Source organism: Mesoplodon bidens (genome assembly GCF_964165515.1).
Source record: "Mesoplodon bidens genome assembly, chromosome: X".
In the NCBI taxonomy this organism is placed as follows: Eukaryota; Metazoa; Chordata; class Mammalia; order Artiodactyla; family Ziphiidae; genus Mesoplodon; species Mesoplodon bidens.
Window position 1 is genome coordinate 82629532 of NC_138163.1, and position 144179 is coordinate 82773710.

General features: G+C 43.9%; 4 protein-coding genes and 1 pseudogene across 5 annotated transcripts; 1 reads left to right on the forward strand and 4 right to left on the reverse strand.

Moving 5' to 3' along the window:
- Nucleotides 1-23453: 23453 nt before the first annotated feature.
- Nucleotides 23454-35844, reverse strand: LOC308608620 (diacylglycerol O-acyltransferase 2-like protein 6; the record flags this gene model as incomplete). Its single annotated transcript, XM_081221867.1, is given in 10 exon segments — nt 23454-23543; nt 23733-23791; nt 24240-24357; nt 24359-24452; nt 26746-26924; nt 28338-28538; nt 28907-28926; nt 28929-28976; nt 29510-29620; nt 35754-35844. Coding segments are annotated over 10 exon segments (1011 nt in total).
- Nucleotides 35845-47078: 11234 nt separating this feature from the next.
- On the reverse strand, nt 47079-85750 carry IGBP1 (immunoglobulin binding protein 1). Its single transcript, XM_081223316.1, has 6 exons — nt 85529-85750; nt 84848-85141; nt 76279-76474; nt 74396-74475; nt 73571-73683; nt 47079-47309 (listed from the first exon to the last, which is right to left on the reverse strand). Exons 1-6 carry the CDS (start codon nt 85717-85719, stop codon nt 47170-47172), a joined length of 1014 nt encoding a protein of 337 aa, XP_081079442.1. The 5' UTR covers nt 85720-85750; the 3' UTR covers nt 47079-47169.
- LOC308609600 (ferritin heavy chain-like) lies at nt 71837-72693 on the forward strand (annotated as a pseudogene). Its single transcript has one exon. The product of its transcript is annotated as a ferritin heavy chain-like (transcript).
- A 36468-nt stretch (nt 85751-122218) lies between the features above and the next one.
- Nucleotides 122219-124901, reverse strand: LOC308609123 (OTU domain-containing protein 6A-like). The gene has a single exon (XM_081222669.1). The coding sequence runs from the start codon at nt 123594-123596 to the stop codon at nt 122724-122726; it is 873 nt and encodes a 290-aa protein (XP_081078795.1). The 5' UTR covers nt 123597-124901; the 3' UTR covers nt 122219-122723.
- Nucleotides 124902-139017: 14116 nt separating this feature from the next.
- Nucleotides 139018-141700, reverse strand: LOC308608709 (OTU domain-containing protein 6A-like). The gene has a single exon (XM_081221997.1). The coding sequence runs from the start codon at nt 140393-140395 to the stop codon at nt 139523-139525; it is 873 nt and encodes a 290-aa protein (XP_081078123.1). The 5' UTR covers nt 140396-141700; the 3' UTR covers nt 139018-139522.
- Between the last annotated feature and the right edge of the window lie 2479 nt (nt 141701-144179).

The window sequence follows — 144179 nt, forward strand, 5'->3', positions numbered from 1 at the left end:
TCTCATTGTTTATGGATGTCCCCCTTCCCTCTTATCTATCTATCTATCTATCTATCTATCTATCTACCTACCTATCATCTATTTATCTACCTATCATCTATCTATCTATCTATCTGTCTATCTATGTATTTATCTATCTACTTTTGCAGTAGGAATTGCCCTCTTAAGCACTACACATGAGAAGTACTGTTTGCCCCTGTGTCACAACTTAGCAGCTACTTGTCTGGTCTTGGCCTTCACTTCCTTCTCAGACATCTGAAGGTTTCTTCTTCTTCTTCTTCTTCTTTTAGTTTATTTTATTGAAGTGTAGTTGATTTACAATGTTGTGTCAATTTCTGTTATACAGCAAAGTGATTCAGTTATACATATATATTCTTTTTCATATTTTTTTCCATTATGGTTTATCACAGGATATTGAATACAGTTCCCTGTGCTACACAGTAGGACCTTGTTGTTTATCCATTCTATATATTGAAGGTATCGTCTTGATGCTACAGCTTTGGTAATAGAGTTCTTCTTTTCCTTATCTTCAGTCCCTGACCTGGTAAGAATTCATGACAGCAGCATCAAATCCTTAGGTGAGTTCTGTCACAATAGGATGTGGATGGCAAAGAGCCAAAGCAGGTCATGGGGAAGGATGGACAAGCATCAATAGTCCCTAAAGCTGATGTCTGGTCCCATGGAGAGGTAGATATCAGAAACGAGTTGAAGTTCTAAGATCTGGGAAGTCAGCAAGGTGTGGAGGTCAAGGCAAGAATAAACCAAAAGGCAAGTCCATTTCAAAATGGCCTTATCCCCCAAGTGGCATGGCCTGCCTCTGGCTATCTGCCTATTCCTTTCTAAGCCTGTTTTGCTGCTAAACAATTGGATGAATTCATGCTGTGTGGTGTGTGCAGAAATAGCCAAACTGTGGGTGGCAGGAATCAAGGATTTGTTTAGTGCAGTGGGAGTGAAAACCAGAGTTTGCAAAGAAAGAACCTGTCATATCACCGAACATGGCTGGGCAGATGCTAACTAGGAAGCTGCTTCAGTTTCCCCGATGCCACTGGACTCTGAGGGACTAAGCACTGATCAGTCTGAAGAGGAACGGTTTATTGGTTGCAAACTGGTGTCTAAGCACCCTCAAGGGATTCTTTCTAACTTGTAAGTCCAGGCACATTTATCTCATACTTCACATTTATCTCATACTTTATATCCCTGATATAGTTGTTTACCTCGAAGGCCCCCTGATGTTGCTGGAAGATTTTCCTTCCCCATCCTTTTCACCTTTGATGCCAGAGAGTCATAAAGAATCATCAAATTCTTCATCTTATCTTCTAGGAGAAGCTAACTGGTGTGGCTTGACTTTTTCAAGGCCCCACCTTTGTCTTATAAGGTAGAGTACACTTGCTGAAGTTTCTGTAGCTACTGGCAGGTGGGTGAAGAGGGCTTCCCTCCCTACTGCAGGGTAGTGGGGAATTACATCAGCTTGTGTTGTCCTTTCCTGTTCTAAAAACAAAACTTTGCATAAGGTTTGTTCGGCCTGTGGGAACGGCCGAACAAACCACGTACATGCAGGAGACATGGAGATGCAAGAGGGGCCAAGCCCTCCAAGCTGAGCTACCAGTTGCAAGCTCAAATGTCTCTAGGGACCAGGGGTACTAGAAATGAGGGAACAGGCTGAGAGTTATAATAGGGAATGGTGGGGATTGTGGTGAACTAGAGAGGGCATGCTCCTTGTAAAGGCCTTCAAAGTTAGTTTTTCCAACTTTTTCTTGTAAAAAAAATTCAAGCATACAGGAAAGTTGAAAGAATAGTATAATACACACCTGTATATCATCTACCTCTTCAAGTCAACAATTGTCAGTATTTCACATATTTATTTTATCTGTATCTCTCTATAGGAATTATGTACATATGTATGTATATATGTATGTGGGTTTTCTTTTTCTAAACGATTTAAAATTTTTAAAATGACACTAACTGGACTGTCTAAACAAAACACAACTGCAGACAGATTTGGCCCAAGGGCTGCTCATTTGTGACCAGTGGGGAAGGACTGGACACAGATCAAGTGTGGGGAGCCAAGAGGAAGTCTTCGGAGTCCAGTTAACACCCAATTAACACTGAGAGCTCCTACATGGAGCAACGGGGGGGACCAGCAGAAATGGGCATGGCCTTCCCACTCCTCCCCTACCTTCTTGTATCTGAAAAGAATATATAATCTTTTTCAGATCGGCTAGGGGGTCTACTTTTTCTTTTCTTCGTGTTTTTGTGAGATGTATCATATGTATAAAAGATTTGAAATAATAATGAAGACATTATTATGATATATTGTTCTATATTATTCATTTTTATAATTATAATATATAATAACTAATATTTATATAATAATGCGGACACATGTGTATTTACCACCCAGCTAAAGAAATAATATGCTACCAGTAGCTTTGAAGGCCCCTGAGTGCCTCTCCCTAATCTCCTTCCCCTCATCTCCTCCCCTACCTTGAATAACCTCTATGCTGATGTGTTTGTCTGTCATTCCCTTTCTTTTATCTGTAGTTTTATCACGTATGTTGTTTAGTTTTGCCTACTTTTGTGTATATATGTGTGTGTGTATATGCACACATACACACATATATATGGTATTTCTCTCTAACTTGATTGTTTCCACTCAACACTAAGATTTTGAGTTTCATCTTTGTTGACATATGTAGCTTTGCTTTTTGTATTCCATTGTATGAATATGGGTGGATGTACCATGGTTTATTCATCCATGGTCTTATTTATGGACATTTGGGTTGTTTCCAGCTTGTTTTTGCTATTATGAACCCTGTTTCTAGGACATTCTTCTCCATGTCTTGTAGTGCTCATGCGTAAAAGTTTCTCTAGGGTATATGCCTAGGAGTGGAACTCCTGAGTCATAGGTTCTGTGCAGATTCGGTTTTACTAGGACATGCTAAATTGTTTCCCAAAGTGATTATATCATATGCTTTCAGCAGAGTGTGGATACACATTGCTCCATATCCTAACCCTTGGCTTTAACCGACTTTTAAATTCTTGCCAATCAGTTTAGTGTCAAATGCTACCTTGTTGCAGTTTTAATTTGTATTTCCCTAATTACTAAAGAAGTTGAGCATCGGTTCTTATACTTATGGGCCATATTTCTTCTGGAAAATATCTGCTTACATCTTTTACTCATTTTTTATTGGTTATCTTTTACTTAATGATATGTAGGCGCTCTTGACACAGTCCATATACTAATCCTTTGTCAGTTGGCTGCTGTGAATGTCAGTATACCAATTTACAATAAGGAATAGAGTACCTGGCCTCTAGGGCCAGACTGGGTTCAAATCCCAGCTCCACCCTTCACCAACTGTGTGATCTCAGGCAGTTAACCTCTCTGTGCCTCAGTTTCCTTAACCTCTTTGAGCTTCATTTTTCTCATCCGTGGAGTACCTAACCCACAGAGTTACTGTGCCAATTAAATGAGTTAATATATGTAAAGTACTTAGGATGGTACCTGGCCCCTTTTAAGCAACATATGCATTTCAATAGAATGTTCCTTAGGGGCAGGGATTTTGTTTTGATTCATCTACTAATTTATCCTAGGGACCATTAACAGTGCCTGGCACATAGTAGGTGCTCAATAATATTTGTTGAATGATCTTTCTCCTAGTTTGTAGATTGTCTTTTCTCTTTCTTTAGAGATTTTTAAAAGTTCTTAGCTTTAATGTGAATGTATCAATCCTTTGTGTGTTGTTTTAATAAAAATTTCCCCATCTGAGAACACGAAGATATTTTTCTATACTTTCTTCCAAAAGTTTAAAAGTTTGTTGTTCTTAAAAATTTTTTTAATAACTTTGGGAAAAAGACAGAGATGCAAAAATAGCAGGTTTAGTTACTTACAGAAAACGTTAAAATCGCCACAAAAGTCGATTTGAGTGCTTTTCAGTCTGTAAATGGGATTAGGCTAAGCCTCTTAGCTCCTCTTCAGGCTCATTCCTCCATGTTCTTAGCCTCAGGGCTGAGTGTTCCGTTCTAGGCCTTCCCTCCTCACCATTTTTTTTTTTTTTTTTTTTTTTTTTTGTGGTACGCGGGCCTCTCACTGTTGTGGCCTCTCCCGTTGCGGAGCACAGGCTCCAGACGCGCAGGCCCAGCGCCCATGGCTCACGGGCCCAGCCGCTCCGCGGCATGTGGGATCTTCCCGGACCAGGGCACGAACCCGTGTCCCTTGCATCGGCAGGCGGACTCTCAACCACTGCGCCACCAGGGAAGCCCCCTCCTCACCTCTTTAGCCTCATGTTTTCTCTAAAATTTCTTAAAGTCAATTACTCATAGAAGGACATAAGTAAAATCTATTTTATATCTCATTCATTCATTCAACAAATACTTACTGTGTGCCAACTATTGTATACAGTGTTCTAAGTGCTGGGATTTCAGCAGTGTACTAAACAAGGCCCCTGTCCTCATGATGCTTATATTCCAGGGAGGGATGACAACAACAAAAAAATAAATATATAATTACAAATGGTGATATATTCTGTGAAGTAAAAGAAATCAGAGTAAGGGGGATGGGGATGGGGCTGCCATGTTAGGTAGACTGGTCAGGGAAGGCATGTGACTATCAAGGGGAAGAGCCATTCCAGAGAGAGGGAACAGCAAATACAAAGGCCCTGAGGCAGGAGCATACTTGTTCAAGGAATTTATTCAAGGAACAGCAAGCAGATCCTGTGGCTGGAGTGGAGTTAACAACAAGTAGAGAAAATAGTAGGAAGTGGAGTTAGAGAGATGGTGGTAAGGTTAACCATGGTAAGTCACTGAGGAAATAAGTTATCTTGGATCATCAATGGCTGTGTGTTGTGTAGAAGCAAGACCTAGGGCTGGCTTCCTATTCTGGTCTCCTGGTCTCTGGTTTCTCTTCCATTCTATACTACTACCCACTTAACCTTTTGAGAATTCCTTCTGTACTACCACTTTCAGGGGTCCTCTATTGCTTATGAGATAAGAGCCAAATTACACAGCCTCTGAAACCTCACTCATGCTGTTCCTCTATCCAGAACACTCTCTCACCTCTTCTTTGCTCAAGGTCACATGATCAATACAGTCAAGACAAGAAGCCAGTTGTCTTGACTCCAGTCATAATAATCAGAGCATGTTAGAATAAGAATGATTTGTTAATTAGGATGTAGGTTCAGTGAATGTGACAGAGATCCAAAATAAAATGTAGTTTACATAAGATAAAGATCTATTTCTCTCTCTTTCAGACCCAAAGATGAAGTGGCTATTTCAGACCCAAAGATGAAGTGGCTATTGTGCCAGGCTACTCAGTGAAGTTGTCAGGGGTCCAGGCCCCTCCATCCCTAGGGTGTTGCCTTTATTTGCATGATCCAAGATGGCAGCCTCTAAATGACCTCTCTGCTTTGGTATTTGTCCATTTTAAAAAAATATTATTTTATTTTATTTTATTTATTTATTTATTTATTTTGTCTGCGTTGGGTCTTCATTGCTGCGTGCAGGCTTTCTCTAGCTGCAGCGAGCGGAGGCTACTTTTCCTTGTGGTGCGTGGGCTTCTTATTGCGGTGGCTTCTTTTGTTGTGGAGCGTGGGCTCTAGGCACATGGGCTTCAGTGGTTGCAGCACACAGCCTCAGTAGTTGTGGCATGCGGGCCCCCTAAAGCACGTGGGCTTCAGTAGTTGCGGCGCGTGGGCTCAGTAGTTGTGGTGCACAGGCTTAGTTGCTCCACGGCATGTGGGATCTTCCCAGGCCAAGGATCGAACCCGTGTCCCCTGCACTGGCAGGCGGATTCTTAACCACTGCACCACCAGTGAAGTCTGGTATTTGTCCTTTTAAATTCTATTTTTTACAAGGCAGCTAGAGGAAGGCTTCTAAAATATAAGTCAGATTTTGTCATTCCCTTGCTCAAAACCAATAATGAGGAAGATCTCGAGACAGACATGAAGTGATTTCCAGGATATACTTTAAGTGAAAAAAGTAAGATACAGAATAGCATATACAGCTATGCAACCTTTAGTCAAGAAGAGGAGGGATATGAATATATCTGTGTACATACAAATATATCATACAAATGCTTTTAATTGGAAAAAGAACTCTAGAAGGAAAAAAAAACCAAATTAACCTTCCCCGTAGAGACAGGGAAGGAAAAGTTTAGAGGGGGTGGAGTTGGAAGTGAAGCTTATCAGTACACTGCATTATGTGAGCTAATAAGTGTGGAGGGGATGATAGAAATAGAAAAACATCCTTGTACAACTTCTGATGAAATAATTGTGACATGTCATGATCATCACTGACTGCTATAACCATGAGGTGAAGGTTGATGTGGAATGTTACAATGAAAAGATCAGGCTATCGCCACTCACACTTCAGATTAATCTCTGAAGCACTAAAAGGGGGATAACCTCAATGTGAAGCATGCACCCATCAAGTACTCTTACCTTCAAAATTGAACCTGAATCTAAACAAGCCTCTGGCTAACTTCCAGTTCACAGAAAATAGGAAGGATAAAGGAACAACTTAAAAGACACCATGAGGAAGCTAACAGACAAATCCAGAACATGGGACTTTTTATAAGACAATGGTCTAGTTTCTTCAATAAGTCAGTGGTGGGCTTCCCTGGTGGCGCAGTGGTTAAGAATCTGCCTGCCAATGCAAGGGACACGGGTTCGAGCCCTGGTCCGGGAAGATCCCACATGCTGCGGAGCAGCTAAGCCCATGTGCCACAACTACTGAGTCCACATGCCACAGCTACTGAAGCCTGTGCTCCTAGAGGCCTGTGCTCCGCAACAAGAGAAGCCACGAAAATGAGAAGCCCGTGCACTGCAACAAAGAGTAGCCCCGGCTCGCCGCAACTAGAGAAAGCCTGCGCACAGTACCAAAGACCCAACACAGCCAAAAATAATATAAACAAACAAACAAATAAATTTAAAAAAATAAAATAAAATAAGTCAATGGTTTGAAAAAAGTGGGGGGTTGGGGGAGAGGACCACTCTAGATTAAAATAATTGATGGAACATCATAAACCAACTGTAAAAAAAACTATTTTGAAGGCAAGGAGGGAAATGTGACTATGGACTGAGTATTAGATGATACTAAGGAAGCATAGTTAAATTTCTGATGTGATAATGGCTTTATTGTTATATAATGGTCATATTTTTTAGATGTGCCATACATAAGGGTGAAATTTGCTTTAAAGCACTTCAGCTTAAAAAAAAAAAAAGAAAAGTTGGGATAGATGAAGCAAGTGGTATCATCTTATAGTTGTGGAATCCAGAACTTCCATGGAAGTTCATGATTACTATTCTCTGTAGTTTTGTATGTGTTTAAAGTTTCTCATACAAAAAAAAATTAAACCTTCCAACAACTCCTCACCTCACTTAGTAGAAAATTCAATGCTATCACATTGTCTTATGAAGTCCTACTTGATTAGCCCCTGTCTATCTCTGTCACCTCATCTTTCATTCTCCTGTTGTTCATTCCACTTCAACCAGTTACCAGGCAATCTTTCTAAAAAAATCTTTAAATTGAACTATAGTTGATTTACAATGTTGTGTCAGTTTCAAGTGTACAGCAAAATGATTCAGTTATATATACATCTATATCTATTTTTTTCAGATTCTTTTCCTTCATAGGTTATTACAAAATATTGAGTATAGTTCCCTGTGCTATACAGTAGGTCCTTATTAGTTATTTATTTTATATAGAGTAGTGTGTGTCTGTTAATACCAAACTCCTAATTTACCCCTACCCCCTTCCCGCTAACCCCGCTTTCCTCTTTGGTAACCATATGTTAGTTTTCTATGTCTGCCAGGCAATCTTGTTATTCCCGGAACATGCCAGGCTCTTTGTCCTTGCTGGTCCCTCTATTAGAACTGTTCTCCCCCCATGCTAACGTGACTGGATGCCTCACTTCATTCAAATGTCTGTTCCAACAACACCTTTCCAGGGAAGGCCTCCCTCACCACCCTAGCTGAAATAGGACTCCCTATCACACACTGGTCCCTTATTGGCTTTATTTTTCTTCATGGCACTTACCACTATCTGAAGATGATTGCTTGCTTGCTTAATCTGCCTCCCCTAACTAGAATGTAAATTCTGTGAAGGCAAGGTCTCTGTTTTACTCAGTGCTCCAATCCTAGCATCTAGAACAGTGCCTGTCACATAGTAGGAACTCCATAAAACATTTGTTGAAATGGCAAAAGAATAGTGTCGTGACAGTTTAAAAGCCCTGAGTGATGTGGCACAGATAGCAATTCATGCTGACACATTTGCTGAACTGCTAATCCTCTAGGAACAGCGTGTGCTGTGATGCTCTGTATATGTCATATGGTGGGAGAGATCTTGGGGATAAGGAGTGAGGCATCTCCCAGACTCTGCTTGTCTTCAGGGAGAACTTGTTTGCACAGATGTTTTGGGGCCGTGTCTCCAGGCTGTTGGGTTTGTCAAGGGGGTGGAGTCCCCCTCCAGCTATCAGCATGACTGCTCTGTTTTCTGACTCACCAGTTCCCAGTTCTGGGCCATCCCTAAACTCAGTTTTCTTCCAATTACTGGGGAAAAAAGGCAAACTGCCTATTGAGAAAAAGCACCAGGTCCTGAGCGCCAGAGATTAGGCTCTAAAAATTTCTTAGTTTTTCCTCAGTCATTATGCCTTGACACTGTGGTGGTTTTTGTGGAGGCATAAAAAGTGGGGGGCTCCATGTGATAGCCTTGGACCTGGGGGCAGCAGTGAGTCTGAGGGTCTCTTCCTACCCCCAACAGGGAAACCTGCCCCTCATCTGTATTCCCTCTGACCTCTTTGCATTGTCCCTCTTGATACCCTCTTGTTATGCAGCCACAGGAGAGATGTGAGCTTGGGCCTGTGGCACTCTTGAACAAAGCCTGTTCAGAGATGTCTGTGCAGAGACCCCATTCAATTCTTCAGCTCAACAAATTCTGAGGGACCTTGGCCACTGATTTTGCTGTGCACTCAGACAATAGTGTTTTGCCATTGGGTCGAGGTCTTGCTTTGGCCTAGAAAGCACCACTGTCAAGGACAAATCTTCATAGGCCCTGAGGAAACCCCCTCCATTTTCTCCCAAGGGAAGAGACCATGAGGGAACTGTAAGCAGAGAGACTCTAAATCCTGTCAAAAACCAAAATTCAACCCAGTAGTTTGAAGATCTAATTTGCTTTATTAGATGATTCATGAATCTGTCAGCATCCCATCTAGCAACCAGAAGGAACCTCCCAGGAGCCGTACAAGATGGAAGGCTTTTATGGAAAGGAAGTTGGGGAGAGGAAGTCATTAGCAAAAGAAAAGAAAGGGTAGGGACTTTCCTGGTGGTCCAGTTGCTAAGACTCCGCACTCTCAATGCAGGGGGCCTGGGATCAATCCTTGGTCAGGGAACTAGATCCTGCATGCAGCAATGAAGATCCCGCATGCCACAACTAAGACCCAACACAGCCAAATAAATAAATAAGTATTTAAAATAAAAAAAGAAAAGAAAAGAAAGGGTTATTTTGGGCTAAGGCATCTTCTTCTTTTTTTTTAAAATAAATTTATGTATTCATTCATTCATTCACTCATTTATTTATTTATTTTTGGCTGCAGTGGGTCTTCGTTGCTGCGAGTGGGCTATCTCTAGTTGTGGCAAGTGGGGGCTACTCTTCGTTGCTGTGTGCGGGCTTCTCATTGTGGTGGCTTCCCTTGTTGCAGAGCACAGGCTCTAGGTGCGCGGGCTTCAGTAGTTGTGGCATGTGGGCTTCAGTAGTTGTGGCTCATGGGCTCTAGAGCGCAGGCTCAGTAGTTGTGGCGCAAGGGCTTAGTTGCTCCGCGGCATGTGGGATCTTCCTGGACCAGGGCTCGAACCCGTGTCCCCTGCATCGGCAGGCAGATTCTTAACCACTGTGCCACCAGAGAAGCCCCCAAGACATCTTTTTTTTGTGAGGAAGGGAACTAGTAGACTGCCTCTTCCTACTCTTGGGGGGTGTGGGGCAGATAGAGAGGGCCCACGTGACGGGTTACCTCATTGGTGCAGACCAGAAAGTTCTGGACTGGTTGATTTAAGATTACATTCCTGGGGAAGGTCAAAACTGCAATTAGGTTAACTATCATGGGTTTAGGTTAGTTTTGGCATCGTGGGCTTTAGCACAAGTGATGCCATTTTAGGTTTGTGGTTTTTCTCTTTAACATTTCTAATTAGTTATTATTAGTATACAGGAAAATTTGATTGTTGCATATATTATCTTGTATTTAGCCACTTGATTGAACTCTCATCAATTCTAACAATTTCTTAGTTTATTCTCTTGAGTTTTTAAATTAAACAATCATATTGTTTGCAAATAACTTGTAGCCTATTGGTTCCTGGACCAAGTTCAGTCATTAAGCTGTCATAAGGTAGATTCATATCCTACTGGTGCAGTATAATACATTCTAATTTGTTCCTGAAAACTCATCTGCCACTAAAAATACCAAAATTGATAATAATTGAAAATAAATGAAAAAAAAATCCAAATATATGGGTTTTTGCTGTTGTTTTTTTGTTTTGTTTTGTTTTTGCCGTACGCGGGCCTCTCACTGTTGTGACCTCTCCCGTTGCGGAGCACAGGCTCCGGACGCACAGGCTCAGCGGCCATGGCTCACGGGCCCAGCCGCTCTGCGGCATGTGGGATCTTCCTGGGCTGGGGCACGAACCCGTGTCCCCTGCATCGGCAGGCGGACTCTCAACCACTGCGCCACCAGGGAAGCCCCCAAATATGTTTTTAAAAGATCCTTATGGAGTATGTAATACAAAACACTAAATAAAACACTAAAAAAATGCTACATTATAAATGCTTTAAATGCTACATTAACACATGAAAGAATGCTCAATGTCATTAATCATTAGAGAAATGCAAATCAAAACTACAATGAGATATCATCTCACACCGGTCAGAATGGCCATCATCAAAAAATCTAGAAACAATAAATGCTGGAGAGGGTGTGGAGAAAAGGGAACACTCTTGCACTGCTGGTGGGAATGTGAATTGGTACAGCCACTATGGAGAACGGTATGGAGGTTCCTTAAAAAACTACAAATAGAACTACCATATGACCCAGCAATCCCACTACTGGGCATATACCCTGAGAAAACCATAATTCAAAAAGAGACATGTACCAAAATGTTCATTGCAGCTCTATTCACAATAGCCCGGAGCTGGAAACAACCTAAGTGTCCATCATCGGATGAATGGATAAAGAAGATGTGGCACATATATACAATGGAATATTACTCAGCCATAAAAAGAAACGAAACTGAGCTATTTGTAATGAGGTGGATAGACCTAGAGTCTGTCATACAGAGTGAAGTTAGTCAGAAAGAGAAAGACAAATACCGTATGCTAACACATATATACGGAATTTAAAAAAAAATGTCATGAAGAACCTAGGGGCAAAACGAGAATAAAGACACAGACCTACTTGAGAATGGACTTGAGGATATGGGGAGGGGGAAGGGTAAGCTGTGACAAAGCGAAAGAGAGGCATGGACATATATACACTACCAAACGTAAGGTAGATAGATAGTGGGAAGCAGCCGCAGAGCACAGGGAGATCAGCTCGGTGCTTTGTGACCGCCTGGAGGGGTGGGATGGGGAGGGTGGGAGGGAGGGAGATGCATGAGGGAAGGGATGTGGGAACAGATGTATATGTATGACTGATTCACTTTGTTATAAAGCAGAAACTAATTAAAAAAAAAAAAAGAAATCTAGAAACAATAAATGCTGGAGAGGGTGTGGAGAAAAGGGAACACTCTTGCACTGCTGGTGGGAATGTGAATTGGTACAGCCACTATGGAGAACGGTATGGAGGTTCCTTAAAAAACTACAAATAGAACTACCATATGACCCAGCAATCCCACTACTGGGCATATACCCTGAGAAAACCATAATTCAAAAAGAGACATGTACCAAAATGTTCATTGCAGCTCTATTCACAATAGCCCGGAGCTGGAAACAACCTAAGTGTCCATCATCGGATGAATGAATAAAGAAGATGTGGCACATATATACAATGGAATATTACTCAGCCATAAAAAGAAACGAAACTGAGCTATTTGTAATGAGGTGGATAGACCTAGAGTCTGTCATACAGAGTGAAGTTAGTCAGAAAGAGAAAGACAAATACCGTATGCTAACACATATATACGGAATTTAAAAAAAAAATGTCATGAAGAACCTAGGGGCAAAACGGGAATGAAGACGCAGACCTACTTGAGAATGGACTTGAGGATATGGGGAGGGGGAAGGGTGGGCTGTGACAAGGCGAAAGAGAGGCATGGACGTGTATACACTACCAAACGTAAGGTAGATAGATAGTGGGAAGCAGCCGCAGAGCACAGGGAGATCAGCTCGGTGCTTTGTGACCGCCTGGAGGGGTGGGATGGGGAGGGTGGGAGGGAGGGAGATGCATGAGGGAAGGGATGTGGGAACAGATGTATATGTATGACTGATTCACTTTGTTATAAAGCAGAAACTAATTAAAAAAATAAATAAATAAACTTAAAAAAAAATGGATAACCAGTGGACCTACTATATAGCACAGGGGACTCTGCTCAATGTTATGTGGCAGCCTGGATGGGAGGGGAGTTTGGGGGAGAATGGGTACATGCATATGTATAGCCGAGTCCCTTTGCTGTGCATCTGAAACTATCACAACATTGTTAATCGGCTATACTCCAATATAAAATAAAAAGTAAAAAAAAAAAAAAAAAAAAAAAAGAGTCATGTACCACAATGTTCATTGCAGCTCTATTTACAATAGCCAGGCCATGGAAGCAACCTAAGTGTCCATCGACAGATGAATGGATAAAGAAGATGTGGCACCTGTATACAATGGAATATTACTCAGCCATAAAAAGAAACGAAATTGAGTTACTTGTAGTGAGGTGGATGGAACTAGAGTCTGTCATACAGAGTGAAGTAAGTCAGAAAGAGAAAAACAAATACCATATGCTAACACATATATATGGAATCTAAGAAAAAGAAAAAGGTCATGAAGAACCTAGGGGTAAGATGGGAATAAAGACACAGACCTACTAGAGAATGGACTTGAGGATATGGGGAGGGGGAAGGGTAAGCTGTGACAAAGTGAGAGAGTGGCATGGACATATATACACTACCAAACGTAAAATAGATAGCTAGTGAGAAGCAGCTGCATAGCACAGGGAGATCAGCTCGGTGCTTTGTGACCACCTAGAGGGATAGGATAGGGAGGGTGGGAGGGAGGGAGACGCAGGAGGGAAGAGATATGGGAACGTATGTATATGTGTAACTGATTCACTTTGTTATAAAGCAGAAACTAACACACCATTGTGAAGCAATTATACTCCAATAAAGATGTTTAAAAAATGCTACATTAAAAATGCTTTTAATGCTACATTGAAAATGCTGGATTATAAATGCTTCTTTCTGGGGAAGGTTATTTTTACTCATGGGCTGGGCTAAGATGACCATCGTGAATATATGAAAAAACCACTGAATTGTACACTTTAAAAGGGTAATTATGTGGTATGTGAAGTATATCCCAATCTTTTAAAAAAGAAAATATAGTTCTTGAAGTTTGGAATGAAGATGTCATATTTTTCTGTTAAATATCAAGTGAACATAGGCATTCTTTATTACTCTTATGACCTTCCAAGTGCATTTTAAAGTAGGGTCATCTTTCTGGAAAGTTTTTGTTGCCAGTGAGCTGCATATTGACACATGGTAAATGTTTAGAGAGGGGTAATTTCTATGGCAACTTGAACAGTGACCCCTTGCTCTCCTATTTCAATAAAATCTTCATGGTTGAGTTCCTTTGAGGACCTAACAATTCAACCACCTCTGCTTTATAGCCAGGCCTTGATTTATATTTCTTGACACTGGAGATTTGTGACAGCATTAGATTACAAAAATTCCTGCTTTATTGATATTAGACACCTATATGGAAATAGTAGCCTTCCTCTTCAATGATTTCAATTAACTTTTCCGGAACTCCTTCAATGTTTCTGTGCCAGGACCTGAAGATTACCTCTCCCCCAATTCTGATATCGTAGTAAAATTTCTCTTGTTGTAGCTATTAAAACAGAAGTGTACCTTGTTCAGGATGAAATGTTTTCTTTTGATCTCTCTGCCTATTTTTATGTGTTCTTAAGAGAGACAATGTTTTTGTCAAAATTATTGCTTGGCTCATTATGCATTAATGGAGTCAAAATATCATACTTCAATTTTAAGTTATAGTCTCTCAATTCTTTATTGATTTGGCATTTCTTTTCTCATATATTGGGGAAAGTGAAATTTTTTTCAAATTTGAAAAATAAAATGATAAAGGGGATCAGATATTGTCACTTCCTCATTCAAAACTTTTCAGTGGTTTCCCATCTCACTCAGAATATTTACCATGACCTCCAAGACCTTATGTAATTGAATCCCTGCCTACCACTCCCACCCTGTTCTTATTTTTCTCCTTGTTTACCCACACCTCAGCTTATTTTCAATTGAATTTGTATGAGTGTAAATAGCAGTTTAGGTATTACAGTGGGGATTTTAGTCGTGATAAGAAAGGAATCACCTCTAAACATAATTCTGTCGCCTTCTTTCCCATATTTATTCCTCTCAATTCTGTTTTACTTGTTATTGCTTTGGCCAGGAATCTGAAAATAGTAGTAAGTAACGGTGTTGATAAAAGACATTCTTGGTTTGTTTCTGATTTTAAAGGAAATGTCTATAGGGTTTCATTTTATGATGCTGGCTATTGACCTGAGATAGGTAGCATTTATGATATTACAGAAGTATCTTGTATTCCTGGGTTTTAAAGAGGTTTAATCAAGAATGGACATTTAATTTTATTTTATGCTTTTTAAACACGTATTAAGATGATCATACAGTTTTTCTCTGTTGACCTATTGTTGTGTCCTAGGAATAGATTTCCTAATATTTAGCCATATTTGCATTCCTGGGATAAATCTTTCTTGGCGGTGGAGTATTCTGTTGAGGGTACTCTGAATCCAATTTATTCTTATTTTATTTAAGAGGTTTACATCTTTGTTTGTAAGTGATATTATTCTGTAGTTTCCTTTTTTGGCGTGTGTGCTGTCTCTGTTTTTAATCAGGTACTATCAATGAAAACACTTGCAAGAGATGGACCATTTTGGTGGCCTTCTCTGAGTAGGTACAATGGTTCTATTTGCTCAGGGTGGCATTTTATACATAATCAAAATTTATTAATCCCTCATACTTTACACAAAAATTAATTCCAAATGGATCATGGGCTTAAATATAAAATGTAAAGTTAGAAAAATGTTAGAAAAACACATGGGAGAAAATCTTGGGGACCTAGAGTTTGGTGAAGGACTCTTAGACATGACACCAAAAACAAGATCCATGTAGTAGGCTGAATAATGGTTAACCCTAAAGTGTCCACATCCTAATCCTTGGAACTTGTGAATTTGCACCTTATGTGGCTGAGGACTTTGCAGATATGATTAAGAGATGGGAAGATTATCCTGAATAATCTATGTGGGCCCAATGTAATCACAGGGCTCCATATAAGAGGGAGGCCGGAAGGTAAGAATCAGAGAAATAGATGTGATGCCAGAAGCAGGGGTTGGAATGACACCTTTGCTGGAGGAGGGTCATGAACCAAGGAATTCAGACAGCCTCTAAAAGCAGGAAAAGGCAAGGAATGAATTCTCTCCTAGAGCCTCCAGAAGGAATGCAACCTTGCCAACACCTTGATTTTAGCCTGATGAGAGCCTTTTTCAGGCTTCTGACCTCCAGAACTGTAAGATAATATATTAGTTGCTTTAAGTCACTATGTTTGTGGTAATTTGTTATAGCTGCAATAGTAAACTGATAAAATTCATAAAAGAAAAATTTGATAAATTGGACTCTACCAAAACTAAAAATATTTTCCCTGCAAAAGACTCTGTTAAGAGGATGAAAAGACAAGCTATAGACTTGGAGAAAACATCAGTAGACCATGTATCCAACAAAGGACTAGTATCCAGAATATATAAAGAACTCTCAACAGCAAAAAGCTAATCAACCCAATTAGAAAATGGGCAAAAGTCTTCATTTCACTGAAGAGGAGAGATAGATGGCAAATAAACACATGAAAAGATGTTCAACATCATTAACCATTAGGAAAATTGTAGTGTAAGTGCTTAATAATTAGCTTTTTTATTATAATGTAATTGCCTGTCATTAAGCTTTTGATTGCTGAGGCATCCGTTTCAAAAACATTCATCTTGAATAAACATATTGCCAGCTACACAATGAAATAAAGAGCCAGGCTGTCCCACTCCTGTAGTTCCTTCCCCTTTTAGAAAACTCTGGGTGACCTAGATAACTGAAAGGATGTGTGACCCTGCTTTTCCCTTCCTATACTTTAATTCCCACTCTCATGTTTTAAATTCACCAATAAAGAATGAACTCATGAAATCCTGGGCACCCCACCCTCAACCCCAATAAAGGCAGAACCCCAGGTTCACATGCTCTCTCTCTCTCTCCCCATGACCTCTCTGTGTGGCCCTCAGAGTGCTATGTACCATCCAGGACTTATGAGTAATGAACCTCGTTTTTCTATATTTCCTTGATGGTTTTGCAATCATAATAAGAACCACAAGAGCCGGTCCAGCCACAACATTGGCTCTGGTTAGGGAAATGTCCTTGGGGCTTGCCCTCAAGTAGTAGGGCCCAGGTGAGTGCCCCCAGGCATTTCTAACTAATAGCATCATCATTGGTAGGCTGAGACTGACCCCCCCAAATGCAAATTAAAACTACAACGAGATATCACTACACGTGTATCAGAATGACTAAAATAAAAACAGTGACAATAACAAATACTGGCTAAGATGCAGAGAAACTTGCTCCCTCATATATTGCTGATGGGAATGTAAAGCGGTACAGTCACTCTAGAAAATAGTGTGACCGTTTCTTATAAAACTAAACATGCAATTACTTATATAGCCCATTAATTGCACTCCTAGGCATTTATGCCAGAAAAATAAAACATGTTCACACAAAAACTTGTACATGGATGTTTATAGAAGCTTTACTTGTAATAGCCAAAAACTGGAAACAATCCAGATGTTTTCCATTGGATGAGTGGTAAAATGAACTTTGGTACATCCAGACCATGGAATACTACTCAGAAATAAAAAGGAATGAACTATTGATATACGACACCTTGGATGGATCTTAAGGACATTATGCTTAGGGAAAAAAGCCAATTTCAAAAGATTACATACAGTGTGATTCCATTTGTATACAGTTGTCCCTTGGTATCTGAGGGATATTGGTTCCAGGACTCCACCCACCTCGCTGCAGATACCCAAATCTGCAAATATTCAAGTCCCTTATATAAAATGATGTAGCATTTGCATACAACTTTTGCATATCCTCCCTTATATTGTATTATTTTGTTTTATTTTATTTATTTATTTTATTGAAGTATAATTGATTTATAATATATATATATATTTTTTTTTGCGGTATGTGGGCCTCTCATTGTTGTGGTCTCTCCCGTTGCGAAGCACAGGCTCCGGACGCGCAGGCTCAGCAGCCATGGCTCAGGGGCCCAGCCGCTCCGCGGCATGTGGGATCTTCCCGGACTGGGGCACGAACCCGTGTCCCCTGCATCGGCAGGCGGACTCTCAACCACTGCGCCACCAGGGAAGCCCGATTTATAATATTATATTAGTTTCAGGTGCACAACATAGTGATTCAAATTTTTATACATTATATTCCTTTTATAGTTATTATAAAATATTGGCTATATTCCCTGTGCTGTACAATATATCCTTGTAGCTTATTTATTTTATGCATAGTAGTTTGTACCTCTTAATCCCTTACACTATCTCTCTTCCCTCTCCCCACTTGTAGGCACTACTTTGTTCTCTATATCTGTGAGTCTGTTTCTTTTTTGTTATATTCACTAGTTTGTTGTATTTCTTAGATTCCACATATAAGTGATAACATACAGTATGTGTCTTTCTCTGTTTGACTTATTTCACTAAGCATAATACCTTTCAGGCCCATCCACGTTGTTGCAAATGGCAAAATTTCATTCTTTTTTAATTGCTGAGCAGTATTCCATTGTATATAAATATATCACATCTTCTTTATCCATTCATCTGCTGATGGACAGAGTTTGCTTCCATATGTTGGCAATTGTAAATAATGCTGATATGAACATTGGGGTGCATGTAACTTTTCGAATTAGTGTTTTCTTTTTCTTCGGATATATACCCAGAAGTGAAATTGCTGGATCATATTTAGTTATATTTTTAGTTTTAGTTTTTAGTTTTTAGAGGAACTTCCATACTATTTTCCATAGTGGCTGCATCAATTTGCATTTCCACTAACAGTGTATGAGGGTTCCCTTTTCTCCACATCCTCACCAACATTTGTTATTTGTGGTCTTTTTGTTTTTTTTTGTTTTTTTTTGCGGTACGCAGGCCTCTCACTGCTGCGGCCTCTCCCGCCGTGGAGCACAGGCTCCGATTTGTGGTCTTTTTGATGATAGCTCTTCTGACAGGTGTGAGGTGATAGCTCATTGTGGTTTTGATTTGCATTTCTCTATTGGTTAGCAATGTTGAGCATCTTTTCATGTACCTGTTGACCACCTGCATGTCTTCTTTGGAAAAATGTCTGTTCGGGTCTTCTGCCCACTTTTAAATTGGGTTGTTTGTTTTTTGATATTAAGTTGTATTAGCTGTTTATATATTTTAGGTATTAATCCCTTATGGGTCATATCATTTGCAAATATTTTCTCCCATTCAGTAAGTTGTCTTTTTGTTTTGTTGACAGTTTCCTTTGCTATGCAAAAGCTTTTAAGTTGAATTAGGTCCCATTCTCATATATTTAAAAATCATCTCTAGATTACTTATATTATAATGCCTAATACAATGTAAAATGCCATGTAAATAATTGCTGGCTTGTGGCTAATTCGAGTTTTGCCTTTTGGAACTTTCTGGAATTTTTTTCTGAATACTTCGAATATTTTTGATATGACAATATTTTTGATGAAATATTTTTGATCCATGGTTGAAACCGTGGATGCAGAACCCTTGGATACAGAAGGCTGAGGGTAATATCCTTGAAATGACAAAGCAACAGAAATGGAGAACAGGTCAGTGATTGCCAGGAGACAGGGACGAAGGTGGAGGTATGTGATTATACAGGTGTAGTATGAGGGAGTTCCTCTATGGTGATGAAACAGTTCTATATCATGACGGTCATGGGGGCTACACAAATCTATATATGGGATCAAATTGTATAGACACACATACATGCACACATACACACACACACAAATGAGTGGGTATAAAGATGGTGAAAACTGAATAAGGCCTGTAGTCTAATTAACGGTATTGTACCAGTGTAAATTTCCTGTTTTGATATTGTACTTCAATTATATAAGATGTCACCATTGTGGGAGGCTGGGTAAAGGGTCAGACGAGCTCTATTTTTGCAACTTCCTGTGAATCTACAATCATTTCAAAATAAAAAGTGTTAAAATTTTTTATTGTGATTTTGAAACTTTAATATAGCTCACACTTTTTCCCTTAAACTAAAAGGCTAATTTTTCTTTGAGGTATAATTCATACTGTAACAAAGCAGAACTGTTTGGGCCCTCTTGGGGACAGACACCCCTCCCCACAATGTCCCCTGCCTGCATCTTATTTGTAGAAGAAGCTTGGCATCTTTGACTCCATAATGTATCTATCTCTTCTGCTGCTTTAATCTCTGAGTCATAAACCTCTGCTTAGCTCTACATGTAGACATGTTAATCACTAAAGGAATTTTGCTTACAGCTTAAGATTTGTGCAAACAGCCCCTCACCTGAAACTTGTCTCCCACAGGGAGATAAGGAAGTATGAACAAAAAATTAACGATTGCCTTGTCCAGATTTAAAGGAACATTGTGACCAGACTCACATCAGTGCAAGTCAGCTGACCAAGAACAAAGTTTTCACAACCATCCTTGGACCTTTGCTGGTGACCACATGTCACTTCCTGATCTTAACCCCTTCTTGCTTCCTTCTTTCCTACAATAAAACAAGCTTGAATTCTACCCTGAATTAAGATGGTTCTTTAGGACATTAGTCCACCATCTTCTTGGTTTGCTAGCTTTCTGAATAAAGTCGTTTTTCCTTGCCCCAACACCTTGTCTCTCAACTCAGTGGCCTCTTGTGCAGCAAGCAGTATGAGCTTGATCTCGGTTACAATATATCATAAAATGCACCATTTTAAAGCATACAATTTAGTGGGTTTTAACATATTCACAAGGTTGTGCAGCCATCACCACTATCTAATTCCACAACATTCTTATCATCTCAGAAAGAAACCATGGACCCATTAGCAGTCACTCCCCATCACCTCTTTCCCCAGTCCCTGACAATGACTAATCTACTTCCTGTCTCTCTCTTTCTCTTTATCCACATATTTGCCTATTCTGGACATTTCATGGAAATGGAGTCATGCAATATATGGCTTTGTGTTTCTGGCTACTTTTACTTAGCATAATGCTTGTAAGGTTCATCCTGTTGTGGCATGTATCAGTACTTCATTCTTTTTATGGCTGAATAATATTTAATTGTATAGATGTACCACATTTTGTTTCTCCATGCATCATCTGATGAATCTATGGGTTGTTTCCACTTTTTTGCTATTAGAGGCTTACTTAGAAGATGTTGTGGGTTCAGTTCCATACCACTACAATAAAGCAAATGTTGCAATATAGTGAGTCATGTGAATTTTTTGGTTTCCCAGTACATATAAAAGTTATGTTTACACTATACTGTAGTTTATTAAATATTCATTAGCACTGTGTCTAAAAAAACAATGCACATACCTTAATTGAGAAATGCTTTATTGCTAAAAAAAAATGCTAACTATTATCTGAGGCTTCAGTGAGTTTTTGTAGTAACATCAAAGATCACTGATCACAGATCACCATAACAAACATAATAATAAAGAAAAAGCTTGAAGGATTGCAAGAATTACCAAAAAAGTGATTCAGAGACACGAAGTGAGCAAATACTGTTGGGAAAATGGTGCTGATAGATTTGCTCCACAGAGGGTTGCCACAAAATTTCAATTTGTAAAAAATGCATTATCTGCAAAGCAAAATAAAGTGAAGCACAATAAAACCAGGCATGCCTGTGTAAATAATTGTGCCATGGTCATCCATATACAAATTTTTGTGTGACTGTGTGTTTTCAGTTCTTTGGGTATATATGTAGGAGTGGAATTGCTAGATCATATGATAACTTTAACTTTTTGAGGAACTGCCAAGCTGTTTTCCAAAGGGGCTGTACCATTTTATGTTCCCATCAGCAATGCCTTAAGAGTTCCAATTTCTCCATATCCTCACCAATACTTGTTATTGTCTGTCTTTTTTATTATAGTCATCCTAGGGGGTGTGAAATGGTATCTCATTTTAGTTTTGTATTATATTTCCCTAATGGTTAACTGACCATTTTTCATTTGTATATCTTCTTTGTAGGAATGTGTCTATTCAAATCCTTTGCCCATTTTTAATTGGGTTGTCTTTTTGTTGTTGAGTTGTAAGTTATTTATATATTCTGGACACTAGACTCTTATCGGATGCATGATTTGCAAATTTCTCCTGTTCTCTGTGTTGTCTTTTCACTTTCTTGATAGTGTCCTTTGAAGCACAAAAGTGTTTAATTTTAAGGAAGTTCAACTTACCTATTTTTTCTTTTGTTGTTTGTGTTTTTGGTGTCATATATAAGAAACCATTGCCAAATCCAAGGCCAGCAAACTACCCTACTTTTTCTTCTAAGAGTCTTACAGTTTAAGCTCTCACTGTAGGTCTTTGATCCTTTTTGAATTAATTTTTGTATGTGGTATGAGGTAGGGTTCCAACTTCACCCTTTTGCATGTGAATATCCAGTTGTCCCTGCATCATTTATTAAAAAGACTATTCTCCCCTCCCCCCATTGAATTATCTTGGCACCCTTGGCAAACATCAATTGACCATAAATGTAGAGTTTGTTTCTCGACTCTCAATTCCATTCTGTCGCTATAAAAAGTTTATTTAATTAATACATTATTTTCCATGAGGCCTAACCTGGGACCACTTGGAGTAGAATCCATGTCATTTTTACCCACACTTATGAACTAATTTAAGTAGGGTGCCACAGGACCACATTTAGGAAAATGAAGCTAATTAATAGGTCTCCAAGAAATGAGGAATGGGAAGTGTGGTGGTTTTTTGAATTAGAAAGAGCTTTGGAATGGAACTAGCAAAACCTGGATTTTGTGGCTTTGGGCAAGTTACTTCACCTCTAGGAGTTTTAGCTACTGTGAAATGGAGATGATGGCAATCTCATGGGGCTGTGTTAGCATTCAGAGACAGAGGCTGCGAAAACGATGGCATAGTCTCTGGTACGCAGTAGGCTCTTTTATTATTATTATTGTTGTTGTCATTATTATTTTGTCTGAACCACGCAGCTTGTGGGATCTTAGTTCCCTGACTAGGGATTAGACCCGGGCCCTCAGCAGTGAAAGCACTGAGTCTTCACCACTGGACCACCAGGGAATTCCCTGCAGTAGGTTTTTGACATAAAGTAGACTCACAGCTGGTACGTGGTCTTGTAGGTGCCCTCCCTCCTCACCCAGGGTGGTTATGTGGGATCAGGAGAGATGGGCTACTCAGGGCGTGCCTGTGCCAGTTCCCATGGTCCTGTACTGTCTCCTACACTGTGCAACAGTTCTGGTTCCACTCCTCCACCTCTTCTGTCAGCTACAGAGTAAAGGGTGGGTAAAGAAGAGGAAAATGGCTCTCCACAGACCAGCTTTCTGGCTAGGTTTCAGGGAAGCCCAGTAGTGAACCACACAGTAATTAGGAAATAGTCATATCCTGTTTTATATATCTAGAGCTTTATTTTTTATAGAAGAAATGGCATAATTATTTTTAGTAAAGTTTTTGCCAGTGTAGAACTGTATCACAGCTGAGGGAATCGTGTCTGCTTTGGATCAGGAAAGCATAGCTCAGGTCCCTGGTTTACCTTGTGGTGGCCCCCAAATTGTAAGGAAAGGGCCAAGGGCCTAGGAGAAAACAAACCATCCTTGTTCTCAACAAGGCTTCTAAGCTTCAACCTAAATAGTGATGGTGTCAATAAGGCTCAGGAGGAAAGGGCATGGTGTTCTTTAACTTCTCATTCCTCTGATCAGAGTTGGCTGGAGTCAGGGGGCAAAAAAGATCTGTGGACTCACAAGACTCTGCTTACTAAACTGGGTTGTTGCCCACTCTTCCCCATCCCTCTGGTTCCTTCCTCTAAGCTGGACTCTTTAAGTACTTTCTGGCTTGGTTGGCCTCCTCACTCAAGCCTGAGATCTCCCCCTCTGTCCAGATTCTTCTTTCCATGTGGCTCTACTTGGATCCCTTAATGCCTTTGGGGGTTCGATAACGGGGAAATCCAGCTCATGTTATATGATTGTCAGCTCCTGGGTCTCAGGGATGCCATACTGTATTTTGTCAAACAGCTTGCACAGGGCGCTGATGTAGAGTGCATGGTACTTGTCCACCGTCTTTTTTTTTTTTAACATCTTTATTGGAGTATAATTGCTTTACAATGGCGTGTTAGTTTCTGCTTTATAACAAAGTGAATCAGTTATACATATACATATGTTCCCATAGCTCTTCCCTCTTGCGTCTCCCTCCCTCCCACCCTCCCTATCCCACCCCTCTAGGTGGTCACAAAGCACCAAGCTGACCGTCTTTTTGTTTGGCTTCTTAATCTTGGGAATTGGCAGGGGCTCCCCAACTGTGGGAAAGGAGGAGAGACAAGCATCAGACCTTTCCCCCCACCCAACTCAAATTACCTATTCCTCAGAGGGAGCCACATACTGAAACTCAGTATCTGGGTCCCCTCCCCTTCCTTTGTTCTTTCCCTCTGCTCCAACCCCATCCTGTCCCATGTTCTCCAAATACCTAATCTCGTGCATGCTTAAGAGAATGAGAGTAAACTCAGAGAGTGCTGAAGGAATGTATGCGAATAATGATGCCCTCATGGCAGCTGCTGAACTGTGTCCCTCCAGTGAATGGCCACAACTCTGATCTGTTTAGTTGTCCTCCCCACCCTGCCCTCAACCACAGCCACTGGAATTCTCATTGCCTGTCCCAGCTGTGTGCCGGGTCCCCTGAGACTTGAGGGATGACCTGGGTGGGGGGAATCAAGGACCTGAGTGGTCCAAAGATGCTGGAAAACTTACCAACAGTGGTAATGGGCCGATTGAAAGGCAAGAAGCCCCAGGATCCTCGAGTGAGGCCCCGGCCGTGGAAGGTACAGAAACTTAGTCTCAGGGTTTTTTTGATTCTGTCCTGCAAGGTTTATTTGGAAGAACCTTAGCCATGTGCCCTCAGGGAAGGTCTCTTGATTGTGAACCTCATTCTCTCCAAAGGAATAGGAGGGGACAAGGTATGATCTGCAAAGAGACGGGCAGGAGTGTGAGTTCCCCCAGGAAGCTCCCCGCAGTGAAACCCTCTCCAAGGTAGGAAACCTCTACAATCTCCCCATTGTAGGACAAGAGTCCAAGCACCCAAGCATCTCCAGCCTTGTGTCTCATTCTTGCTATGCTCCACACCCACCTCCCACAAGTGAACCCTTTGAGGGGAGTTGCTGCACCTTGTCTTGTGATGGGAGGAACGTAATCTCAGGAAATCTAATAGCCCTTATTGTACCCAGCATCCAGAGTGATCTTCCTAGACTGTGTATCTGGACATGTCACTCTTCTCTTTAAAACTCTTCCAGAGCTCCTCACTTTGTGCCACGCTGCTTAGCAAGGCCTTTGTGCCCTAGCCTTGCCTACCTGGCTAGCTTCCCCTCTCCTCAGCCCTTCGTCAGAATCTGCCTAGCCATACTAAGTGTGCTACGTTCTTGCTTGTCTGTGCACCTTTGTACATCTTGCTCCTTCTGCTATAAATGCCTTCCCTCTGTCTTCACGTGGCTAATTCTATTTCGCCCTTCACTACTCAGCTCCAATTTCATCCCCTTGAACCACCTCCAGTTCTTTGACCCCCTCCATTTCCTTCCACTCCCACCTCCCTCATCTAGTGCTTACCTCTTTCCTACACTAACACTACCCCAACTCTGTACTACAGTCATCACCTTGCCTGGCTGACTCCCAGTAGACAGCAGGCTAATCCAAAGGGGGAACTATGTCTTATTCATCTTTGAACCCCAGGGGCCTGGCATAGTGCCTGACATGTCATCATTGGCCCTCATTGAATGCCTGAGTTCTTTTTCCCTTTTGGTCTGACTGGTAATGCCTACTAATATTTCAATTCACAGTTCAGGTGTCACCCACTTATGAAACTTCTACTTTGGGTGAAAGGCTTTCCATCAGTTGGTGCTCTCATAGTGCTTTATACATATGTCCATTATGGCACATCTTTCATTCAACAAATATGTATTGAGTTCTTTCTATGTGCCAGCACTTTTTTAAGCCCTGGGGACACATCAGTGAACAAAATGGATTAAAAAAAAATCTCTGTCTTCATGGAGCTTACCTTTTATTAAGAGAAGACAGACAATAAACAATAATAATGAACAAATAGAAAACCATATATGTAAAGAAATAAAATTGATGACATATGAGGAGATGATAAGTGCAATGGGAAAAAGATCCAGCAGGATGGTCAGGATAGACTTATTGAGAAGAGACATTTGAGCAAAGACCTGGAGAAGGTAAAGGAATAAGCCAAAGAGTTATTTGTAGGAATAATGTCCCAGACAGAGGGGACAGCTAGAGCAAAGGCCCTAAGGGAGGAGTGTGTGGCTTGTTTGAGGGACAGCAAGGAGGCCAGTGTAGCTCTAATGGAGTGAGCAAGGGGGAGGGCAGTGGCTGATGAGATCAGAGACGTGGAAAGATCATTTAGGGTCTTGCAGGCCCTTGTAAAGACTTTGGTTTTGCTCGGAGTGAAATGGGAGCCACTGGAGCATTTGGAGTAGTGACATGATCTGACTCACGCTGAATAGGATCATCCTGGCCACGGTTGAGAATAGACTCTTGGATGTGAGGGAGGCAAGGATAGAAGAAGAGAGAGCACTTAGGAGACTGTCATAATAGTCCAGGGGAGAGACGATGGGGTGGTAAACCAGGGGGCGATAGTTGAGATGGTAAGTGGTTGGCTTCTGGATATATTTTGTAATTATATGTGAATATGTCTGTCTTCCATTGGACTGTGAGTTCCTTAAAGGCAAGTACCAGGTCTTATCTATTTTTATACCCTTAATGCCTAGTACTATGCCTGACACACAGTAGCTGTTCAGTAACTGCTGAATGAATGCATTCTATTTCTCAAACCAGATTATATGCTCTTTGGGGGCAGTATCCATGTCTTTTGCATCTTTGCAATCCCCACAGCATCAAGCCCAGTGCCTTCCTTGCCCTGGGTAAGTTCTCTGGGCCTCGTAGTTCATGGGTTGATATAGACTGAAGCCCCACTTCCCCAGACCCCCAGCCTACTAGGCTAATGGGCAGAAGGTAAAGGTCTTTTACTGTTTTTTTCTCCAACTTCAGGCTTTAAAAGTACCCACCAGAATGTGTCTGGAGGCCCAAACACCCTTAAGGCACAGTGTGAGCGAGTAGAGAGAAGCAATCAGAATGAAGAGGGAACCCCCTCTAACAGGTTTCCAAGGAAGGGCACCATTCTGGAGAGGTGCTACAGAGGACCTATGGCACCCTGAAGATAGGGCACCAGAACCTAGGGACCCACCCTGTCTTCAGTGCCAACCTCACAAAACCTTTATGCTGTTTAAGGAGGACGGTAGAGGCTCCTGGGTGGCACATGAGGGCTTCAGCAGCTCCACCCACCACAATAACCACAGCATTGCCCGAGCCTTTCTTGGTCAGCAAATACTTCAAGGCCAACTCACTCACTGGGCACACACCCGTGAAACCAAAGAGTCAAGTGGTATAACAAAGTTGGTGCTTGAGGACGGGGTAAGGGGTTCCTCCAGGGTCTTCCTGCCGGCGACAGTTCTTCTGTCTCCTGACTGTGCTTGTTTCCACTCTTCTGTCTTTAACCTCCACATCCTGGGTTAGCCCTGAGGTTGGTCCTTAGGGTCAGCTGCTTGCCTTGCAGCTCTGTGCTACTACAGTTGGGGTTACATTGAGTTCTTCTGCCTACTTTCTCTTAGCTCTATAGTATTTAAGCCCATCACTTCCTTCTCTACCCAGGAACCACAGCTGTCTTCCACTCTCCCAAGGCTGATGGCAATTGAGGCTCTCCAGAGTTCTCTTCCCTACGAGTAGTGAGGAATAGCCACCACCATCCTGCTTCCTCCTTAGAGCAACCTGGCAAAGGGAAGCCATTGGCTGGGGGTTCTGGAGAGTAGGCAGACCCAGGATCCTGTCCAAGCCAAATTGAAATGTAGATGAACCATGGAATGAGGATGACATCTTGCTGCTCTACAACAGTCACAGAGTCTTTCCTCACCTCTGCTTCCCAACTTTGCCCTGTGCTCACCTTCTGCTCTCTCCTGGGATGGCAGACATTGGCTCCAGGCCACAGTCCTTGAGATCCAGGTTCATACCAACCTGAGACGGGAGCAGAACCATCCTCTGGGACTCTAGTGGTCTCACCTGGCCCCTCCAGGTATCAATGTATCTTACCTTTTAATGTTTGGCTTCAGTTGTTTTCTGGTGTCCAGAAGGATGGATATTCATCCAAAGAGAAGGACATTTGGCACAGTACCCCGGCTTGAAGCCTGGCATGGGGAAGTTGTCCTGGATTCTGACGGACGCTTATCCTTTATCCCTTGATGTCTTATGCAAGTTCAAAGGGGTTCTCAGGAGATGAGGGTCATGGGCCAGGAGGGTACCAGCTAGTATGAAAGACTTAAAAGTGTCTTTGAGACGCCCTGAGATGAGAGTTGCTATATAAATGACTGGCCAAAAGAAGCCAGTTGACATCCCCCAAAAGTCAGGCAAAGTTCATCTGAGCTGTCCCATTCATGCCTCATTTTCCCTATATTTGGTTTTGATATTTGGCTTTTGCTTTCTGCTTTCCACTTTGGCTTTGATCCTGAACTCCAGGCTTCTGCTTCCTCTTCTGAAAGGATCCTTGGCAACTCTTATGAATGCCTATAACTTATCCTGCTGTCTAATCAAATGCTGCCTCCCAGATCTTGGACAGAACCTGAGGCTTGGCCACATATTCCTGTTATTGGCCCAGTGTGTTCTGGACTCATTTTCTACTAAGTCTTCTTCCAGCAGGGAGTGAGAACTGGACTGACTGTCAAGGCTTATAGAAGTTGGAGCCCTGAGGTAGGTCAGAGAATGGAATGATTTCTTATACTCACCCACTGACATTACATAATCTCGCACAATTGGGATCCAGAAGATCCCTTCCAAGGTCCCTACATAAGGAGTGATGGCTGGGAAAATCCGAGCAAAGCCAGTGGCCTCAGTGGGAAAGATGATGAAGACACCATAAGAGAGAATGCCATGGGGGTGGTTGGCAATGATATAGTTGTGTTTGGGACAGAGGTCATGAGTCTTCACCAGCTGTTAGAGGGAGATTGAATCAGAGTAGTGGATAGAAGGAAGAGAGGACATGTGGACTGAGATCCCAGTAGGTAGCCTGTGCTTCCCTTGGGGAGCCCCAAATCCCTATTCACTGGGATGTCTTCACTGTCACAGGATTGCCAGGGGTTATGATGCTCAGAGAGGCTGACCTGGGTCTGCCACTCTGAGGCAAGGTGCTATCCATTTGTCTCCCCACCTGCCCATCCATCTTGGGTCCCTGCTCTGCATTATGCCTCTGGGCCTTGATGTCCACTGCTGGCCACCAAAGTCTTTGAAAACATGGGGCTGAATGGGGAGGGATCGTCTGGGCAACAGGGAGTGAGGGCACCCAGAGGAAGTGTAGTCACCTTTACTGGGAAGTAATTTGGAAATACTTCCAGAGGGTCCAGTTTCGTACCCAAGTTGAACACCTACCACCTGCAGGTACGGAAGGGAAGGGAAGACTGGGTGAGAGCTTGCCAATCCCTCTACTTCTCCCAGAGGTGGAGGATGCTTCCTAAAATCTTCAGGTCACTAGAGGGGCCTCATTCTCACATTTCCATATCTTGGGCACAGAGCTATAGGTACTGTCCCTGAATCCAACCCCCAAGGAGACACAGGAAGCCCCTGCTCCTCTGGAGCAGTCAGAAAGTTGGGAGGGAAATAGCAGGAGGCTGGGAGCACCCACCCAGAAACCAGCCTCAATTCTTCCTGGGCAGCCTGGCAGAGACCTCTGTTACTTGCTGAGCTTTGCCCTCCTGTCTCCCTCCCCTTCCCTCTACCTTCCTGTGCTCCTCTCCCTCTCTCCCTCGCTTCGCCTCCCTGACCTCCTTTCCTTTCCCTTTCCTCTTCTTTCCTCTCCCCACCTCTTCTCCCTCTGTCTCTCCCACTCTCTCCTTCCACCCCCACCCCAGCCCTGTGGTTCCATCCTTGGTACAGACAGGGACCACCACTCTTCCCCTGTTTCTTACCTTGACTGTGGGTGTTCCAGTCATAGGTGAGCCAGGCTAAGGCGAGCACGGACAGCATCCCAAACTTAGTGAACACCAGAAAGTAGGGTATAAGAAGAATAGGAATAGCTCCTGAGGGGACACAAAGGGTTTGTGCCCTTCAGTTCCCTTCAAGTTTAATACACCTCTCATAACCCCGATCTCTGCTCTGTAGTGAAGGAGCAGGTCGAGGCCGGTGTGAGACTCTTCTCTCCTCATCCCCCCCGACCCCCTACCCCCCTCCTAGCTCTGTTGTGGTCCGGGAGGACCTCTGAGTCCCTGGATCTGGGTCCCCTTGATGGCTGAGATCTTAACTGAGGACAGCAGAACCATGACGTTCTCAGAGTAGGTCCTCAGCTGGGGTCAAAGGACAGCACTACTTGGCAATTGGAAGGAAACAGCATCTTGAGCCGGTGGCTTACATCCCCATTCTGGGACCTCAGGAAGTCCTTTCTGAAAGCTCAACCCTCCTTCCTTTGTGGAACTGCTCTGTCAGCACATTCCAGTGGAGAGGGGCGGCCTGCAGTGTACGGGCTGTTTGATGCTGAGAAGAAAACACATATTAGAAACTGCTTTACTTTGTTCGATTTTGTCCCATTCAAAATGTCTCAAAAGTTCAGAAGGGGGAAAAATCATCTCTGTTAGCAAAGAAAGGGTCACAGCAGGCTGTGAAATGCAGACGTGGTACATCTTACAGCAGTGGGAGTTGAATTCCATTTTAAAATCTGCATTCATGAGAAAGAGGGGCTCAGCACACATATTGTGAATTTAAAAATACCCAGCTAAAGGAATGACTTCTTTGACCAGATAACATCATAGTAGATAAAAGTTTCAGAGAAGGGGAAGAAACTCAAGAGTTACCTGCCAGCAGGTTTGTCTCTCGCATTTTGGGCTTAGATGAAAATAACAGGAAAAAGATGGAATGGGCATTAAAAAAAAAAGTCGTGTTATGGAGTAGAAGAAACCTTAGTGATAGGCTGAATTCCCCTTACAAGAGCTGGCTGAAGTGGTTGTTGTAAGCATACTAATTAAATAGGAAATAGCAGGGGGAGGAATTTTATGGGAAGATTGCCATGGATACAAATCTTGCTACCTCTGACCCTCATAAAAGATGAGAGTAGGGGGCTTCCCTGGTGGCGCAGTGGTTGAGAATCTGCCTGCCAATGCAGGGGACACGGGTTCGAGCCCTGGTCTGGGAAGATCCCACATGCCGCGGAGCAACTAGGCCCGTGAGCCACAACTACTGAGCCTGCGGGTCTGGAGCCTGTGCTCCGCAACAAGAGAGGCGGCGACAGTGAGAGGCCCGCGCACCACATGAAGAGTGGCCCCCACTTGCCGCAACTAAAGAAAGCCCTCGCACAGAAACGAAGACCCAACACAGCCAAAAATAAATAAATAAATAAATAAATTTATTTTTTAAAAAAAGATGAGAGGGCTTCCCTGGTGGCGCAGTGGTTGAGAGTCCGCCTGCCGATGCAGGGGACACGGGTTCGTGCCCCGGTCTGGGAAGATCCCACATGCCGCGGAGCGGCTGGGCCCGTGAGCCATGGCTGCTGAGCCTGCGCATCCGGAGCCTGTGCTCTGCAAGGGGAGAGGCCACAGCAGTGAGAGGCCCGCCTACCGCAAAAAAAAAAAAAAAAAAAAAAAAAAAAGATGAGAGTAAATTTGCTCGGTAAGCTTCAGAAGAAAACTCAGATAAAGTTAAATACGAATCATTATTACTTTTTTTCAACTTCTTTATTGGAGTATATTGGCTTTACAATGGTGTGTTAGTTGCTGCTGTATAACAAAGTGAATCAGCTATACATATACATATATCCTCAGATCCCCTCCCTCTTGCGTCTCCCTCCCACCCTCCCTATCCCACCCCTCTAGGTGGTCACAAAGCACTGAGCTGATCTCCCTGTGCTATGTGTCTGCTTCCCACTAGCTATCTATTTGACATTTGGTAGTGTATATATGTCCATGCCACTCTCTCACTTCGTCCCAGCTTGCCCTTCCCCCTCCCCATGTCCTCAAGCCCATTCTCTACGTCTGCGTCTTTATTCCTGTCCTGCCCCTAGGTTCTTCAGAACCTTTTTTTTTTTTTAGTTTCCATATATATGTGTTAGCATATGGTGTTTGTCTTTCTCTTTCTGACTTACTTCACTCTGTATGACAGACTCTAGATTCATCCACGTCTCTACAAATGACCCAGTTTCGTTCCTTTTTATGGCTGAGTAATATTCCATTGTATATATGTGCCACATCCTCTTTATCCATTAATCTGTTGATGGACACTTAGATTGCTTCCATGTCCTGGCTATTGTAAATAGTGCTGCAATGAACACTGGGGTGCATGTGTCTTTTTGAATTATGGTTTTCTCCAGATTTATGCCCAGGAATGTGATTGCTGGATCATATGGTAACTCTATTTTTAGTTTTTTAAGGAACCTTCATACTGTTCTCCACAGTGGCTGTATCAATTTACATTCTCACCAGGAGTGCAAGAGGGTTCCCTTTTCTCCACACCCTTAGAGGGATTTTTTTTAGTAGATTTTAAAAGTATTTAATTTAATGGGATTTTCTACACAGGTGATCATGTCATCTGTGAATTAGGACAGTTGTATTTCTTACTTTTCAATCTGTATGCTTTTCTTTCTTTTTTTTTTCTTCTTACTTTATTGCACTTGCTAGGACTTTTAGTATGATGTTGAATACAAATGGTGAGAGTGAACATCCTTGCTTTGCTCCTCCTCTTAGGGAGAAAGCTTTCAGTCTTTCACCGTTAAGTGTGATGTTATCTGCAGGTTTTTTTTTTTTTTTTTTTTTTACAGATGCTCTTTATCAAGTTGAGAAAGTTGCCTTCTACTCCTAGTTTGCTGAGAGATTTTACCATGGATTAAAGTTTGTCAAATGCTTTTTCTACATCAATTGATATAATTGTGTGTGTTTTTTCTCCCTTAGGTGGTTAATATGCTAGGTTACATTGATTTTCAAATATTTACACTTGCGTTCTGGGATAGAGCCCACTTGGTCATGGTATATTTGTTTGATTTGCTAGTTTTTTGAGGATTTTTGCATTTATATTAATGAGGGATATTGGTCTGTAGTTTTCTTTTTTGTACTGTTTTGTCTGGTTTTGGTATCAGGGTCTGGCCTCATAAATGAGTTGGCAAGTGTTCCTTCCTCTTCTATTTTCTGAAAAAGATTGTGTAGAATTTGTGATATATCATCTTTAAAATGTTTGGAAGAATATGCCGTTGAAACCAACTGGTCTGCAGATTTCTGTTTTGGAAGGTTTATAACCTTCCAGAATTAAAATTTAATTTAGTTAATAGTTACAGGCTATCTATTTCATTTTGGGTGAGTTTTGGTTGTTTGTGGTTTTCAAGGAAGTCTTCAAATGTAGTTGTTAATTTGTCTATTTTTTTTCCAGTTCTGTCAGTTTTCACTTCATATATCTTAAAGCTCTATTGCTAGGTGCATAGACATTTAGGATAGTTATGTCTTCTTGGTGAATTGACCCTTTTACCATTATGTAATATCCTTTTTCACCCTTGCTCTTGACTTTAAAAAAGTAAATGTAAACCTGTACACCCTCAAATTACTAATGATTACTAGCTTAAGTTAAAGATGGTACCAATATGAATCTAAGCAGGTCCTTTCTTCAAATCATTTCTGATTCATCTTGCTTGCTCACTTTCCCCATATAGTAATAGCCAAAATTTACTGTACACTCATCATGTAAAACTAAGTATTTTACATGTGTATTTTATTTAATCTTCATAAAGCCCCCATTAGGACAATAAGCATTCTCATTTTGTGAATGAGGAACCCAGGTTCAGAGAAGTTAAATAACCACTTAAGGTCACGCAGCCAGCTAGTGGGTGAGCCAGAGTTGAGAACTCACACTCTTCCTCCAGAGACTGTACTCTTCGCCACTGAGCTCTAATTACTGCTTTCCTTTAGTCAATTGTTAATTCCTATCAGTTCTGTCCCCCAAACATCTTTCAAATTATTCTATTCCCCACCTCCATGCTACCATCCGGTCCAAGCCACCATTCTCTCTCTCTAAGCCAACTGCCAATGTCTTCTAAACAGGTTACCTGCTTCGATTTGAGCCATGATGCAGCCAGCATGCTAAATGCAAATCTCTGTCCTTCTATAGCATATAACCAAGAACATGGCTGGTTTGTCAAAGAGACATTTCTGTGGCTCTGTGATTACTTAATGGATCAAAATTAATGATAAATATGAGAACCTATGGGGGTTAATGGTAATTCAATAATTCAACAACTCACATGGCTTCCCATGACTTTTAGGATCCAGTCCAGTCTCATAACCTTGGTTCTGAAGGTCCTTGGTGATGGAGCCCCTGGCCACCCCCTAGTTCTCTGCATGCCACCATACTGTTCTTCTGTCAGTTTCTTCAACTCATTCTGTTCCCCAGCCTCCGGGCTTCTGTGCATATTGTCCCTTTTGCCTGGAAGACTCTTTCCTCAGCTCGTTGCCTGGCTAGCTCCTATTCATATTTCAGGCCTCAGGATAAATGTCACAGTTTCAACATTTTGGAGCTATCTTTAACTTCTCTCCCTTTCCAAAAAAAAATCTCTCCCATTCATCCTCCTGCCTCTATCTCCACTGCCACTGCTGTGGTCCAGAACTTGATCTCCTCTGGTCTGGACTGCAGCCTTTTGTCTATTCTTGTCTGCTGGTCTCTTCCCCTCCAGTCTGTTTTCCATGCCACAGATATATTTTTAAGGCACAGTCATAATGTTGTTTGCCTCCTCTGAAGCCTTCAGTATTTTCCCACTGCTGACAGGATAAAGTCTGAACATATTAGCCTGGTGGTTTTTTTTTTTTTTTTTTTTTTTTTTTTTAGCCGTACATGGGCCTCTCACTGCTGTGGCCTCTCCCGTTGCGGAGCACAGGCTCCGGACGCACAGGCTCAGGGGCCATGGCTCACAGGCCCAGCCGCTCCGCGGCACGTGGGATCTTCCCGGATCGGGGCACGAACCCGTGTCCCCTGCATCGGCAGGCAGACTCTCAACCACTGCACCACCAGGGAAGCCCATAAATGAACTTTTGAGATGACTGCAACAACTGGCATGTGAAATGTAAATCTCTGTGATGTCTATTACCGACAAATTCACAGGTATTTCTGTGGTTTGCTGCCTACATTCATCATTACAATATGAGGTTAGTGAAAATAAACAGGTAATTTTTTTCCATCCAAATTCAACGTTGTCCCTCCCTGCCTCTTTCTAGGTCTATAGGTCCCTAGTTAAGAACCACTGCTCTAGGGCTTCCCTGGTGGCGCAGTGGTTGAGAATCTGCCTGCCAGTGCAGGGGACACGGGTTCGAGCCCTGGTCTGGGAAGATCCCACATGCCACAGAGCAGCTAGGCCCGTGAGCCACAACTGCTGAGCCTGCGCATCTGGAGCCTGTGCTCCACAACAAGAGAGGCCGCGACAGTGAGAGGCCTGCGCACCGCGATGAAGAGGGGGCCCCCGCTTGCTGCAACTTGAGAAAGCCCTCGCACAGAAACGAAGACCCAACATAGCCAAAAATAAATTAATAAATTTATAAAAAAAAAAAAAGAACCACTGCTCTAGAGGGTCATATAGCCTCCCACAGATTGGACTTGGCAGTCTCCTAACCTGTCCCATCCTTCAGGATGACATTTCTCCACGTCCAGTTTCCAAACTTGCCCCTGTAATTGGCTGCTCACAAAGCCCTGTTTTCTGACTGAGAAAACCTTCAAGCTCTCAGCCCATTTGCCCAGCACCGATGACTGTCATTCTCTGAGTCCATTGAAGAACTGGCCCTTTCTCAAAATTCTGTCTCATGAGTCACTCACGCAGCCCGCAGATTTTCCATAATTCTCTCATCATAGTCTTATACTGGAAAACCACCTTACATCTACCCAGTAACACCAACTCTGCCCCTGCCCCCGAATAGGACTCTTTTCAGCTAGTTCACAGGGGGCAGTCCTGAGAGAGGGCTGGGGTGATCTTTAAAGCAGGAAACCTGCAGCCTCACTCCTGGCCTTCATGCCCCTCAGATGGGAGGAGAGAAATCTAATGAACTCAACAGTAGCCATCTCTCTGGGTGGAGAGGCACAGTCTTTCCCAGAGAGAGGGGACCAACCAAATGATCTCTTTGGAGTCCTCCTCATCTGGAGATTCCTGGTCTCTTTCTTCTTCTGTTCCCTTGTGCTCTCCAGCTCCTGGGGTTCACTCACCTAAAAAGACATCGCCTGGGATCCACTGCAAAACAGAGAGTGTTTGGAGGCTTTCCTGAAGATCCAGATGGGAGAGGAAGGCCATGGCCATGGTGCTGTTCTGTTGTGGTAAGAAGGCTGGTGCCTCCAAAGCTGAGCTGATTGCAGGTGCTTTGCTTTAATCTCATCACTGAGTCCCTTTATCTGCTGGAGGTTTTAGCCTTTTCTCCAGTCTTCCCTATTCTCTCCCCACCTCAACTTCCTATGCACACACCAGGATTTAGATCATACTTTCTAATCTCTCTAATACGCATCCTTTCCCCACAGGTGCTCAATTGCCTCAGGCTGGTTCTAGCTGTGTGTGTGTGTGTGTGTGTGTGTGTGTGTGTGTGAGGAGGGGTCCCTGATAAATTAGTACAGGAAAAGGGAATGGCTTAGGTCTCAAATAGGATCTCTGAAAAGCAGTCTTCCCTGGTGGATGCTCTTTGACTCCTCCTGTCTTCTGCTGAGAGCCACCTAGTCGACTAGAGCCTTCTCTGCATGAGTATCTAGACTTCTCAGGTCCCTCCTTGTGCCTCTGGCCCCAGGGGTTCTGTACCAGTGGCCAGTGGGAGAAGCATTGCACAGACAGCAGACCTGGCTTTCGGTCCTGGCTCCGCCAAGTTCCTCCCCGGACGCTGTGGGGGAATCACTCTGTCTCTCTAGATCTGTTGTTGGGAGGCAATCTAGCGGCTAAAGGCATGGACTTTAGAGCCAGATAGCTGGGGTTCAGATCTCAGCTCTGCCACTTACAAGTGGGCAAACTGCCGTGCCTCGGTTTCCCCAACTGTAAAATGGGGATAATAATAGTACCTGCTTCATAGGGTTGTTCTGAGGATTGAGTGAGTGAACGTAAAGCACTTAGCACAGGGCCTGGCACACAGGAGGTATTACTGTAAGTGTTTCCTATTATTATTCTTCGTTTAATTAAATGAATGTCTACTGAACACCTAGTATGTTTCAGGCTAAAAGGCTTGCTTCTGCACACCAGCCTTTTCAAAATTAAAGATTGTCTCCAGGTCCCAGGCTTGTGGATTCCTTTTTTCGGTAACTATCTGTTGAGTGATTACCATTTGCCAGGTGCTGTTCTAGGTGTTGAGGATTCATTGGGGAAGAAGATGGGCATGATTCCTGCCTTTATTGAACTCACGGTCTAGTGGAGGAGACAGACATTAAAAACTTAGGAAACTGTCTATACACTTGAATTTCTGATAAGTGTCCTAAAGGAAAAGGCCAGTAATTCTCAGCATAAGGCCTCTAATGTAGGTGCTCAAAAAAATCTTCTGAATGTAATCAAAAAGGTTGCCAGGAAAATCAAATACAAAAAGGTATCAAGTGTCCGACAAGTACAAGGAAATATTGATTCCTTAGCCTTTTCCAGGAATATTAGTGGAACTCTGTCTCCCTCCCTACCTCCCACTCTGGCTTGGGCCTCCTCGATTAGACTGACTAATATGAATCTTCAGAGTTGAGCTTAGGGGACGGTTTTGGTGCACCGTGGGATGTACTGTCCTCCCCCAATGTACCCTCCATGGTCACTTGACATGCCACCCCTCCTCCTCGTCCTCTTTCTTTTCTTCCCCCTGGCTAGCTGGGGTTACCAAGCTGCTTCTTGGGGGCTAGTTGGCCACATACAGGGTGAGACGTATTAGAGCACATCTGCTCAGAATCTGCAGGGGAGAAGGGAGAGAGGTAAGAGGTGGGCCTGGGCCCTTCCAGGGCAAAGCACAGATGTGGGGAGGGCGAGAGTATCCCGGATAGACGAGTTCCGCAATGCTGCCAGCTCCAAGGCTGCTTACAAATCAGGTCTCTACCCTGCTTAACTTTCAGATGGGTAAATGGAAGAGGCCTAGAAAGGGCTCACACAGGGTGCTAGATGCAGGGCAAGGACACACGGATTTCCATTTCTGCCTCCCTAATGTCCGGCTCAGGGCCTGATGCAGTGTAGGCATTCAAGTAAATGCTTGTGGAACAAATAATGAGGTCTGGTCTCCTGGTTCCTTAAGCAAGATGGACTGGCAGGGGGCTTCCCTGGTGGCGCAGTGGTTGAGAGTCTGCCTGCCGATGCAGGGGACACGGGTTCGTGCCCCGGTCCGGGAAGATCCACATGCCGCGGAGCGGCTGGGCCCGTGAGCCATGGCCGCTGAGCCTGCGCATCCGGAGCCTGTGCTCCGCAATGGGAGAGGCCACAACAGTGAGGGGCCGGCGTACCGCAAAAAAAAAGAAAAAAAAAAGATGGACTGGCAGGGCTGGGCCATGACCCTGATTTGCCAGCCCTTTCCCCTCCAAAACAAAGATCATACTGTCTGAGCTGGCGCCTTCCTGAGCCAACTGGACAAGTATAACATGAACACCAGTGAATGTAGTAAAAGCAGGAAGAAGAGAAGTAGGTGAGCAGACAAATCCTGAATAACCAGCACTCATGATTTCCCAATTACAATCCAACCAACCAACAAGCAAACCCTTAGCTGCCTCGGAGTAAGCAGTACCAAAGGAGAGGTGGCCGAGAAGCACAAAAGGGTCTGGTAATTTCATTCATAGACATTTAGGGCTGATATGATTCTAACCCTCGAGAAACTCACAGTCCAGCATGTGAGGTGGATGGAATCACAGACACCCATATGGGGTGCCGTGGGGTGTGCAGACGCAGATGAGAGAAGCATCCGCCAGCCTGAGGAGGGCAGGGAAGCCTCTATGGAAGCGGGGGTACTGCGGTGAGAAGAAAGGGTGCAAAAGGCATGGAAGGACAGCAAGGGGAAGACTGCACTTAGCTCGCCAAACCAGAAGCTAAGAAGCTTTGCAGGAGCAACAGAAAACCAAAGAAGACTGGAAGGAAAAGGAGAGCGAGGGGACCGGGGAGCTCAGAAGAAGTGGGTGGAAGCGAGGGAAACGCTGAGAAAGAAGCAGCCCTAGGATTCTTCTTCCTGGATTCTGAAGGTTCACCCTCAGCCTTCAGAATGACTCATTTCTAGAAAGCTTTGGATAGCTGAGGTTTTGCTATAATGTGTTTTCTTCTGATCGTCCCCCTTCAATCATACCTTTACTTGGTTCGGTACTGCAATTTCAGCAATACCTGAATAGGAGAACCTATTTAATGCCAGTCAATGGGCTAGGTACTATACAAGGGACATACATAGTCCCTTCTTTCACCAAATTTTTATTGAGGTTCTACTACAAGCCTGGCATTATTCCAGGTTGACAATCGTGTGTGTGGTGGGTCAGGGGGCTGGCAGGGAGTGAAAGAAGTACACATATCATTAATACAAGGATTGGGGCCATCAGAGAAGTACAAAGAAGATGGAGGGGAAGGCTAGTAGCTGTGTGATCTTGGACAAGACACTTCCCTTCTCTGAGTCTCGGTTTCCTCCTCTGGAAAAAGGGACTAATCATATTTATTTGCTGTGAGGAGTAGTGGTAATGTTTGAAAAGTTCTCGGGCAGTGTCTGCCACCCAGGAGCTTTTCTTTTTTTTTTTTTTTTTTTGCGGTGCGTGGGCCTCTCACTGCTGTGGCCTCTCCCGTTGCGGAGCTCAGGCTCCGGACTCACTCCCTATCCCAACCCTCTAGGCGGTCACAAAGCACGGAACTAATCACCCTCTACTATGCGGCTGCTTCCCACTATCTATTTTACATTTGGTAGTGTATATATGTCCATGCCACTCTCTCACTTTGTCCCAGCTTACCAAACCCCTCCCCATGTCCTCAAGCCCATTCTCTACGTCTGCATCTTTATTCATGTCCTGCACCTAGGTTCTTCAGAAACATTTTTTTAAAAATACCATATATATGTGTTAGCATATGGTATTTGTTTTTCTCTGACTTACTTCACTCTGTATGACAGACTCTAGGTCCATCCACTTCACTACATATAACTCAATTTCGTTTCCATTTATGGCTGAGTGATATTCCATTGTATATATGTACCACATCTTCTTTATCCATTCGTCTGTCGATGGGCATTTAGGTTGCTTCCATGACCTGGCTACTGTAAATAGTGCTGCAGTGAACATTGGGGTGCATGTGTCTTTTTGAATTATGGTTTTCTCTGGGTATATTCCCAGTAGTGGGATTGCTGGATCATATGGTAATTCTAGTTTTAGTTTTTTAAGGAACCTCCATACTGTTCTCCATAGTGGCTATATAAATTTACATTCTCATCAACAGTGCAAGAGGGTTCCCTTTTCTCCACACCCCCTCCATCATTTATTGTTTGTTTGTATTGTTTGTAGATTTTTTGACGATGGCCATTCTGACCAGTGTGAGGTGATACCTCATTGTAGTTTTGACTTGCATTTCTCTAATGATTAGTGATGTTGAGCATTCTTTCATGTGTTTGTTGGCAATCTGTATGTCTTCTTTGGAGAAATGTCTATTTAGGTCTTCTTCCCATTTTTGGATTGAGTTGTTTGTTTTTTTGATATGGAGTTGCATGAGCTGCTTGTATATTTTGGAGATTAACCCTTTGTCAGTTGCTTTGCTGGCAAATATTTTCTCCCATTCTGAGGGTTGCCTTTTTTTTTTTTTTTTTTTTTCTGGTACGCGGGCCTCTCACTGTTGTGGCCTCTCCCGTTGCAGTGCACAGGTTTCGGACACACAGGCTCAGTGGCCATGGCTCACAGGCCCAGCCGCTCCGTGGCATGTGGGATCCTCCCGGACCGGGGCACGAACCCGTGTCCCCTGCATCGGCAGGCGGACTCTCAACCACTGCACCACCAGGGAAGCCCACCCAGGAGCTTTTCCATGGTACTGGTACTCAGCTGTGCGGGGGGGTGGCATTTGCAATGGGCTTCAACAGGCAGAGAAGTAGGGAGAGTGATCTGTCTTGTGATGGCTGGGGAGACACAAAAGTCTGCAGGTTTGCTTTGGCACAGGGACTAGTTTCATTTGACGGGAGCCTCAGGTTTGTGGAGGGGAGCAGAGGGAAAGAAGACTGGACGTTGGTAAGTGGGGATGTCTTCCTCATAAATCCCTTTATGTCTGCAGATCAGCAGCTCTAGAAAGAACCTACAGAAAGTAAATGAACCCAGGAGTGGTGGCTGGAGGTGGGGACCGAGGAGGTGGAGTGTGGGACAGAACAGGGTGAGTATTTCAAAATCTCTTGGAAGTCACTGGATCACTTCTCAGGGCAGGCAGGCTCTGGGGAACAGCAGCATCTAGCGCCTTGGTTCAGGCTAGAATGACCGACTATGTCTATTTGCCAGGGGCTGAGGAGTTGCCCGGGACGCAGGACTTTCAGTGCTAAAACCAGGGTGGTTTGGGGCTCATTGGGACAGCTGGTCCCCTAGTTCAGGCCTTTGTCACTGTCTCCTGGACTCCAGCAGGCTGCTTCCAGCTGCTCTACCTTCCTTTGGTCCTTTGCTGCTAGAGGATTGCTGTCAAACACAGCTCTTACCCTCTGCCCTGTTTCTAACCCTCCAAAGGTTCCCATGGCCTCCGGGATCAAGTGCGAAGCCCAGAGCCTGGCCTCCAGAGCCCTTTTGCTCCACTGGTTTCTGCCCTCCTTGAAAGTCTCACTTCCCATAACTTTCACACCACACCAGATACAGCCTCCTTTCCCAACAAGGAAGTGCCCTTTGCTATTCTGGGCCTTTGCCCACGGTGGTCTCTTAGCAGCCTAAGTCCTACGCATGCTTCAAGTTACTGTGAAAATGTCATTGTCTGAGATTCTCCACCCCGCTCTCTCCTCTGGATTCCCAAGGTACATTATACATACTTTTGGGAGAGCACATATTAGGAAGTTAGTTTGAGAGTGTAGACCCCACTGCTATATCCAGCTTCTAGTGAGATGCTTCATGTACAGTAAGCTTTTGGTATATATATCTTGAATAGTCAGCATATTCACATGATTCAAAATTCAAAAGGGTCTATAGGGAAATTCAGTGAAAAGTCTCCTTCCCACTCCTGGCCTCTAACAATCCCACACCCCTCCTCCTCCTCCAGGGAAATTTTATGCGTGCCCAGGCAAATAAGGTAATTTGCTTTGTTAAATGAATAAAGGAAATAACAGTAGAAACCTGGAAACAATCCAAATGTTCAAAATCTGGGCCTGGCTAAGTAAGCTATTATATAGCAATCTTATAGACAATCTGCAGTCATTAAAAGTCATTAAAATTATTATAAGGTAGACTCTGTAGTATATGATATGGTAAGCTTCCAAAGCAGAGTATAAAGCAGACCTCTCCACTGAATACACATTGTGAAAATGTGGTCCCTTCAGTGATAGGATGAAAGGGGGTCTGAGAGAGAAATGATTGCTGCTTTAAGGTGAGGGATTCTGGGTTTCCTTTTATGTAAAGTTGTTTGAATATGAAAAGAAAGAGGCTGCATTATTGTGAATCTGCCTGACGAAGAAGCATGATTCATGATGGAACTCATTCATTCAGTAATTCATTCTGCAGACACTGAATGCCGGCTTTGTCAGGAGAAGGCCAGAAACAGTGCTGAGCTTCCCAGTAAGAGCACTAAATAGGCGACAGGCCCTGAGAAACTCTAATGGAGCCAGAGGGGTGAGGAGTGTGATGAGTTCATTGCCACGCTGTTGAATTTGAATTTTTGTTCATCAAGAGGAGCGGTGTGGTAGATGATAGGATATGGGTCAGGGAGCTCAGCAGAAAGGTCAGGGCTAGAGCTGGCCATCAGCATACATGTGGTGAGTCATGGAAGCTGGAGGTGGGGTGAGCTCACCCAGGCAGAAGGTAGACGAGGAAAGGAGAAGACAGGTTCCATAAAGCGGGTGACGAGTCTTTCTGCCAATCTCTCAATGTCTCTGAGCCGGGGACAAGGGCACCAGGGTAGCAGAGGCGGTATCTTGTCGCTGAGTGTGGGAGGTCCTCAGAGTTCAGGCAGAAATCCTCCCTCCCAGCCCCTGGCTGCCAAGTCTCATGTGCACACAACCTGGGTCTGGTCTTAGTTGTCCAGGAGGGCCTGGTAGATCAAGAGCGGGGGCTTTGACGGGCTCAGAAAATGTGTAGAAACCCTTAAGTGAGAGGGTGGAATAGAGAGAGGGTTTAAAAGATTCACTTGTACCAAGATCGGATAGGGCTGGAAACAGGTGGGCCTGGCACTGGGAGCAGGAATGTTCTACAGGTTGAGGGATGTAGGGCCCCAGGAAGGGGAGAGTTCTGAGTCCGGGGTATTCCCCTAGTGAGCAGGTCTCAGATGTGCCCTTAAAGGGCCTGGCCGGCAAAGCTGATAGAATCGTTGCTCAAAATTTAGTCAGAGAAAGGGGAGGGGTGATCCCCAGAGCAGTGTGCCAGCGGGGTATCTCGCCCACCTTCCTATGTCCCCCGTGCTTTGTGCTTCCCGGGGAGTGTGGCAGACTGGAAGGACGTGGCCTGTGGAATCAGGCCCACCTGGAATCCAGGCCCAGCTCGACACTTAGGGCTGAGCGATCTTTGGGAAATCTCTTCTCTGAGCCTCAAGTTCCTCATTTACAAATTGAGGCAATAATAATATCTACCTTGGGACGTTGTTGTGAGGATTAGAAATAGTCAACTCCTAGTATACAGTAGGTGCTCAATACACGAATTCTTGTTATTTGTGCTACCACACGGGAATAGGATGGCCTAAGTCATTGCTGAGTTGTACTCTCTTGGAGGGATTTATTGCCAGTTGGGACAAGAAACTGAAATCTTTTGTTTACCATCTTTTCATATACATTTGTCAAAGGCGGCCTGGTGGGCAGATAAGTAAAAACCGGTTCTCAATTTCCACTGCATGTAACAATTCTCTCCTGTGCCTGTGCTGGTCATCTCCAGCACAAAAAGCAAAGCATGTTCACAAACCTTTTCGCTGGTGGTGATATATATAGAAGACTGAGAAAGCAATAGGGGGGCAGGGGTTAAAATAAGTTGTGAAATACTGAATTTAAAAAACAATGCATCCCCTCCTCTGGCCGCCAAACTTACATTTGTGCCATGTTTTCTAATTGTTCAAAGTGCTTTTCCATATTTGACTTCATTTGCTCCTTACTCTGGCCTGTGAGGTAAGTAGGCCAGATGTTGTCAGCATCTGGGAGGGGCTAAAACTGACAGAGCTGGTATTAGAACCCATACCTCCTTGCTATGGAGCATGAGTGAACCGAGCCAGGTTAAACCTTGGATGAATGGGTGAAAAGCAATCTGTGAGGAAATGATGTGCAGCTGTTGGAGGGAGCTGTTTTGCAAGGAGACAAAGGTCACAGTGCCGTCTTGTTGTTGGGTGTCTGAAGGAGCCGGGTGGCAGTGTATCTGTTGTGCTGATGAGCAAACCGGAGGCCCACAGTAAGCAGAGGAGGACTTTGGAATTCAGTTGACATAAGAGAGGTGAATTTAGGTTCAAAAGTTTTATCCTTTGCACGTTGTTTTAAATGACAGCAGTGACCCCCGTGACCTGGGTGGCCCTGGGTCACCCAGCTAGGGAGGGGCAGAGCCCTGAGGATTGAGACTCAATTCAGAACCCTTAACTCCAACTTCTTGGGCTTGAAATCAGCTCATTCAGTCCCCTGCCCTGTCTTTCTTACAGGGGTGTTGAAAAGAATAAGAGTGGAAAGGACAAATCACCACATGATGGCATTAAAAGAAGTAGTGCCCAGCGTTCACCTTTTCCAAATAACTAATTGGCCTCCACGTGAGAGCTACAGAGGGCAAATATTTTGGCCACACTGATATGTTTGCACGGTCTATGTATTAGCTGTGTGCTGAAGTAAGTCACTCACTGCATTTCCCCAAGGCAGTTTCCTTCGCTGTAAAACGAAGGCATCATCTCCTGCCTGATGGGTTGTGAGAATGAAATATGCAGCATATGTGAAATAAGCATAGTGCAAACGATGAAGCAGTACTGTTATCTGTGGAATGCTTTGAGTCCTAGCTTCCCGGGGAGTCCACCAAACCCAGCTCACTCTAGGACCCTGAAACGCCTTGTTCTGGTGGGAGTAGAGAAGGTGGTTCTCTTTTTTTTTTTCTCTAGCCGCCAGACAGGCAGACTGAACTGGGGAGGAAAATGGAGGGAGATGGGTTTGCTCACCGCCTCTGTCTTATCCCCCAGCTGAGGGGGAAATGGCAGGGGGGAAGAGGGCTGGCATAACCTTTTCTTCGGTGAGTCAGCTAAAAAGAAATTTCTATAGCTCCAATAACGTATAAGTGGTGGTTTGGGTTTGGATTTTTCAAGCTGCTCCCTCTTTTTAAGCTGCTTTAAGATGCAGAACTAAAAGCACACGCAAATGGGAAGCACATGGAAAATGACAGAAGCACAGCTTGTTACTAATGTGAACTTGAAGAAATCACTCAGCTTCTCCGGGCCTGTTTTCTCATCTGTAAAATGGGGACAATGCTACCTATTTTGCAGGGTCATTGTGAGTATTAATAGCATGTGAAAGTGCCGGGTCTGCTGCCTGGCACAGAACAGAGTTTCCAGCATCTACCTGTCCATTTCCTTTCCCTTCCTAGTGGACAGACCATAGTCACTGAGCTCAGACGAAAACACTTATTCTTTAGCCTATTATAATGGCTGCCATTATTCATTTAATTCTCAAAACAACCCTATGAAACAGCTCATCTATAAACATGGAGAAAACAGAGCAGTTCAGAGAAGTTATATTGCCCACGGTCACACAGCTTTCAACTTTTAAAGCCAGGATTCAAACCCACTTTGTCTAGTTTGCCTCTTAGATATCAGAATGTGAGGGGGCTTCATCAGGCTGGATCTTCTGAAAGGACCATCTTTAAATAGACTCAGACCAAGGGGATAACCCCAACCTGGCCCATCTGGGGAATGAGCTCAGGGTGGAGTTTCAAGGGCACGAAATAGGCCATTGCTAGAGGCAGCCTGGCAATAACTGGAAGAGAACTACAAATGAATGTTTGCTTCCCAAATCTGTGGGGAAGTTAATCTGTGCTCTACCAGCTTCAGGAGCTTATGTTGTGAGGGTGACATGAATCCTTTATTAAGCAGTATATATTTAGCAATAAATATATTATTGGTAGTCTTCTGTCATCTCCCACTAAACATAACGTCCTACTCATCGTCTGACAGCCCTCCACTTACCACCCTACAAAGGAGAGGGATCCGAGTCTCCTTTTCAAACCCCTGTCCTAAGCTAGGCTGCAGAAGCTAGAATAGGAAGGCTGAGTCATCTTCTTAAAAGAAAGTGAAGTGTACCAAAGCCACAAAGAACAAAAGTATGTTTTCTAGATCATTCGTTTTCACACATGGCTGCTTTTCTAGGGTATCAACCCGGGAGCTGAGGACGTGTCTTCTCTTTACTGCAGAAAGTAGGTACCTTTCCTTGACATCTGTGCTGTCCCCCCTCCCCCACTCCCAGTTATTGGCATGACTGCAGGTACCTTATTAACTAGCAAAATGACTGCCATGGCACACTGACCACTTGGGACTGTGCCAGGTATGGCACAGCACGGGCAAAGAGGGCCAAAATGGTCTTCCAGCAGCCCACTTAAGAGCTAGGCTATGGCCTGAGCTGCTCTTACCCTCAGGGTTCTAGATAGTTCCAGAGTAAAGGCCCTGGCCTCAGATGCTCACACAAGAATGGCTCTCATAGTGCCTTATCAGTTTCCTCATTTCTCATGGCTGAAGCAAGGAAGATTGGGTAGATAGGATTGTTCTGTTCATTTACAGCTGTAATTCCTGAAAATAGAGCCGTGTGACAAGACAAGTCCTGGCTTTTGTGCTTGTCCCTTGTAAAGCAAGTGTTGGGTTAGTTCACAGCACTGGGGTAGAAAGGAGAAAGCAAGCTCCAGCCAGTCTGGGCAGCTCTGATGCTGGGTAATTCACTGGCCACATCAAAGGGAGATGACTAGGATCTCTCCATAAGCCCAGGGACCCACAGCTGACCCCCTCCCCTCACCCTCTGGAAGAAAGCAGCTGATACTCATATTTCTGCACAGGCTCACATGATAGAGGGGACTTTTATTTTTCAAAGAGAATTCATACAGCCATTGATTATACAGAACCATTTCTCAGTACTCTTTTCTTTCCACTTAAGAAAAGTGGAATATACCATGATGAGGATTATAATTCCAAGACAAGATTGCTGGCTCATCATCTAGGGTACAAATACACACTTAGGGCTTCCCTGGTGGCGCAGTGGTTGAGAGTCTGCCTGCCGATGCAAGGGACACGGGTTCGTGCCCCGGTCCGCGAAGATCCCACATGCCGCGGAGCGGCTGGGCCCGTGATCCATGGCCGCTGAGCCTGCGCGTCCGGAGCCTGTGCTCCGCAACGGGAGAGGCCACAACAGTGAGAGGCCCGCGTACCTCAAAAAAAAAAAAAAAAAACAAAAACAAAAATGAAAAAACAAACAAAAAAATACACACTTAATTGTTTGATATTTTAATGAGAAGACTGCACAGCTTTCCTTGGTGGGGAAGACAGAAGCCCCTGTAGTCCCGTCTTGTTGTGGGGAGACTAACCCATGTTCTGTCGGTTGCCATAACCCCTAGGATGGGTGTCCTTCCAGTCATCCCACTCCCGAGCTCTGTGGACTGCCTGTTCATCATCCTCTTCCTCCTGTTCCTGATCTTGTTGCTGAGCTGCTGTTCTGAACTCTGCCCAAGTGGAAAAATGAGAAAGCAGGGGTGAGGGAAAGAGCGACTGTCACAGGCCCCAGCTCCACTCTGAATACGACCACATAACAAGAGAGCAAGGAATATATACCTAGCTGCCTACCCTGGGGCCAGCAGAACTGGGGAGAGTACTTACTATTACTTAACAGGTGACATGTTAAGTAATAGTAAGACAGGATCCTCTGAGTGGTTTTCACGAGAAGGCAAAAACATAAGAGTTGCCCCTAAAAATGAATTCTATTTTGGGAAAGAATTCTTGCTAAAAATGGCCAACCCCTCACAACAGAAAAAAACACCAACTGACCAACAGAACCCCAGCAAACCAAAAACACTAAAGTGTTTCCATAGTATATAGTGTTTATCATACTCGCCTGACAAAAACACTGAAGTAAAAATATTTATGATTTTATGATTTGTGATTTGCCAGGGAGGTGGGACTATAGGTGAATTCTCCTCCTTCATCCATTTCCTTTATTACAGTTCTACAATTCTGTGTGTGTATAAAATTGGAAATCACGGGGCAGTTGAACCTACCAGAAAAGAATGTGTGTTATTTTGCACATTTGGAACAGGGTCTGAGGTCCAAATGGCACTTGTCATGCAGTGTACCAAATACTAGGTCTCTTTTGCACTATTTTTTTCTTTCCTTTGTGAGGTAAAGGAACATTTCCTAGCTATCTTGAATTTGCCCATGAGAAACACTCTCATTACCATGATAAAGAATGAAATATGTGGGGAATCTGATCTCTCCTTACAGCTTAGGAGTCTTGTGTTCTGTTTTTTTTTAACCCTTTTATTGTAAAATAAAAGATACTGGAAATCACACAAAAATATATATAACTTAAAATTTGATAAGGAGGCTATACCTTTATAGCCTTCACTTGGGTCAAGATACAGATTTTCTGTACCCATCCCCAAAGCTTCTCCATGAGCATCTACCAAATGACACCCTGTGCTCACTAGCAGTTAATTGCCATTACTCCCCTCCCTGGAAATCACCAATCTACCTTCTATCTCTATAGATTTGCCTATTCTGAACATTTCCCATAAATGGAATCAAGTAACATGTGGTCTTTTGTGTCTGACTTGTTTCACTTAGCATAATGCTTTTGAGGTTAGTCTTATCCATTTTCAACTATTTTGATATATTTTTAATCTACAGGTTTCTTCTTCCATCCCTTTCTTTCCTTACAAGTTCTCTATTGAAGAGGCTGGGGCATTTGACCTGTAGTTTCCCCAAATCTGGATTTTGCCGACCGCATAGTCATGATGGAGTCCAACATGTTCTTCTGTATTTCTGCAGATTGGCAAGTGGACACAGAGCTTGATATGACTCAGGGTTGATCCCTTCTCATGAACAGAGGTGGTGCTGTCCTCCCCCAGCAGGTGGCACATAGTATCTGTGTCTCATATGTTGTGATGTTAGCAGCTGTTGATGCTCAATGCCTAGATTCGTTAATTTTCCCAGGATTTCAAAATGGTGATACTCTTTAACATTTCTTTTTTTATTAAGTAGAATGCTTTTATAAAGAGAGGCTTTCCCTCATCTACTACTATTTAGTCACCCAGGAAAAGAAAACAAGATTAATGCTTGATTCTTCTGCTTTAATTTACCATTTCTCAAGGTAATAAATTGGTTCCTTATCATCCTCTGAAATTGAACAATTTTTGTTTTAACTATAGTTATGAACTCATGGATTTAAACATATTTGATGGGTTTCAATGAATTGCAATGATTTCTAAAAAATATTCAAATAAGCTTTCTAACTTTAGTTTTAATTTGCAGAAAAACTGAGAAGATAGTACAAGAGTTCTTATACATCCGTACCCAATTTCCCTTATTGTTAACGTCTTACGTTACTATGGTTTGTGCGTCATAACTAATGAACCAATACTGATACATACATAACTAACAACTAAAGTTCATACTTTATTCAGATTTCCTTAGGTTTTACGTAATGTCCGTTTTTTTTGGTTCCAGGATCCCATCAAATATTCCATATTACATTAGTCCTCTGGCTCCTTCGTCTCCTCTTGGCTGTGAGAATTTCTCACTTTCCTTGTTTTTGATGACCTGGACAGTTTTAAGGGGTACTCATCAGGTATTTTGCAGAATGTCCCTCAACCTGGGGTTGCCTCATATTTTTCTCATAATTAGACTAGGGTTATGACTTTTGGAAGAGAATAACAGTGAAGTTTCCTCCTTATCACATCAAACCAAGGCTACACACCACCAACATGACTTATCACTGCTGATGTTAACTGGGATCACTTCAGGTAGTGTTTGTAGGGTTCCCAACTGCTCCTCCTCCTTCTATACTATAGTCTTTGGAAGCAAGTAACTAAACATAAACTACATTTAAGGGGTGAGGAGTTATGCTGCACCTCCTTGAGACAGGTGTATATACACAAATTATTTAGAATTTTTCTGTAGGGGAGATTGGTCTCTTCGCCCCCATCTATTTATGTAATCATTTATTTCTATCACGATAGACTCACGGACACATTTTATTCCTTGTGTTATAATCCAATACTGTTATTTTCCTGCTCACATTCTTCCAGTTTGGGCCAGTAACAGTTCTTTCAGAAGGCTCTGTGTCACATTAACATACCTCAATAGTTTTTTGTTTGCTGTTGTTGTTTTTTGAGTGCTTCTTTATTTTCTAGTACTAAAGATATTTCAGGTTCATCTTGTATATTCCCTGTCCAGCCCTAGAATTATCCATTTCTCTAAGGAGCCCTTTAATTGGAGAATAGTATTAGAAACCAAGATTTGGGCACTAGATGTGCTCGTTGCTACTGGCAATTATCCTTTTTCAAGCCAAACTGTCTTTGGCCAGTGGAAACGTCTTCAAAGTGGCTTCTGAGTCCTTTTGATATGACCATAGTAGTCTTTGAAAGCTTCTTTCCTATCCTTTATGACAAGATTTTCCAAGCTCATCTTATTTATTTCCTGCTGCAAACTTGGAATTAGCTATTTCTCTAAGACATCCTGGTTTCTTTTAATGGGAATGGTATTTCAAGAACAGAACCTGGGTTACTAGGTGTGCTCATTGCTTCTGGGCTGGTCATTGTTTCTAAGCCTTTTCAGTGGATAAAGCAAAAGTGTGTGTGTGTGTGTGTGTGTGTGTGTGTGTGTGTGTGTACTTTTCGATAAAATTTCTCATGAGTTCATATTCAGGACGACAGGGGTGTTTTGTTTCTAACTCAAATTCTTTTGAATTACATCTGTATTCTTCCACACTAAAAGTCTTAGCTCTCAAAGACAGAGAATGATGGAATTTGAATATCTCATAATTACTCAGTTAATATTATCTCACATTACACAGTCCTGGAATAACATTAATACTGTTACCAATATAATTGCTGAGAACATTTCTTTTTTTTGCATATTCTTTCCCCATTTCTCCATTAAAAGTAACACTATATCTACATTACCAGAGCACTAGGCATATAAGCATTAATACTTTCTTTCAAATCTCATTTAGTCTTAGTTCTACAAGTAACTATATATTTAATGCTGACTGACAGTCCTTATATCAATGTCTCTCTCATAACTTTGGTTGTCTTAAGCTCATTCTCTAGCAAATTTCTCAGAAAGGGATCATGGGATGAATACTTCCTGAGTTCCTGCATGTTGATAAATACCTGTACCCTCTATACCTAAAAGTCAGTTTTACCAGATATAATGTCCTTGGCTCACATATTTTCCCCTTGAGTGTCTTAAATGTTACTCCATTTTCTTCTGGCATAAAGTGTTGGTGTCAAAAAGTTTGAAGATGATCTAATTTTCCTTCCTTTACAACCCACCTGCTGTTTTTGCTGAAGTATCCAAGGCATTTCTTTTTTTAAAAAAAAGTCTAGTAATTTTATTAGAATGTGTCTTGCTGCTGGTAATTCTGGGTCAAAATTCTTAGGTACACGGTGTGCTTTTTAAAAGCAAATCTAAAGTTTCCTCAATATTATTTTTTTCTTTAAATATCTTTATTGGAGTATAACTGCTTTACAATGTTGTGTTAGTTTCTGCTGTACAACAAAGTGAATCAGCTATATGTATACATATATCCCCATATCCCCTCCCTCTTGCATCTCCCTCCCACCCTCCCTATCCCACCCCTCTAGGTGGTAACAAAGCACTGAGCTGATCTCCCTGTGCTATGCGGCTGCTTCCCACTAGCCATCCATTTTACATTTGGTAGTGTATATATGTCCATGCCACTCTCTCACTTCGTCCCAGCTTACCCTTCCCCCTCCCCGTGTCCTCAAGTCCATTCTCTACATCTGCATCTTTATTCCTGCCTTGCCACTAGGTTCATCAGTACCGTATTTTTAGATTCCATATATGTGCGTTAGCATATGGTATTTGTTTTTCTCTTTCTGACTTACTTCACTCTGTATGACAGTCTCTAGGTCCACCCAATATTAGTTTTAACCATTTTTTTCTTTTTCCTTGCTTCGGTATTCTTCTTCAGATAATCTTATTATCCATATGTCAGGTCTTCTTTGCTATCTTTCATATTTGTCACTTTTTCTAGAAATCTGTTCAACTTTGTTTCTTTTTGATTTAAAACATTTTCCTTTTTACTTTAGAAAGGCATTTTCTGTTATATTAATTCATTCTTGTTTTCTTCTAGTTTAGCCTTCATTTCTTTTCTTTTATTCAAATTGAAGTCTAATTGATTTACAATATTAGTTTCAGGGGTACATGTTGATTTAATATTTTATATATTATATTCCATTTAGAGTTATTATAAAATATTGGGAAGACGGTGGAAGAGTAAGAAGTGATCACCTTCCTCCCCACAAATACATCAGAAATACATCTACATGTGGAACAACTCCTACAGAACACCTACTGAACGCTGGCAGAAGACCTAAGACCCCCCAAAAGGCAAGAAACTCCCCACGTACCTGGGTAGGGCAAAAGAAAAAAGAAAAAACAGAGACAAAAGAATAGGGACGAGACCCGCACCAGTGAGAGGAAGCTGTGACGGAGGAAAGGTTTCCACACACGAGGAAGACCCTTCACTGGCAGAGACAGGGGTGGAGTGGCGGGAAGCTTCGGAGCCACGGAGGAGAGCACAGCAACAGGGGTGCGGAGGGAAAAGCGGGGAGATTCCCGCACAGAGGGTCGGTGCTGACCAGCACTCATCAGCCCGAGAGGCTTGTCGCCGATGTGGGTGGGGGCTAGGAACTGAGGCTCAGGCTTCGGAGGTCAGACCCCACAGAGAGGACTGGGGTTGGCTGCGTGAACACAGCCTGAAGGGGCCAGTGCACCACAGCTAGCCGGAGGGAGTCCGGGAAAAAGTCTGGAGGTGCCGAAGAGGCAAGAGACTGTTTCTTGCCTCTTTGTTTCGCAGTGCGCGAGGAGAGGGGATTAAGAGTGCTGCTTAAAGGAGCTCCAGAGATGGGTGCGAGCCGGGGCTATCAGTGCGGACTCCAGAGACGGGCATGAGACGCTAAGGCTGCTGCTGCCGCCATCAAGAAGCCTGTGTGCAAGCACAGGTCACTAGCCACACCTCCCTTCCGGGGAGCCCGTGCAGCCTGCCACTGCCAGGGTCCCCTGATCCAGGAACAACTCCCCCGGGAGAACGCACAGCGCGCCTCAGGCTGTTGCAATTTCACGCCGGCCTCTGCCGACGCAGGATCGCCCCGCATCCGTACCCCGCCCTCCCCACGGCCTGAGTGAGCCAGAGCCCCTGAATCAGCTGCTCCTATAACCCCGTCCTGTCTGGGCAGGAACAGACGCCCTCAGGTGACCTACACGCAGAGGCGGGGTCAAATCCAAAGCTGAACCCCAGGAGCTGCACAAACAAAGAAGAGAAAGGGAAATCTCTCCCAGCAGGTGGCACATATATACAATGGAATATTACTCAGCCATAAAAAGAAACGAAACTGAGCTATTTGTAATGAGGTGGATAGACCTAGAGTCTGTCATACAGAGTGAAGTTAGTCAGAAAGAGAAAGACAAATACCGTATGCTAACACATATATACGGAATTTAAAAAAAAAATGTCATGAAGAACCTAGGGGCAAAACGGGAATGAAGACGCAGACCTACTTGAGAATGGACTTGAGGATATGGGGAGGGGGAAGGGTGGGCTGTGACAAGGCGAAAGAGAGGCATGGACGTGTATACACTACCAAACGTAAGGTAGATAGATAGTGGGAAGCAGCCGCAGAGCACAGGGAGATCAGCTCGGTGCTTTGTGACCGCCTGGAGGGGTGGGATGGGGAGGGTGGGAGGGAGGGAGATGCATGAGGGAAGGGATGTGGGAACAGATGTATATGTATGACTGATTCACTTTGTTATAAAGCAGAAACTAATTAAAAAAATAAATAAATAAACTTAAAAAAAAATGGATAACCAGTGGACCTACTATATAGCACAGGGGACTCTGCTCAATGTTATGTGGCAGCCTGGATGGGAGGGGAGTTTGGGGGAGAATGGGTACATGCATATGTATAGCCGAGTCCCTTTGCTGTGCATCTGAAACTATCACAACATTGTTAATCGGCTATACTCCAATATAAAATAAAAAGTAAAAAAAAAAACTTTCCCCTATCAGCTATTGGTTTACCTTGAAATTCAGTCTGTATAGTGAGGGGAGTTTGGGGGAGAATGGGTACATGCATATGTATAGCCGAGTCCCTTTGCTGTGCATCTGAAACTATCACAACATTGTTAATCGGCTATACTCCAATATAAAATAAAAAGTAAAAAAAAAAAACTTTCCCCTATCAAAAAAAAAAAAAAAAAAAAAAAAAAAAAAAAAAAAAAGCCTCAGGAACAGTGGATTAAATCTCCACAATCAACTTGATGTATCCTGTATCTGTGAAATACCTGAAGAGACAACGAATCATCCCAAAATTGAGGCGGTGGACTTTGGGAGCAATGATATACATATACTTTTCCTTTTTCTCTTTTTGTGACTGTGTATGTGATTTTGTCTGTATAGCTTTGTTTTACCATTTGTCCTAGGATTCTGTCCGTCCGTTTTTTGGGGGGTTTTTTAGTATAGCTTTTAGCGCCTGTTATCATTGGTGGATTTGTTTTTTGGTTCAGTTACACTCTTCCTTCTTTTTTCTTTTACTACTTTTTACATTAAAATGTTTTTTAATAATTATTTTTTATTTTAATAACTTTATTTTATTTTTTCTTTCCTCCCTCCCTCCCTCCCTCTGTTCTTTCTTTCTTTCTCTTTCTTTCTTTCTTTCTTTCTTTCTTTCTTTCTTTCTTTCTTTCCTTCCTTCCTTCTTTCCTTCCTTCTTTCTTTCTTTCTCTTTCTTTCATCTACTAATTCTTTCTTTCTACTTTTTCTCCCTTTTATTCTGAGCCAGGTAGATGAAAGGCTCTTGGTGCTGCAGCCAGGAGTCAGAGCTGTGCCTCTGAGGTGGGAGAGCCAACTTCAGGACATGGGTCCACAAGATACCTCCCAGCTCCACATAATATCAAGTGGCGAAAATCTCCCAGAGATCTCCATCTCAACACCAGCACCCAGCTTCACTCAACGACCAGCAAGCTACAGTGCTGGTCACCCTATGCCAAGCAAATAGCAACACAGGAACACAACCCCACCCATTACCAGAGAGGCTGTCTAAAAACATAATAAGGCCACAGGCACCCCAAAACACACCACCAGACGTGGACCTGTCCACCAGAAAGACAAGATCGAGCCTCATCCACCAGAACACAGGCACTAGTCCCCTCCACCAGGAAGCCTACACACCCCACTGAAACAACCTTAGCCACTGGGGACAGACACCAAAAACAATGGGAACTACGAATCTACAGCCTGCAAAAAGGAGACTCCAAACACAGTAAGATAAGCAAAATGAGAAGACAGAAAAACACACAGCAGGTGAAGGAGCAAGATAAAAACCCACCCAACCTAACAAATGAAGAGGAAATAGGCAGTCTACCTGAAAAAGAATTCAGAATAATGATAGTAAAGAGGATCCAAAATCTTGGAAATAGAATAGACAAAATGCAAGAAACAGTTAACAAGGACCTAGAAGAACTAAAGATGAATCAAGCATCGATTAAAAACACAATAAATGAAATGAAAAATACTCTAGATGGGATCAATAGCAGAATAACTGAGGCAGAAGAACGGATAAGTGACCTGGAAGATAAAATAGTGGAAATAACTGCTGCAGAGCAGAATAAAGAAAAAAAGAATGAAAAGAACTGAGGACAGTCTCAGAGACCTATGGGACAACATTAAACGCACCAACATTCGAATTATAGGGGTTCCAGAAGAAGAAGAGAAAAAGAAAGGGACTGAGAAAATATTTGAAGAGATTATAGTTGAAAACTTCCCTAATATGGGAAAGGAAATAGTTAATCAAGTCCAGGAGGCACAGAGAGTCCTATACAGAATAAATCCAAGGAGAAATAAGCCAAGACACATATTAATCAAACTGTCAAAAATTAAACACAAAGAAAACATATTAAAAGCAGCAAGGGAAAAACAACAAATAACACACAAGGAAATCCCCATCAGGTTAACAGGTGATCTTTCAGCAGAAACTCTACAAGCCAGAAGGGAGTGGCAGGACATATTTAATGTGATGAAGGAGAAAAACCTGCAACCAAGATTACTCTACCCAGCAAGGATCTCATTCAGATTTGATGGAGAAATTAAAACCTTTACAGACAAACAAAAGCTGAGAGAGTTCAGCACCACCAAACCAGCTTTACAACAAATGCTAAAGGAACTTCTCTAGGCAAGAAACACAACAGAAGGAAAATACCTACAATAATGAACCCAAAACAATTAAGGAAATGGGAATAGGAACATACATATCAATAATTACCTTGAATGTAAATGGACTAAATGCTCCCACCAAAAGATACAGATTGGCTGAATGGATACAAAAACAAGACCCATATATATGCTGTCTACAAGAGACCCACTTCAGACCTAGAGACACATACAGATTGAAAGTAAGGGGATGGAAAAAGATATTCCATGCAAATGGAAATCAAAAGAAAGCTGGAGTAGCAATTCTTATATCAGACAAAATAGACGTTAAAATAAAGACTATTAGAAGAGACCAAGAAGGACACTACATAATGATCAAGGGATCAATCCAAGAAGAAGATATAACAATTGTAAATATATATGCACCCAACATAGGAGCACCTCAATACATAAGGCAAATACTAACAGCCATAAAAGGGGAAATCGACAGTAACACACTCATAGTAGGGGACTTCAACACCCCACTTTCACCAATGGACAGGTCATCCAAAATGAAAATAAATAAGGAGACACAAGCTTTAAATGATACATTAAACAAGATGGACTTAATTGATATTTATAGGACATTCCATCCAAAAACAACAGAATACACATTTTTCTCAAGTGCTCATGGAACATTCTCCAGGATAGATCATATCTTGGGTCACAAATCAAGCCTTGGTAAATTTAAGAGAATTGAAATTATATCAAGTATCTTTTCCCACCACAATGCTATGAAACTAGACATCAATTACAGGAAAAGATCTCTAAAAAATACAAACACATGGAGGCTAAACAATACACTACTTAATAACGAAGTGATCACTGAAGAAATCAAAGAGGAAATAAAAAAATACCTAGAGGGCTTCCCTGGTGGTGCAGTGCTTGAGAGTCCAGCTGCCGATGCAGGGGGCGCGGGTTCGTGCCCCGGTCCGGGAAGATCCCACGTGCCGTGGAGCGGCTGGGCCCGTGAGCCATGGCTGCTGGACCTGCGCGTCTGGAGCCTGTGCCCCGCAACGGGAGGGGCCGCAGCAGTGAGAGGCCCGTGTACCGCAAAAAAAAACAACAAACAAACAAAAAAAAACCTAGAAACAAATGACAATGGAGACACGACGACTCAAAACCTATGGGACGCAGCAAAAGCAGTTCTAAGGGGGAAGTTTATAGCAATACAATCCCACCTTAAGAAACAGGAAACATCTCGAGTAAACAACCTGACCCTGCACCTAAAGCAATTAGAGAAAGAAGAACAAAGAACCCCCAAAGTTAGCAGAAGGAAAGAAATCATAAAGATCAGATCAGAAATAAATGAAAAAGAAATGAAGGAAACGATAGCAAAGATCAATAAAACTAAAAGCTGGTTCTTTGAGAAGATAAACAAAATTGATAAACCATTAGCCAGACTCATCAAGAAAAAAAGGGAGAAGACTCAAATCAATAGAATTAGAAATGAAAAAGGAGAAGTAACAACTGACACTGCAGAAATACAAAAGATCATGAGAGATTACTACAAGCAACTCTATGCCAATAAAATGGACAACCTGGAAGAAATGGACAAATTCTTAGAAAAGTACAAACTTCTGAGACTGAACCAGGAAGAAACAGAAAATATAAACAGACCAATCACAAGCACTGAAATTGAGACTGTGATTAAAAACCTTCAAACAAACAAAAGCCCAGGACCAGATGGCTTCACAGGCGAATTCCATCACACATTTAGAGAAGAGATAACACCTATCCTTCTCAAACTCTTGCAAACTATAGCAGAGGGAGAAACACCCCCAAACTCATTCTACGAGGCCACCATCACGCTGATACCCAAACCAGACAAAGATGTCACAAAGAAAGAAAACTACAGTCCAATATCACTGATGAAGCTAGATACAAAAATCCTCAACAAAATACTAGCAAACAGAATCCAACAGCATGTTAAAAGGATCATACACCATGATCAAGTGGGGTTTGTCCCAGGAATGCAAGGATTCTTCAATATATGCAAATCAATCAATGTGATACACCATATTAACAAACTGAAGAATAAAAAACATATGATCATCTCAATAGATGCAGAAAAAGCTTTCGACAAAATTCAACACCCATTTATGATAAAAACCCTTCAGAAAATAGGCATAGAGGGAACTTTCCTCAACATAATAAAGGCCATATATGACAAACCCACAGCCAACATCGTCCTCAATGGTGAAAAACTGAAACCATTTCCACTATGATCAGGAACAAGACAAGGTTGCCCACTCTCACCACTATTATTCAACATAGTTTTGGAAGTTTTAGTCACAGCAATCAGAGAAGAAACAGAAATAAAAGGAATCCAAATGGGAAAAGAAGAAGTAAAGCTGTCACTATTTGCAGATGACATGATACTATACATAGAGAATCCTAAAGATGCTACCAGAAAACTACTGGAGCTAATCAATGAATTTGGTAAAGGAGCAGGATACAAAATTAATGCACAGAAATCTCTTGCATTCCTATGCACTAATGATGAAAAATCTGAAAGAGAAATTAAGGAAACACTCTTATTTACCATTGCAACAAAAAGAATAAAATACCTAGGAATAAACCTACCTAAGGAGACAAAAGTCCTGTATGCAGAAAACTATAAGACACTGATGAAAGAAATTAAAGATGATACAAATAGATGGAGAGATATACCATGCTCCTGGATTGGAAGAATCAGTATTGTGAAAATGACTCTACTACCGAAAGCAATCTACAGATTCAATGCAATGCCTATCAAACTACCACTGGCATTTTTCACAGAACTAGAACAAAAAATTTCACAATTTGTATGGAAACACAAAAGACCCCGAATAGCCAAAGCAATCTTGAGAACGAAAAACGGAGCTGGAGGAATCAGGCTCCCTGACTTCAGATTAGACTACAAAGCTACAGTAATCAAGACAGTATGGTACTGGCACAAACACAGAAATACAGGTCAATGGAACAGGATAGAAAGCCCAGAGATAAACCCATGCACAGAGGTCACCTTATTTTTGATAAAGGAGGCAAGAATATACAATGGAGAAAAGACAGCCTCTTCAACAAATGGTGCTGGAAAAACTGGACAGCTACATGTAAAAGAATGAAATTCGAACACTCCCTAACACCATACATAAAAATAAACTCAAAATGGATAAAAGACCTAAATGTAAGGCCAGACACTATGAAACTCTTAGAGAAAAATACAGGAAGAACACTGTATGACATACATCACAGCAAGATCCTTTTTGACCCACCTCCTACAGAAATGGAAATAAAAACAAAAATAAAATAAATGGGATCTAATGAAACTTAAAATCTTTTGCACAGCAAAGGAAACCATAAACAAGACAAAAAGACAACCGTCAGAATGGGAGAAAATATTTGCAAATGAAGCAACTGACAAAGGATTAATCTCCAAAATTTACAAGCAGCTCAATATCAAAAAAACAAACAACTCGGGCTTCCCTGGTGGCACAGTGGTTGAGAATCTGCCTGCCAATTCAGGGGACATGGGTTCGAACACTCGGCTGGGAAGATCCCACATGCCGTGGAGCAACTAGGCCCATGAGCCACAACTACCGAGTCTGCGCATTTGGAGCTTGTGCTCCGCAACAAGAGAGGCTGCAACAGTGAGAGGCACGCACACCGCAATGAAGAGTGACCCCCACTCGCTGCAACTAGAGAAAGCCCTTGCACAGAAACGAAGACCCAACACAGCCATAAATAAATAAATAAATAAATAAATAAATTTCTATCACAATTATACATATTAAAAACAAGCAAAAAAACCAAACAACCCAATCCAAAAATGGGCAGAAGATGTAAATAGACATTTCTCCAAAGAAGATATAGTTTGCCAACAAACACATGAAAGAATGTTCAACATCATTAATCATTAGAGAAATGCAAATCAAAACTACAATGAGATATCACCTCACAGCAGTCAGAATGGTCATCATCAAAAAATTTACAAACAATAAATGCTGGAGAGGGTGTGGAGAAGAGGGAACCCTCTTGTACTATTGGTGGGAATGTAAATTGATACAGCCACTATGGAGAACAGTATGGAGGTTCCTTAAAAAACTAAAAATAGAACTACCATACACCCCAGCAATCCCACTACTGGGCATATACCCTGAGAAAGCCATAATTCAAAGAGTCATGTACCACAATGTTCACTGCAGCTCTATTTACAATAGCCAGGACATGGAAGTAACCTAAGTGTCCATTGACAGATGAATGGATAAAGAAGATGTGGCACATATATACAATGGAATATTACGCAGCCATAAAAAGAAACGAAACTGAGTTATTTGTAGTGAGGTGGATGGACCTAGAGTCTGTCATACAGAGTGAAGTAAGTCAGAAAGAGAAAAACAAATACCACATGCTAACACATATATATGGAATCTAAAAAAAAAATGTCATGAAGAACCTAGGGGCAGGATGGGAATAAATATGCAGACCTACTAGAGAATGGACTTGAGGACATGGGGAGGGGGAAGGGTAAGCTGGGACAAAGTAAGAGAGTGGCACGGACATATATACACTACCAAATGTAAAACCGATAGCTAGTGGGAAGCAGCCGCATAGCACAGGGAGATCAGCTCGGTGATTTGTGACCACCTAGAGGGGTGGGATAGGGAGGGTGGGAGGGAGGGAGATGCAAGAGGGAAGAGATATGGGGACATATGTATATGTATAACTGATTCACTTTGTTATAAAGCAGAAACTAACACACCATTGTAAAGCAATTATACTCCAATAAAGATCTTAAAAGAAATTGGCTATATTCCCTGTGCTGTACAATGTACCTTTGTAGCTTATTCATTTTATACATAGTAGCTGGTTCCTCTTAATCCCCTACCATCTTGCCCTCCCCTCCCTTTTCTCTCCTCACTGGTATCCACTAGTTTGTCCTCTGTATCTGTGAGTCTGGTTCTGTTTTGTTATATTTTTATTAGATTATTTTTTAGATTCCGCATATAAATGATACCATACAGTATTTGTCTTTCTCTGACTTATTTCACTAAGGATTAATACCCTCTAGGGGCCATCCATGTTGTTGAAAATGGCAAAGTTTCACTCTTTTTAGGGCTAATACTCCACTGTATATATATATACACCACATCTTCTATATCTTTTCATCTACTGATGGACACCTTTGGTTGCTTCCATATACTGGCTAATGTAAACAATGATTCTATGAACACTGGGGTGCATGTATCTTTTTGAATTAGTGTTTCCATTTTCTTTGGATAAAAACCCAGGGGTAGAATTTCTGGATCATACGGTAGTTCCATTTTAATTTTTTGACAAACTGCCACACTGCCTTCCATAGTAGCTACATCAATTTATATTCCTACCAACAGCGTACTAGGGTTCCCATTTCTATACATCCTTGCCAACATCTGCTATTTGTAGACTTCTTGATGATAGCCATTCTGACAGGTGTGAGGTGATATCTCATTATGGTTTTGATTTGCATTTCTCTGATGATTAGCAATGTTGAGCCTCTTTTCATGTTCCTGTTGGCCATCTGTATATCTTCTTTGGAAAGATGTCTACTCAGGTCGTCTGCCCATTTTTAAGTTTTTTTTATATTGAGTTTTATGAGCTATCTATATATTTTGGATATTAACCTCTTATTGGGCATATCATTTGCAAAATATTTTCTCCCATTCTGTAGGTTGCCTTTTCATTTTGTTGTTGGTTTCCTTTGCTGTGCAAAAGTTTTTAAGTTTAATTAGGTCCCATTTGTTTATTTTTGCTTTTGTTTCCTTTGTCTGAGGCAGATCCATAAAAATATTGCTATGATTTATGTCAAGGAGTGTTCTGCCTTAGCCTTCATCTCTATTTTTTTTATTTTTATTTTTTGACCACACCACATGGCATGTGGGATCTTAATTCCCCAACCAGGGATCAAACCTGCGCTCCCTGCAGTGGAAGCATGGAGTCTTAACCACTGGACTGCCAGGGAAGTCCCAGCCTTCCTTTCTTTTTTCTTTTCTTTTTTAATTTACTTGGCTGCATTGGATCTTAGTTGTGGCACGCAGGCTCTTTGTTGCGGCACATGGGCTCTCTAGTTGTGGCTCGTGGGCTCTAGAGTGCATGGGCTTAGTTGCCCCACGGCATGTGGGATCTTCGTCCCCTGACCAGGGATCGAACTTGCATCACCTGCATTGGAAGGCGGATTCTTAACCACTGACCACCAGGGAAGTCCCTCAGCCTTCACTTCTGAAGTGATTCTTTCTTCTTACTTCCCCCAAGTTGTCACTACATTTCTGAGTTTTTCTAGTCCTGCTTTGTTTTGTTCTTCCATGTCTTATTTAATTTTCTTAATGTCTTCCAACTCATTTTTAAACAGTATATTTTAAATTTGTTGTTTTTTGAGTGTGTCTTTCTGGAATGTTTTTTCCCCCCTTTTTTTAAAAAAATTGAAGTATAGTTGATTTACAATACTGTGTTAGTTTCAGGTGTACAGCAAAGTGATTCAGTTATATATATATATATATTTTCAGTTTATATCCTTTATATCACTTACATGTGGAATCGAAAAAATAATACAAATGAATCTATATACAAAACAGAAACTGACTCACAGACAGAAAATAAATTTATGGTTACCAAAGCAGAGAGGGAGGGAGGGAGGGAGGGAGGGACAAATTAGGAGTATGGGATTAAAAGATACAAACTACTATACATAAAATAGATAAGCAACATGGAATGCTTTTGATTCTCTCCTCTTTCTCCTTATAATAATTTTGTGTGGGATCTGACCTTGATTATTTTTCCATTCATTTTTCTCACAGCTTTATTGAGATATTTTTCACATACCATAAAATTTACCCATTTAAAATGTACAGTTCAGTGGTTTTTAGTATATTCAGAACTGTGCAACCATCATCACAATCTGTTGCTCATTCTTATGTGTACTAAGCTTTCCTGAACTTTTAGAAAGAAGTATGGTTCAGGGTGGCTTTTCTAACTTCACAGAGGCTCCCTTTCTGCTGTTTTTATGTATGTTAAAGGAATATGATGACTTGCTTGATTAGAGTTCTTGGTTCTGGTCCTCTCTCCCATTCTTATCTAGACCTTTTCTTTCCTTATTCTTTATTGTCCCTGTTCTGCTCAATTTGAATTCTATTCTCAGCAATTTCTCCTCAGTGTGGGACCGTGTATGAGTAGGGAGATCTGGTGGCTCATTTTCAAGAGTTCATTAAGGGTTAGCCTGCTCCATCCCTTTCAGACCTGACCACAGGTTCCTTGTATTCATTCAGTTTTTATTGGAGGGCAAAACCCCTCCCCATTTCAATTAATGTCCTTAAACTGAACTGCCACACTTTTATTTTTTTCATTAAAAATGTTTAATTGAAGTATAGTTGACTTACAATATAATATTTGTTTCAGATGTACAACATAGTGATTCTACATTTGTATCAATTATGTGCCATAAAAAGTTATTATAATATTATTGACTATATTCCCTGTGCTGTGCATTACATCCCTGTGACCTATTTATTTTATAACTGGTAATTTGTATCTCTTAGTCCCCTTCACCTATTTCACCCATCCTCCCATTCTCTCAACCACTAGTTTGTTCTCTGTATCTATGAGTCTGTTTCTGGGTTGTTTAGGACTCATTTATTTTGTTTGTTTGTTTGTTTATTTTTTGTGGTACGCAGGCCTCTCACTATTGTGGCGTCTCCCGTTGCGGAGCACAGGCTCCGGACGTGCAGGCTCAGCGGCCATGGCTCACGGGTCTAGCCGCTTTGCGGCATGTGGGATCTTCCCGGACCGGGGCATGATCCCATGTCCCCTGCATCGGCAGGCAGACTCTCAACCACTGCGCCACCAGGGAAGCCTAGGACTCATTTGTTTTATCTTTCTCTGTCTGACTTATTCACTTAGCATAATACCCTCCAGGTCCATCCATGTTGTCACAGATTGCAAGATTTCATTCTTTTTTATGGCTTAGTGGTGTTGGGAAAACTGGATAGCTACAAGTAAAAGAATGAAACTAGACCATTTTCTCACATCATTTACAAAAATAAACTCAAAATGAATTAAAGACTTAAATGTAAGACCTGAAACCATAAAACATCTAGAAGAAAACACAGGCAGTATGCTCTTTGAAACTAGTCTTAGCAATATTTTTTTTGATCTGTCTCCTCAGGCAACAGCAACAAAACCAAAAATAAACAAATGGAACCATATGAAGCTAAAAAACTTTTGCACAGCAAAGGGAACCATCAGTAAAACAAAAAGGCAACTTAACTGAATGGGAGAAGATATTTGCAAATAATATGTCTGTTAAGGGGTTAATATCCAAAATATATAAAGAACTCATACAACTCAGTACAAACAATCTGAATAAGAAATGGGCAGAAGACCTGAATAGACATTTTTCCAAAGAAGACATAGAGATGGCCAACAGGCACATGAAAAGCTACTCAACATCACTAATCATAAGGGAAATGTAAATCAAAACCACCTCAAATGCAGTGAGATACCACCTCACACTTGTCAGAATGCCATGCTTTTTAGTGAATACCTGTTTGCTGTTTCGGAATTCTCCTGTTTGTCAGGTCTTTCACATGGTCTGTCAACTCCTTCTGCTTTCTCCTACACAGATGTCCATTCCTTGTTGATCTTGTGGCTATGAATGATTTGCCCTTACCTGTTTTTATTTTGAGTTTCATGGGGATACACTGTCACTTAGTTTTGCTGTAAATATTATCCATGAATTTTTTCTTTTGTCTTTTTACTGAAATGTAACATACATGCAGAAAAATACACAAACACAGTATAGCTCAATCAATTTTCACATCTGAACACATCCATGTAATCGGTACCCAGATTAAGATACAAAACATCACTAACTCTTCAGAAGTCCCCCTCAGGTCCAGTTCCATTCATGATCTCCCACTAAGGGTGAGCACCACACTGGCTTTTAACCAGCATATACGAGTTTCAGCTATGTCTGAACTTTATGCTCTTTTGTGTCTGACTTTTTTTACTCAAATTATGTTTGTAAAACTTAGCTATATTTGTTACTTATAAGTAAAGAACTATAGTCTGCTTAACCTTATTGCTAAATAGTATTTCACTGTGTGAATATGCCAAAATTTATTTATCCATTCTACTATCTATGGGCATTTAAGTAGTGTTCAGTTTGGGATATTACAAATGCTGCTGCTATGAGCATTCTTGTACAAGCCTTTTGAGGAAATATGGTCTCATTCCCCTTAGGTATATACCTGGGAGTGAAACTGCCAGGTCATAAGGGTATACATATGTTTGACTTTTGTGCAACACTACGACCACCAACCCCCCCTGAGGTTCTCCATCTTTATTGTTTCCTTTCTTCCATATACTTTAAGCTTATTTTGTTCTTGTTTTCTCCAACTTCTTAAGTTAGTACCTTAGTAACTGATTTTACCTTTCTTTTTTCTAATATAACTACTGAAAGTTATACCTTTCCCTCTCAGCACTGCTTTAGTTGTATCCCACAAGTTTTAATGTATTTCATTATCACTCAGTTAAAAATACTTCTTAATTTTCTTTGTGATTTCTTCTTTGACTGATGGGTTATTTATAAGTATGTTGTTTAATTTTAAAATATTTAGGGACTTCCTATATGTCATTGATTGCTAACTGAATTAGATTGTGGTCAGAGAACATAGTGCAATTTCAATCTCTGAAAGTTTATGGAGGGACTTCCCTGGTGGTCCAGTGGTTAAGAATCCATCTTCCAATGCAGGCGACAAGAGTTCAATCCCTGGTTGGGGAAATAAGAACCCACCTGCCATGGGGCAACTAAGCCTGTGCACCACAACTCCGGAGCCCGCGCGCTCTGGAGCCCATGCGCCACAACTAGAGAGAAGCCCGCACACTGCAATGAAGAGCCCACACGCCGCAATGAAAGATCTCGCGTGCCGCGACAAAGATCCCATGTGCCACAACTAAGACCCAATGCAGCCAAATTAATTAACTAATTAATTTTAAAAATTAATTAATTAATTAAAAAAAAGAAAGTTTATGGACACTTATTTGGTGGCCCAGAATATGGTCTAAGTTAGTGAACATATCATGTGCATTTGAAAAAAGGTGTATTTTGCAGTTATTGGATATATTTTTCTATAAATGTCAAACAGGTTAAGGTGGCTGCGAGTTTTCTCCAGATCTTTTATGTCCTTACTGATTTTCTGTCCAGAAATTCTTTCAGTTACTGAAAGAGAAGTATGAAAATCTCTAACTATGGCTGTAGATTTGTCTATTTCTCCATTTAATTCTGTCAATTTTTTCTTCATGTAATTTGAAGGTTGTTATTAGTCACAAATATGTTTATGATTGCTACGTCTTCCAGATAAATTGCCCCTTTTATCAGCATTAAATGTCCCTTTGAAAGTCCAGTAACACCTTTTGCCTTGAAGTCTACTTTATCTGACATTATATAGCTACTGCAGCTTTCTTATGTTTACTGTTAGCATGGTATATTTAAAAAATCTTTTTACGTTCCACCAATCTGTACCTTTATATTTAAATGCATCTCTTGATAGGAGATCAAGAGGGTGGTGTAAGAAGATGTGGAGTTCACCTCTCCGCATGAACACATCAAAAATATATCAACGTGTTGGGCTTCCCTGGTGGCGCAGTGGTTGAGAGTCCGCCTGCCGATGCAGGGGACACGGGTTCGTGCCCCGGTCTGGGAAGATCCCACATGCCGCGGAGCGGCTAGGCCCGTGAGCCATGGCTGCTGAGCCTGCGCGTCCGGAGCCTGTGCTCCGCAATGGGAGAGGCCACAACAGTGAGAGGCCCGCGTACTGCAAAAAAAAAAAAAAAAAAAAAAATGGCCATGCTTTCCAAAGCAATCTACAGATTTAATGCAATCCCTATCAAAATATGCATATTTTTCACAGGACTAGAGCAAATAACCCTAAAATTCATATGGAACCACAAAAGATCCTGAATTGCCAAAGCAATCTTGAGGAAAAAGAACAAAGCCAGAGGTATAATGCTCCCAGACTTCAGACTATACTACAAAGCTACAGTAATCAAAACAGCATGGTACTGGCACGAAAACAGACACACAGATTAATGGAACAGAACAGAGAGCCCAGAAATAGGCTATGGTCAATTAATCTATGACAAAAGAGGCAAGAATATACAATGAAGAAAAGGCAGTCTCTTCAACAAGTGGTGCTGGGAAAATTGGAGAGCTACATGTAAAACAATGAGATTAGAACAGTCCCTCACACCATATACAAAAATGAACTCAAAATGGATTAGGAGACCTAAATATAAGACCTGAAACCATAAAACTCCTAGAAGAGAATATAGGCAGAACACTCTGACATAATTGTAGCAATATTTTTTTTGGCTCTGTCTCCTAAGGCAAAAGAAGTAAAAGCAAAACTAAACAAATGGACATAATTAAACTTAAAAGCTTTTACACAGCAAGGGAAAATATTGACAAAATGAAAAGACAACCTACACAGTGGGAGCAAATATTTATAACTGATGTGACCCATAAGGGATTACTATCCAAAATATTATGAACAGCTCATACAATTCATCATCAAAAAAACAAACAACCCAATAAGTGGGCAGAAGACCTGAAGAGACAGTTTTCCAAAGACATACAGATGGCTAACAGGCACATGAAAAGATTCTCAGCATCACTAATTATTAGAAAAACGCAAATCAAAACCACAATTAGGTATTACCTCACACCTGTCAGAATGGCTATCATCAAGAAGTCTATAAATAACAAACGTTGGAGAGGATGTGAAGAAAAGGGAACCCTCGTACACTGTTGGTAAGAATGTAAATTGGTGCAGCCACTATGGAAAACAGTATGGAGGTTCCTCAGAAAACGAAAAGTAGAACTACCATATGATCCAGCAATTCCACTCCTAGGTATATATCTAGAAAAAAGGAAAACACTAATTCGAAAAGATACATGCACCCCAATGTTTATAGCAGCACTATTTACAATAGCCAAGAGATGGAAGCAACCCAAGTGTCCATCAACAGACGAATGGATAAAGACGACGTGGTATATATATATGTATATATGTATACATACATACACACAGAGAATGGACTATTACTCAGCCATAAAAAAGAATGAAATTCTGCCATTTGCAGCAACATGGATGGACCTAGAGGGTATTATGCTTAGTGAAATAAGTCAGACAGAGAAAGACAAATACTGTGTGATATCACTTATATGTGGAATCTAAAAAGTAATACAAATGAATGGATATGAAAAACAGACTCACAGATACAGAAAACAAACTTGTGGCTACCAAAGGGGGCAGAGGAAAGTGGGGAGGGACAAATTAGGGGTATGGGATCAACAGATACAAACTACTATGTATAATATAGATAATCAAGAAGGATATACTATATAGCACAGGGAATGATACTCTTTATCTTGTAATAACTTATAATGGAGCATAATTTACAAAAATACTGAATCATTTTGCTGTATACCTGAAACTAACATTGTAAATCAACTATACTTCAATTAAAAAACAAGTAGAATGCACCTCTTGTAGACAGCATGCAGTTGAGTCTGGTAATCAATCTCTGATTTCTAATTTGAAGGTTTACTCCATTTACATATATATATATATTTTTTCCCATTTATATTTAACATAATTACTGACATGGCTGGATTGGGATTTACCATTCTGCTATTGGTTTTCTGTTCATCTCATCTGTTTTTTGTTTCTCCATTCTTTCTTGCCTTCCTCCCTTTTAATTTCTCCATTGACTTTATAGCTTTCTCTCTTTGCATTATTTTTAAAAATAGACCTTAGTTTTAGAGCAGTTTTAGGTATACAGTAAAACTGAATGAAAAGAACACAGCATTCCTATATACCTCCTGCCCCACACAGACACAGCCTCCCCCCACTATCAACATCGAGCCGCAGTGGTACATTTGTTATAATCAATGAACCTACACTGATGCATCATTATCATGCAAAGTCCAGTTTACATTAGGGTTCACTCTTGGTGTTGTACATTCTATGGATTTGGGCAAATGTATAATGACATATATTCACCATTACAGCATCATACTAATAGTCTACCTGCCCCCCAAATCCTCTGTGTTTTACCTATTCATCCCTCCTTTTCCTCTAATCCCTGGCAACCAATGACCCTTTTACTCTCTCCATAGTTTTACATTTTCCAGAATGTCATATAGCTGGAATCATACAGTATGTAGCCTTTTCAGATTAGCTTCTTTCACTTAGTAATATGTATTTAAGGTTCCTCCATGTCTTTTTATGTCTTGATAGCTCATTTGTTTTTAGCAATGAATATTATTCCATTGTCTGTATGTACCACAGTTTATCCATTTGCCTACTGAGGGCATCTTGGTTGCTTCCAAATGTTGGCAATTATGAATAAAGCTGCTATAAACATTTGTGTGCAATTTTTGTGTGGACCTAACTTCAACTCATTTGGGTAAATACCAAGGAGCATGACTGCTTGATAGTATGGTAAGAGAATGATTACTTCTGACAAACTGTCTTCCAAAGTGTCTGTACCATTTTACATTCCCATCAACAATGAATGACAGTTCCTGTTGCTCCATTAGCCATGCCAGCATTTGGTGTTGTCAGTATTTTGGATTTTGGCCATTCTTATAGGGGTGTAGTGGGATCACTGTTGTTTTAATTTGCAATTCCCTAATGACATATGATGTTGGGCATCTTTTCATATGCTTATTTCCCCTCTATATAATCTTCTTTGGTGAGGTGTCTAAGGTCTTTTACTCATTTTTAAATTGGGGTGTTTAGGGACTTCCCTGGTGGCTCAGTGGTTAAGAATCTGCCTGCCAACACAGGGGACACGGGTTCGAGCCCTGGTCTGGGAAGATCTAACGTGCCGCAGAGCAACTAAGCCCCTGTGCCACAACTACGGAGCTGGCGTGCCACAATTACTGAAGCCCAAGCGCCTAGAGCCTGTGCTCCGCAACAAGAGAAGCCACCGCAATGAGAAGCCCATGCACCGCAACAAAGAGTAGCCCTCACTCAATGCAACTAGAGAAAGCCCGCGCACAGCAACAAAGACCCAACACAATGAAAAATTAAATAAATAAATAAATAAAATTGGGGTGTTTAATTGAGGCATTACTTCACTATCTCTGGGACCCACTGTTTCAAATGGCAAGGTGACAACAATTCATATCACTGTTCTTCTGTGTGTAATATGTACTTTATCTCTGGCTGCTTTTAAGATTCTCTTTTTCTTTTGTTTTCGGCAGTTTGACTATGATGTCCCTAGGCTTGGTTTTCACTGTATTTAAAACCTGCTTAGTTAGGGCTTACTGCTATTTCTAAATTTCTAAATTTGTGTTTCACAGATTTGGGGAACATTTCAGCCATCATTCCTTCAATTTTTTTTAATGGCCCCTTCTCTCTCTTTCTTCTCTCCTACTGGTATTCCAATTGTACATATGGTAGACCTTTTTACATTGTTCCACAGGTCATTGAGGCTCTTCGTTTTTAACCAGTCTTTTTTTTTTTTCTTCAGATTGGCTTATTTCAAGTTAACCAACCCTTTCTCCTGTCATTGCCAATCTGCTATTAATCTCATCCAATTTTTAAAAATTGAAATATAGTTGATATACAATGTTATGTTAGTTTCAGGTGCATTACAGTGGTTTGACATTTGCATACATTATGAAATAATCACCACCATAAATCTGGTAACCATCTGTCCCTACACAAAGTTATCACAATATTATTGACCACATTTCTTATGCTGTATATTACACCCCTATGGCTTTATTTATTTTATAACTAGAGGTTTATAGCTCTTAATCCCCTTCACCTATTTCCCCTCTCCAACCTCCCACTCCTGTGGCAACCACCCATGTTTTTGTCTGTATCTATGAGTCTGGTTTTTGATTTTTAAACTTCAGATATTGTATTTTTCAGTTCCACAATTTTTTGTGCATAGTTTCTACTTCTCTGAGATTTCTTACCTTTTCATTCATTACAAGTATATTTTCCCCTATGCCCCTGAGCATAGAAATAAGCTGCTTTAAAGTCCTTATCTGCTAATTTCAACATCTGAGTCATCTTGGGGTTGGTTTTCATTGATTGCTTTTCCTCTTGAGTATAAGTCACATTTTCTTTTTTTTTTTCTGTACGTGTAGTAGTTGAGGACTGAATCCCAGACTTTGTGAATGGTTATGTTGTAGAGATTATGAATTCTGTTTTGTTCCTCTAAAAAGTACTGATTTTTCATTTCAGTTAAGTTTTCATTTGTCTAGAACGAAAATTCCAAATTCTGTTTCCTCTGCATTGGGCAGTAGCTGGGTTATCCATTCAGTTATTTTAGCTCTATCGAGGGTGCTTGGAGTCCATCCTGTATAGCTTAGTAGTCTGCCAGAGATTTGGACAGGCTTTATACAATTAGGGCTCCTCCTCTGTGGTTCTCTCCTGGGATATCTTCTCAGGTTTCAGTTGCTACAGTCACCCTGAACTCAGTCCTCTCCTTCCTCATCCGATAAGACTGGTTTCTATCCAAGTTTTACCTACCTCCATATTACAGCAAGTGCAGCCTGCCCATGGGTGAAAAGTTATAAAAAAAACAGGAAACCTTTTCAAATGACCACTCTTCTCTTTGCTACAGTGGAAACAGCATTGGAAGTGGGAATTTTAGGGCCTGTATTAACATCCTAGCCTGTCCACTTTCTAGCTATGTTTACTTTGGGTTAGTTCTCAGACACCATTTCCTCATTCTAAAATGGGAGTAAACACAGTCCTCGCAGAGAGTCGCCGTGGTTTCCTGCTTCAACAGTGCTTGGATGGAACCCGGCGCTCATCTCCCGCTCCGGCCGGCCGCTCAGAGCCAGCCCTCGCCACCACCTCACAGCGCCCTCCGACCGCCCCAAGGTCCCCGCCGCTGTTACAGCGCCGTGCAGCCACCGCCACCGCTTCACCTCAGCCGCCCGCCATGACGACCGCGTCCCCCTCGCAGGTGCGCCAGAACTACCACCAGGACTCGGAGGCCGCCATCAACCTCCAGATCAACCTGGAGCTCTACGCCTCCTACATCTGCCTGTCCATGTCGTACTATTTTGACCGTGATGATGTGGCTTTGAAGAACTTTGCCAAATACTTTCTTCACCAATCTTGTGAGGAGAGGGAACATGCTGAGAAACTGATGAAGCTGCAGAACCAACGGGGTGGCCGAATCTTCCTTCAGGATATCAAGAAACCAGACTGTGATGACTGGGATAATGGGCTGAATGCAATAGAATGTGCGCTACACTTGGAAAAAAGTGTGAATCAGTCACTACTGGAACTGCACAAACTGGCCACTGAGAAAAATGACCCCCATTTGTGTGACTTCATTGAGACTCATTATCTGAAAGAGCAGGTGAAATCCACTAAAGAATTGGGTGACCACGTAACCAACTTGTGCACGATGGGGGCCCCCCCGCATCTGGCATGGCACAGTATCTCTTTGATAAGCACACCCTGGGAAATAGTGATAATGAGAGCTAAGCCTTAGGCTGGCTTCTCGTAGCCACAGGGGTGACTTCCCTGGTCACCAAGGCAGTGCATGCATGTTTGGGTTACCTTTATCTTTTCTGTAAGTTGTACCAAAACATCTACAAGTCCTTTCCTTAGTACCATTCCTTCAAATAAAGTAATTTGGTACCCCCGCCCAAATAATAAATAAATAAATAAAATGGGAGTAAGAATGTTTGCTTCATGGGGTTGTTAAGAGTATCAAGTGAGATAATACATGAGATAAGGAAAATAGGCTCAGAGGGGCTAGACGATGTCCTATCTAAGTGGTAGGAGTAATTGGTTACTCCAGATCTGTCCGTGCTTTTTCTGCTGTGCCATATTGCTTCCATCTTTCTAACGACTACCAGCTCCACCTTTCCCTCCCAAACACACGTCCAAGTACCTACCATGATCTAATTACCAAACTGAGCACCAAGAACACAGTAAGCCAAAGTCCTTGCCCTCAAGAAGTTCCAAGTACCATTCCCTTCTTATATAAGTGTTGACTGCCCTACAGTCTATGTCTGATTTTGGTCACTCTCAGGGCCTTCAGATAGCTGTTTTGTTATATTCTGTTCAGTCTGTAATTGTTATCTATAGGAGGGGTTGGCCTGATACAACCTACCCTGCTGTTACCAGAAGCAGAACTGCTATTTATGGATTTTTGGCTTTGCTATCTAGCTGCTCAGTATGTTTTTATGCCATGATATTTGGAGAAATTAAAAAACTATGCTGTCCCACTGCCCCCATCCTCCCAAAATCATGTGCTATTTATTTTAATAATAAATGAAATAAAATACTGACTAGAATCTTTCTATTACTCAGAATCTTTGTCCAGATTTCTTTTGCTTCTAAAGGGCAGCAATACTTGGTCTGAATTTAATTGCTCGAGAGTTAGGGACCGGTAGCGTAGTAGTATAACTACTCTCCTCCCACCCCTCCATACCTGATGTTTTCTTGGCTATACCCTGATCAGGTAATGCTCCAAATTTCCGATGCTGTTCATACCAGTCATTCACTGTCATAGATGCCAGACTTGGATAACCAGCTCCAAATACTCTGCAAGAATAACACTGCATTTAGAAAAGTAAACATAAATAGCTCTATTAAAAAGCCTCTTCTCTTTAGTGATAAAGCCTGTGTCTGTTTCATCCTTGTTCCCCTACCCAGCTATCTTCTGAGGATTTGTGCAAACTCCTGTTAGGATATGTAAAAAGAGGCATCCAGGAAGGAGAATTAAAGGCAAGAGCTTTCATGAGAAGATAAATAGCCCAGAATCATCTCCCAGTAAGCAATCCTGGAGGCTAATGCCCCACAGAGGAGTGATGATACGATGGAAGGAGTATTTATACTTGGAGGGTATAAAAGATACACAGAGGAAGAAGACTCTTCTGCCACCCTATGGAAAAGCATCCCCAAACTCAGAATTAAAACCTAGATAGGCAAACATGTCCTTTTGAGAACTGTAGCTGAAGGAAACAGTGGGAAACAATTTTAAGGTCTACAATTCTCCCTTAGATTCTTTTCTTCTTTCTGTTTTTAATTAGTTAATTAATTAATTTTTGTTGGTTTCCTTTCTAGCCTATTTTTAAGCTCGAGTTTGTGAGGGAAATGTCTGATGAAGACAGACAGAGAAAGTATCAGAGGAGATACCTCTGATGAAAGAACAGCCTCTCCAGGTGAAGCCATTACCTTCTGGTACTCATGCACTGTAAATGAACCATAAAAGCAGGGGGCTTGCAAAGGCAACCCACTTTTTAATACTACCTACTTGGCTTGGGCCATGTCCCGAGTGAGAACAAACGGTTTCATTGGAGGCCTGTCCCGACGAGATGAGTGAGAAGTTGATGCCTAAAAAGGAAATTAATTATCAGAAGTGTACTTGTCATTCTGCCCACCCTACTATGCAGGCTCTTATGTCTTTAGGTGCTTAAAAAGCCCTATTTATCAGTCTCTAAGATATATCTGCAGAATACTAATGGTGGAGGTTGGTTAGCTCTCCTGAGGTGGCCCAAGTATCTTGCTGGAAAGGGAGGAAGAGAAAGCTCTCCCAGGAATCATTTCACCACAAGTGAAAAATTACTTGACTTTAAAATACTCCCCTCCAAAGAGGAAGATTCCAAAGCCTTCTTCCCTGTTCCATCTAAAACCCTTGAGCTCAATTTGAAGCCCCTTTCCTTAGCCTGGCCTTCAGTGCTAAAGTTGAATTATGAAGACCCTTCTGCTAAAACCCTGTCCAATGTAATTTTGCTATTAATTGTCATGAGCTCCCTAGAGTGTTTTAGAAGTGGATGTCCCTAAATGGAAGGGGGGGAAGAATGGGTTAGTATTTTTCATATACAGGTGCACAGAAATGTTTCAAGGAAACTTGGCTGTCCAGGGGCACACCAAAACAAACTATGGTCAAGAAAAGATGTTCACTTGGTTCTAAACTCCATCACTTCCAGAGCCAATCCCAATACCAAATGAGAAAGTATAAAAACAAAAAACTGGCGGGCTTCCCTGGTGGTGCAGTGGTTGAGAGTCCGCCTGCTGATGCAGGGGTCACGGGTTCGTGCCCCGGTCCGGGAAGATCCCACATGCTGCGGAGCGGCTGGGCCCGTGAGCCATGGCCGCTGAGCCTGCGCGTCCGGAGCCTGTGCTCCGCAACGGGAGAAGCCACAACAGTGAGAGGCCCGCATACCGCAAAAAAAAAAAAAAAAAAAAAAAAGAAAACAAACTAAGGAGATGGGAGGATCCAGAGGAGTCCAGCCTCATGATTCTTGAAAACCACTCATCTAGATATGCCCAAGGGGCCTTAAGGCTTTAGAATACTAATTGTTCATTCTTTGATCCCTTCACAGGAGAAACTAGGTTGATGTTACCCTGAGGCAAAAGCTCCTGGCTAATTAGTGGAAATCGAATTAGCAAGAGGTTTCTCTGAGGACTTAAATGCCTGCGACTAACTGATAAATTCAACTCAATTCATGTTATATTCTGAACCAAAAAGTAAGTGGCAGCAGAGCCTAATATTTTGAAGTAGCAGCTCCAAAACACAGTTATGATCTTCAGAGACAGCCAAAGTGGGGTTACACCAAGTTTTCTTTACCAATATGCCTGACATTTTGTGCAGAGATGTCCTTGCTGTGTTTCATACTTGGGTGACCTGAGGTGTGAGAGTGTATCATTGTGTAAGGTTAAATCCTGGTTTCTCCCCCAACCTAAACACATTCCACGTCTTTTGCTTTATCTTCTTTTTACTCTTTTCTCTCTTTTCCAGTTACACTCTTCTTCTTCATTCCCATCCTATCCCTCTTCCTGTTTATTACAGTCAAGCACAGGTTTTCAAGGCCCACCTCCCTATGCCTTCCTTCAGCAGTCATGACTGCTCACAGCCCAAACCAATTTTCACTTCAGAGAAGCCTCCCTCCCTCCTGGCATGGCACAAAATTACAAAAGACTGGAAGTGTGTTACAGGTTAGAAAGCACTGGGAAACAATACTATAAACTAGAAAGAAAGCTATCCTAGTGAACCTTCAGCCTTCCTCCACTAATCTTAATAAGAACAATGATTTTATGGAGACTTAAAAGGATTTTAATTCGATTACTCTCCTGTAGAAGATTCAAATCTCTGACAGTAGCTTTTTCAGCGATATAGGCAGTGACCAGGCTTACCTCTTTTGAAGAGTCTTTTCCTCTCAAGATCTTTATCTCCTGGTCAATGCTCTCAATCTCTTCTAAGCTGATACCAATCCACCTTCGAAGGTGAAGGAGGTAATATTCACGAACACGCTCATCATCTGCTTGACCACTTTCCACAGCAGATTTCAGTGCAGACAACCTATGCTCCACCTCCTTCTTCTGCTTGTATCTGTTCCACAGAAACACATTAGCCATGAACTTAAAAATAAAGAGGTGTTCCTTCAAAAGAAGGCCACAATACAATGTTACCTTTACAAATGACCAGGTACACCGATTTCCATTTAGGCAAAAATACAGATTCTATACCTCAGAATTTGCCACCAAGGCAGTTCTCTCAAGACTACAAGGCAAGGAAAGGATCAGCAGAAGCTGAGGAATACATCCTGAAACCAGAAAAATATCGAGATAACCTGATCTGAGCAACTCTTCCCATCATATTTTGAGATGGGAGAGCCTTAGTAATTTTATGACATCAACCTTTACTAGGTCGGGTGCTTAGTATATACAATGTCCATTTGGGAATTACAGCTTCAAATAGTCATAGAATCTTAGGGGTCATTTACCTGACATTGATGCAGGAATTCCTTGTGAAACAGCTTAAAAAATGGTAATCTCTTCTTTTCTTCTCGGCAAAGCATTTCCAGCTCCTCTAACTCATCCTAGTATAATTTGAAGACTCATATCCACCCTGCCTGTCCTTTTCAAGATGTATTCTAGTGTGTCATCTATCACTCATTGGACTATTTACTGAGTACCTACTGTGTGACAGGTACTGTTCTCAGTGCTTGAGACACAACAGTGCATACAAGAAAGTCCTTGCTCTCCTGAAGCTTTCATTCTAGTGTGAGAAGACAGACAAAAAGAAATAGATGAGTCAGGTGGTGGTGAAGTGCTCTGAAGAAGCAAAAAAAGCAAGGTAAAGTGGATAGAGTGATGGTGCGAAAGTAGGGGTGATCAGGAGAGACTTCTTTGAAGAGATGACATTTGAGCAAAGACTTCAAGGAAATAAGGATGGAAGCCATGCCAGTATCTGAAACAGTGTTCTAAGGGGGAAAAGCAAATATGAAGGTCCTGGGGTGGGAGAGTGTTGGCCTGACATGTTTGAGAAATAGCAAGGAGGTCAGTGTGGCTGGCATGACGTGAAGAATAATAGGAAGTGAGGTCAGAGAGATAGCCAGGGCCATAATTTGTAGAACGCTGTAGGCCAAGAATACACGAAATATCAAATGTCATGATATTTTGAGAAGAGAAAGCCACTGGAAGCTTTAAAATAGAATACATGAAATGAACTTTTTTTTAATGGACTACTCTGTTGTGTGTAGACTGTGGGCAGGGGAGGCAAGGGTAGAGCAGGAAAATCAATTAAGAGGATATTGCCACAATCCAGGCGAGAGACAGTGACTTGAAATAGGGAGGTGGTGAGATGTGGACATAATTAAAATATAACAGTATTTGTTGATTTATTGGATGTAAGGTCTTGAGGCAAAGAGAGGAATCAAGGGAAAACTCCACAACTTCCAAGAGAAGTATCTTGAAATATCTATGTCTGGAACCCCACTCTAGACCTCCAGAATCAGACGCTCCTCTGTGGGTGTTCACCCAAATCTGAAGTTCTTAACCTGAGGTCCACGGACAGAGTTTGGAGGGGGGGGTATTCTTGAACTCCCCCAAATTTTGTATAGAGTTCTACGTGTATGCTTCTTTTTCTTTTTTTTTTTTTACTGGGGAGAGTTAAGGAGGTCCATGACCCACAAAAAGTCAAGAACCTCTGCTCTGGAATCATTCTTTATTATAAAAACTTTTAGGCTCTTCTGATCCTTTTAATCAACAAGTGGGCACTTTATGTAATGTTACAAATAACTGTCACAGCACCATCACAGGTGGCCTTCTGAGTAAAACACTACACAGGTCAATTCCTAGTTCATGAATGCTATTACAAATATCACTTGAGAACATTTAACTCTGGTGCCACGTCTACCCCCACCCTCTTTCTTGGATGTACCTAAGTCAGGAAAAAAAAATACACACACACACACACATCAGGGCCTTAGAATGTATGTAATCCAGGGTAAATTCTTGGTTAGTCTACTGGGCCTTTGAATAAGGTTCCTGTGCTTCCTTCCCCATCCTCTGCATGCAAGCGGTCTAGTCACACTCTCTGGTCTTTCCTTCTTCTCTACTTCCTTTGCTTCTATGACTTTGCTCCTAGTCATCTTTGGGACTTCTAAGTTCCTGAACTCCTATTCTTTGAGGCCAGGGTTTTTTAAACCTTTCTGTCTTAGCAGAAGAGCCCTTTCTTCTTATGAGAGCTTATTTGGAACTCCAAAAAGTAATAAAAGATAAAATCCTCCTTGGTTAAATCAGAGGAGGGCTCCCAACATGCCCCCTACCCAGGCACTGTGGTAGAATCTTAGGGCTCGAAGGAACAGATTGTAAACCACTGTCCTAGACCTTTGTCACTGTTCTAGATTTCCTATGGTGAGCCATTGCATGCAAACACTCCCTATCACACTAGAATTCCCCAGTGCCTGTCACCCTTCTGACTCTGGGCCACTTTCATCATTCATTCCCCTTTTCTGTTCCCAAGCTGCTGAAGAGAGGTAACGAATTACAAATTTGTGTCAAATGAGTCAACTACAAATTCATATGACCAAACTTCAGCGGAACGGTCACTCTTGTTCAGCTATCTTTTTGCTCATCTTTTGTGGATTCCATGCCAACATCATGCTCACCAGATGGCCAGCCAATGTAGAAATTCAATTTCCCTTTTTACCTTAAAATCTCTATAGCTTCACCTTTCCTCCTCTCCTCTTGCCTTTAAGGAGCTAATGTTGTCTTTACCATTCCACTTCGGCTATCAATCCTGTCCCCACCCACATTATTCCAAGCCTCACTCAATCATCCTCCCTGTCATTAGCAGTTACAATTTTTCACCCTACTAGTGCCTTTCCCCTATCCTAGAAACACCTTCCCTCAATCCATGTTCTGCCTTTTCAAATGACCACTCTTCTCTCTTTTCTAAACAGCACTAGAACTGGGAATTTGAAGACCTGAGTTTAAAGCCTGGCCACTTACCAGCCATGTAACTTTGGACAAGTCAGTACTCAGAGCCCATTTCCTTATTTCTAAAATGGGATAATATCTGCTTCATGGGGCTGTCAAGAGGATCAAATGAACAATATTCATGAAAGTGCTTTGTAAGCAGCAATATATTGTTATCTGATGGGAAAAATTGAGGTTAAGGGGGGCTAGATGATGCCCCATCTACTAGGTGGCAGAAATTGGACTGGTCACCCCAGGTCTGACTCCAAAGCCCAGGCTTTTTCTGCTATACCATATTGTTTCCATCTTTCTGATGACCACTCTATCTGTCCTTCCCAAAGATACCTCAAGTACCTACTATGATCCAGTTACTGGTTGGGTACCAAGGATATAATGATATAATTAGGATACTAAGGATATAATTAGTCAAGATCTCTGACCTTTAGAAGTTCCAAGTCTAGAAAATAACAGACTGTTAGGGCCTGATAAGTAACATAAACTAAGTGCTACAGTATCTGGGAGGGGAGACAGGTAGAGAGAAGCTTCAAAGAGGACATGGCATTTGTCCTCTCTCTTCCCCAGGCTTCTTTCTATAAGTACTTTTACTTGTACCTTGTTGAGTCTCTTACCTCTGCTCTTTCTTTCCTCTTCCTTCTCCCTTAATTGGCCCCAAGGTTTTATCCTTGGCTTTTTTGTTCTCTCTACATGTTTTTTCTTGGCAAACTATCCACACCCAGTGACACTCCTGAATTTTTAGCACTAGCAGCAAAACAGTCTGATAAGTTTTAGTTACACATTTCCATCTGTCTATGGACATGGCTGTCCAGTTGTCACTTTAGGACCTAAATTCAGTAAATCTAAAACTAGACTCATTACTTACCCAGCTTCTACTTCTCCATTTTTGTCAAAAGAATGTAGGTACAGTTAATCAAGACTTACACTCACGCCTCAAAGATGGGAATTAGAGTAGAGAAGATACGTGAACAAACAGGTTTTGAGGGAGAGAGAGGACATACCATTTAGGTGTTTTATGTAGGATGGCCTCACTGTGTAAAGTCATGAGGTGGGGGATGGAGGACTTACAGAAATTAAATAAGGATTTGAACAATTTGTTTTCTAATCATATAAATGCTTCTTGCAAAAGTAATATCTCTGATAGTTAACTTCATTTTTATCACTTCTTCCCAGTTGAAGTACTATTATAACACGTTAACTTGTCTTTCTGCCCCTCTCCTCCTTTTCAATGTTCCATACACATCACTTCCTTACAGTCCTCCATCCATACTACTCTTAGCTTCTGCCAAATCAGACTATTCTCCATTTCCTGTACATACCTCCAGCTACCCTGCCTTGGGCTTTTGCTCATGTTGTTCCCCCCTACTTGTCAAGAATAAATATTTTTTGAGCACCTTCTATATACCAAGCCCTGTGCTAGACATACCACAGAGAACAAGACAGAAATGGCTACCGCTCTCATGGAGTATACATTCTAGTAGGGGAGAAAGACAAAGCCCAGAAAGACAGATAAATGAAGAGCATTCCATGCAAAGAGAACAACATGTACAAAGACTCTGTAGAAGGAAAGAACTGGATCTGTTCGGAACTGAAAGAAGGCTATTATGGCAGCAGTCTAGTGAACAAGGGGAGTATGATATATGACGAGATTGGAGAGAGGCAGATGCCAGATCATCCAGGTCTTTATAGTTAATGGCTTGGATATTTCAGGTGAGAGATGCTGGTGGCCTAGATGAAGGTATGATAGTGGAGAAAGAGAGAAACAGAAGGACATAAGGTACATTTTGTAGCTAGAACTGGCAGGCCTTGTTGATGGACTGGATGTGGCAATTCAGAAGGGAGGAACTGAAGCTAACTCCTAGGTTTCTAGCTTAAAACCTGGGTGAGTGGTGGTCTGTTTATTGAGGTGGTAAAGACATGAGTGCGGGGGCACATCTGGGGATTAAAAAGCCAGCAGTTCGGGCTTCCCTGGTGGCGCAGTGGTTGGGAGTCCGCCTGCCGATGCAGGGGACACGGGTTCGTGCCCCGGTCTGGGAGGATCCCACATGCCGCGGAGCGGCTGGGCCCGTGAGCCATGGCCGCTGAACCTGCGCGTCTGGAGCCTGTGCTCCGCAACGGGAGAGGCCGCAACAGTGAGACGCCCGCGTACCGCAAAAAAAATAAAAAATAAAAAGTTCAAAGATCAAGCTTTCTAACCAAAGAAATGTAAATCAAAACAATGAGGTATCTTTCCTGCTTGCCCATCTGGATTTTCTAAGTGCTGCCATTCAATACTGTTGCAGTGGGACATACTTTGAAACTTTGTTATTGTGGAAAGCAATATAATTACCATCAAGAGTCAAAATATTCAAACCTTTTGATTTAGGCACTGGTCCTTCTAGAAATCTGTCCTACAGGAACAGTGACAGATGCAGTTATGTTTCCTCATAACATTACTTAGAATAGCAAATAAAAAATCAACCCATAGGGTTTCCCTGGTGGCGCAGTGGTTGAGAGTCCACCTGCTGATGCAGGGGGCACGGGTTCGTGCCCCGGTCCGGGAGGATCCCACATGCCGCGGAGCGGCTGGGCTCGTGAGCCATGGCCACTGAGCCTGTGCGTCCGGAGCCTGTGCTCCACAACGGGAGAGGCCACAACAGTGAGAGGCCCGCGTACCGCAAAAAAAAAAAAAAAGAAAAAGAAGAAAAAAAAAATCAACCCATAGACAGGCTAAGCATTTGACAATAAAAGATTAGTTTAAATAATTATGATATGACTGTAAGCTGGAATACTATTTAACCATTAAATACCATGGCTTCAAAAGACATAGGGAAATCAAAACAGGATGTTAGGTTTAAAAAAAAGGATAAAAAAACTATATTTATGGTATTCTTCTAAATTTATTAACTAAAATAACTATGTATCTGGAAGGAAATGCATCAGATAGTTAAAAAAGCTCATCTCTGAGTGCTAGGATGAAGACTTATTTTTAATTTAAAAAATGTTCTGTTATCCAACTTTCTACAATGAGTATTATTACTTTTACATTCAGGCTAACCTGTAATTTGCATTTTTAATTTGCATCCTTCTAGTCTCACCTCAAATGCTACTACATTCCGAAACCTTTTCCTTAACCCTCCAACCAGATGTGATCCCTCCCTGGTCTTTGTCCACAACACCATTTGTATCTCTCTAGTGCATTTACAGTCTTTTTTTTGGGGGGGGATATATTACGATTATTTGGATATCAAATTCACTGTTTAAACTACCTGTTATATGCCAACAGGCTGCCCCTACCTTCTTACAAAGGACATGATACTGAATTCCACTTCATATCAGTCTATCCCATTTCCTCAAAAATCATTCTCTGTCACTCACTAGCTCTTAACCATACTTTATTATTCTTTAAAGCCCTTACCACCTAAAATCACATTTTTATTTACTAGCTTACTGTTTGTCTCCTCCACCAAAACAAGAGCTCCATGAGGGCATGGACTTTGTCTGGGTCTCCATTACTTAGCACACAGTAAAGGCTCAATAAATATGTTAAATGAATCAATCAATTTTCAGCTCTCTAGACCAGGCCTCTCCACTGAGCTTCATGCTACAGATACCTTGACTTGGATGTCTCCTAGGCACCTTAAATGCAACATGTCTCAATATACAATTCATACTCTCCCCTCTCTGTTCTTCCTCTTCTATTCCCCCATCTCAATGAGTTCCACAGCCACCCACCATCTACATCAGAAACATGGACATCTTCCTTGCTGCTTCATTCTACCCTACCTGTCACAAGCAATTGATCGTTTTCTGCAGATTCAACCCTATAAACAAATATATCCCCTCCATCCCTTCTGCCATTGTAGTAGTAAAGTCTCATCACCTCTGTGACGTAACTGGATCTAATCTTCTCCCTCAGAATACTTCCTAACTGCTGCTAGAGTATGCTAGTTAAAATGCAAATATGACCTTGCTACTCTTTAAGGAAAAAAAAAAAAAAAAACCTCCAGTGGATCCCTAGTCACCAAACAAATCTCAGGCTCTTCAGCATGGCCTAATAATAGGTAACATTTATAGAATATTTACTATGTAACAGATACTGTGCTAGCTGTTTTATGTGGTTTATTTTATTAATGCCTCTTAACCCTATGATAGGTACCACTGTTACTTAGACTTCACATATGAGGAAACCTGAGGCTCAGACAGGTTACATAAGCTATCCCAAGTCCAATGGCTTATAAGTAAAGCTGGGTCTCAAACCCAGGTCTCTCATTCCACGACCTGTACTCAGCTACAAAGATATGACAATAGCTGACTTTGAGTGCTTACTGTATCAGACAATGTGGTAAGAGCTTTTTATGCATTTCTCTTCTATTTTATAGGACCTATTATTATCCAATTTGACATCTGGGGAAGTTAAGGCACTGAGGGATTAAGCAACCTACCCAAAATCAGAATGACTAAATTTTGGAGCTGGGATTCAAACCCCCTTCCGAAGTTCTCAGGAACAAGGTCGTCCTTTCACCTTCCCCACACCCCAAGCTCTCCTTGGTCTGAACACTACGACATTCTTCAGCATCATTCTTTCCCCTTCTTCACCACCCACTTTGTGTTCTAGCATCACCTAATTGCTTACAGTTGTTCCCCACCCCAGCACTGTGGTCTTTAATGTCCCTGTAGCTTTACTAATGCTATTATCTCTGCTGGCTAAAGCCCTCCTTTCCTCTTCCTCTAGACGATACTCCAATGCATCCTTAAACAACTCATCACAGGAGTCACCTCGTCCAGGGAGCCTTCTCCTCTCTCCTGCTCCCTCTTTGGTTAGGTGCCCCTCCTGTCTGCTCTCCTGATACCTTGTGCATTTCCCTATCACATCTTTTTGTAATTTATACTGTTTCTATGCCTCTTTTCCTCACCACACTGTATGCTCCTCCAAGGCAGAGACCACCCATATCCATACAAACGCCCATACTCAGTTTGAATCCCCGGTGCCTAGCATAGCTCCTAAACACTATGAGCACTCTTTTTAAAAAACTAAACTAAGAGAGTAAGCAAGGTGTTCAAGGTCACATAATGAAGCTATCAGCACTAAGATTAGTTCAGGATGTTACACACCTGATCCACTATTGTTAGAACAGAGCTTCTCAATCAATTGACCATAAATGGACTATAGCTACAAGATATTTGTGCCCTTCAGAGATACTTACCTCACTGTACCATGTGAGTATTGCTATGCTGTGATGTGGGAGAGACTGGGAAACACTGTGCTAAACTACATTGCTGTTGTTGGCAACCATAAGGTGCTAGGGGTCTGACAGTTAGGTATGATCATTTCAACCAAGGCAGAGGCTTCTTGAAAAACTCAGGAGTTTGCTCTCACCAGGGCCTATACTAAATAAGAACCCAAAGAGTGACACACACCATTTTTTCCCACCCCCCCCAGAAAAAAAACATGCACCCCTCCCCCCCAACAGCACTGCCATTGGGCAGTCTTCAAATGACCCACCTCTCTATTTTAGCCTGTCTCTGAGATGCCATAGAAACGAGGCTAGGATAGGCCATGGAGGAATCAGCAGTGTTATTTTCAGCAGAGTTGGTCTTGGTTTTGGGCAGCTCAAACTCTGCCACATGGTAGTATTGGCACTGAGTTAAGTAGTTTAAAAAGTGTTCTCGAGCCCACTGCAAATGATCTAGACGCTTGCTGGGGTTGACTTGTTTCATGGCGAATGCTCCTTGAAATGCTGGCACCATCAGGTACTTCAGATCGGTGGAAGCAATCTCTTCCAAATCTTCATTTCGGCTGGAAAGAGCAAAGAGGAGGCTGTGAAGTCTGCCTGGGTATTCAAACTGTGGCCCTGGCTTCCTGGGGGAGGGAAGGGCTGGGGTGGGGGTGGAGGTGGGACAAAGGGAGGAGGCACCGGGAACAGCTGCCAGTTTTCTTCACTGACAGTGGCTGAGCGCTCACACCCACTGCCTATACAAATAGCCAACACTAGGGAGCAGAGTTGTGTGATATTAAGTATCTCGGAAGAGAGGTGGAGAATGGAAACAATGTACACAAGGTCGTAGTGGGACGTAGGAAAGAAAGGCTCCGGGTTTTAAAGGTCTCCTGCACCCAGGATCAATGGTTTCGCCCTTGGTAACTATTATTACCTACATTCTCAGTCATACTACCCTCTCCCCGTACCTGAACAAGTCGAGCTCCAATAACATTTCGGCAGCCTTCTTCAGGAGGTCCAGCCCCTTGAACACCTTATCTTGGATGATCCGGGAGCCGGTGGGTTCAGTCGCGACTTCCACTTCGTCCAGAAGCTGCTTGCTGGTTTCGAACAGCTCGGGGAGCCGCGGCAGCAGTAAGTCGTCTTCGGCTGTTGCCATCTTGGGGCAGGGAAGAACACGGAAAACCTCACTTCCGACCCTGGGACGGATGGGCTGGGCTGCCAGCAACGAAACCGGAAGGGGCGCAGCATTGGTCCAGCGGCTCCATTGTTACCTAAGCGTCGGACAGCTGCCAGAAGCGGCTGTTAGCTAAACCTAGCAACCGTTTCCATAGACTCATTTTACCAGGCTGCCTATTAACAGTAGTAGGCATCTGTTACAGACACACAACGCGCAAACAATCCGGGTCTGGGCAGTGCCGTAGGCTCTGAAGCGCGGGTGTGACGAGGCTGAATTCGGAGCTAGGGCGGGTGCGAGAGGGTAGGCGCGGGCGCGCCTCCGGAGTCGGCCAGGCGTGCGCCTTACCTCGCAAGGCTCTCCCTGGCCTGAAGGGCCGGGGCGGCCAGGGTCTTGCAAGTAGCGTCCCCCTCCGGCTTCCGTCCACCCAGCAGCTGGAGCTCTGGGTTCCTCCCAGCCAATCCTCGCCTGCTCTCTTTCCCGTCGCTTCACCCCTCCTACACACACATTTAAAAGTTACTGTTACCAACCCCTTTTACACACACACATTCAAAAGTTACCGTCACCCCTCCTATACACACACACACACACACACACACACACACTTTGAAAAGTTACTTCCTCTGTGAAAGCTTCCTTGAGCCCCTCTCCCCCGCCAAATGAAAATTTTCTGTGCATCTCTATCAGAACACCTACCACATTGTATTACAGCTAGTGACTTACAAATCTATCTCCCTTACCACTATAAGTCTGATTAACTTTTGCACCTCTCCGGCTAGCCCAGTGCCTGGTACTTACTAAGTGCCCAGTGTCATTATATCAATAGAAAAATAAGTGATCGGTTTGGAAAGCAGCTTAATTACACAGAACTGCGCTGTTCAACACGGTAGCCACTTGCCACATGGGGCTATTGAGCACTTGAATGTGGCTATTTTGAATTGAGATGTGCTTTCAATGTAAAATATACACCGGATTTTGAGAACTTATTACGAAAAAATAATGTAAAATATCTCAATAATTTTTACACTGACTACATGTTGAAATGCTAATGTTTTGTATATATTGGGTTAAACATATGATTAAAATTTCACTTGTGTCTTTTCACTTTTTAATGTGCCTACTAGAAAACTTAGAATTACATATTGGGTTCACGTTTGTGGCTAACAGCTACTGTACAGCGCTGATGTAAAAATATAATTCCAGGACTTTGAAAGAAGGGACCTCATTGCTTTGAACAAATCAATATAAATATATACTGATTACCATAAGACACACCCCGAGTTGTCCTAGGAGATTTAATTTAAGTAAAATGCATGTTGCCTGCCCTGGAAAATAAGCTTTTAAACTAAATGTAGTTTACACTATCATTGAGAAGAAAAAACTTTTCATGTAAAAACAACTAGAGGGCAATATAGGACAGTATATAACTAGGGGATATGTTGTACTGCATAGGTTGTTGGAAACCCAAGAAATGACAAGTCATTTTATGTTAGTAGTCAGAAAGCTTCTTAGACATGACATTTCATTTCATGAAATTCATGAAATTCCATGAATTTCAAAGTTGGAAGAGGATCTCAAAAATCATAGGAAAAAAACCTGAGACCAGATAAGTGACTTGCCCAACGAGTTGTGACAAAGCCAGTGTCTTCTAAGTTCAATTGTTTTTACTCCATCTATCTTAAATTAAGTAGGATTTAAAAAGATGGAGAGGCCTTTCATGTGGGACAGAATGAAGCCCCAAGCTAAACCAGTGCTTGGCAAGAAGGAGAGGAGAGTGGGGCATAAGTGTGGGTGGAAAAAGCTTCCCAGGTGATTCTAATACGCCTTCCCTTGCAACCTGCTTTAGAAGCTGAGGAGGAAAGGAAGCTCTGGTGAATCACCAATTTGATTTGCCTGGCACCTCTAATGAGTCTTGTAAACTGAAATTTCAGGGTCAGCCTTGGCCAAGAATACAAAGAAGAAAGATAGTACTTGTGAAGGAGACTTAGAAACAGTAATTGTGAGACTAAAGATAATTTGTTCCTGCACATTTGCTTGGATTAAGACATAGCTTTACTGTTGCCTAAGAGGAAAAAAAAAAATACGCAGAATTTGAATCTGGTCTTGAACTTTGTAAGCCATTTTTCTATGGCTTTCAAAATGACAGTCTTCATGAGAATCGCCAGTTATTTTCAGAGTGCATATCATATATTCACATCATCATTTTAAATATTGAATTGCATCTTACTGAGATAATACCAAGATTAAAAAGTGGTTAGAAAAAAAGTAATAATAAAAATGAGTCATTTATTGTGTTTCTGTGTGTAAACACTTTATCACATTAAATCCCAGTTGTGTATGAGAGATTTTTTTTTAAAATCCTAGTTTAGGGCAACCAGAAGGGCCCTTAGAAATCTTGTAAGTATAATGTCACTTAAACTTTTTGTAGTAGCAGAACTCTTTTTCCAAACCAAATTTTAGACAGGCCCATAGTTTTTAAAAGGGCTGCTGTGTTTGAAGTAGATACACAGAAGCCTGCCAACTCAGCCCATCTTTTCCCCAACTTGTGCAGTGGCACCCAAGGCACCAAAGCACTTCTGAGGGACTCGAGGGCTCTAAGTAACACAGTATAAAAAGCACTAATCTAGCGCAGCCCCCTCATTTAGCAGATGAAGAAACTGAGACCCTGAGAAGTTAGGTAACTTGCCCAAAGTCATAGAGCTAGGATGACTAACAGGTCAACAGTATATAGAGTGAGTCGGAATGGGGAGAAACTAAAGTCCAGGAAAATAGTAGAAAGCATTTTAAGTAATCTGTGCATAGCTATAGAAATGAGATGACCTTTCAAGTATTTCCTGTTGTGACTCCCCGATCGAAATGATGGATGTTCATTTGTCATGTTTGGATCAGCACAGATTTGTTCTCTGAGATAAATTTTGTGAGTCATGAGAGAAATGGTATAGTAGACCTTTTCCTGCCTGTCTGAATTGAGGTGCTTGGCAATTTAGACCTTCTTTGGCCTACTGCTGTTTTGTCTTGAGTGAGTAATATTCTACTGATATTTGTACCTGTAATGCCAGCAATAACACTAGATGAGATCAAATTGTGCACAGTGTAAAGCCAAGAGCAGGCTGTAACTTGCCAAAAATTATATATGGAATAATGACTTAATCCCTAGTGTTCAAACTATCTTCACTAAGTATTTCTGAGATTTGAATTTGCCTGACTAGTAGCAAGAAGTTCATTAAGCCATGAAAGGAAAAACTCCAGTACAATGAAGACTGAATTAAATGAAAGATTTAAATTCCTACTTTTACATCCAACTCTGAGGAATGTGGTAAAACAGTTAAAAACACTCTGGAGACTGATATTGAGTCCTACCTCTGCTACTGAGTAGCTGTGTGACCTTGCAGAAGTCCCTTCCTTTCCACATTAGTTATGTGCTACCTAAATTCTAGGCACTGGAAATTCAAAGAACAAGACACTGGGTTTGAGCCCTTAAGGGGCCCACAGTTCAATGGGAAAGACCAGTGAACAAATAGTCAAATAGGAATTTGGTAAGAATGGAGGGAATAACTTTAGCCCTGAGGGGGGCATTCTGTTAAAGGTCAAACTCCATACCTGACTTTCTGATCCTTTCTGACCTGCTGCTGACATCCTTTTCATTCTGTTCATTCTGTTCACCCATGGATCCTAAGCTCCACCTTTAGCGGACTCTCCTAGTTCTCCAAACTATCATGTCCTCTTAGGCCTTCATGCATTTACATGGGTCGTGCCTTCTGCCTGCAATGTCCTTCTTTCCCTGTCTGCCTGGCAAATTTGTATTTAGTACTGACAACTTAGCTGAAGGATCACTTCCTCCAGGAAGCATTTCCTGATCGTTTACCTGCAGGTGAGGTGCCCTCCTCTTAGCTCTTACAGCACTTTATTCATCTCCCTATGACAGTACTGGACTATGGTTTTCTTTATCCACAGCTGTCTCTCAGTAGCCTGAGAGCTCCTTGAGGTCAGGGAGAGTGTCTTGTTCGACTTTGTTTACCTCAGCACAGCACCTGACACTGTGGGGTCATTAGGTAGGGACTCAATGTTAAATGAATGACAAAACAATAATACCTTACCTTCTCTGAGTGCTCATTTCCTGCCAGATGACTGTGCTAAGTATTTTATATGCATTTTCTCAATGAACCTCTACAACTGCCGTAAGAAATAGGTGTTGTTATATCCTTATTTTACAGACGAGGAAATTATGGCTCCGAGAGGTTAAAGTAACTGGCCCTTCAGTGTCCCCTTACCACGGGATTTGAACCCAACTCCATTGAATCCAGATCCTATTCCAGAGCCCATGCTTTTAACCACTATACTATACTACAAAAGAGGGGGGAAATTACAGACCTAGTGAAGAATGAAAGGGGAAATGAACGTGTAACAGATAGTGCTAAAAAGTAAAAGGAAGCAAGGCTGAATCAGTAGGCTGGCCCACATTATGGAGGATGTGGAGTCAGCCAGAAGTGTGTAGACTTGATGTGCTGTAAGCAATAGGGAGGCATTTGGTTTAATTCAATATTTATTAAGGACCTATTATGTGCCAGCCACTGTGCTAGCTGCTGGGATATAAATGTGCATAGTCTTTGCTCCCGAAGCTCTAACTGCCAGGTGAGGGAGACAGACAACAAGTCAATGTAAAGTGGTATATGATTTTATAGTGATACATTGAGAGTGACACATCTCAAAGGAGATGATGCCAAACCTGAGTCTTGAATGGTGATAGGATGTGTAGGGAACTTGAAGCATTTCACTATTATTGGAACTTACAGTTGGAAGCAACAAGAGGTAGGTAATTAATTCATTCAACATGTATTTATTGAATGCCTGCTATGTGCAAGACACCGTTCTAGGCGCTGGAGTGAATGAGACAGACAAAACCCCTGCCCTTGTGGATCGCAAGGCAAGCAGGAGCTACTACTGCATGCCCATTTGTATAGCACTTATTTCCAAAGAACTTAGATAATGTCTTAACTGCGCTCCACAGTAGCTCTGAGAGAGACTACAGTAGGTATACTGGTCAGTCTTTCCAAAATGTGGAGGCATACTGGTGATATGAGAGATGAATTTAGGTGGTACATGGAGGACCACTTATAACATTTAAATAGCTCTAAGTGGGGCTTCCCTGGTGGCACAGTGGTTGAGAGTCCGCCTGCCGATGCAGGGGACACAGGTTCGTGCCCCGGTCCAGGAGGATCCCACATGCCTCAGAGTGGCCTGGGCCCGTGGGCCATGGCCGCTGAGCCTGCGCTCCGCAACGGGAGAGGCCACAGCGGTGAGAGGCCCGCATACCGCAAAAAAAAAAAAAAAAAAAAAAAAAAGCTCTAAGCGATACCCCTAGCAACCTTCTAGCATCACAGATAGAAAGCTTCACCTCCCGCTGTTCCCTAGGTGACTCCACCCCTTCCCCATCTGTTGCCATGGAGATGAGTGGCTTCACTTCTCTAATTCCCCTACCTCCACCCCTAGGTGAGGCTCAGAGAGCCCCCTCCCCATCTCCATGGAAAGAACTCCATGCTCCCCAACCTTTCTTCCAAATCACATCCTGCTTCTCAGGCTGTCACCATAGAAACAGAAATGTCGTCCCCATCCCCCCAGGGATCTCCATGGTGACCCTAAACCTTACCCCCAGGACATAACCAGGATCAATCCCTACCAGAGGTCTAGAAATCAGGGGGCGCTGGAAGGAAGGTGAGGGTGACTCCCTGCTGTGGCTGCAGTCTTTGTCTCTTTCCCTCTGGCTTTGAATGAAGGCATTGGGGCCCCTCTCTCAACAAAGGGGGTAGGGAAATTACAGTTTATAAGTACCATAGGTGCCAGGCACTGGGCTAGGCACTTTACATACTCAAATCAGACATTTTACAGAGTTTAAGGGAGAAAGGCTCACAGAGGGGGAGGCACTTGACCTTGTTTCCCCTGCTGAGCCTCTTATCATCCTCACTGAAACCGGGAACCAAGAGGATTTTATTTCCACCATTCTTCTTTGCTGTATGACCTTGGGCAAGTAGCCTCCTGTCTCTGAGCCTCATTTTCCCCATATGTAAAATAACAGTATTGGGCTAAATGTCACCTTGAATATCCCCTTATTAATGTCAGATCATAAGTAGTTCTGATCTTCTCTTGAGGAACTGACTTTTTTTAGGTATGAATGCTAGTAAATCTGTTAAGGTGTTTTTGTTTTTTGAAACTGACATAGTGGAGGTCTTCAAAATTTTATGATTGAATACTCTATAAGTTTATTGCTTAGAATCTCTAATGGTTTCTTCTAAGGTTTTTTGTTTGTTTTGAAATTTCTATTTTGAAGTAATTCACAGGAAGCTGCAGGGAGGTCTTGTGCATCCTTTACCTCACCTCTGCCAATGTTGGCATCCTAACTACCAGTATAATATCAAAACCAGTCAACGGACACTGATACAATCCACAGAGCTTATTCAGATTTCACCAGTTTTACATGAACTCATTTGTGTGTGTGTGTGTGTGTGTGTGTAGTTCTAATGTAATTTTATCGCATGTGGAGATTCATGTATCCACAGCCTCAGTCAAGACACAGAGCTGTTCAATCACCACAAGGAATTCCTTGTGTTGTTCCTTTATAACCACACTCACCTACTTCCCTCCCTTCATCCCTAATCCCTGGCAACCATAAATCTGTTCTCTATGTCTTACAGTTTTGTTATTTCAAGAATTTTATAAAAATGGAATCATATAGTATATAACCTTTTGGAATTGGTTTTTTCACTCAGCATAATTCCCTGGGGATTCATCCAAGTTGTTGCATATATCAAGAGTTCATCTTTTTATTGCTGAATGGTAAGTATCCGATGGTATGGATGCACCAGTTTGTTTAACCATTCACCTGATGAAGGACATCTGGATTGTTTCCAGTTTTAGGCTGCTATGAACATTCATGTCTTTTTGTGTGAGTCAAACATGTCTTTCACAGAGCAAAATGTTTAATTTTGATGAGGTCCAATTTATCAATTTTTACTTTTATGGACTGTGCTTTTTGAGTCAAGCCTAAAAACTCTTTGCCTAGCCCTAGGTCCAAAAGATGTTCTCCTATTTTTTTCTAAGAGTTTTATGATATTATGTTTTAAGTTTAAGTCTGTGATCCATTCTGCGCTCATTTTTGTGTAAGGTTGGGGTTTATGTTTTGCCTATGGTTGTCCAATTGCCCTACTACCATTTGTTGGAAAGACTATCCTTCCTCCACTGAATTGCTTTGTACCTTTGTCAAAACTCAGTTGGGCAGATTTGTATGGGTCTATTTCTGGGTTCTCTTTTCCACTGGTCTATGTGTATATCCCTGTCAATGCAGAGCACAGGCTTTTGAGACAGAATGCCTAGTGCCAGTTGCTAGCTTGGGTGATCCTAGGCAAGTTACCCTTCCATAACTTCCCATCTCACTCAGTATATAAGAAGGCCTTCAGAGCTCCACCTGATCTAACCCCAGCCTACCTCTCTGTGCTTATCTCCTATTACTCCTCCCCTTATTCACTCTGCTCCAGCCACACTGGCCTCCTGACTGCTCCTTAATCACATCACATATGTTCCCACCTTAGAATCTTTCCTGGGCTATTTCCTTATCCCAGAACCTTCTTTCCACAGACATCTCCATTGCTACCTCCCTTACCTCCTTCAAGTCTTTTCTGAAATTTCATCTTCTCAGCGAGGCTTTACTTAAAATGGCAAAGCCTTTGCCTCTCCCCTTTCCCATGTGTTTTTACCTCCACAGCATTTATCACCGTCTAATAGACAATGTCATCTACGTATTTATTCTTTGTCTGTCTCCCACTACGAGCTCAAGGAGAGCAGGCATTTTTGTTTTGTTCACTGCTGTATTCCCAATGCCTACACTGTGCCTGGTACAATACACCTTTGTTGAATGAATGAAGAAATGAGTGGATAGATGGATGGATGAATGAGTGAGTGAAAGAATGCTGTGAGCCAGGGCCAGCTCACTTGAGCAGTCTCTCTGCCCTGTAGCTTGTGCCAAGACAGGGCTCCAGCCAGCCCCCATCCACTTGTCTTTCTAAGGCTGACCACCAGGTGGCAGTTGGAGCCTGAACTCTGGCTTCATTTGCTTGCACGCGTGCGCGCGCGCGCGCGCACACACACACACACACACACACACACACACACACACACACCCGCCCCCGCCCCCCACCTCCAGCTTTCTCCCTGCCGTCTGTCAGTCTTGCCCAGGACTGTTTGACCTTCTCTGCCAAGGCCTGGCCAGGGGATTTTGTGTGAGCTGTTGAAGTAGGCAGCGTTAGTACCTGAAGCTTTGCATCTTTTTCTCCTTAGAAAGGTACTAGTTTCTTTCCTATCCCCCTCTGCTTTCTGTCTCAAATGGAAGAAACCATAGATAGCAGCCACTGGGCTGCTCCAAGGTCACTGTCTGCAGCCTCTAGGACATCAGGGGACATGGATCTAAAGAGATTTCATCTCCGCTTCTGCCCAGCCCAGCAAGCCTCTCCCTTAAGGGGTGTTACTACACTCCTTAAAAGGGTAAAGGCTAGGTACTTTAGTGCCAGGGTTAAGCCTTTTGAGTCAGCCTGGGTTTCAATCTCTACTGTGCTGCTTATTAACCCTGTATCCTGGGTGATGTTGGGTAACTGACCCAGATTCTTCAAGCCTTAGTATTTTCAGCTGCAAAATGAGGATAATAATGGTTCCAAACTCACTGGGAGATAGGAAGATTCAATGGAATAATGTATGTATACAACATTAGCAGAGTGCCTGGTATGGAAGAAGGCTCAATTGAAGAAAAATCAGGGGCAGGGGTGGGGATAAATAAGACCTGACATGACAAGAACTGACTAGGGAGTATGAGGAGGGTGCCACTTAGGTGACTAGAAGGCTGAAGCCAAGAAAAGGTTGCGAGATCCAGGAAGTCTTTGCATAAGAGACCACGTTTCAGCTGTAGCTCACAGGTCAGGTCAAAATCTGCCAGACAGTCAAGCTGGAAGGAGAATCCCAGGAAGAAAGAATGGTATGTGCAAATAAAGAAAGGGGTGAAACAGTATGTGTATATCCCTGACTAACTGTAAGTAGTTAATATGGCTGAAATGCATGTTTCCTGTGGGGAAGTGACAAGAAATAAAGACAGGGGCCAGATCACAAAGGGCCTCATGGAGAAGAAGATTGGGACCTGATCTGGCATGCAGTGGGGAGCCATCAAAGAATTTAAAGCAAGGAAATGATGGTTACACTTGCTGGCTTGGACATTCAGCTGCCTTGAAGGAGGGCAGAGACTGGAGGCAGGTGAGAGATTAGCTGGGCTTAGTTTGGAGAAGTAGTGGGGATAGAGAACAATGGACGAAGACCATGGATTTTTTTCAGAGGGAGAAATCAGCAACCAAGGTTTTCTAAAAGCTTGCCTGAAAAAGGAAGGAGTGCTAGGTCCAGAGAAGGAAATTATGGTACAGTTGTTGTTGTTTTTTAATACAGGTGAGACTTGAGGCTCTTCCATTCCCCGTAGCACCTGGCACCAATTAATTGAATGACTGGAGGGAGGGGCACCTAGCCTAGTACCCGCCAAGTGGTGGGGGCCTATCCCAGATTCAGCATGGACCCCATCCTCTGACTTCCCTCTCATCTCTAAGCCGGAGACCCATGACACAAGCGCTGAGAGGCTGGTGAATTTACTCAGAACCTGGATTTCCCTTCCACTTAAGGGATTTCCCTATAATGGTCCACAAGGACTGAGGGAAACTTATAAGCGAGTCAGAGAAGGTATCCCAGTTTGTTCATTTCCTGGCACGCCAATATGTTAGGAAAGCCCAGCAATTCTCCTCTATTTCCTTTTCACTTTCAAAGACCTTCACCCCCTTCTCTGCATTGTCTTTCCCCAGGGAGAATTGTTGGTTCTTGCTTTTCCCATCTTTTATCAGTACTTCCTACTCGGCATGGGACTATTTAAAACTACCCAAGGTCCAGCCCAGGCCCACAGTTTGGAAGAAAACTAAAGGAGTCCAACAGCAAGGGCCATTCAGAACTCAGCCTGCTTTTGGCCTTGCTGTCTGTGCGCCTCATGGGCAGTAGTAGAAATTCTGCCCCTCGGCCCCAAGGCTGCTATCTTCTCCATGCTGGGGGCTTTTGCCTTCCTGGCAAATCTGGGCTGAAAATATAGGAGTTTGTGGTGGGTAAGAAAGGGACAAATGAATACTTATATACGGGTACTTTGTGTTAAGTGCTTTGTAGATATCATTGTATTGCATCTCCACAACAACCCAATGAGGGAGGTATTAGTGTCATTACTTTATGGATGAGACTGAGGCTCAGGGAAATGGTAGAATTTGCCCAAGATTATTAGGTTAGTTAGTGGTAAGTCAGGAATTAGACCCATGTGTTTTTAACCTCAAAATGCATTTGTACCCAGTAAGTTATTTTGGCGGGGGGGAGTGGGGTGGGGTTGGGGGGGAGGAGGAGAACCCCCCCTGGTTGACCTTTTTTCCAAGAGAAAAGGCTAGAAATAGGTTTCTCCTGTCCTGGGTGGGTGCCCCATCTCCAGAAAAACAAAAAGAGTAACCAGGGGTAGGCAGTGTCTACCTAAGGAATCTATACATGGATTCATTGTTGCCTCTCCCTCCTTTCTTCACCCCCACTTGGTGAGCTCCTGGGGAACAGGGTGAGTGGGCAGACTCAGACTCAGGTTTGCTGTCCCCTCGGACAAGCCTCTTCCCCTCTCTGAGCCTTTTGTTGTTCCAGCTATAAAGTGAGAGTATTGTCAGAGGGAAATGGTCTTCCAGCTCTAACATTCAAGGATTGTATTGACTGTACTGTACTGTAGGATTGCCTGGTTCATTCATGTATAGAAACAAATTTCCTGTTGCCATAGAGAACAAGGGCTTTTTGAACTAGAAAAAGATACGCTCAAGGAGGCAAGATAAATAGTGGAAAGGGCATAGGCTTTGAGTCAGCCAGACTTGGGTTAAAATCCTGTACACTGGGCAGGTCACTTTGCTTCTCTGCACTTCTTTCATCATCTATAAAGCAGGAAAAACTACTCCTGTTTCTTGGAGTGAGGTAATGTATATGACAGTGCCAAGGGAGGTACTCAAGACTGTGTGTGTGTGTGTGTGTGTGTGTGTGTGTGTGTGTGTGTGTGTGTGTGTGTGTGTGTGTGTAAATGGGGTTTGGCTCTTCCTCCCCAACTCCACCCCACTCTGTCTAGCTCACAGGATATTCTTTTCTCTCCTCCTCCCTGACAGCCAGGCTGAGTGTTTCCTGCCAGGGCCTCGACTTCCAAAGTTTTCTGGCAGGGTTATCAGGGAGTGTGGAACAACTCGACCTCTCTCACAACCTTGTAAAAACCCTAGAGGGGATGGTGCAACTGAGACCCGACCAAAGCCTGGACTTTAGGTGTAGCCAGCTGGAGGTTCTGGCCTCAGAGGCCCTCGACCAGCTTTGTTGGCTCAGCTCCCTCACCCTGGCATCCAGTCTCCTGGACCATAACTGCCTGGCTAAAAACAGAGCGCTCCAGTTCTTGTGTCACCCTCAGGTTCTGGACCTCTCAGCCAATTGCCTCATCAGTGACATGACTGCTTACCAGGTGACCAAACTCAGCTCACTGGAGAGCCTAAATCTCTCAGACAACCACATGACTCACCTGGCTTGGGGTGCCTTCTTGGATCCCCTTTTCTGTTGGGCATCAACCTGAGCAACAGCTAGCTACATTCTGGAAATTTGCTGGCTTGTCCATGCCGTAGGAGCTCATCTCGGCCAGGAATTCTCTTCATTGCATCTCCACCTTCAGCCTCCCAACCTGTGGCAGCTCCACTTGGGCCCAGTGGCCTGCAGTTATCCATACTGAGGGCATACTAGTTTCAGGTATTAGACCCGAGTCATAATTGACTGAGTACCTTCCCACTTCTACCCACCTAATACCATCTCCTCTATTTTAACCTCTCTGACAACTCCCTGGCCTTCCTAGAATCAAATCCCCTATCCCCAGCTTTGGGGGTTGCAGTTGGTACCATGATATAACATCCAACCTGAACGCATTATCTTGGCATGTCCCACTTGACCTAAGTAGGCAGCATTCCCGGGAGACTTCCTTGGTAGGCTTCCTGGCCTTCAGCGCCTCATAATGGCCTGGAACTGTTTCCAGAATGTGACAACCCACTGCCCCATGGCATCACCATTTCTGAGGCCGGCCCCTACTTTTCCACTGTCCTTCTGCCCTTGACATCTCTGGATCTCTGGGGGAATATTATTTAGTCATTGCCCACCTGGTTCTTTGAGATTATGCCCAGGCTGGGAGCCATGGACTTGAGGAACAAGGGGTTGCACCTGTGTTGGAGGCATGGGGCCATGGGGGAAGAGCCCCTCAAAAGCCCCCCCGCCCAAAGTCTTTTCAGGGCAGTCTTCCTAGTGAAGCATCTGGGCCTTCGTGGAAGAAGCCCAGGGTCTTACATTCAGGAATCTGCCCCTGCCACCCTTTGCTCCCTGGATCTCTCGGGTAATACGGGGCTGACTTTAACTGCAGGGACATTCTGAAGCCTGCGCTTCTCTTCATGGAAGCTCTCTCTGTATGGCAATAGCATGAGGGACTCCCAGGCACAGCCTCCCTGCCTACAGGAGCTCAGTGCCTTGACTTCTCTGGCTACAAGCTGAGCAGCCTTCCCAACCAAGGGCCTTGGCTGCTATCCCTTGGCCAATCTGGACCTTCATTACCAGAGCCTGCAAGCTGTGAAAGGGGTGACCCTGAGGGTCATGCCTGATCACCTCACGAGCTTGACCACTTCTAGCAATCTTCTCCACTGCTGGATGCTCTGCTTAGGGCCAGACTTAGAGGAAGGCCAGAGTATTTATCTTGGTAGCAGAACAGCTGCTGGGCTTGACTAATGGGTGACCATAGTTTACCGTGTATGAGGCATGGGAGCCTTTGGGCTATGTGGACCTGGCTGGTGGTGACTGGCCTGTTGGTCATCTGGTGTGGTCTGACTACCCTATTGAGAAAGAGTCATTGCTTGGCTCTTGGTCTGCAGTTCCACAGCAACAATATCAGCCCAAGGCTTGAGTAGAAAACTATGGGGAAAGACTGTGGGTGGGATTCTTTTGCAAGGCATGGCCCAAACCTCTTGGAAGGGGGTAAGAGAATTGAGAAACATGTGACGGAAGATAACCATAAGCAGGCCACAGGTGGCTTCCTGTGTACAGAGGGAGACATGTTTCTCTCTAGCAGCTGAAGTGTGGATTCCCAGAGGACTTTAAAGGTATCACATCTGGGTCTTTTTTTTTTTTTTTGTCTGCATTGGGTCTTCATTGCAGTGCACTGGCTTCTCATTGCGGTGGCTTCTCTTGTTGCGGAGCACGGGCTCTAGGCACATGGGCTACAGTAGTTGTGGCACGCAGGCTCAGTAGTTGTGGCTCGCGGGCTCTAGAGCGCAGGCTCAGTAGTTGTGGTGCACGGGTTTAGCTGCTCCGCGGCATGTGGGATCTTCCCAGACCAGGGATCGAACCCGTGTCCCTTGCATTGGCAGGCGGATTCTTAACCACTGCACCACCATGGAAGTCCCCACATTTGTGCAGCCAGAAAATGGAGATGTGCCAGCCTGCTGGCACTACAAGAGAACTTTGGACACATCCTCCCCTCCCCCCTTCCTGAATGGCCATGCAGCTTCTGCTTAGACATCCCTCTCCCTCCCCAGGAAGCCTGTTCTAGCCACAGACCACTCTGATTCCTAAGACAGGTGTTTTTCCTTGTATTGAGTCCAAGTCTGCTTCCATTCCTGGGTTCCAGCTCTGCCCTCTGGGGCCACATCCAAATTCTCTTGGACTCTGACAGAAGTCTGAAGACAAGAGACCCATGAATCCTCTCTTCTCCAGGCTAGACAGCCCTAACTCTTTCAATAAATCTTCAGGTACTAAACTGTCACCACATGTAACTTCTCTGTGTCTCAGTTTCCTCACCTGTAAAATGGGGACTAAACCAGATAATACATGCAAAAATCTTGTAACAGTGTCTGGCATATAGGAAGCAGTTGGTGAGTGTGGGCTATTATTATTCAACTCATATTGCTAGATTGGGTCACTCTGTGAAGTCAAAAGGCTGCGCCTCATTAATCTCTGTATGGCCAGTGCTTAGTCCAGCGTCTTGCACACAGTAGACACTTAATTCACGTCAGCTGTGAGATGGTGACATGGTCTCAAGTCCCTGTTCCAGTCTACTCACTCTCCTCTGGACATATTCTAGTTTGTTCCTCTTAATGTATGAAGCCCAGAACTGAATACTGTTGGATTATTTCAGGTTCAAGTAAGTTACAGGCATAAAATCACAGAATCCCAGAATCTCACATCAGGGATGAACTTTAAAAGTCTGTTATCTACTCCATCTAGTCTACCTTCATCTCCCAACTCCTCCATCTGATCCTACCGGCCCCAGGAAGTTGTCATCCAATGTGTGAATACCCCAGGGAGCCAGGTTCTGGGAGGACAGCAGTTTCTGTGGGAGCTCAAGCCCTGTGATCTCAACACACACCAGAAGAAGAGTTGGGGACTTCCCTGGTGGCGCAGTGGTTAGGAATCCGCCTGCCAATGCAGGGGACACGGGTTTGAGCCCTGGTCCGGGAAGATCCCACATGCCGCGGAGCAACTCCAAAGGTCAGTTGCAGACCCTGTAACTGGCTAGTTTCTGGTCTCCCTACTATCAGCCACCTGCCCCCCTGCCCCAAGTGTGATTCCTTCAGGTCTTGGTCAGTGGGTTGGGAATCATAGGGAGCACCCAGATGGTCCTTTCTCCAGCCACCCTATGGCAGAAAAATATACACAGGCATCTCTAGTGATGGTGGCCCACAAGGAGTGTGCCAGTCTCCCAGACCAGAGTGATGCTAAGGTGCTTGGACCCAATGCCCAGACAGAAATCACCTACGCCTACATTCTGGGGAGCTTGGACTCACTGCCACGTATTGGCCCAGACACCACCTGGTCTGGTCTATGGCTCCTAGAGCTTTCATTCTCAAAGAACCCTTATTAAACACCTGGGCAGGGCTGGGGCTGGGGCAAGCCCTGCATGAAAGGAATCCAAAGCCAGGCCTAGGCTCACAGAGGGGAACCAGAAACAAACATCCGAAAGGCTGCTCAGGCATAAAGGGCATGTGATTAACCAAGCAAACAGGTAACCAGGGCAGAATGAATAATCGACAAACACATCTACATTATGTACAAGAATAAGGATAAATGCATACCTGACAGCAGAGAGAGAACAAGAGAATAGGCAGGGCAGAGCCAGCAAATTGGCCACTCTTCTAACTAACCAGGAGAGGCTCTCTGGATAAGGTGGAATTTCAGATTTCTGCGCACGTCTGCCCTCTCTGTAATGTGATTAAAATTGGTTTAGAAATTTGTGCTATATTTCAAGTGAGTGCTGTGCTTAAAGTGTAATTGCGTTTGGCCGAATATTTGACATTCTTGAAATTAGAGCAGCTTGCATGCAATAAGGAAATTTGTCTAGAATGGAATTTGATTTTTTTAAGCCAACGCACAGAAGAGCAGTTTCAATCTGAGCCTCTGATGGATGGCTCCTTCAGGGCTGCCTCTCGGCTGGCTCTGTGCTGAACTTCCTGTTCATTCTGGAACTCTCCTCCAGTTCTCAGCGGGAGGGAAGCTTCTTGACCTCTGACTCCAGAAACCACATTTCTCCTGGCAGTCAGAGTCTGAGCTATCGTGACTCTCCGATCCAGGCCTCTCCTACACATCTGCCAGCCTCAGACTATATGCCAGGTTGGGCAATTAGGGACTTTATCTTTGTCACCCAGGACTTAGGACCTTGATCTGGGATCTGAAACACCCAGAGCTGGTGCTATGTGTATCCTGGCTTGCTCTCCTTTGTTAGAACTCAAAAGAGCTGTTAGGATTGCTGGCTAATTCTCCCTCTCCACTGTGGCAGAGGCTGAATGGCTGCTCAAGATTCTGTCACCACCCCAATAGAGATGGTGATGAGAAAGGAGAGAGAAAAAAAAGGGGGGAAAAAAGATGTCCTATTTCAGGGTATCCCAAATCCTTCTCAGATTTGACTCTGGCTAGTTAGCCATGGCCTTGCCATTGCGGGTTACAGAGGAACAGCCTACCTGTGTGACCCTAGAATCCTAAGACTGAGACGGACTGCAGGCATCATCTAGTCAGTCAACAAATATTTTGAGCACATACCATGATGCTGGGGTTATAGAGCTGAACAAAACAGGCCTTGTCCCTCCCTCAGGAGCTTCCAGTCTAGCGGGGAAAACAGTCTTCATACAGAAATGTGCAGGGCTTCCCTGGTGGCGCAGTGGTTGAGAGTCTGCCTGCTGATGCAGGGGACACGGGTTCGTGCCCCAGTCCGGGAAGATCCCACGTGCCGTGGAGCAGCTGGGCCCGTGAGCCATAGCCGCTGGGCCTGCGCGTCCGGAGCCTGTGCTCCACAACGGGAGAGGCCACAACAGTGAGAGGCCAGCGTACCACAAAAAAAAAAAAAAAAAGAAATGTGCAATTGTTTCATTACTTGTCAGTGTGCAAAGTGCTCAGGGGAAGTACAGCTACTCGGCCTAGTTTAGTAGTCTGGAAGGCTTCCCTGCAGAATTAGTGTTTCAGGTCAAGGCCAGCAGGAGGAGGGGTTAACTAGGAGAAGGGTGTGGGGTGGGGATTTGTGGGGGCTCAATGCAGGAGGGAGCAAAGTTCCAACTACTTCATGGACTAATTAACTTCACATAGAAAAGCCGCTCCTCAGGCCAGCTGTCTTGCAAATGACTGCTTTTGGTCACCAGAAGACCAGACTATAACAAGCCTGGCATAGAGGTATTACTCCCTCAAACATGCCCATGGATGGATCCAAGAGGATCAACTATGGATTTGATGGACAGGACACTGTTATGCTGGCAGGCAGGCAGACAGCAGCTTTATTTAACCTTCTTCTGGTCTTATTTTTGTTTATTGGGCATGGTATCTAGAGGCCTCCAGTTTGACACCAGTCCAAGGGATAGGGCTGGCCACTGTGGATCTCACCTGTCCTCAATAAACATATTCTGCCAAGCCAAGGAAAGGGAAGAAACACTTATTGAGCACATGCTCTGTGTCAGGTGCTTTTACAAATACCTCATTAAATCCTCACGGTACACTTAAGAGGTAGGTACCTCTTTGTTTTCACACATGGGGAAACTGAGGCACAGAGCAGTGAAGTAACTTGGTCAAGGTTGCAGAGCTAGAAAGTGGGGGAGCTGAACTGCAACCTAATGGGATTGATTCCCAAAGCAAGCTTTTCCACAGTTCAACTCAGTCTCTCTGCAACAGCTGGACGTTCCTACCAAGCAGCAGTCCACCTGGGAGTAGACCCAACTGGGTCCTTCTGGTTCTCCATCCTGGGGCCTACCTTCATGCCCAGCTGGGGCTGCCATCACTATTCTCATCACACCTGTGAAGGGCCAGCTGGCAGAGACCTCGGCTCCTCTAAGTTCTAATCAGCCTTGATCCAGCACAGAGGTGCAATTTAAGGGGGTGTGTGTGGAGAGACAGGCTGGTAGAGGTCTCACTTGATGTCCCTGGGGGGATAGACTCCCCCTATGTGTCCAGAGCAAAGCGTGAGAGGCATACGCCCTAGAGCCTTGGAAGCAGCTTTCCTTCTCCTCAGGGGAGGCAGCTAATTCTCCGAGTACTTCTCCCTTCTTGTCATCCTCCATATTTCCCACTCTTGGCTCATTTGGCTCTGTGCCCAAGTCATGTGCAATGATGAGCTGCCCACTCTTGAAAGTTAGCACAATCTCTTTTGGGGAGGTATTGGTGCTTGCATCATGAAAGAGGGTTGGGGGCTGTGTGAGAAAATGAAGCACAACATCCTGTCTCTTCTGTAGAATAAGCTGGGTTTTACTCTCCAGGGCCACTTCCCAAGGGTGCCAAGGGGGTTGAGGTGGGGTTTCCTATCCCTGATTATACACCTGGGCTTAAGTCTTTTGCCCTACTGCCATTTTTCTTACTGGATGGGCCTCTTGTGGAAGAACAATACTTTCACTGAGAACTGTGACTTCTAGCACCTGACCCTGACGGAGACATTAGGCCCTGAAATCTTAAAGAGCTCACACTCCCTGAAGACTAACTTATACCCAAGAACTGAGCCCAAGAACAGTGTTTTCCTGGCAGATAAAATTCTGTCTGGGGAAGAAAGCTCACTCAGGAAAATAAAGGCCAACTCAAAAATATGCTTGGGGAACAGAGAAGACATTAAGGTGTTGGTGGGTGGGAGGTGGCAGTGGTGAGCTGGACTAAATGGCACTCTCTAAGATCTCCATCTGGGACATTCAGAGCAAAGGCAAATGTTCACAGGGATCCTTTGATCTGGCTTGAGTGACAGCTTGAGAAATCATCATGTCCCTTTCCAAAGGAGTTTCTCTTCCCAAACCTAGGGACAGAGTACTGGTCTGGGACTCTCCTGTGGCCCAGAGCCTGACTCTGGCCTTTGCCCAGTTCGCCTCTTAGCCCTCTGACCTAGGCTCTATCCTGTAGTCTACTGGCTAAAAATGACTGCAGCAAACCTTCTGTTTAATGTATGTGTAGGAGGGGGAGGGCTTGAAATAGAGACACCCATTGCTAATTGTGTTGAAAGAAGAAAAATGAGCCCTCTGTTTCAAAGGGAGGAATTTGAGCAAAGTACCAAGGAGGCCTTCACTTGGGCAAAAAAGGGGGTGGTCTAGGCCCCAGGGAGTCCAGCGGCACCTTAAGAGCAACTGATTTCACTTTTTGTTCCCCTCTCAGAACCCCTGGGACCTCTACCAAACTGACATCAAGATGAGAAGCTTCTCACAAAGAATTACACACACATGCAGAGTGGATGTAGACTCACAGAGCTCCTGGACTGGTGGCTGCTAGGTGTCTACCCTCTGTATTTGGTGCTATGCTGGATCTCAATCCAAATACTTTAGAATTCATTGTCTTACATCTGCCTTCTCTCACCCATTTATATTAATGCTGATGGGCATTTGAGTTTGCAACTCTTATTATACCTCTGCCACAGAACAATGAATGATAATCAAAATGATAACTATAACCATAGCAACAACCCTCCTATTTGTATAATGATTTAGATCCATGGACCGGCAGCATCAGCAGCACCTGGAAGCTTGTTAGAAATGCAGAATCTCAGGCTCCCTGAACCAGAATCTGCATTTTATTTATTTAATTTTGGCTGCGTTGGGTCTCTGTTGCTGCACACAGGCTTTCTCTAGTTGCGGCGAGCGGAGGCTACTCTTCGTTGCAGTGCGCAGGCTTCTCATTGCGGTGGCTTCCCTTGTTGTGGAGCCCAGGACCTAGGTGCACAGGCTTCAGTAGTTGTGACATGCGGGCTCTAGAATGCAGACTCAGTAGTTGTGGTGCACGGGCTTAGTTGCTCCATGGCATCTGGGATCTTCCCGGACCAGGGATTGAACCCGTGTCCCCTGCATTGGCAGGAGGATTCTTAACCACTGCGCCACCAGGGAAGTCCCAGAATCTGCATTTTAACAAGATCCCAGGTGATTCGATACACACTAAAGTTTGAGAAGCACTTGTTTAGTAGACCCTTACTGCCATGGGAACTTGGTCAAAGTTCTTGGGCCTCTGGATTACCTGCCATGTTTCCTGTTTTGTCACCTTCTATCATTGACTCTATACCCTAAATCCTAAAGGGCCTATGAGTCTGTGTCAGGGACAGCAAAAAAGCTGGGAACTAGAGCAATGTATCTGACTTTGTAGGCAGTCTAGGTGGGGAGAGGTGATGGTAGCTAGAAGGGAGAGACACGCATGGACCCACATGGGGCCTACGAGAAACTCAGAGTGCTCCCCAATAACCATTCCCTAGTATATTTAGATATGACCTGGTTACCAGATACTAAAGCAGGGTTAAGAACACCAATGGTTATGGAATGAAATCAGGCTGTTGAACACAAGCACAGAACAAGTGTTTTAGCTATAAAGATTAACCAGACATTTCAGTGTTCTCTGCTATCAACCTGTCATCCAATCTCAGCTTGCACTCCAGTGACAGGGAGCTCATTACCTCACAAGGTATCTATTCTGATTCATGGGTGAACAGTTCTGTTAGAAAGTCAATTCCTTGTGTTGAGCTGAAATATGCTTTCCCACGGTTTCATTTATGGGTCCTGGCTCTGCCCCTTGGGGCCTGTACCCCATCTGCTCTTGCTGTCCTATAACGGCCCTTCAGAGGTATGGAAACCACACTGCCTTCGGTCTTCTCTTCTCCAAGCTAAACAGCTCCAGCTCCTTCAACTGCTCCTCATGGGACCTGGGTTCCAGTTCTCTCCCCAGCCGTCTGGGCTCCCCTTAACTGGAACCCTAGCAAGATTAAGTGCAAAGGTGCAAAAAGAGAGATCAAGATGCTAAGCAGGGCTTCCCTGGTGGCGCAGTGGTTGAGAGTCCGCCTGCCGATGCAGGGGACACGGGTTCGTGCCCTGGTCCGGGAAGATCCCACATGCTGCAGAGCGGCTGGGCCTGTGAGCCATGGCCGCTGAGCCTGCGCGTCTGGAGCCTGTGCTCCGCAACGGGGGAGGCCGTAACAGTGAGAGGCCCGCATACCGCAAAAAAAAAAAAAAAGAAAGAAAGAAAGAAAAAAGATGCTAAGCATCAGCCTGAACCCATGGCTGAAGATAGGGATGCAAGTACACGTCCAAGAGGCTCGACTTAGAATCTAACAGCAGGCCTTTAGTCAGTTGAATAATAAAGGACTTTTGTTCTTTTGAGAACATTTTTAGAACCTGGTACTTCCCACCAGAGGCAAAACAAGGCAGGTTTTAAGTAGTTAGTCCTTGATGCAGTACTGGTTCCTATCCACCTGGAGAGGGTATACCAGCACTTTTATCTCTCTGCCACTCCCACTATCCCCACTGCGCCTTCCTTCACTACCTCTGTAGGATGTAGCTCCAGTACACCTGGTCAGTGACTGTCTTTGCCAGCCAGGAACCCTAGTAAGACCAGCCAGGAGAGGGTAGAGCCCTCATTTTGCCACCATTCTCCTGTCTCCTCGTGAGCTCTTCTCTGGTCACAAGACTGTCTTTTCTACTATCTGGGTGATTTTCATGAATCTTCTTGAACATCCCATTGCCTGTTACTTTTCATAGATCATACTTTCAGTGGCCTTGGGCACCACCAACTACGGTGAATAATAAAAATAGCAACATTAATAGCTAATATTTATTGAGCATTAAGTGTTTATTATGTTTCAAGCATTTTACATACATTAACTTACTTAATCCTCACAACAACCCTACGAAGTGGGTACTATCTATTATTAGCCCCATTTTCCAGATGAGTAAACTGAGGCATGGAAAGGTTAACTAACTTGCCAAAGGTGGCATGGGAGATATATAGTAGTATGTAGAATCTAGCTCCAAAGCCCACATGCTTAGTCACTCTCACTATAGAGGCAAAATTTCCCCAGTGTATCCACAGACCACCTATATCAGAATCACTTGGAGAGCCTATTAAAAAGTTCCAATCCCAGGGAAAACTATGCCTTCATGCTGTCTCACAAGGTGGATGGACCCATCTTTCCTTCATCTTCTGAGGCCTGTGGATCTCATAAGCCAGTATGTCTCTCAAACTCAGGGGTTATCAGAACCCCCTTCAGAGCTTGTTAAAAACACAGGCACTGGGGCTCCACCTCCAGAGAGTCTGATTCAGCAGGCCTGAGGTGGGATCCAGAAATGAGCAATTGCCATCATTTTAACTGTCATAAACACTGAGTAATCCTCACTGCAGGTTTTCTCCAGCTTTCTTTACCCACTCTGGGCCTTCTTCTGGCTCAGCAAAGGCTCTCACCATCTCCTGATGTGAGGCTCTCTCGGCTCTCCACTGTACAGACCTCTCCTTTCTTTAGATCTCAGAAGGTGTCTTTCCCTGGGCAAAACTGTACAAATATGGGTTCTTGATCCATCCCCTTCTGGCCTCCTGGGGAGGATCAAGCACTTTTGCTCTCTTTCCCCTACTCTCTCTGGCTTCTCTCCTTGAACCATAAATGCACTCAACCTTGCCTAGAACAACAGAAAAACAAAAAACAAACCTTTCTGCTTTCTGCATGAATTACTGTTCTCTTCTCATTCACTATACACTTCTAGAAAGAGTACTTTATAACCTCCTTGGACAAGTCACTTAACCACTCTTTACATTAGTATTCTCATCTGTAAAATGAGGATTATGATAGTACATAACTCATAGGATAAGGAAGGATTAAATTTAAGAATATATGCAAAGTGCTCTGAGTAATTCCTGGCATGTGGTAAGTGTTCAATATAATAATTATCAGCCATGTACACGCTAGCTATTATGATTATTCACAATAGCGAACAATTTAGTCTCAGTCCTCATCCTGAAATTCTGTGACCTTCAACTTTGTTTGACTTCCCGCTTTTTGTTTTAAATATTATTTACAGAAGAATAACACACATACAGAAAAGTGCCCATTTCATAAGGGCACAACTCCATGAGTTGTTTCAAGTGAATATACCTGTATTACTAGTGCTCAGATTAAGAAATACAGTAGTAGTATCATTACCCTCAGAAGCCTCCCCACTCTCTTAGACACTTATCCTATTGTAAAAATTTATTTTTAACATTTTTGGTTTTTATATGACACCTAAAAATTTAGAAGGACAATTAATTTTTTTGTAAATTACCTATTTATCTAAGCTCTCATTTTACAAATTACTTTGTAGCTTCCTTTTTCTAATGAGTACTTAAAATATGAAGCTACTTTTAGGAAAACACTGAATTAAAAAATTTTTAACTCGAATTATTCATTATAATGATTTTCTGTGTTTCAAGAAAGATTTTAACTTTTAATCATGCTAGCTATTGTGTATGGAGGTAGCACTACAATACTGAATTTTTTTAAATTTAACATATAGAGCAAGACTGTTACGGAAATTTTTATTCACTGTAAAAGAATCATGGCTAATTGTTTTTTCATTAAAAAAAGAAAAGCATTTGCAATTTTAAATGATTATTTTCTTAATTGCAAAAAGGTCTTTTGTTTGCAGAAAAAAAAATTCAAAATGATTTTAATGAGTCTCACAGTATGTAGGAATCTTTACATTGATTGATTTTTATTGAAATAAAATACAAAATAAAACTGTAATATATGCTCACTGTCAATAATCTGGAGAAATTAAATTCCATAATTCCACGGGGACAAAACCTCTGTTAACATTTTGTGTTTATTCTTGCCATGCCTATTCTACTCAAATAGAACTGTTAAACAAAGAAACAACAGGCCCAAAATGAAGTCACGTGTGCTATGCCCCACATCAGTAAACCAAGACTTAATACGTAACCAAATTGCAGTTTTAGCCCATCCCATGAAAGTGACTTTAACCAGTCAGTCTGGAATTTCCTGGCCAGCACTAGTGAGGTAGTCTGCCACATAGACCCCTGCCTTCCCCAAAAGGAAGGTGACCTTTGTCTGAAATAACCCCTTATTTTGTTGATGACTTCTTTGTCCCACCCCTTCTCTGCCTTTCAAAACCTTCCGTTTTGTACAGTTCCTTGGAGCTGCTCTCTGCTTGCTAGATGGGATGCTGTCCGATTTGTGAATTGCTGAATAAAGCCAATTGATCTGCAAATTCACTCAGGTGAATTTTGTTTGTTAACAGAACTCTAAGCGGTGCTCCCTGCCATCCTGTCTGCCTATCGCCCTCCCCACCTTGGCCTCTGGGGACCTCCCTTCTCTCTTCAAAGATCAGTGAGGGAAATACATCAAGGCTAAAAATTTGACCTGGCTCAAAGTAAAAAATTAAAACAACAAACAACAAAGCAAAGCAGAAAGTTCTTAAATTTCAAAGTTTCTGCGGCAATTTCTTTGTGTCACCAAGGTTTAGTGGTTCTGCTTTTAGACAAGGCATTGTAGTGGGCCTCAGGTCTCTGCACCAGTAGAAGCAGAAGAAAGAAACAGAAACTGCTTTGCAAATGATGCAAAACTCAAAATCCATTGTGGGCCCGATTTCAGGAAAAAATTATACTGCTTTTAATGGACTTAATGATCCCCTCATCTTAGCAATGAAGGAAGGAAGGGCCAGAGAGGGGGAGTGTTGGGCTGACGGTCACACTGCAGAATTCCACGGCTGACTCGTCTGCGTCACGTTTCCCACCGCACTGTGCTGCTGCTACACACAGCCTTGACATGACTCTTGGCTGTAAGTCAGGCAGAACAGTCCCAACATAGCTTCTGGGGCCATCGGGAGGAATCCCTCATGAAACGGCTGTAAATTCATCTATGAGATTCAAAGAGACCTTGTACATGCCCTCCGACAATGCCCACGTGTGAGCGAGAGACTCTTCATGAGCTCTGCAAGCCTGAAATCGCCTTGTAAAGGTGGAGGGCAGGCGTGGAGAGGAGAAATTCCTGCGGTGGAACACACGTGCATCTGCCCCTAGGGCCTGCCTCCTCCTTGGCCAAAGAGCCTGTTCAAGCAAACTCAAGTGGATTTAAAGAAACACACTTATTTTTCCCTGAAAAAGTAATGTGTTCGGGCTTCCCTGGTGGTGCACTGGTTAAGAATCCACCTGCCAATGCAGTGGACACAGGTTCAAGCCCTGGTCCAGGAAGATCCCACATGCCTCGGAGCAACTAAGCCCGTGTGCCACAACTACTGAAGCTCGCGCGCCTAGAGCCCGTGCTCCACAACAAGAGAAGCCACCGCAATGAGAAGCCCGCACACTGCAACAAAGAGTAGCCCCCGCTCAGGGCAATTAGAGAAAGCCTCGTGCAGCAACAAAGACCCTACAAAGCCAAAAACAAAAAAAAGAAAGTAAAAATCTCATAATCTCACAATTCAGACTTCACAATTCACTGCTGACATTTGGCTTGTAGCTTTTTAGTGTTTCATTTATGTATGCATGTATCTGTATGTATATAACTGTATAAGTGTATATGTACACCTATGTATATATAATATGATTCTTATTATAGTAAAATAAATACAATTTACCATTTTAACCAAAAGATGTGGAATTTAGACTTTACTGTCTCTGAGGATTATTTGCTTTCCTTGGAAGCAGTGGGATGTGTGTATGACAAAGAGACAGGCTGTGAACTGTGGTCAAATAGTTACCTACTAGAGAACTACAGGAGGAAGGGTGTAGAGCCCTCCCTGCATTGTCCTGCTGAAGCTCCTGTCTTATTATTATCAACTGAAAAATTCTCAGCTTGGTGACTACTGATGGGTGACACACTCTTGTCTTGCTACTGCTTTCATTTATTTATTTATTTGGCTGTGCCATGTGGCTTGTGGGATCTTAGTTCCCTGACCAGGGATTGAACTCGGGCCCTTGGCAGTGAAAGCGTGGAGTCCTAACCACTGGACCACCCGGGAAATCCCGTACTGCTTTTATTCTTAAAATTTGATTATATACTTAAAATTTTAAACTCTATTTATATTTTGAATAATCAGTGCTTTTACACCCTATTCTCAGCTGCTGAGTTGGACTCCTTGAGTTTCTTGTGTATCCTTTCTAAGATAGTCTGTGCTCACTCATATGCTCCTTTCAGTTTGGCTCAGAGGTACAAAAAGCTTTAGTGTACAAAGGTTGTATACGTGAAACTGGGGACACTCTACTTGATTGGTAATTGAAGGGATTTTTAAGGGCCTATCTCAGTGGACCTTTTCCTGAGATACTCCAGCCAGAAACCAGGGAATCACCTCTGATCCTGTCTTCGTCTTTACCCTCCACATAAAACAAATGTTAATTCTACTCCCAGTGTCCATCACTTTGGTCCCCTGTTCTCTCCCTGCTGCCACAGCCCCAGGCCACGTCAGCGTTGTCTGTCATGGATGAAAAGACAGCCTCTCAAATCAGCTTCTTGCCTCCAATCTCTCTCCTTGCAATCCATTCTTTCCCCTAAGATTCCTTATCTCTAAAGCATAGCTCTGATGTCTCATTCCTTCTGAAAAACAAACTTTTAACGGATTCTACTGCCCCTAGGGTAACGTTCTAACTCCTGAGTACAGAAGATTTTTTTCCACAAAGGATGGAGCAAGTGGCAGAAATATTCTCTCTTCTCGGATGTGGCTGGTCACTGAATCTGGGCCCTACGGGAAGGCAGCGCATGATCAGAAACTCATGACTGGGATCAGAACCCGGTTACTCCCAGGACCCCTCAGGGATGCTTGCATTCCTGGGAATGGACAAACACTCATTCACATCAGACTGCCACAGGCCCCCGAGTTCTCACTTACTCCTTAGAGAGCCCACTCCCCAGGGGCTAGAATACCCCGAGTAGCCCGTTCTTGGTTTCAAGGTAGCTGAGAAGCCCAGATAAAGCGGCTTCGTGGACATGGGAAAACACCGCTGCCGCTCCCCATTTCCTTCCGCTTTTGTTTCAAACGTGATTTTGTTTCTGACGTGATTTTGCAAGAACTTTGAACTCACCTCCAATGCCAGGAAAGCCTTATTAGCCTCTTCCTAGGAGGTGACTCAATTTGGTGATGAACCTTGGTGGCTTCACCTCGGCCACCCTGGTCAATGCAGTCCCTCCCCCGCCAGCTCCCACAGATGCAAGACGGCAGGGGCTCCGGATTTTGTTTCTCACAGGTTCAAAGGAGCAACAGAGCACCTGTGCTCATGGGCTTCACTCTGATTGGGCAGGCCCAAGCCATAGATTCACCTTGAGCCAATCACTGTGGCCCGGAAGAATCGGTGCTTTGATTGGCAGACCTGAAAGGGGAGGGTCCTGGAGGTGAGCCGCTGTCACCCCAAGAGGGTGACAGGGGTTCGCACCCCCAAAAAGGAGATTGGAGGCTTTTGTGGTAATGGAGGGAAACAGGCGCTGGAGATGCGAACAACCCTTCTTTACTCGTGTCTCGCCCACTGCCACCTCTGGTGTTTGCCTCCTGGGGACCTCACAGCCTGGGACGCTCTTCCCTTGAGGGCTTCCCCCCTAAATCTGAGATGAACTTTCCGAGCTTCCCGTTCCCTCTTCCTCCCTACTCCAAGCTGGCCCAGAGCATTCCCACTTCACTTCCTCATCTTCTTAACTGGACCACAGCACTTAAGGCTGGGCCTTGGGTTGGCAGTCACTTGGATTTGTGTGCTTCTCATCTCCGAGGCCGTGAGGCTGCCATGGAGAGCACAAACTCAGTCTTAATTATTTTGGGGCCCCTACCCTGGCCTTCCTGGGCCCCTACCCAGCCAGCAGTGCCTGCTAGTAGAGATACTCAGTGTATTTGGTTGAACTGATTAGGATACTTAAAACTGTTTTCAAGCCCCCTCAAATATGTCAGAAGCACTATTTACACACTTGAGAATGTATTCCAGTGTTTCTAGGCTATTCATTAGAACAGGTCCCTTGGGCAACTCTGCAAGCCCGCTCAACCGGTAGTTTTGCACTTAGGAACAAGGGCTGGAGTCAACATTGCAGTTGTGGTGTCTCCACCTTAGGCTATTCCTGCAGCTCCACAATACTGTTGTGTTTCCAAACTCAAGACTCATCAGGGCCATCCCTGGGGGAGGGATGAACATTTCTGTGGTTCTAGAAAGAGGACTCAACTGAGTAAAAGAGGCCTGGCAAATCTCCTTTAGTGCTCCCCCAGCTCCCAGCCCAGGCCTTCCCCATGCCCAGGGGCTTCTGTGGTTCTCTTCTGGCTCACTCCCCACCTCTAAGTAAAAGAAACCTCTTTTGTTTTCAAATTTCTTCTAAATCCCCATTAGACGCTTGAATGGCCTGAAAACCTCTGAGGTGGTGGTTATCCAGCCTGGGCTTACACATCTCCAATAACAGAGAACTCACCACCTTGTGAGATGGTTTTTCATATCTTTGAATAGCTCTGATTATCAAAACATTTCTTTCTTACGCCAAACCAAGACTGCTTCCCTATTGTTTCTGCCATGTAGTGCTGTGGGGTCATACACAATGTTCAGAGACAGGTCCTAGATTTGTGTGTGTGTGTGTGTGTGTGTGTGTGTGTGTGTGTGTGAAGGAGAGAGACAGAGACAGAGACAGAGAGATAGAGAGACAGAGAAACCAAGACAGGCACAGAGGGAGCTGGAAGGGCCTACAGAGATCATCTAGGTCAATGGTTAACGCAGTGTTTTGGCAAGATTAATTCAGGAGCAGTAAACATATTTAAGGGGCACATTTTTCCTATTCAAAGTCAAGTTGGGACTTGATGGCTGAGTTAATGAGCATATGCATAATCCCCCTAGGAGATACCCACCGAAATAAAACAGAATCAAAATGAGATAAGAAGATGTCTTCTTTTTCCAACTAGGAACAGGCCACAGACGCAGAGCACAACCTTGGTATCTCCATATGCAAAATAATTTAAACCAAAGTAAAAATGAAGACGCCAGGAAAAAAAGGCAGAAGCTACCTGGCTCCTCCCACGCCCTCCCCGACCCCATGACAAAAGGCCAGTTCACTATTTCTGTTTCCCTTGTTTTCTATCTGTTGCTCCAAGGGCTAGGTTTTCTCTTTCCTTTATTCTTTTTTTTTTTTTAATCTTCTAAATGGGAGCATAGGCAATTCGCTTTTAGTTCTACTGGTGGTTATTTTTATGACGGTAAGCCTCACGCTTAAGCCTACAATTCTCAATTTTTCAACTTCAAAACTGAAATGGTATCTTTGATTCACCCTCTGAGAGATAAGAAAAATTTCACATTTACTCTTTACCTCCTGACGTTTTTGTCTAATTTTTGTCCCTATCTATTTTAGATAAATTATGGTTGTTTTACACAGCATAGCTTTTCTTCCAAGGACTCTACCTGACTGTCAGAGTCTCACTTCAAAGAAAGGCCCAGGCGCAGTTTCACAAGTGAATGGACTATTTCAAACTTTCAAGGAGCAGATAATTCCTATGATATTTAAATTATCCCAGAGGAAGAGGAAGAAAGGAAATAGTGTTTTGAAATCATTTTTTTCTAGTTTTTAGATGATACACAGATACAACTTTCTACTTAAAAATTCAATGATATAATGGATAAACAAAATGTGGTATATACACACGATGGACTATTATTCAGCTTTAAAAAGGAAATTCTGACACCTGCTACAACGTGGATGAACCTTGAAGACATTATGCTATGTGAAATAAGCCAGTCACAAAAGGACAAATATTGTATGATTCCACTTATATGAGGTACATAGAGTAGTCAAATTGAGAGACAGAGAGTAGAATGTTGGTTGCCAGGGGCTGGCAGGAGAGAGAATGAGGAGATATATAGCCTTGCAATAAAAAAATCCAACTCTATCGAAGGACATAGTTTAAAAGGAAAAAGCTCAACACCTTCCTCCTTCCACCCACCCATTTCTTTCCCTCTCCCTAGAGGAAACAATTCATATGGATGATCCAAAATTTACTCAGCTAGTCCTCACTGAGGATATTTAGGTTGTATCTAGAGTTTTACTTGCACAAACAACACTCTAATGAATAGCCTGGAAATATACTGCCGTATAATACGTATACCTGTAGTATAGGTCCCTGGATATAGACTGCCAGTTCAAAAGCTATGTGCGTTTTATTTAGTGCGTTAGTTAGGTTTAGATTTATTTATTAACTCATATAGTTCAAAATATCAGCCATTTAAGAGATCACACAGTGCAAAGCTCCGTCCCATCCTTTTCCCCCAGCAACTTGGTTCCCCTCCTCAAAAGCAACCAATAGTATCATTTAAAATATATTCTTTAGTCATGTACAAGGGAAACAGTATGTTTGAGAATGCCTGTTTCTGCATTCTCCCATCAACACAGCATATTATCAAACTTGACTTCTTTGCTAATCTGACTGATGAAAAATGGTATCTCATTCAATGTGTATTTATTTAATTTGTAATATTACGAGTAAAACCGATGGTTACTAAAGCTGGGAGACCATGCCAGCCTCCCTCTGCAGCTTCTTTCCCACAGCCCCCTCACCTGTCACCTCTATCCTCCAGCTCCACTGAACACGGACACACCATGTTCTTTTTTTTTTTTTTTTTTTTTTTAATGTGGACCATTTTTTTTTAAAGTCTTTATTGAATTTGTTGCAACACTGCTTCCGTTTTGTGTTTTGGTTTGTTGGCCTCAAGGCACGTGGGATCCCAGCTTCCTGACCAGGGATCGAACCCTCACCCCCTGCATTGGAAGGCAAAGTCCCAACCTCTGGGCCACCAGGGAAGTCCCGACACCTTGTTCTTTCACTCCTGCCTTTGCTCTGGCTGTGTCCTCTGCGAGCTCCTCCTAAGCCTCCCTGCCACCCCAGGTCTGATGAAGTGTCCTTCCTCTGTGCTTCCTTTCATCACAGCACTGGTCATGCTGCCTTCTGTTTATTTCTGTCTATTTTCCCATCTGCCATTTCTACTAGATGGTGAGCGCTGGGACTGGATCTTTATCTCTCTACCTCTACTGTTTATCACCATTCTCTTCAGTAAATATGGAGTGAATGGATGAATGGACAGCTGGCAGTTTCACATGGAGGTCACTGGAATGCAGTTATTCTGTGTGACTGGCTGAAACGAGATTTACCCTCTCATAAGAATGTCATATATGTGGAAGGTGGCACTTGAAATCAGTGGTGAAATGGTGGATTATTCAGTAAGTGGTGTTCGGCTAACTGGTTAATTACCATAATTGGAGAAAATCAATTTATGTCCTTGTCTTCCACCCAAGTAATTTCCAGGTGGATATGTTAAATAGTGTTAAATATAAAGAGAAAGCATAAAAAACTTGAAAGTATATACGAATATTGATCCAACCTCGGGATGGGGAAGCCCTTTCTAAGCAAGATACCAAGACAGAAACCATAAAGAAAAAGATCGATAGATAGACTCCGTTACGATTTTAAACTTGAGCACATGCAAAAAGTCAGAAACAACACTGAGAGCCTAATAATGTACGGGAGAAACTATTTTTAAAAAATATCCGAATGAAAAGTGGAAGGACCTATTAAAAATCGGTAAGAAGAAGACAAACTTACCCATAAAAAATTAAGCAAATGTCAGGAACAGGCAATAAATTAAGAATTATTTGTTCCAGCATGAATGAAATAGACATGCTAACAAATACTTAGAGGAATATTCTGCCTTACTAGTAATCAACAAAGGGTCAACTAATACAGCATTTTTCACCTAACAAATGAGCAAAGATGATAATTTTCAGTGTTTGCAACTATATGGGAAAATAACACTCTCACACCCTGAGAGTGTACATTGGCTCACTCTTTCTGGAGGGCAATTTACCAGTATGCATTAAAAGCCTCTCCTTTGGACCTAGATCACTTCTAGAAATCTTATCAAAGGGGAATAATCAGAAATATAGACAAAGACTCAGCTACAAGGATATTACAGTCGCATATTTGTAGCAGTGAGAAACTGAAAGCAATCTAAACGTCCAGCAATAGAATAGGACAAATAAATTGTGGCACATTCACAGGCTAGAATGCAGGCATTAAAATCATCGTGTTGAAGACTAAGGAGAGAAGGAAATGCTTATAATGTATTGTTAAGTTAAAAAAAAAAAGTAGTTCAAATAGAATGATACCAGTTTGGTTTTTTTAAAATACGCATGTCTATGTGTGTGTGTAGAAAAAGGGTGGAAGGAAGGAAGATACTGACTGGCCTGAGGAGTCCCCGCACACAGGCCCCCCTGTCCCCAAGAGGACACTCTGGTAAGCCCCAGTGGGATTTGCTTTCACGCTGCAGCCCAAGAAGTTTTGGCTTCCACTGTAGGACCTGCGGGAAGAGGCCAAGTGGCTCCAAAATTACTGTAGACAGAATGAAGGGGTGGTTGCTGCCACAGCTGATAGTGTTATAGTGTTAGGCCCCTAGGTAATGATACATTTATTGCACATTTTATACATATTTTCATTTAATGTACCTAACATCCCAAGAGATACCTCTAAGACGGGCATTAACTGTCCCATGTTACTGATGAGCTAACTGAAGCCCAGAAAGATTAGATGACTTAATCCAAGTCACAAAGCTAGGAAGCGGGTATATGAGCTGGGCTTCAAATCCAGATGGGTGTCCTTGTCTTTGGCTGCTAAGGCAAAAGTGCATGATCATGAGGAGTAAATGAAGAATGGTAAGTAAATGAATGAAAGTTGCTTCTGGAATTGAACCCCTTTGGGAACAGTACCCCATGGCTTTTGCACACACAATTGCCCAGAACAGTCAACTGTCCTCAGTGACTGTGGTCACTGTTACAAAATGGAACAGACTGCAAATCCCTCATGTCCTGCCAGATCCCACAGCGAAGGCCCCTTCTTGGCTTGTGCTCTGGGCCTGGTTGGAACCTGGCCTGGGTTTACTCTTCCCCATCCTTCCAGCTGAAGGCAAACCCAGTGGAGGAAGCTGGGGCAGGCCCAGTGAGACCTTAAGGGTTCCCTAGACAGAAATAGTTATTTCTCTTGTATTTAGGGAGAAAGAAGCCTGTAAAATGGGACTCTGCTGGTTTGTTTGCTGCCTTCTGCTGGGCGGAATTCCGTGGGCAGCACCAGGCCCTCCCCCCACTCCCAGCAAGGCCCACATTATCCAGGCAGTGCCCTCTTCACCAACCTATGCCCTCTTCCGCGGCCATGCCCCCTTCCTTGGCCAGTGCACCCTGCCTTCACAACAGTGCCCCCTCTGCATCCAGCCCCTCCCAACTTTATGTGCAGATAACTTCCCTAGCGAGTGCCTCCTCCCCTAGCCAGGTGCCACTCCCTAGCCCTTCCCCATGCAAAAGCCAGGAATCCCTTTTTCACCTTATACCAATTCATACCCTATACCAACCAGGCCCCTGGTCCTTGTCACCAGCCTATTCCCTCTTCCTCACTTCCCTAACCCTGCTCCTCAGTCTATACCCCCTTGGAGCCAGGCCCCCTTCCCCAGGTAGTCCCATTTCCCCACATTATGCACCCTGCCCCAGCAGATAAGCCCATCCCCCATCAGAAGCCCTTAACCTGCCTGTGCTTCCAAGCCAGCCAGGCCCTCTTCTCAGCCGGGCTCTCTTTGCCCGTTTATACCTGCCTCCCCAGCTACCTATGCCCCCTTCCCTGGCCAAGGCTACCTCCCCAGCCTGGTTCCCTTCCCCTCCTAGGCAGGCTTCCCCTATACCCACCTAGACCCTCGCCCCAGCAGAGTCAAATTCCCAGCCAGTATCCTCTTTTGCAGTAACCCTACCCAGGCCCCTGCCTCGGCCCCTGCCCCAGCTTCTTACCCACCCACCCCCGCCAGCCCGTGCCCAGGCTCCCTGACCCAACTTGCTTTTCCTTCCCCAGCCTATGTCCCCTTGCCCGGCCAGGCCCCTTTCCCCAGCCAGAGCCTCTTCCTCAGCCTATGCCTCCTTCTTTGGATTGGCCCCCTTTCTAAACCAGCCATCTTACCAGCCTGTGTCCAACTCTCCAGCCTCTAGCCACTTGCCTGGAAGTTTTCCCACCCTGGGCCACAGCCCAGCCTCTTTACCGTCCTATGCTGCCAGCCTCCCCTCCCCAGGCAGGCCTCAACCCCAGCCTGTGTTATTCCCCATGCAGGACCCTTCTGCTCGCAGGCCCCTCACCCAGCCAGGGCCTGTTCCCCGACCCGAGACCCTGTTGACAGCCTCCTTAGCCAGGCTACCCTTCCCCAGGCAAAGCCCCTTTTCAACCCTTTGTCCCCTTGCCCTCACGGGACCCCTTCTCCAGAAAGGGCCCCCTTCTGATAGCCAGGTGCTTGTGCCCAGCCTTTTCCCTTTTCAGCTGGACCACTTTTCCAAGGAGTTCCCCCTTCACTGGCCTTTCATAGCCAGTGCCAAGTCGCATGATGCTCGACCACCTCAAGCTCCACTCCTACGCCACCTCCATCCGCAAGGCCGTCTTGGCATCCATGGACAATGAAAATACGCACACCCCAGACATCGGGGGCCAGGGCACCACGTCAGAAGCCATCCACGACATCATCCGCCACATCCGCATCATCAACGGCCGGGCCGTGGAGGCCTAGGCCGTCCCCGGGACTGTCTCGGCCCACCCTTTACATCCGCTTCGCACCCCCAGCACCCTAATTGGCTCGGTGGGTGGACCCAGAACAAACACACTTCTGCCACCCCCAGAAAAAAAAAAAAAAAAAAAAAGGCCTCCTTCCCTGGCCAAGCATCCTCCTCTCTCAGCTCTCCAACACCTGTAAAGTCCCCTCCCCAACCATGTGACATTTCCCTGCCGGGACCCCTTCACACACACATGCCCCCAGCTGGGAAGTCTTTCCCAGCCAGACTCCTCCCCACAGCCAGGCTCTCTTCACCCAGGGACCTAACAGCCTCTCCCCCAGTCTAAGCTCATTTCCCTAGGCGGGCCTCCTTCCCAGTAAGGTACCTTTCCTCAACCGGTATACCCCTTCCTCAACCAAACCCCTCCCCTAGCTTATTCCCCCTCCTCAGCCAGACCTTTTCCCCATCCCTAGCCTGTGCCCCCAGCTAGGTCCCTTTCCTCAACCATGTGCCCTCCCTCAGCCAGGACACACGCCTTCCTTCCCAGGCAGGATCCCTGCCCTAGCAGGCCCTCCCCACCTGCTAATCCCCCTCTTCCAGGCAGGTCCATCAACCCACCGATTATCCCATGCCCAGCCTATGTTGGTCTCAGCATTCGAACCTCTCCCGCCACCAGCTTCCTTTCCTTGCCTGTGCCTCCTTCCCAGGCCCCATTCCCCTGCCAGAGCCCCTCCCCAGGCAGGCCACCTTTCCCTGCCAGGATATTTTCTCCCCCCAATCTCCCCCAGCCCAGCCAGTCTCCCATCCTCAGCTTGTGCCACCCTATCAAGTCTCTGCTCCTTTTACAAGACAGGCCCCTTCCCACATCCAGGCCCCTTCCCCAGCCTCACCCTCTTCCCCAGCTTAAGCCTACTTTCCCAGCCAGATCTCTTTCCCTGGTCAGGTGCCATTCCCCAGGATTTTTACCCTTTAACACTCAAGGATTCCTCTCTCATCCTTTGCCTCCTAACTCAACTAAGCCTCCTTCCCTTGACCAGCCGAGTCCTCCTTCCCTAAGCAGCCCCCACTCCATTATCCCCTTCCTAGCCTGGCCTCCTTCTTCACCCTGTGCCCCAGTCCACACAGGTGTCCTTACCTCGCCGTCTCCCCTTCTTCTGCCTGTTCCCCTTTCCCCTGCCACGGCCCATTCATCCTCCTAGACTGACCCCTTCCCCAGTTTTCACCCTTTGTCCCAGCCAGGCCCCCTTCTATAGATTATGCCTCCCTTCCTGGCCTATTCTTCCTTCCCCAGCCAGCATTCTCATCCCTATAAAAGGCGCTCTTCTCACAATGCGTCCAAATACCTAGTTTTCTCAGGGACTTCCTCTTCTCAGACAGCTGGCTATCTGAAAATGTATCTGATGCACACATTTACACAGTGAGCTATCTGGCAGGATTTCTATATTTGTATTTTGAAAAGAGATTCCCCCCAACACACACCCTGCCTTCAAAAAAAAAAAAAAAAGAAAAAAGAAAGAAAGAAAAAACCAGTGGCACTTCTTTCCCTCCTGCAACTAGCCCTGGACTGGCAAGTTTTTGAAAGTGCAAGTACTTTGTCATGCATAGCAATGAGAACATCCTTAACTGGAGCCATTTCATGATGTTTTCACTGAGTGAAACATCAACTCAGGACAGCTTCAACTATCTTATTCCTCCCTATATCCTTCCCTGGGAGATATTCCACTCCAGACCACCATCAGGACTGCAGGCCCATTCCTCCTTCCAAAAGCCTCATCTGTCACTGTGTCCTCCCCCTTCACTCCTGCTCCCTAACCCTCCAGGATTCCTTTGCTGAAGTCGATCCTGGGATACAAACTCTATATGAACTCAGTCAGCTATACAAAAATAGAAAACCAGGTATTTTTTTAAACTGCTTTTATTCTTTAAACAAACTACTGTTCGCCTTTTCCCCTTCGTATGTTTTAGTTTAGAACATTTGGTGTGTACAAAGAATTTTTAAATGAACTTAAGTAATCTCACTGAAGTACAGGACCTAAAGGTTAAATTTTTTTTAGTTGTTCACTGCAAATCATTTCACTTTTACTTTTTTGGGGCAAATTCAAGATATATCAACAAGTCTCAAATATCAACAAAAGTATATTGCTCATTTTTTGTGCTTCATAGCAGTTGCAGATATAACAAAATGAATCAACTACTTTAATACTTTTTAAAATCTCTCTTTAAATACTTTTTATCTCTAAGAATTAAGGAAAACGACTAAGTTCAGATCTTTCACACTCATACCAGTTGTAGATAGAACAAAGTGGACCAAGTGCTTGAACAAAGTTATACCCTTTTATGTCTGAGAATAAAGGACACTTACTAGTTGATGTCACCCCTCACAGTAAGTTAAACTACCTATCAGTTTGTCTCTTCTTACGTCACATCAATTGCAGATATAATGAAATGAATCAACTACTTGAATAAAGTCATGTCCTTTCTTATATTTAATAAAGGAAATTAAATTGAGATCTTTCACATCTCAGAGCAAGCCTTATCTAGCCTATCAGTTTAGGTAAATCTACTTTCTACATTTAACGCTTACATTTAACTTCTAAAGTTAACAAACATTATTTAGAATTCAGAAAACATCTAAACAACTGTAATTAATTTGCAACCATACAAGGTTTTATGGAAAAACAAAACAAAATACTAGGGCTTCCCTGGTGGCTCAGTGGTTAAGAATCCTGGGGACACGGGTTCCAGCCCTGGTCGGGGAAGACCCAACCCCACATGCCGCGGAGCAAGAAAGGTGGGAACTTGGCATAGTCACTCCGCTAGGGTAGGACGGTGCAGATGTCTTCCTGGTCACCGGCCTCCCCGGTTCCCCTAACCCCGTGAAAGAAGCAACCCAGGGACGATCGAGGAGGATAGAAGAGCGAGGGAGGAAGAAGGGGGGGCGGGGGTGGAGAGAGGGGGTGAACTCTGAGTAAAATGAATCAACAAAACCCTGAGAAAACCGAAGGAAAAAAGCGGAGCCTGCTGAGGAGACGCGGCGGCGGCAGCTTCGGCTCCAACGGCAGCCGCCACGGCGATGGCGGCAGCGGGCCTACAAGAGACGGCAGGCCAGGCACCTGACGGAGCCGGCGTCGAGCGGCTTCACCGAGTTGTAGTGCTCCCCGCACATGGAGTAGCTCCTGTAGACCAGGGTGAGCGGCTTCTTGGTGTACTCCTCTCCGAAGACGACGGCGGGCGAGTTGGCCTGGATCACCTCGATGGGGGTCTGCAGGACGTGCGACAGGGCACTCAGCTCGAGCTGGCCTCCACACGACGCGCTGAACACGATGTCGTCGCAGCAGCTCAAGAAGTCGTCGCGGCTGCAGGCGTCGCCGGTTTCGGGGTCGCTGCAGAAGGGCAGGAAGTCCTCGACATGCTTCCGCATGTACTCGGCGGTGCGCCTCCGCAGGCTCTCCACGGTCACGGAGAACACCAGCTGGTCTTGGATGGCGCGGTACATGCAGTGGCCGCCGACCGGGATATCCTTCATCTCCAGATTCCTGGCCCACAGGATGGCGTCGAGCTTCATTTCCTCGTCATGGCGGAAGCTGGCCAGATGCTCCATCTCAGCCTTGGCCATCCTCTCCTGCCTTTCTCTCTCGAGGGCCACCTTTCTTTCGCGCCTTCTCTGTGCCCTCGAGAGGTGAGGAGGCTTGTCCTCGAGATCCAGCTTGCCCAGATCTTCAGTGACTGAATCGAGGTTGCTGTTATCAGGGAAACTCTCCTGGAACTTCTGCAGCTCCTGCTGGTGCTTCTGCTCCATCTCGGCCTCGAGGCGGGCCACATCGAGGAGCAACTGCTTTTGTCTCTTCTTGTCGCTCTTGGGGACCGAGCTCTTCATGCCCTGAATGTGGGCCTGCAGCTCTGCCTTCTCGCGCTTGTGGCGTCGTAACATCCGCTGATGCTCACTCTGTGAATCTTCCATGATGTTTAAGGGCAGGCGAGTATCGAAGTTTGGTGGCTGAAGTACCGCTACAGTTCGCGTCAACAGTCTAACCACCCAACTGGCTAGAGCTCCTCAGCCTCCCGTGGCGGCTGTGCCCTCTTCCCCTCACCCGCGGTTGCCCTCACTCTATTAACGGCCCTCTCTGCCATTGGCCACTGTCTCTCCACGGCTACGCCTCCTAAACACTCCTGGCACTAGGATTGGCTGTTGGGAGACACTACATATGCCCCCATTAGACCCCGTAGCAAGGGGTGCTTCCGGTTTTAGCGGGGTTCCTGTCCCGGATGTAAAATCCCGCCTTGGCGCATTATGTGCAGCAACTGAGCTTGTGGAGATTTTCGTGGGCTCTGAACTGCGTACTTCACTTCCTAGCCTGAACACAGTGCAGACACCGGTCGTGCTTGAGAATCACATGACAAATACTGTTACACCAGATGAATGTGCTCTGACACCGGACTGCCCATTGCTCCCAGTGTTCAGGAGGCAATGTGGCTCTCTCCAGTTCTTTAGTTGCCTTGACTGATGAACCCTTAATTTTGTGTATCAGAACAAGATATTCCCTTATGTTCCTGGGAACACAGAATCCTTTCAGTTTAGGCCTCAAATCCACCCTGTCCCATCTCAGTGTGAGAAAGCAACAACCTTAAAGTTCACTACAGCTGAGCAGACTTCGTCTTGTGCCAACAGAATGCACCTACCCTAAACTCCCCTTCTCCTGGGTTCCCAGCTTCCAAAATGGGCTCCCATGAAGCATGACGGTTGGCCTTCATCAAGCCACTTCCTTCTGATTATTTTGAATCTCTAAAAGTTCTAAAAAATAAAATAAAATAAAGTAAAATAAAATCCCTAAGCTCTTTCAAACATGCTCTCATCCTGCCCCACTCTGCTCATCTGTATCGTGAATTCCCAAACAGGAAGGCTCTTGAGACAACCTCCTCCCTGTTACAAATGAGGAAAGTGGACATTTGTCCAAGTTTTTACATATATCAAAACTTCAGTCGTTTTTATTGCTAACTAGGATTCCATGATATGGATGTACTGTAGTTCACTTAACCATTCACCTGTTGAAGGACATCTGGGCTGTTTCCAGTTTGGGGTTGTTACAACCCCTGCTATAAACATCCATATACAGGTGTTTTGTGTGAGCACAAGGCTTCATTTCTCTGGGAAAAAAATGCCCAGGAGTGCAATTTCTGGGTCATATTATAAGTGTATGTTTAGTTTGTGAAGAAGCTATTTTCCAGAGTGGTTGTACCATTGTGCGTTCTCACCAGCAGTGTATGCGGAATCAGGTTTCTCTGCATCCTCACCAGCATTTGGTGTTGTCATCATTTTTTATTTTTAGTCATTCTGATAGATGTGTAGTGGTCTCATTTTACAAATTACTTTGCAGCGTCGTTTTTCTAATGAGTACTTAAAATATGAAGCTACTTTTAGGAAAACACTGAATCAAAATTTTTTTTAACTTGAATTATTCATTATAATGATTTTCTGTGTTTCAAGAAAGATTTTAACTTTTAATCAGGCTAGCTATTGTGTATGGAGGTAGCACTACCATACTGAAATTTTTAAAATTTAACATTTAGAGCAAGCCTGTTAGGGAAATTTTTATTCACTGGAAAAAAGTCATGGCTAATTGTTTTTTCATTAAAAAAAGAAAAGCATTTGCAATTTTAAATGATGTTTTTCTTAATTTAAAAAGGTCTTTTGTTTACAGAAAAGAATACTACAAAATGATTTTAATGAGTCTCACAGTATCTAGGAATCTTTACACTGATTGATTTTTATTGAAATACAATATAAAATAAAACTGTAATATATGCTCACTGTCAATAATCTGGAGAAATTAAATTCCATAATTCTCCTGGGAGAAAACCCCTGTTAACATTTTTTTTTTTTTTTTTTTTTTTTTGCGGTACACGGGCCTCTCACCGCTGTGGCCTCTCCCGTTGCGGAGCACAGGCTCCGGACGCGCAGGCTCAGCGGCCATGGCTCACGGGCCCAGCCGCTCCGCGGCATGTGGGATCTTCTCGGACCGGGGCACGAACCCGTGTCCCCTGCATCGGCAGGCAGACTCTCAACCACTGCGCCACCGGGGAAGCCCTCTGTTAACCTTTTGTGTTTATTCTTGCCATGCCTATTCTACTCAAATAGAACTGTTAAACAAAGAAACAACAGACCCAAAATGAAGTCACGTGTGCTATGCCCCACATCAGTAAACCAAGACTTAATACGTAACCAAATTGCAGTTTTAGCCCATCCCATGAAAGTGACTTTAACCAGTCAGTCTGGAATTTCCTGGCCAGCACTAGTGAGGTAGTCTGCCACATAGACCCCTGCCTTCCCCAAAAGGAAGGTGACCTTTGTCTGAAATAACCCCTTATTTTGTTGATGACTTCTTTGTCCCACCCCTTCTCTGCCTTTCAAAACCTTCCGTTTTGTACAGTTCCTTGGAGCTGCTCTCTGCTTGCTAGATGGGATGCTGTCCGATTTGTGAATTGCTGAATAAAGCCAATTGATCTGCAAATTCACTCAGGTGAATTTTGTTTGTTAACAGAACTCTAAGCGGTGCTCCCTGCCATCCTGTCTGCCTATCGCCCTCCCCACCTTGGCCTCTGGGGACCTCCCTTCTCTCTTCAAAGATCAGTGAGGGAAATACATCAAGGCTAAAAATTTGACCTGGCTCAAAGTAAAAAATTAAAACAACAAACAACAAAGCAAAGCAGAAAGTTCTTAAATTTCAAAGTTTCTGCGGCAATTTCTTTGTGTCACCAAGGTTTAGTGGTTCTGCTTTTAGACAAGGCATTGTAGTGGGCCTCAGGTCTCTGCACCAGTAGAAGCAGAAGAAAGAAACAGAAACTGCTTTGCAAATGATGCAAAACTCAAAATCCATTGTGGGCCCGATTTCAGGAAAAAATTATACTGCTTTTAATGGACTTAATGATCCCCTCATCTTAGCAATGAAGGAAGGAAGGGCCAGAGAGGGGGAGTGTTGGGCTGACGGTCACACTGCAGAATTCCACGGCTGACTCGTCTGCGTCACGTTTCCCACCGCACTGTGCTGCTGCTACACACAGCCTTGACATGACTCTTGGCTGTAAGTCAGGCAGAACAGTCCCAACATAGCTTCTGGGGCCATCGGGAGGAATCCCTCATGAAACGGCTGTAAATTCATCTATGAGATTCAAAGAGACCTTGTACATGCCCTCCGACAATGCCCACGTGTGAGCGAGAGACTCTTCATGAGCTCTGCAAGCCTGAAATCGCCTTGTAAAGGTGGAGGGCAGGCGTGGAGAGGAGAAATTCCTGCGGTGGAACACACGTGCATCTGCCCCTAGGGCCTGCCTCCTCCTTGGCCAAAGAGCCTGTTCAAGCAAACTCAAGTGGATTTAAAGAAACACACTTATTTTTCCCTGAAAAAGTAATGTGTTCGGGCTTCCCTGGTGGTGCACTGGTTAAGAATCCACCTGCCAATGCAGTGGACACAGGTTCAAGCCCTGGTCCAGGAAGATCCCACATGCCTCGGAGCAACTAAGCCCGTGTGCCACAACTACTGAAGCTCGCGCGCCTAGAGCCCGTGCTCCACAACAAGAGAAGCCACCGCAATGAGAAGCCCGCACACTGCAACAAAGAGTAGCCCCCGCTCAGGGCAATTAGAGAAAGCCTCGTGCAGCAACAAAGACCCTACAAAGCCAAAAACAAAAAAAAGAAAGTAAAAATCTCATAATCTCACAATTCAGACTTCACAATTCACTGCTGACATTTGGCTTGTAGCTTTTTAGTGTTTCATTTATGTATGCATGTATCTGTATGTATATAACTGTATAAGTGTATATGTACACCTATGTATATATAATATGATTCTTATTATAGTAAAATAAATACAATTTACCATTTTAACCAAAAGATGTGGAATTTAGACTTTACTGTCTCTGAGGATTATTTGCTTTCCTTGGAAGCAGTGGGATGTGTGTATGACAAAGAGACAGGCTGTGAACTGTGGTCAAATAGTTACCTACTAGAGAACTACAGGAGGAAGGGTGTAGAGCCCTCCCTGCATTGTCCTGCTGAAGCTCCTGTCTTATTATTATCAACTGAAAAATTCTCAGCTTGGTGACTACTGATGGGTGACACACTCTTGTCTTGCTACTGCTTTCATTTATTTATTTATTTGGCTGTGCCATGTGGCTTGTGGGATCTTAGTTCCCTGACCAGGGATTGAACTCGGGCCCTTGGCAGTGAAAGCGTGGAGTCCTAACCACTGGACCACCCGGGAAATCCCGTACTGCTTTTATTCTTAAAATTTGATTATATACTTAAAATTTTAAACTCTATTTATATTTTGAATAATCAGTGCTTTTACACCCTATTCTCAGCTGCTGAGTTGGACTCCTTGAGTTTCTTGTGTATCCTTTCTAAGATAGTCTGTGCTCACTCATATGCTCCTTTCAGTTTGGCTCAGAGGTACAAAAAGCTTTAGTGTACAAAGGTTGTATACGTGAAACTGGGGACACTCTACTTGATTGGTAATTGAAGGGATTTTTAAGGGCCTATCTCAGTGGACCTTTTCCTGAGATACTCCAGCCAGAAACCAGGGAATCACCTCTGATCCTGTCTTCGTCTTTACCCTCCACATAAAACAAATGTTAATTCTACTCCCAGTGTCCATCACTTTGGTCCCCTGTTCTCTCCCTGCTGCCACAGCCCCAGGCCACGTCAGCGTTGTCTGTCATGGATGAAAAGACAGCCTCTCAAATCAGCTTCTTGCCTCCAATCTCTCTCCTTGCAATCCATTCTTTCCCCTAAGATTCCTTATCTCTAAAGCATAGCTCTGATGTCTCATTCCTTCTGAAAAACAAACTTTTAACGGATTCTACTGCCCCTAGGGTAACGTTCTAACTCCTGAGTACAGAAGATTTTTTTCCACAAAGGATGGAGCAAGTGGCAGAAATATTCTCTCTTCTCGGATGTGGCTGGTCACTGAATCTGGGCCCTACGGGAAGGCAGCGCATGATCAGAAACTCATGACTGGGATCAGAACCCGGTTACTCCCAGGACCCCTCAGGGATGCTTGCATTCCTGGGAATGGACAAACACTCATTCACATCAGACTGCCACAGGCCCCCGAGTTCTCACTTACTCCTTAGAGAGCCCACTCCCCAGGGGCTAGAATACCCCGAGTAGCCCGTTCTTGGTTTCAAGGTAGCTGAGAAGCCCAGATAAAGCGGCTTCGTGGACATGGGAAAACACCGCTGCCGCTCCCCATTTCCTTCCGCTTTTGTTTCAAACGTGATTTTGTTTCTGACGTGATTTTGCAAGAACTTTGAACTCACCTCCAATGCCAGGAAAGCCTTATTAGCCTCTTCCTAGGAGGTGACTCAATTTGGTGATGAACCTTGGTGGCTTCACCTCGGCCACCCTGGTCAATGCAGTCCCTCCCCCGCCAGCTCCCACAGATGCAAGACGGCAGGGGCTCCGGATTTTGTTTCTCACAGGTTCAAAGGAGCAACAGAGCACCTGTGCTCATGGGCTTCACTCTGATTGGGCAGGCCCAAGCCATAGATTCACCTTGAGCCAATCACTGTGGCCCGGAAGAATCGGTGCTTTGATTGGCAGACCTGAAAGGGGAGGGTCCTGGAGGTGAGCCGCTGTCACCCCAAGAGGGTGACAGGGGTTCGCACCCCCAAAAAGGAGATTGGAGGCTTTTGTGGTAATGGAGGGAAACAGGCGCTGGAGATGCGAACAACCCTTCTTTACTCGTGTCTCGCCCACTGCCACCTCTGGTGTTTGCCTCCTGGGGACCTCACAGCCTGGGACGCTCTTCCCTTGAGGGCTTCCCCCCTAAATCTGAGATGAACTTTCCGAGCTTCCCGTTCCCTCTTCCTCCCTACTCCAAGCTGGCCCAGAGCATTCCCACTTCACTTCCTCATCTTCTTAACTGGACCACAGCACTTAAGGCTGGGCCTTGGGTTGGCAGTCACTTGGATTTGTGTGCTTCTCATCTCCGAGGCCGTGAGGCTGCCATGGAGAGCACAAACTCAGTCTTAATTATTTTGGGGCCCCTACCCTGGCCTTCCTGGGCCCCTACCCAGCCAGCAGTGCCTGCTAGTAGAGATACTCAGTGTATTTGGTTGAACTGATTAGGATACTTAAAACTGTTTTCAAGCCCCCTCAAATATGTCAGAAGCACTATTTACACACTTGAGAATGTATTCCAGTGTTTCTAGGCTATTCATTAGAACAGGTCCCTTGGGCAACTCTGCAAGCCCGCTCAACCGGTAGTTTTGCACTTAGGAACAAGGGCTGGAGTCAACATTGCAGTTGTGGTGTCTCCACCTTAGGCTATTCCTGCAGCTCCACAATACTGTTGTGTTTCCAAACTCAAGACTCATCAGGGCCATCCCTGGGGGAGGGATGAACATTTCTGTGGTTCTAGAAAGAGGACTCAACTGAGTAAAAGAGGCCTGGCAAATCTCCTTTAGTGCTCCCCCAGCTCCCAGCCCAGGCCTTCCCCATGCCCAGGGGCTTCTGTGGTTCTCTTCTGGCTCACTCCCCACCTCTAAGTAAAAGAAACCTCTTTTGTTTTCAAATTTCTTCTAAATCCCCATTAGACGCTTGAATGGCCTGAAAACCTCTGAGGTGGTGGTTATCCAGCCTGGGCTTACACATCTCCAATAACAGAGAACTCACCACCTTGTGAGATGGTTTTTCATATCTTTGAATAGCTCTGATTATCAAAACATTTCTTTCTTACGCCAAACCAAGACTGCTTCCCTATTGTTTCTGCCATGTAGTGCTGTGGGGTCATACACAATGTTCAGAGACAGGTCCTAGATTTGTGTGTGTGTGTGTGTGTGTGTGTGTGTGTGTGTGTGAAGGAGAGAGACAGAGACAGAGACAGAGAGATAGAGAGACAGAGAAACCAAGACAGGCACAGAGGGAGCTGGAAGGGCCTACAGAGATCATCTAGGTCAATGGTTAACGCAGTGTTTTGGCAAGATTAATTCAGGAGCAGTAAACATATTTAAGGGGCACATTTTTCCTATTCAAAGTCAAGTTGGGACTTGATGGCTGAGTTAATGAGCATATGCATAATCCCCCTAGGAGATACCCACCGAAATAAAACAGAATCAAAATGAGATAAGAAGATGTCTTCTTTTTCCAACTAGGAACAGGCCACAGACGCAGAGCACAACCTTGGTATCTCCATATGCAAAATAATTTAAACCAAAGTAAAAATGAAGACGCCAGGAAAAAAAGGCAGAAGCTACCTGGCTCCTCCCACGCCCTCCCCGACCCCATGACAAAAGGCCAGTTCACTATTTCTGTTTCCCTTGTTTTCTATCTGTTGCTCCAAGGGCTAGGTTTTCTCTTTCCTTTATTCTTTTTTTTTTTTTAATTTTCTAAATGGGAGCATAGGCAATTCGCTTTTAGTTCTACTGGTGGTTATTTTTATGACGGTAAGCCCCACGCTTAAGCCTACAATTCTCAATTTTTCAACTTCAAAACTGAAATGGTATCTTTGATTCACCCTCTGAGAGATAAGAAAAATTTCACATTTACTCTTTACCTCCTGACTTTTTTGTCTAATTTTTGTCCCTATCTATTTTAGATAAATTATGGTTGTTTTACACAGCATAGCTTTTCTTCCAAGGACTCTACCTGACTGTCAGAGTCTCACTTCAAAGAAAGGCCCAGGCGCAGTTTCACAAGTGAATGGACTATTTCAAACTTTCAAGGAGCAGATAATTCCTATGATATTTAAATTATCCCAGAGGAAGAGGAAGAAAGGAAATAGTGTTTTGAAATCATTTTTTTCTAGTTTTTAGATGATACACAGATACAACTTTCTACTTAAAAATTCAATGATATAATGGATAAACAAAATGTGGTATATACACACGATGGACTATTATTCAGCTTTAAAAAGGAAATTCTGACACCTGCTACAACGTGGATGAACCTTGAAGACATTATGCTATGTGAAATAAGCCAGTCACAAAAGGACAAATATTGTATGATTCCACTTATATGAGGTACATAGAGTAGTCAAATTGAGAGACAGAGAGTAGAATGTTGGTTGCCAGGGGCTGGCAGGAGAGAGAATGAGGAGATATATAGCCTTGCAATAAAAAAATCCAACTCTATCGAAGGACATAGTTTAAAAGGAAAAAGCTCAACACCTTCCTCCTTCCACCCACCCATTTCTTTCCCTCTCCCTAGAGGAAACAATTCATATGGATGATCCAAAATTTACTCAGCTAGTCCTCACTGAGGATATTTAGGTTGTATCTAGAGTTTTACTTGCACAAACAACACTCTAATGAATAGCCTGGAAATATACTGCCGTATAATACGTATACCTGTAGTATAGGTCCCTGGATATAGACTGCCAGTTCAAAAGCTATGTGCGTTTTATTTAGTGAGTTAGTTAGGTTTAGATTTATTTATTAACTCATATAGTTCAAAATATCAGCCATTTAAGAGATCACACAGTGCAAAGCTCCGTCCCATCCTTTTCCCCCAGCAACTTGGTTCCCCTCCTCAAAAGCAACCAATAGTATCATTTAAAATATATTCTTTAGTCATGTACAAGGGAAACAGTATGTTTGAGAATGCCTGTTTCTGCATTCTCCCATCAACACAGCATATTATCAAACTTGACTTCTTTGCTAATCTGACTGATGAAAAATGGTATCTCATTCAATGTGTATTTATTTAATTTGTAATATTACGAGTAAAACCGATGGTTACTAAAGCTGGGAGACCATGCCAGCCTCCCTCTGCAGCTTCTTTCCCACAGCCCCCTCACCTGTCACCTTTATCCTCCAGCTCCACTGAACACGGACACACCATGTTCTTTTTTTTTTTTTTTTTTTAATGTGGACCATTTTTTTTTTAAGTCTTTATTGAATTTGTTGCAACACTGCTTCCGTTTTGTGTTTTGGTTTGTTGGCCTCAAGGCACGTGGGATCCCAGCTTCCCGACCAGGGATCGAACCCTCACCCCCTGCATTGGAAGGCAAAGTCCCAACCTCTGGGCCACCAGGGAAGTCCCGACACCTTGTTCTTTCACTCCTGCCTTTGCTCTGGCTGTGTCCTCTGCGAGCTCCTCCTAAGCCTCCCTGCCACCCCAGGTCTGATGAAGTGTCCTTCCTCTGTGCTTCCTTTCATCACAGCACTGGTCATGCTGCCTTCTGTTTATTTCTGTCTATTTTCCCATCTGCCATTTCTACTAGATGGTGAGCGCTGGGACTGGATCTTTATCTCTCTACCTCTACTGTTTATCACCATTCTCTTCAGTAAATATGGAGTGAATGGATGAATGGACAGCTGGCAGTTTCACATGGAGGTCACTGGAATGCAGTTATTCTGTGTGACTGGCTGAAACGAGATTTACCCTCTCATAAGAATGTCATATATGTGGAAGGTGGCACTTGAAATCAGTGGTGAAATGGTGGATTATTCAGTAAGTGGTGTTCGGCTAACTGGTTAATTACCATAATTGGAGAAAATCAATTTATGTCCTTGTCTTCCACCCAAGTAATTTCCAGGTGGATATGTTAAATAGTGTTAAATATAAAGAGAAAGCATAAAAAACTTGAAAGTATATACGAATATTGATCCAACCTCGGGATGGGGAAGCCCTTTCTAAGCAAGATACCAAGACAGAAACCATAAAGAAAAAGATCGATAGATAGACTCCGTTACGATTTTAAACTTGAGCACATGCAAAAAGTCAGAAACAACACTGAGAGCCTAATAATGTACGGGAGAAACTATTTTTAAAAAATATCCGAATGAAAAGTGGAAGGACCTATTAAAAATCGGTAAGAAGAAGACAAACTTACCCATAAAAAATTAAGCAAATGTCAGGAACAGGCAATAAATTAAGAATTATTTGTTCCAGCATGAATGAAATAGACATGCTAACAAATACTTAGAGGAATATTCTGCCTTACTAGTAATCAACAAAGGGTCAACTAATACAGCATTTTTCACCTAACAAATGAGCAAAGATGATAATTTTCAGTGTTTGCAACTATATGGGAAAATAACACTCTCACACCCTGAGAGTGTACATTGGCTCACTCTTTCTGGAGGGCAATTTACCAGTATGCATTAAAAGCCTCTCCTTTGGACCTAGATCACTTCTAGAAATCTTATCAAAGGGGAATAATCAGAAATATAGACAAAGACTCAGCTACAAGGATATTACAGTCGCATATTTGTAGCAGTGAGAAACTGAAAGCAATCTAAACGTCCAGCAATAGAATAGGACAAATAAATTGTGGCACATTCACAGGCTAGAATGCAGGCATTAAAATCATCGTGTTGAAGACTAAGGAGAGAAGGAAATGCTTATAATGTATTGTTAAGTTAAAAAAAAAAAAGTAGTTCAAATAGAATGATACCAGTTTGGTTTTTTTAAAATACGCATGTCTATGTGTGTGTGTAGAAAAAGGGTGGAAGGAAGGAAGATACTGACTGGCCTGAGGAGTCCCCGCACACAGGCCCCCCTGTCCCCAAGAGGACACTCTGGTAAGCCCCAGTGGGATTTGCTTTCACGCTGCAGCCCAAGAAGTTTTGGCTTCCACTGTAGGACCTGCGGGAAGAGGCCAAGTGGCTCCAAAATTACTGTAGACAGAATGAAGGGGTGGTTGCTGCCACAGCTGATAGTGTTATAGTGTTAGGCCCCTAGGTAATGATACATTTATTGCACATTTTATACATATTTTCATTTAATGTACCTAACATCCCAAGAGATACCTCTAAGACGGGCATTAACTGTCCCATGTTACTGATGAGCTAACTGAAGCCCAGAAAGATTAGATGACTTAATCCAAGTCACAAAGCTAGGAAGCGGGTATATGAGCTGGGCTTCAAATCCAGATGGGTGTCCTTGTCTTTGGCTGCTAAGGCAAAAGTGCATGATCATGAGGAGTAAATGAAGAATGGTAAGTAAATGAATGAAAGTTGCTTCTGGAATTGAACCCCTTTGGGAACAGTACCCCATGGCTTTTGCACACACAATTGCCCAGAACAGTCAACTGTCCTCAGTGACTGTGGTCACTGTTACAAAATGGAACAGACTGCAAATCCCTCATGTCCTGCCAGATCCCACAGCGAAGGCCCCTTCTTGGCTTGTGCTCTGGGCCTGGTTGGAACCTGGCCTGGGTTTACTCTTCCCCATCCTTCCAGCTGAAGGCAAACCCAGTGGAGGAAGCTGGGGCAGGCCCAGTGAGACCTTAAGGGTTCCCTAGACAGAAATAGTTATTTCTCTTGTATTTAGGGAGAAAGAAGCCTGTAAAATGGGACTCTGCTGGTTTGTTTGCTGCCTTCTGCTGGGCGGAATTCCGTGGGCAGCACCAGGCCCTCCCCCCACTCCCAGCAAGGCCCACATTATCCAGGCAGTGCCCTCTTCACCAACCTATGCCCTCTTCCGCGGCCATGCCCCCTTCCTTGGCCAGTGCACCCTGCCTTCACAACAGTGCCCCCTCTGCATCCAGCCCCTCCCAACTTTATGTGCAGATAACTTCCCTAGCGAGTGCCTCCTCCCCTAGCCAGGTGCCACTCCCTAGCCCTTCCCCATGCAAAAGCCAGGAATCCCTTTTTCACCTTATACCAATTCATACCCTATACCAACCAGGCCCCTGGTCCTTGTCACCAGCCTATTCCCTCTTCCTCACTTCCCTAACCCTGCTCCTCAGTCTATACCCCCTTGGAGCCAGGCCCCCTTCCCCAGGTAGTCCCATTTCCCCACATTATGCACCCTGCCCCAGCAGATAAGCCCATCCCCCATCAGAAGCCCTTAACCTGCCTGTGCTTCCAAGCCAGCCAGGCCCTCTTCTCAGCCGGGCTCTCTTTGCCCGTTTATACCTGCCTCCCCAGCTACCTATGCCCCCTTCCCTGGCCAAGGCTACCTCCCCAGCCTGGTTCCCTTCCCCTCCTAGGCAGGCTTCCCCTATACCCACCTAGACCCTCGCCCCAGCAGAGTCAAATTCCCAGCCAGTATCCTCTTTTGCAGTAACCCTACCCAGGCCCCTGCCTCGGCCCCTGCCCCAGCTTCTTACCCACCCACCCCCGCCAGCCCGTGCCCAGGCTCCCTGACCCAACTTGCTTTTCCTTCCCCAGCCTATGTCCCCTTGCCCGGCCAGGCCCCTTTCCCCAGCCAGAGCCTCTTCCTCAGCCTATGCCTCCTTCTTTGGATTGGCCCCCTTTCTAAACCAGCCATCTTACCAGCCTGTGTCCAACTCTCCAGCCTCTAGCCACTTGCCTGGAAGTTTTCCCACCCTGGGCCACAGCCCAGCCTCTTTACCGTCCTATGCTGCCAGCCTCCCCTCCCCAGGCAGGCCTCAACCCCAGCCTGTGTTATTCCCCATGCAGGACCCTTCTGCTCGCAGGCCCCTCACCCAGCCAGGGCCTGTTCCCCGACCCGAGACCCTGTTGACAGCCTCCTTAGCCAGGCTACCCTTCCCCAGGCAAAGCCCCTTTTCAACCCTTTGTCCCCTTGCCCTCACGGGACCCCTTCTCCAGAAAGGGCCCCCTTCTGATAGCCAGGTGCTTGTGCCCAGCCTTTTCCCTTTTCAGCTGGACCACTTTTCCAAGGAGTTCCCCCTTCACTGGCCTTTCATAGCCAGTGCCAAGTCGCATGATGCTCGACCACCTCAAGCTCCACTCCTACGCCACCTCCATCCGCAAGGCCGTCTTGGCATCCATGGACAATGAAAATACGCACACCCCAGACATCGGGGGCCAGGGCACCACGTCAGAAGCCATCCACGACATCATCCGCCACATCCGCATCATCAACGGCCGGGCCGTGGAGGCCTAGGCCGTCCCCGGGACTGTCTCGGCCCACCCTTTACATCCGCTTCGCACCCCCAGCACCCTAATTGGCTCGGTGGGTGGACCCAGAACAAACACACTTCTGCCACCCCCAGAAAAAAAAAAAAAAAAAAAAAGGCCTCCTTCCCTGGCCAAGCATCCTCCTCTCTCAGCTCTCCAACACCTGTAAAGTCCCCTCCCCAACCATGTGACATTTCCCTGCCGGGACCCCTTCACACACACATGCCCCCAGCTGGGAAGTCTTTCCCAGCCAGACTCCTCCCCACAGCCAGGCTCTCTTCACCCAGGGACCTAACAGCCTCTCCCCCAGTCTAAGCTCATTTCCCTAGGCGGGCCTCCTTCCCAGTAAGGTACCTTTCCTCAACCGGTATACCCCTTCCTCAACCAAACCCCTCCCCTAGCTTATTCCCCCTCCTCAGCCAGACCTTTTCCCCATCCCTAGCCTGTGCCCCCAGCTAGGTCCCTTTCCTCAACCATGTGCCCTCCCTCAGCCAGGACACACGCCTTCCTTCCCAGGCAGGATCCCTGCCCTAGCAGGCCCTCCCCACCTGCTAATCCCCCTCTTCCAGGCAGGTCCATCAACCCACCGATTATCCCATGCCCAGCCTATGTTGGTCTCAGCATTCGAACCTCTCCCGCCACCAGCTTCCTTTCCTTGCCTGTGCCTCCTTCCCAGGCCCCATTCCCCTGCCAGAGCCCCTCCCCAGGCAGGCCACCTTTCCCTGCCAGGATATTTTCTCCCCCCAATCTCCCCCAGCCCAGCCAGTCTCCCATCCTCAGCTTGTGCCACCCTATCAAGTCTCTGCTCCTTTTACAAGACAGGCCCCTTCCCACATCCAGGCCCCTTCCCCAGCCTCACCCTCTTCCCCAGCTTAAGCCTACTTTCCCAGCCAGATCTCTTTCCCTGGTCAGGTGCCATTCCCCAGGATTTTTACCCTTTAACACTCAAGGATTCCTCTCTCATCCTTTGCCTCCTAACTCAACTAAGCCTCCTTCCCTTGACCAGCCGAGTCCTCCTTCCCTAAGCAGCCCCCACTCCATTATCCCCTTCCTAGCCTGGCCTCCTTCTTCACCCTGTGCCCCAGTCCACACAGGTGTCCTTACCTCGCCGTCTCCCCTTCTTCTGCCTGTTCCCCTTTCCCCTGCCACGGCCCATTCATCCTCCTAGACTGACCCCTTCCCCAGTTTTCACCCTTTGTCCCAGCCAGGCCCCCTTCTATAGATTATGCCTCCCTTCCTGGCCTATTCTTCCTTCCCCAGCCAGCATTCTCATCCCTATAAAAGGCGCTCTTCTCACAATGCGTCCAAATACCTAGTTTTCTCAGGGACTTCCTCTTCTCAGACAGCTGGCTATCTGAAAATGTATCTGATGCACACATTTACACAGTGAGCTATCTGGCAGGATTTCTATATTTGTATTTTGAAAAGAGATTCCCCCCAACACACACCCTGCCTTCAAAAAAAAAAAAAAAAGAAAAAAGAAAGAAAGAAAAAACCAGTGGCACTTCTTTCCCTCCTGCAACTAGCCCTGGACTGGCAAGTTTTTGAAAGTGCAAGTACTTTGTCATGCATAGCAATGAGAACATCCTTAACTGGAGCCATTTCATGATGTTTTCACTGAGTGAAACATCAACTCAGGACAGCTTCAACTATCTTATTCCTCCCTATATCCTTCCCTGGGAGATATTCCACTCCAGACCACCATCAGGACTGCAGGCCCATTCCTCCTTCCAAAAGCCTCATCTGTCACTGTGTCCTCCCCCTTCACTCCTGCTCCCTAACCCTCCAGGATTCCTTTGCTGAAGTCGATCCTGGGATACAAACTCTATATGAACTCAGTCAGCTATACAAAAATAGAAAACCAGGTATTTTTTTAAACTGCTTTTATTCTTTAAACAAACTACTGTTCGCCTTTTCCCCTTCGTATGTTTTAGTTTAGAACATTTGGTGTGTACAAAGAATTTTTAAATGAACTTAAGTAATCTCACTGAAGTACAGGACCTAAAGGTTAAATTTTTTTTAGTTGTTCACTGCAAATCATTTCACTTTTACTTTTTTGGGGCAAATTCAAGATATATCAACAAGTCTCAAATATCAACAAAAGTATATTGCTCATTTTTTGTGCTTCATAGCAGTTGCAGATATAACAAAATGAATCAACTACTTTAATACTTTTTAAAATCTCTCTTTAAATACTTTTTATCTCTAAGAATTAAGGAAAACGACTAAGTTCAGATCTTTCACACTCATACCAGTTGTAGATAGAACAAAGTGGACCAAGTGCTTGAACAAAGTTATACCCTTTTATGTCTGAGAATAAAGGACACTTACTAGTTGATGTCACCCCTCACAGTAAGTTAAACTACCTATCAGTTTGTCTCTTCTTACGTCACATCAATTGCAGATATAATGAAATGAATCAACTACTTGAATAAAGTCATGTCCTTTCTTATATTTAATAAAGGAAATTAAATTGAGATCTTTCACATCTCAGAGCAAGCCTTATCTAGCCTATCAGTTTAGGTAAATCTACTTTCTACATTTAACGCTTACATTTAACTTCTAAAGTTAACAAACATTATTTAGAATTCAGAAAACATCTAAACAACTGTAATTAATTTGCAACCATACAAGGTTTTATGGAAAAACAAAACAAAATACTAGGGCTTCCCTGGTGGCTCAGTGGTTAAGAATCCTGGGGACACGGGTTCCAGCCCTGGTCGGGGAAGACCCAACCCCACATGCCGCGGAGCAAGAAAGGTGGGAACTTGGCATAGTCACTCCGCTAGGGTAGGACGGTGCAGATGTCTTCCTGGTCACCGGCCTCCCCGGTTCCCCTAACCCCGTGAAAGAAGCAACCCAGGGACGATCGAGGAGGATAGAAGAGCGAGGGAGGAAGAAGGGGGGGCGGGGGTGGAGAGAGGGGGTGAACTCTGAGTAAAATGAATCAACAAAACCCTGAGAAAACCGAAGGAAAAAAGCGGAGCCTGCTGAGGAGACGCGGCGGCGGCAGCTTCGGCTCCAACGGCAGCCGCCACGGCGATGGCGGCAGCGGGCCTACAAGAGACGGCAGGCCAGGCACCTGACGGAGCCGGCGTCGAGCGGCTTCACCGAGTTGTAGTGCTCCCCGCACATGGAGTAGCTCCTGTAGACCAGGGTGAGCGGCTTCTTGGTGTACTCCTCTCCGAAGACGACGGCGGGCGAGTTGGCCTGGATCACCTCGATGGGGGTCTGCAGGACGTGCGACAGGGCACTCAGCTCGAGCTGGCCTCCACACGACGCGCTGAACACGATGTCGTCGCAGCAGCTCAAGAAGTCGTCGCGGCTGCAGGCGTCGCCGGTTTCGGGGTCGCTGCAGAAGGGCAGGAAGTCCTCGACATGCTTCCGCATGTACTCGGCGGTGCGCCTCCGCAGGCTCTCCACGGTCACGGAGAACACCAGCTGGTCTTGGATGGCGCGGTACATGCAGTGGCCGCCGACCGGGATATCCTTCATCTCCAGATTCCTGGCCCACAGGATGGCGTCGAGCTTCATTTCCTCGTCATGGCGGAAGCTGGCCAGATGCTCCATCTCAGCCTTGGCCATCCTCTCCTGCCTTTCTCTCTCGAGGGCCACCTTTCTTTCGCGCCTTCTCTGTGCCCTCGAGAGGTGAGGAGGCTTGTCCTCGAGATCCAGCTTGCCCAGATCTTCAGTGACTGAATCGAGGTTGCTGTTATCAGGGAAACTCTCCTGGAACTTCTGCAGCTCCTGCTGGTGCTTCTGCTCCATCTCGGCCTCGAGGCGGGCCACATCGAGGAGCAACTGCTTTTGTCTCTTCTTGTCGCTCTTGGGGACCGAGCTCTTCATGCCCTGAATGTGGGCCTGCAGCTCTGCCTTCTCGCGCTTGTGGCGTCGTAACATCCGCTGATGCTCACTCTGTGAATCTTCCATGATGTTTAAGGGCAGGCGAGTATCGAAGTTTGGTGGCTGAAGTACCGCTACAGTTCGCGTCAACAGTCTAACCACCCAACTGGCTAGAGCTCCTCAGCCTCCCGTGGCGGCTGTGCCCTCTTCCCCTCACCCGCGGTTGCCCTCACTCTATTAACGGCCCTCTCTGCCATTGGCCACTGTCTCTCCACGGCTACGCCTCCTAAACACTCCTGGCACTAGGATTGGCTGTTGGGAGACACTACATATGCCCCCATTAGACCCCGTAGCAAGGGGTGCTTCCGGTTTTAGCGGGGTTCCTGTCCCGGATGTAAAATCCCGCCTTGGCGCATTATGTGCAGCAACTGAGCTTGTGGAGATTTTCGTGGGCTCTGAACTGCGTACTTCACTTCCTAGCCTGAACACAGTGCAGACACCGGTCGTGCTTGAGAATCACATGACAAATACTGTTACACCAGATGAATGTGCTCTGACACCGGACTGCCCATTGCTCCCAGTGTTCAGGAGGCAATGTGGCTCTCTCCAGTTCTTTAGTTGCCTTGACTGATGAACCCTTAATTTTGTGTATCAGAACAAGATATTCCCTTATGTTCCTGGGAACACAGAATCCTTTCAGTTTAGGCCTCAAATCCACCCTGTCCCATCTCAGTGTGAGAAAGCAACAACCTTAAAGTTCACTACAGCTGAGCAGACTTCGTCTTGTGCCAACAGAATGCACCTACCCTAAACTCCCCTTCTCCTGGGTTCCCAGCTTCCAAAATGGGCTCCCATGAAGCATGACGGTTGGCCTTCATCAAGCCACTTCCTTCTGATTATTTTGAATCTCTAAAAGTTCTAAAAAATAAAATAAAATAAAGTAAAATAAAATCCCTAAGCTCTTTCAAACATGCTCTCATCCTGCCCCACTCTGCTCATCTGTATCGTGAATTCCCAAACAGGAAGGCTCTTGAGACAACCTCCTCCCTGTTACAAATGAGGAAAGTGGACATTTGTCCAAGTTTTTACATATATCAAAACTTCAGTCGTTTTTATTGCTAACTAGGATTCCATGATATGGATGTACTGTAGTTCACTTAACCATTCACCTGTTGAAGGACATCTGGGCTGTTTCCAGTTTGGGGTTGTTACAACCCCTGCTATAAACATCCATATACAGGTGTTTTGTGTGAGCACAAGGCTTCATTTCTCTGGGAAAAAAATGCCCAGGAGTGCAATTTCTGGGTCATATTATAAGTGTATGTTTAGTTTGTGAAGAAGCTATTTTCCAGAGTGGTTGTACCATTGTGCGTTCTCACCAGCAGTGTATGCGGAATCAGGTTTCTCTGCATCCTCACCAGCATTTGGTGTTGTCATCATTTTTTATTTTTAGTCATTCTGATAGATGTGTAGTGGTCTCATTTTACAAATTACTTTGCAGCGTCGTTTTTCTAATGAGTACTTAAAATATGAAGCTACTTTTAGGAAAACACTGAATCAAAATTTTTTTTAACTTGAATTATTCATTATAATGATTTTCTGTGTTTCAAGAAAGATTTTAACTTTTAATCAGGCTAGCTATTGTGTATGGAGGTAGCACTACCATACTGAAATTTTTAAAATTTAACATTTAGAGCAAGCCTGTTAGGGAAATTTTTATTCACTGGAAAAAAGTCATGGCTAATTGTTTTTTCATTAAAAAAAGAAAAGCATTTGCAATTTTAAATGATGTTTTTCTTAATTTAAAAAGGTCTTTTGTTTACAGAAAAGAATACTACAAAATGATTTTAATGAGTCTCACAGTATCTAGGAATCTTTACACTGATTGATTTTTATTGAAATACAATATAAAATAAAACTGTAATATATGCTCACTGTCAATAATCTGGAGAAATTAAATTCCATAATTCTCCTGGGAGAAAACCCCTGTTAACATTTTTTTTTTTTTTTTTTTTTTTTTGCGGTACACGGGCCTCTCACCGCTGTGGCCTCTCCCGTTGCGGAGCACAGGCTCCGGACGCGCAGGCTCAGCGGCCATGGCTCACGGGCCCAGCCGCTCCGCGGCATGTGGGATCTTCTCGGACCGGGGCACGAACCCGTGTCCCCTGCATCGGCAGGCAGACTCTCAACCACTGCGCCACCGGGGAAGCCCTCTGTTAACCTTTTGTGTTTATTCTTGCCATGCCTATTCTACTCAAATAGAACTGTTAAACAAAGAAACAACAGACCCAAAATGAAGTCACGTGTGCTATGCCCCACATCAGTAAACCAAGACTTAATACGTAACCAAATTGCAGTTTTAGCCCATCCCATGAAAGTGACTTTAACCAGTCAGTCTGGAATTTCCTGGCCAGCACTAGTGAGGTAGTCTGCCACATAGACCCCTGCCTTCCCCAAAAGGAAGGTGACCTTTGTCTGAAATAACCCCTTATTTTGTTGATGACTTCTTTGTCCCACCCCTTCTCTGCCTTTCAAAACCTTCCGTTTTGTACAGTTCCTTGGAGCTGCTCTCTGCTTGCTAGATGGGATGCTGTCCGATTTGTGAATTGCTGAATAAAGCCAATTGATCTGCAAATTCACTCAGGTGAATTTTGTTTGTTAACAGAACTCTAAGCGGTGCTCCCTGCCATCCTGTCTGCCTATCGCCCTCCCCACCTTGGCCTCTGGGGACCTCCCTTCTCTCTTCAAAGATCAGTGAGGGAAATACATCAAGGCTAAAAATTTGACCTGGCTCAAAGTAAAAAATTAAAACAACAAACAACAAAGCAAAGCAGAAAGTTCTTAAATTTCAAAGTTTCTGCGGCAATTTCTTTGTGTCACCAAGGTTTAGTGGTTCTGCTTTTAGACAAGGCATTGTAGTGGGCCTCAGGTCTCTGCACCAGTAGAAGCAGAAGAAAGAAACAGAAACTGCTTTGCAAATGATGCAAAACTCAAAATCCATTGTGGGCCCGATTTCAGGAAAAAATTATACTGCTTTTAATGGACTTAATGATCCCCTCATCTTAGCAATGAAGGAAGGAAGGGCCAGAGAGGGGGAGTGTTGGGCTGACGGTCACACTGCAGAATTCCACGGCTGACTCGTCTGCGTCACGTTTCCCACCGCACTGTGCTGCTGCTACACACAGCCTTGACATGACTCTTGGCTGTAAGTCAGGCAGAACAGTCCCAACATAGCTTCTGGGGCCATCGGGAGGAATCCCTCATGAAACGGCTGTAAATTCATCTATGAGATTCAAAGAGACCTTGTACATGCCCTCCGACAATGCCCACGTGTGAGCGAGAGACTCTTCATGAGCTCTGCAAGCCTGAAATCGCCTTGTAAAGGTGGAGGGCAGGCGTGGAGAGGAGAAATTCCTGCGGTGGAACACACGTGCATCTGCCCCTAGGGCCTGCCTCCTCCTTGGCCAAAGAGCCTGTTCAAGCAAACTCAAGTGGATTTAAAGAAACACACTTATTTTTCCCTGAAAAAGTAATGTGTTCGGGCTTCCCTGGTGGTGCACTGGTTAAGAATCCACCTGCCAATGCAGTGGACACAGGTTCAAGCCCTGGTCCAGGAAGATCCCACATGCCTCGGAGCAACTAAGCCCGTGTGCCACAACTACTGAAGCTCGCGCGCCTAGAGCCCGTGCTCCACAACAAGAGAAGCCACCGCAATGAGAAGCCCGCACACTGCAACAAAGAGTAGCCCCCGCTCAGGGCAATTAGAGAAAGCCTCGTGCAGCAACAAAGACCCTACAAAGCCAAAAACAAAAAAAAGAAAGTAAAAATCTCATAATCTCACAATTCAGACTTCACAATTCACTGCTGACAT

Coding starts and splice junctions, on each gene's coding strand:
- IGBP1 (XM_081223316.1), bottom strand. CDS start 85,719: ATGGCAACAGCCGAAGACGACTTACTGCTGCCGCGGCTCCCCGAGCTG. Junction 76,475..84,847: donor AGACAGGCTAAAATAGAGAG/GTGGGTCATTTG, acceptor TCTGTGGAACAG/ATACAAGCAGAAGAAGGAGG. Junction 74,476..76,278: donor GAAAAGACTCTTCAAAAGAG/GTAAGCCTGGTC, acceptor TTTCCTTTTTAG/GCATCAACTTCTCACTCATC.
- LOC308609123 (XM_081222669.1), bottom strand. CDS start 123,596: ATGGAAGATTCACAGAGTGAGCATCAGCGGATGTTACGACGCCACAAG.
- LOC308608709 (XM_081221997.1), bottom strand. CDS start 140,395: ATGGAAGATTCACAGAGTGAGCATCAGCGGATGTTACGACGCCACAAG.